Source organism: Triturus cristatus, chromosome 3_2, assembly GCF_964204655.1.
Source record: "Triturus cristatus chromosome 3_2, aTriCri1.1, whole genome shotgun sequence".
Taxonomy (NCBI): Eukaryota; Metazoa; Chordata; class Amphibia; order Caudata; family Salamandridae; genus Triturus; species Triturus cristatus.
The window spans coordinates 283,156,768-283,300,946 of record NC_140584.1 but is presented as its reverse complement, the minus strand read 5'-3'; the positions used below and the strand labels follow the sequence as shown (position 1 = coordinate 283,300,946).

At 44.0% G+C, this 144,179-nt stretch overlaps 1 protein-coding gene across 2 annotated transcripts; it reads right to left on the bottom strand.

Annotated features, from left to right (window-relative positions):
- Positions 1–42,041: 42,041 nt before the first annotated feature.
- LOC146857152 (uncharacterized) lies at positions 42,042–105,042 on the bottom strand. 2 transcript variants are annotated; one of them, XM_085647631.1, is made up of 5 exons: positions 104,591–105,042; positions 74,255–74,357; positions 61,454–61,635; positions 59,987–60,135; positions 42,042–44,377 (listed from the first exon to the last, which is right to left on the bottom strand). In XM_085647631.1, exons 2-5 carry the CDS (start codon positions 74,306–74,308, stop codon positions 42,300–42,302), a joined length of 2,463 nt encoding a protein of 820 aa, XP_085503757.1. In that variant the 5' UTR covers positions 74,309–74,357; positions 104,591–105,042; the 3' UTR covers positions 42,042–42,299. The 2 variants fall into 2 exon arrangements, with proteins under 2 accessions (XP_085503757.1, XP_085503758.1); XM_085647632.1 differs by lacking the exon at positions 74,255–74,357.
- Between the last annotated feature and the right edge of the window lie 39,137 nt (positions 105,043–144,179).

Genomic DNA, 144,179 nt, shown 5'->3' with positions numbered 1-144,179 from the left:
AATCAGAGGGAGGACCTTGGTTTCCATAGAGGAGCACCTGCACTCCAAACGCTGCAGAGCCAGAGTGCCATGAAACCTAAACAAAGGAGGGTGCACCCCTGCATTACCGCGGCTTTTGAAAGGCTAAAAGAAGCCTTCCTTACATGGTCACATATGACTCAGGAGGGTGAAGGTGTCCTTTCCTTGCCCAGACCAGTAGAATGTACCCCAGATCCAGAGCTTCTTAATATTCCTGACAATGGGACAGATGATGGAGGCCCACTTCCGACCGCAAACGTCCCAAGACTGATAGTCAGGGTCAGCTTGATCCAACCCATTCCAGTATTCTGGATCCGTAGGACATTTTGCATCTACGGTCTTCATCAGAAAGGCCCCCGACACACAAAGAGGTGCAGTACATGGCTGGAGAGCTACGATAAAGACGTTAGAACCCACATAAGAGTGGAGTATCCAAGGATTACTTTGAAGGCCAAGGTGGCAGCCATTCCAGAAATAGACAGAAGAGTGGCTACTTTCCTCAGCAAATTCATCAAGGACACAAAGAATGGAATAGACCGATCATGGCTTGCTGGTCAGTATAAACTGCTTGACATCACAGGGCCCCATACAAAGATTTTAGTCATGGCAGAAAAGGCCAGAGTGTCAGGATTTTTTATGTACCCCGATATCCGGTTTGGATGGGCCCAAGGCAACATTATATTCCCAGGCAACGGGAATGTGTGAATTCCACCACCAGCACCGATCCTCATTAATCAAAGTGGATCCAAAACTACACTTGACCTCTTTGGAGGTGGGGTCTCTTAGGGGATTGTTTCCTCGCGGAAAAGGGGAACTACGCCTTCATGTTTGCATCAATAGACAAGGCCCGGGTATCAATTAAGAAAATAATTGTGCAGCAGATTTTTGGAAGGGTCAGGAGAGGAAGAGGATACTCGTCCGGCTGTTTCCACAATCAAAGTCCTCTGCGTGGCCAGGGATACCGAACAGATCAAAGGCAGCGCTATAATAAATTTGGTGGCTTCTTTCCTTTTTTTTTTTTTTTTTTTTTGAAAAACCTTTATTGACATTTCAATCAATAACAAGTATGGGCCTACAACCCCTCGGGGCCGGCCGCTAAGCAGTCAGAGCAACAGAGATCAAATGTTAACACAGGCAGCACCTTGGGGAGCAGAATCATCATGCTGATATAGTCTGGCCAGTGAACAGCGCAGGTAGGACACCAGGATAAAAAAGGGTTTTCATTTTATAATGGAAAAAGACAGAAGGATCAGGTGCCGCACAATTTCCCAACAGCGATAAAAGGCAGGCAGAATAATAAACGTAAGCAATAAACAGCAATCTATTGGATCAATGGCGCAGACACAGGAAATTCAGGGCGGGGAAGAATATCATGCCCAGCTGCGCCTGCAGTCCCCTGCCCGAAAGCCCAGAGAACACCCCGGAAATTGTGGCACACATGAAAAGGCAACGATTCACAAAAAAGGAGGCGTACCACGCTGATCCCAGAAAAGAAAAAGCAAGAAGAATCAGAGAAGAAAAAGGAGGCCATGGAAAAAAGAGATTAAAGACTAAAGAATCCCCTCCCCCAACCCCCCACCCTGCACCTCTGCAGATGAGTACGGCCCCCCCCCCCAGCAGTGTGCCTGTCGCCCTGGAACCAGACCCGAAATATAGAAGAAACAGGGAAAAGGAGTAAGAAAAGAACCCCACCAGACGGGGGGTAGAGAGAGTATTAATAAACTGGAGGAGGGCCTTCAAAACATGCCCCCGGCTTCTCCCTCCCGCACATTATGCTTCCCCCAAAGCAAACAGTACGCAACACAAAATCGACCATGTCAAAGAAAGTGAGGAAATATGAATTTTGTGATCAGTTATGTCCCCTATCGTAGACCCCAACGGCTCCATGTACATGCTATACGTACATGTATGTTCCCTCCTGCTCCAGTTTTGAAGACGCAAATATATGTGCGTCCACCGTCAACATGTCCTCTTTCAGATCCGCCATGAATGGGTCAGATATTCCTTTCCTAAGTATGAAAGGCCACCGACTTTATGTGGTTCACTTTCCACATTTCTACAGATTCAGGCGAGTAGGCCCGAATTCTGTCATCAAGCCTTTTCTGCCTTTTGCCTCTGAAAGCTCCAGTCTGAGCTTGCATCTGTGACCATGAACTTTGTCTCACTCCCTGCGCGGCTAACGGTGCCTGATCCAGCCCGTCGCCTGCCAAAAACTGTATTTCACCTTCAAGATTATCTTCTCCGCCCCTCATCCGATGCATTCCTGTCTAGTAGTTTAGGTAAACATTCCTCCAGCTACTGTGCAAAGGGGCCAGGCCTCGCTGTCCTCATGCAAGTAATTCATAGCCCTGTTACCATGGAATATTCGTACCCCCTCGCATCTAGTGTAGACACTTTGACGCTTGTACACGCACTAGTCAGTATAGTCAGTATAGAATAAGATTCTATCCTAAGAGACCTCTCTTTTTGGATAACACAGTTCTTTAAACATAGGATATTAGATATGATTTGGGATTAGGTTGACATAACCCCAGACTTTTGTCTCCACATGTAGAGCTAAATGTCAAGTCCCTTTCTCCCTCTAGTTGCACGTCAATCACACGTCATGCGGCTGCGCACGCATCTCTGCCAAATATTTCTGCTGACATTGCAGGATTCTCTTATGGATCCTCCCACGTATGACATCATGTATGATGACGTTGTCTAGTTACGCCTATTCTAGTTACGCATGCATAGTTTATTTTTCTTATCAGTTGATACGCCTACTGCATTTGTTTCATTGTAATGTATTTTCTATAAAACTGCTTACCTGTCAATAATATATGTTCCTTCCTTCCTGAACTTTCGTGGTGATGGAATAGAAGGCCCACAATTCGAATTGTGTTCCTTTGTATAGGAATAAAGCCTTTTTAAACCTCTAATACCACGGATTCTGCCTCTCATTTTACTGAGTTATTTTTAAAAGACTTTACCGCATAAAAAATAGTACCGGTAACAAAATATTTACCACATAAATTGGCGCCCGAACAGGGACACTTTCTCATCTCACGCGCCGGCGGTGCGTTGCAGGCCCGGTCTCCTGCCACAGCTGAACGGACAAAAACGCGTACCCGCAGGATTTCCTGTATCTCCCTCCGGCCAAGCGGGGATGACTGAGGCTGCGATCAACACCCAGACGAGGCGGTGAGAAGTGCGAAGTATCCCGACCAGAGCCTAGCTGAGAGAGCAAGATCCGAGGTATACAGAGACCCGCCAGGTTCCGAAGTTCCGAGTCCAGTCCGGTCCAGTCCAGTTTCAGTTCCGTTCCGAGGCCTTCCGTTCCGAGCTACCCGGTGAGTACCATTACCGGGGGGGCATTTAACGTGCACATAGTCTGTGCCGGTCAAGACGGGTTTGGGTACACAAATCCGGTCTGCACTGTTTTAGCAGTGTATCTGTACTGTTTAGCAGTATATATAGTATGTTGAGCATATAAATAAATATAAATAAGTATTATCTAGTGTCAGTATAATGTCAGTAACTAGTTTTCTATTAGTTATCATTGTTCGTAAAACTGTTAAGTGTTAAATGTTTTAAATACGTTCTATATACTGTGGTATGAATGACTGTTCATTATTGTGTTTTTGTAAAGTGTGTTCTAGTAATAAGGTCTAAAAATGCCGCTCTTTTCAAAACTAAGACAGATCAAAACTAGAAAAGGTGTACTCGAAGAAGCCGTTCCCATCCCACCTAGGGACACTCCAGGGTACTTTATGTATCATAAGCATGGCCTAGATGCCGTATTATTTCTTGATTTATGGGTGGACTACACCAAAGAATTACCAGAGAGTCAGAGATGGCCCGCAGCGGGGACCTGGGATGCAGATTGCATCATGAGAGTAGAAGAAGAATTATGGAAAAAGAAAACCAGACAGTCGCAGAAAGATGCCATTGAATTATGGCGTAAAGAATCATATAGACGCACGGAAAAAGCACTCAGACAGGAAGAGAAAGGTAGGGAGAATTCGAATAAAACCCGAGAAAATCTATTACTTGAGGAAGGTACCCGAGTAAAATCAGAACAAGTAGACAGACAAAGAAACGCTCTTATGAATGGTATGTATCCACTTCTGGCCGAAGGGTTACCTAAGGCTACTCCGGAAATACCAAAAGACTTGCCACCCCCATTGTTTCCGATAAAAGCACACCCCAAGGGGCATCCCAGAACTGCAGAAGATGTTTTCCTTTCCCGCTATTTAGATGACGCGGCTCCCGAGTATGCAAATACCGCACGACATAGACCGCTTGCCGATGATGTGCATCGCCAAGATTCTCCGTCTGTACCTCCACAACAACCAGCTCTGGCACACATTCCGACAAGCACATCTGTTTCTACAGCTTTTCCCGCAACGACGGTTGCTGTCTCACCTTCAACAAATCCTTTCATGTCCAGCACCCCAGACGGTGCTATAGGAGGTACGACAGACATTTTTTCTACGCCACCCAGAGGAGATAAATTTTCCCTTAGAGAATTAGCACACCAACGTACGCCCAAACTAGCAACCCCCGACATGCTCAAGGAACTTCTAGTAGATTGTAGATATGATCCTGTGCCCGGTAAACGGGACGAAATGCTGCTGTCGTCATTACGTATTCGACGAGCTGCAATATATTTAACAAAGCTACTAGGAATGGCTACACATTTAGAAAATATATATCACTTTGTCCAGTCAGGACGAAGTCCTGAAAGTATTAGCAGAGCCATGGAGTACCAGAAAGCGGAGGTACAGGGACAACTGTTACGTTTCCTCATAAACTGTGTAATCAGAAATCAAGACCGGCCTGGGGTAATTACGGAAGAAATGCAAAAACTTGTCACTTGGGGTAAGAATATATCAGAAGGGAGACATGATAAACTGTTATGTATAGTAGCTATGTACCGAAAGATCCGCAAAGAAGTAGAAAGAATACACGAAGAAAGATTAGAGGTAGACCCCACTGACCTAAACAGAGAGGAGGAGGAGCAAGAATCAGACCAAGTAGATACAATAGCTTATGTAGGTAGAGGAAGATCCCATAATAATACCAGAGGTTTTAACGACCCAATACGTCCAATACGTCCAGAATGTAATAGACATCTTCCAAACACTATGCTAAATACAAAATCCCCTGAACATTTATTTCAAGCCGCTGATAAATTACTCCGAGATCGAAGGGGATACCACGTGCTTGATTCCATGGACGAACAAGAATTAGCCAGGTCAGCAGTACAATGGGCTGACAGTCCCGGCGAATACAATGATGATGTACTTGCACACACGTTTCTGAATCTAGACCCATATGAACAGCGTTTAGCTAGTATATACATGATTCAACACCTCCTTATATTATATAAAAACCAACACTCCGATCCAGGACCCTTACCTGACATATTGACAGAACTGCTCACGAATATATGGAGAGGGTCAGGTACTGATTTGATTAAGGAAATTCTAGAATCTCGAAATCAATATTTAAATTTCGTATGCCCAGAACACGTTCCAGTTCCCATCATGGGGAGAAAAATGTATCACATAGATAGACAGAATCCGTTACGCGAAGTACACCCAATTAGAGGTGCCGGTGATAATTTTACACGCGTGTTTGTGTACACGCCTATAACTAAACTAGAATTATTAGAAATGAAGAAAGTAGTACCCAGCCATGACAAGGATCCAGCAGGTTTCCACCGTGAGATAAAAGACATGTTACTCATGGGAGAGTATACCTACCCCGATATTATGAAAATATTAAAAGTCCTATTACCCGCCGGTGTTTATGAGAAACTCAAAGAAAAGGAATGGGAGGTGGGAGACCAAAAGATAGATTGGACAGCATTAGAAAACGAAGAAAAGGCCCGAGCTGCAGGAGCAGGGCTTGGGGATAAGACTACAGCATTAGCAGGATTACTAATACAGGTACTGCCACGTTTATTAACTACGAAAAAGGAAGACTGGGGTGCAATCTCAGCCTGTAAACAAAAACCAGATGAAGACACTAGTGATTTCTATTCCAGATTTGAAAAATGTTTTAGTATAAATAGTGGTATAAAAGCCAGTAGTGAGTCATATCCACATCTGTTTGTGACAAAATTAGTTGAAAATTCTCTGCTACAAGTCAAGAATAGAGTATTGAAATTCGAAAGTACCTGGCAAGGTAATACCCCATCACAGATGCTGCAGATGTTACAATATCACCACAATAGAATTAGAGAAGAACAAGAACACGAACAAAGACGTATGAAAGATACAAAAATGAAAATGCTTGTTGCACAGTCGGTTCCAGCCGATAGTCATCAAAAGGGTGATTCCGCAGGTCCTGCGAAAGGGACATGCAACTATTGTAAACAACCAGGTCATTATATACACGATTGTCCAGTCCTGAAACATAATATTGCCACAGGTAGAACGCATGAGAGACCACGTCCACCTAGACAGGATCAGAATCAACAGCAACTGCCTCAGCAGGCACAACCTAGGTTAGCTCCGCAACAATTAGCTCCGCAACAGGCAGCTCCACAACAGATCGTAGCACCACCACAAGCGCAGCCTGTCGCTGCAACTCAAGCAACAACACAACAAATGTATCAGTATGCACAAACAGATTATCCCGATTATCAACGATACTCATGAGATAGCCTAGAGAGGGAAGTTGGCTTACCCCTTATAGAGGTTCCTGTAGACCAAGAGGGACCTTATGTACATAGTGAACTATTAGGGGAAGACAGAAAGTTTTTACTTGATACAGGGGCAAGCAGAACAACTATAAGACGCAGTGAAGTTCCAGGGGCACCCCTCTCAGGCTCACAAAATATTTCCCTTGGATTTTCAGGAAAACCTATAATTAATGACGTAACACAACCTCTTCCACTTACAGTCGGTCCATTAACACGTACTACAGATTTATTGCTTACTAAATCATGTCCAGAAAACTTGTTAGGCATAAAAACATTGAAAGCTCTAGGAGCCATAATATGTTGCTCTCCGGAAGGAGTACGACTATTTTTACGTGACTTTAAAGGTCACTACGTATCCAGAGACATGGATCACCGACTGCAGAATTTACCTACACATTTATGGGCACAAGGCCCCACTGATGTTGGTTGCATGAACATTACACCATATCGAGTTACACTGAAATCAGGAGTGGTACTACCACGAATGCGACAATACAAGTTACCACCAGATGCTGTAGTGGCTTTACTGCAAATCATTGACGAGCTTATTGCCCAAGGAGTGGTTGTCGAAACTGACTCCAATGTATGTAATTCCCCGATAATTCCGATTCTTAAAAGAACGGATCCAAAAGCACCACCAGTATATCGATTGGTTATTGATCTGCGCGAATTAAATAAATGCATTGTACCACAATACCCTGTGGTCCCAGATATCTCCTCATTACTCACAGCTATTGACTCAGAAGCAACGTTTTTCACTGTAATTGATCTCAAGAATGCTTTCTTTAGTGTCCCAATTGATCCAGAAAGTCAATACTTATTCGGTTTTAGTTTAAATGGACGAAGTTTTAAATTCACACGCGCACCTCAAGGATTTACAGAAAGCCCCAGCATCTATAGCCAAGCACTGAAACGAGAACTTGACAGTATCCACATGCCAGTTAACACTGCCTTGCTTCAATATGTCGATGATCTGCTGATCACCGCCCGAAGCGAACGTGAATGTGAAACAGCGTCACTGACGGTTTTGAAATTTCTGGCTGACAAGGGGCACAAGGTGTCCCCTTCCAAGCTGCAATTCTGTGTCCAGCGAGTTGTTTATCTTGGGCACTCGCTGTCCAAGGAGGGAAGGCAGCTTACACCCGATCGCATCCAGTTAATTGCTAACATGCCACCACCCAAGACACAAAAGGAGGTGCGGGCTTTTATAGGCCTCACTTCATACTGTAGGCAGTGGATCCCTCAATATGCATTCCTAGCAAAACCACTCATCCAGTTGACAACACAGGAGGCAGCCACATCGACTGTCCTCCCTTGGACTCCAGAACATACACATGCCTTTGAAAGCTTAAAGAAAGCTTTATGTCAAGCACCTGTCCTAGCAACACCATGTTACAGTAAACAGTTTACACTCTTTGTTACAGAACGCGAAGGTACTGCTTTGTCAGTACTCACTCAGGAACAAGCAGGATCACACAAACCATGTGCTTATTTCTCTAGTACATTAGATCCAGTAGCGCAGGCACTTCCAGCGTGCCTAAAATCAGTGGCAGCAACAGCTTTAGCAATCCGACAAAGCGATGCCATAGTGTTAGGACATCAATTGACAGTACAAGTACCACATGCAGTAGAGGTTCTCTTGAACCGCACACAAACACAACACTTGACTATAGCAAGACTCACCGGTTACGAATTAACATTGTTTCAGCCACACATAGAAATCAGACGTTGTAATACGTTAAATCCTGCCACACTGTTACCAGTAGGCGGAACAGATCCATTGGCACATGATTGTGTCGAAGTCATTACTATCACGACGAAACCCAGACAAGACTTGACAGACATCCCTTTGACAGATCCAGACTTGACATTATATGTAGATGGGTCATGTATGAGAACAAGTACAGGAGAGTTAGTGGCCGCTTACGCAGTCACAACAGACACTGAAGTCATTGAAACAAATTGTATTAACACTTTGTCAGCTCAAGCAGCAGAGCTCACCGCTCTGACACAAGCCTGTATTCAAGCCACAAATAAAAAAGTCAACATATACACAGATTCACGTTATGCATTCGGAGTCGTCCATGACTTCGGCGTACTGTGGCGAGAGAGAGGTTATTTAACTTCTCACGGTGCCCACATCCAACACGGACCCCTCATTCAAGCCCTATTAGACGCGATTCATCTACCTACTGCAATATCGATTATGAAATGCAAAGCCCACACAAAGGTTACCGATATCATTTCTCAGGGTAATGACCTAGCTGACAGAACAGCTAAACAGACTGCTCAGAATCAGACTCACACAACTGACATGACAAAGACAATAGTCCTGACACCAACACATTGCATGACAGTTAAGGATCCCGCCCTTGATGTAATTGACATACAGACACATGCTACACCAGAAGAAATAAAGAAATGGACTGAATTAGGAGGGATCCAAACAGATCAAGGATGGATGACGAAGGAAAAATCTATATGGTTTCTTCCCGACTCAATGGTCCAAGTCATCATTAACACTATACATAGTCCAGCGCACCTAGGAGAAAAAGCTATGCTAGACAGCATTCAACACATTTGGTTCAACAAACATTTACGAGCCGCAGCTAAACAAAAAGTTCGTACCTGTATGATATGTTGTCAGTTTAATCCAGGTAAAAGCATCCCCGTAGAACAGGGTGGATTTCAAACTCCCGATCATGCTTTTGAAGTCCTCCAGATGGATTATATCCAGATGGAACGATGTCGAGGATTCAAATATGTTCTCGTAGTTGTCTGTGCTCTTTCCCGTTGGACAGAAGCATACCCGGTTTCAGATTACACTGCCCCGACTACTGCCAAACAGTTAGTTCGAGAATTCTTCCCACGGTACGGTTTACCACGTGTTGTCTACTCAGATAACGGCCAGCCGTTCTCATCCGAACTAATGAAACACGTTTCCCTTCTATTAGGATACCAATGGAGATTTCACTGTGTCCGACATCCCGAGGCAGCAGGTCTCGTGGAACGTCATAATCAAACTCTGAAAATCAGATTGTCCAAAATATGTAGAGAGAAAGGTGTCGACTGGATAGTAGCTTTACCAGTTGCGCTCTTTTACATGAGAATGGTAGCACATTCTCGAACAGGGCTATCCCCGTATGAGGTGATCTTCGGTAGACCACCAAATATGTGGGGGACGCCTATACCTCGTAAAATAACTGACGTTGACTGTAATATGCTGACAGATTACCTGGCTTCCTTGATGTCTGCACTACAATCTTGTCGTTCACAGGTATCCGCAGCTTTTCCCGACAATACTGAGGTGAAACCCCATGACGTGGTTCCTGGGGATCTGGTTTTAGTCAGGAATTTTGACCGGAAGACCCAACTGGATCCTAGGTGGAAGTCACCGAAGTTAGTTTTACTCACCACAAGGACAGCCGTGAAAATCGAAGGAAGAAAAGGGTGGTTGCACTCGAGTCATATCAAGAAATTTTATGGACTACCATCCAATGTAGAGACTAAACCCTGTATTCCCTCACAGACAGACTCAAAGCTCCCCTTTGTTGAGCAATCGAACTCAGAACTATATAAACTAAAATTGAGGTCCAGTAAGTCAGACAATTTGATTGTTTAAGTCCTCTCCAAGGTGAATCGGTTGAATTTGTCTCTGACATGTATCCTCTGGACCGGAATAGAGAAAGAAATAATCAAATGCTGCTCAAGAAGCATGCGTATTGTAAATCATTTCGTAGTCATTGTACAGTAACATTATTAATTTTGTTTTTTATAAGTCTTTTGATCATCATTGTCAGCATCCTATTGCATATGTATTACCCTATTCCAAAGCATGCTTATAATATAACTGCCGAACATTCTTTTAGTGAATTACCTCCACATGAATTGTCTTATAGATTTGCGCTGCGCAACAACACTTTCATTAGTATGCTACATCATTCCCATCAAACCAGCAATGCCACAAATTGTTGGATATGTGGCCGACTCCCTCCCTATCAGAACTATAAGGGAGTTTTGCCCCTCTTTCCCTATCCGTTCACACACAATGGCTCCTGTGGAGCATGGTTTAGTTTGATTAATTCCCTAGATTCGAATTCCGCAGTTTATCAAGACAACTGGGTATGGGGAAACCTGAACTTAGTTTTGCTTAAAGTCTGCTACCCTAACAAGGAGGGACTTCCCAAAAGAACAGGAACTGATCTAGAAAATGAAGTATATGGATTAGGTAATTTTACACTTAACCTCATGATCCTGAACGTTGAATCTGAAGCTACACCAATCTTGCCCGCCATGTCCGTATTCCCAGTAAAAGGGGAACTATGTATAAGAAAGAATGGCTCCATACACATGGGCCATAGTAAATGCACCACTGTAATAAAATTCAGTGATCAAGGCAAGTCTACATTTAAAGCTTCTCGTCATTCCTACTTCATATGTGGCCAGACTGCATATATACGCCTACCTTTAGATTGGGATGGTACCTGTTACATAGCATTCCTTCTACCACCTGTTTTCCTAGCTCCTCCTGATTATCATAGAAATACTCATTTAGTACACAATAGACAGCAGAGAGATCTCCCAATTGTCGATTACACTGAAACAGCATGGGAAAAATACACAGATTTCAATAAAGGTTTCTTTCCCTATATAGGTACAGTCACTAATAGCAAACTGATACGTAGATTAACCAGAACCCTTGAAGCAGTAGTGAACGAAACTATTTCCGCCTTAGGCAATTTAACAGAAGAGCAGTCTGCTATGCGGATTGTTGTGCTTCAAAATCGTCTTGTCCTTGACGTCATCCTAGCTGATAGGGGCGGAGCTTGTAGGGTCATCGGATCAAGTTGTTGCATTTTCATACCAGAAAATTCGCCGTCAGTATATAAAGCCATAACCCGCCTTCATAAGATTGTAAGCCAGATACACCAGAGTCCAGGCACCTGGACTTGGTCCGGTTGGTTCTGGGGCGTATTGTCAGCCTGGGGATGGAGAATGCTCTCCTTCCTAGGTATTGGCTTTCTCATACTATTCAGTTGCTGCTTATGTCTACAATGTGGGCCAGCGATTTGTGGTCTGTGTGCCACCTCGTGTATCCCACATCCAAGTTTTCGTTCGAGATCCCGGAAGAAGAAAGAAGAACAAATGATGCTATATGAACAGATCGATGGATTGATGAAGATCGATATCTCCTAAGGGTCCGAAGGGGACAAGGAGGGAATGAGGAAATATGAATTTTGTGATCAGTTATGTCCCCTATCGTAGACCCCAACGGCTCCATGTACATGCTATACGTACATGTATGTTCCCTCCTGCTCCAGTTTTGAAGACGCAAATATATGTGCGTCCACCGTCAACATGTCCTCTTTCAGATCCGCCATGAATGGGTCAGATATTCCTTTCCTAAGTATGAAAGGCCACCGACTTTATGTGGTTCACTTTCCACATTTCTACAGATTCAGGCGAGTAGGCCCGAATTCTGTCATCAAGCCTTTTCTGCCTTTTGCCTCTGAAAGCTCCAGTCTGAGCTTGCATCTGTGACCATGAACTTTGTCTCACTCCCTGCGCGGCTAACGGTGCCTGATCCAGCCCGTCGCCTGCCAAAAACTGTATTTCACCTTCAAGATTATCTTCTCCGCCCCTCATCCGATGCATTCCTGTCTAGTAGTTTAGGTAAACATTCCTCCAGCTACTGTGCAAAGGGGCCAGGCCTCGCTGTCCTCATGCAAGTAATTCATAGCCCTGTTACCATGGAATATTCCTACCCCCTCGCATCTAGTGTAGACACTTTGACGCTTGTACACGCACTAGTCAGTATAGTCAGTATAGAATAAGATTCTATCCTAAGAGACCTCTCTTTTTGGATAACACAGTTCTTTAAACATAGGATATTAGATATGATTTGGGATTAGGTTGACATAACCCCAGACTTTTGTCTCCACATGTAGAGCTAAATGTCAAGTCCCTTTCTCCCTCTAGTTGCACGTCAATCACACGTCATGCGGCTGCGCACGCATCTCTGCCAAATATTTCTGCTGACATTGCAGGATTCTCTTATGGATCCACCCACGTATGACATCATGTATGATGACGTTGTCTAGTTACGCCTATTCTAGTTACGCATGCATAGTTTATTTTTCTTATCAGTTGATATGCCTACTGCATTTGTTTCATTGTAATGTATTTTCTATAAAACTGCTTACCTGTCAATAATATATGTTCCTTCCTTCCTGAACTTTCGTGGTGATGGAATAGAAGGCCCACAATTCGAATTGTGTTCCTTTGTATAGGAATAAAGCCTTTTTAAACCTCTAATACCACGGATTCTGCCTCTCATTTTACTGAGTTATTTTTAATAGACTTTACCGCATAAAAAATAGTACCGGTAACGAAATATTTACCACAAAAGATGGGGGGCATTTTGCACCTACTATACCGACAGTTATACCATGAGAGCACGCAACCCCGAGCCCTGCCCGCCTATTAGCCGACCACCCCTGAAAGATCATTCTTAACCTTGGCCACTCTTGGCAAATCTGCCCATGCATACCCCTCGACCCGACGCCATGTCCAATGCTACACGGTAAAGGAGCGTCCAAAAACGACCAGGAAGCGACGCACCCCGGTGGGGTGGAAGTTTCTGAGTACCAACCCAGTCAGCATTATGGAGGAACGTCTTTCCCAGTGCTGCCCCAGGATCTGCACTGCACACAAGGTCCAAGAAGGCGGAATCAGCCAGAGGAGACAACCGTTGCTTGAGTTTTCCCCGGGTCGCCGGAGGCCGCGCACCGGACAAGGCCACCCCCCCCCACTCAGGTCCAATACCTCCGGGACAGCTCAGACCCACAGCCAGCCGATCAGACGATAGTAGACTGTCCGGAGGTTCCAGCTGGTCACTAGTCACAGGGGTGGCCACGACATTGTCGTCCTGAGTGCAGTGCAGGAAGTCCCTGTGTATCTGAGGATAGGCAGGCCGCAACTGTCCCAACGCTGATGCCACACCATCAAGCCTACTCCCCAATACCCAAACGCCATGGAGCAAGGTGGAATGGAGGGCACTGAGAGCCTCGAGAAGGTCACAGTACCCCAGCACAGCTCTCGGCGATCGCTCCGCTTCGCTCCCCAGAGTCGCACACTCCCGATCCTGCTGTGACCTGGTGGACAGGATGGTAGACTTCATCGTGACAAGATGGCCGCCGGGTAGGTCCAACCCGTATTGGGACCGGGACACAGGGGCAAGCGCATCAAGGTCCATGTCGCTGGCAAACAGGGTTCCGGAGGCAGACAAAAATGTATCCGTTATGTAGTCACAGGCAACAGTCGTCCCCACCGCGGACCAGCGCCCGCGAAAGTCCGGGAGCAGCCCGCAGAAATCAGGGCGAGTTACGGGCGGCGTTCGGGCAGCTCACCGTCGAAGGCAGAGGCAATCACCGGAGAGTCGTGGAACTGCCACCCCGGGCATGCACTTGTTCCGCTCCGCTTAGTGGTAGGAAGCGACCACGGCGAAATGTAGGCCGATAGTCGCACCGATCCGGCAGTCCGACTCCACTCATTCACCAAAGGCCGCTGTTGTTAAACTGCCACCCGGCCAAGGTGTCCACTCGAGGTCCCGGCTCCAGGGCCGCACAGGCCGCAAATTGCAAATACCCGTTTCTCCGGCGGTACAGCCGCCAGAAACTTCGGAGTCACTCGATCGGTTGCCGCTCTCATTCACAAACACGGGCGCATAGCGCAGGCTGAGGATCTAATGCAGGATATCCGTGCGGGATACGGAGGTTCACGGAGCCGGGAGTCTACGCTGCCGTCCCGGTCGCCATCTTGGCTCCTCCGCTTCTTTCCTTCTTGAGGGTTCAAATAGAGGCTGAAGTTCTAGAGGCATATTCAGAGGCTCCAGTAACAACTCCTTAGGAGGTTTCTCTGGTAAGTCTAACGGCCCATACTCTAGCACAGGTTTGGGGGAAGAGTAACAGAATTCTTCCATAAGTGCAAGAGGATATCTATCAATGCCTGGAACCTCTAAACGGTCAGGGGTTTTGAGATCGAATTCTACAAATCGGCCAAGCAATGGCAGAAACTGAGGTCAATCACTTTTCCGGCCAGCGATACAGTTTTTATAGATCAGGAGAAAAGTGCACTGCTCTCAAAATGAGACAATTGCCTCACACAATCGTATCCAAGGGAATTTCTAAGCAATATCTTCTTGGTACAGAAACAAAAGAAAAAGGCCATTGCTCGGTAATAAACCTCCAGGAGTTCAGTGAGTGGGTAGTCTACTGGCACTTTAAGATGGAGAGGATCCATATTCTCAGAGATGTTTTCAGGCTCCAGGACTGGAGGACGAGGCTGGATCTCAAGGACTCCCATCTGACAATCCTGATTTTTCCCCACCACTGCAGGTTTCTCCTGCCTGAAGACTACACAATTATTAATTTACAGCTCTACCATTCAGTCTGTTGTCAGCATCCTGGTGCTACAGTAAGTTGCTACGTCCAGAAGTGGAATTCCTCAGAGCAAGGAGAGTGTGTCTCATATTATCCTCTCCCTATCACTGAACCCTAAAAACCCTCAACACCCCTACTCTCCAGCCATCCCTGAACTCTAAATCCCCTTTCTAAGCATTAACTCCACCTATTCCGGACACCTAAATTCCAAACAGCCTTCAAAATTACACGTCCCTCAATCCAAAAACCCCTCAGTAGTCCTGAACACCACCCAAATTTAATGTAATTTGGATTTTTCCTTAAAATTATCTTTCCTTAAATTAGATTTTCCATGATTTGGTTTCCTCAAATGTGGGCTTTCCGTTTTGGCTTTTCCATTTATTCACATACACCAGGCAGAAGTTGTTACCAGAAGTCTTCCAAGTCCTAATTGAAATGATGGGGCCTATGTAACACAGACCTATTTGCAACGAGACTGGATCACCAACTTCCACAGTATTTCAATTGGAGACCAGAGGCGGCAGAGACAGATGTCTTCTTTCAAGATTAGGGATCGGACATCAACTATGCATTCCCCTATTCGGGATGATAACAAGGGTGGCAGCCATACATGAGGAGACAAAGGGCAAAGCTAGTTCTCATCACCCCGATCTGGATATCGCAAGTGTGGTTTCCGGAACTCATGGAACTTTCCTAGGACTTACAGATCTTCCTCCCCGCCTTCGAAATATTCTCACAGATTGACAAGGACATCATCATCACCTCATGCAAGAGGGCTCATCGAGACTCATGGGATGCGGGATTACCGGCAATGATGGGCAATATCAGACCTTTCTGGGAGGCTCACTCTCTCATTAAAGGAGTATGGTCAGATAGCACATTTAAATGATACAGATCGGCCTGCTCAAGATGGTCCTCTTGGTGTGTAGAAGGGAGGATCAATCCAAATTTGTCCATGTTTTAAAATTTATATCAGCAATTGCTTCAGGAGGAAGTATAGTAAATTCTCTCAGATTGGCTATATCAGTCTGTCATTTTCTGGTGGATGTTGTACCTGTGTGGGAGCATCCTCTTGCATCCAAACTTTAGCAGGGAGTTAGACTCAACTCCACTGATACCAAAGTATTCCAGGATGTCAATAGAGTCTTAAATGTGTTCCTTTCCTGGCAATAAAACCAGTTCTTTTCAAGCAAGGAGCTATCAAGTATATTGTCCATACGCCTATGCTTGGTGTTATAAAAAAGGCCTCGGACATCAGAGTACTGGACCTAAAAGATAGGATGTTTACTCCTCATGGAGTCACCTTTTCTATTTCCAGGTTGGTTCCTATCCTGAGTTCTGTGTCTCCAAACTATGTGTAGCCCAATTTCTTAAAGATTATGAGAACGCGACTAGTAAGTTTAGACCAGGAGGCGTCTCCCAACTCCTAACTGCCCTGAAGACAATTTGTTCTGCTGTCTCCTCCCCTAGCATCGAAAGGGCGCAGGAAAAGATGTATCCATTTTTGGGGCTCACTCAGTCAAACACATCTAGATGATATTATGAAAGCAGCAGACTGGTCCTCCGGCTCAACTTCTATACACTTTTACTTAAAATCAGTGGAAAAAATTATCAAGATTGTAAAAATGGTGAGTAAGCTTTTAAGTAGCATAATCTGAGCTTCTGGTCCTGACAGAGAAAAAAAAATGTCATAGCTATTGTCAAGTAAAGTTTCAATTCTATTAAGGACATGGAGGCGAGGCTTATTCCAACCTGTGTTGTCAACAGTCTGAATGGACACTGCAATTACCCACGTTGGTATTTATAGGGAGTATCTACTTTGAAATTAAAGAAAAAATGTAATGATGTGTTTCTTGATTCTTCAATAAAGTTATATTTACTGAAATGCGAATTATTGTGACCTGTAGCAAAATACTTTTATAGCCCAGGCTGTCAGATTATCTTGGGCCCGATTCACAGAATTAACTTAAGACTACATCCTAAATTTACTACTTTGTGGTATTCACAGAATGCACTTACTACTTTTGGTATTCACAGAATGCACTTACTACTTATGGTATTCACAGAATGGATTTACGACTACTAACTTTACGTCCGCACTCGGGCCGGAAATTCCGGCCCGGAGGCGGAGCTTCTGGCCCGGAGGCGGAGCTTCCGGGCCAGAGGTGGAGATTTCGGCCATGGCTAAATCTCCGCCACGGGGCGGAATCCCCACCTCTGGCCCGAGTGCGGACGTAAAGTTAGTAGTCGTAAATCCATTCTGTGAATACCATAAGTAGTAAGTGCATTCTGTGAATACCAAAAGTAGTAAGTGCATTCTGTGAATACCACAAAGTAGTAAGTTTAGGATTTAGTCTTAAGTTAATTCTGTGAATCGGGCACCTTGTGTTTAGCTCTCTTAGGAACAGAAAATAAACAGGGATAGCGGTTGAATTCAGGAATACCAAGTGTAATCATACAACGAATGAGGAGGAAATTTGATTACTGCGTGATGTTATGACCTTGCAATAAGGTGACTGGACATCGTGTAGTACTTCATTTTTCCCAAAGGTTCTTGGAATAAGTAATGTGTAAAGGGTATTACTGTGAAGCTGCTACTGGAATAAAGTAGAACCAGAAATTCGTAATCATCACCTCGGAGTCAAAAATGCATAATCAAGTTGAAACTGTCAAAAACAATAGCTCTTCATTAATACTAAAGTCTTTACTATTAGGGTGAATGTCTTAAGAAAATGAAGTGAGCTGTGAGTTGAGCTTGCATCACAGAATGGATCCAGTATAAAAACGTGTGCACGTTTGCAACATTTAAGAAGGTGAGGCTACTTATAATACTCACCGATTGCATGCAGACGCATAAAAGCAATATTGATAATGATTTGCCTTCAAAAATAAAAACACACGCAGAAAAAACATTCAGCTCAAAATTAAAACTTTTGCTAAAATACTGTACAACCTTAGATATTGGCATGCATCAACCGTGTTTGATGCATGCATATATTTAAAAAAAGATTAATAATGGAGAAGAGTATAAAATCATTTTGGGTAACATGAAAATAAAGTAGAGGCCAGTTCTTGAAGAAAGTCACTGAAGGGCATCTGTGGATATTTGACTCTCCACTGATGATTTACAAAATTATGGAATTCTCAACAGTTTACAAAAGTTGGCCTGGAAACCATACTTAACAATTTCTGTGAGTTCCATTTTTACCGGAGCAAATATACACTTGTATATTTACACAAGCAAAAAGCTGCCAAGCGATTTCAAATTCACTTTCCTTTCACAACTTTTTCCCACTCTGGAAAAAGTTTTACTCCTACCCATGTCAGGAAAATATTTTCAACCATATCCAGTGTGGGAGCAGATTGGGGAGGAGTTTATGAATACTCTTATGCATGTACATTTGTGGGTGTGCACAGACTCCCAGGGCATTCCAACCCTGGAACTACTCCGTCCTCTCTACTTGCACCCCCTGTATGTTAATGTACGGAAAGGTGGCATAATCACAGCTATTTTTCCAAACTAATCAAGGAGGTGGAACATTTTACCAAAGAGCTGTTCAGAGCGGTAACTAGTTTATCTACCTTACCAGGTAAAACCGCGAATAATCACTCTCAGGACTTTTGTAACTCACTAGCCCGACATTTTCAAAGTAAAGTGGAACAAATCTATACCACCTTTGACAATGGGACAAAGTCTGAGATTCGAGACCTAGCGATCACGCCACCTCCTAATGCTCCAACCTTCAAAGAATTTAGAGCTGTAACGGTGGATGAGGTCACCACCTATATTATTCAGGCTAACTATGGCTCTTCCTATGATCCTCTCTCCCCTATGATTTTTAAACAAATTCCTGAGATTCTCGGCCCTAGCCTAAATTCAATCTTTAACTCTATGTTTGAACAGGGTGCTTTTCCCTCTATATGGAAGAGGGCTTCGATTCTGCCGCTTTTAAAACAAAAAAATCAAATCTTGATGAAACTGACACTAATAATTACAGGCCCATCTCACGTCTTCCACTTCCAGCCAAATTGGTGGAGAAAGTTATGAATAATCAACTTATACAATATCTACAGGAACATAACTTCCTGGATGAATCCCAATTTGGTTTGGGGCAGAGCACAGCACCAAGACCACTTTGATAAAAGCCGCTGACGAACTCAGAGCGGTCTTGGATGCAGGTGGAGCTGCGGCTCTTATCCTGCTCGACCTGTCGGCAGCGTTCGACACGGTCGACCATAAACTATTACTTACTCGTCTAACTGTGCCGGGCATTGCGGACAACGCTTTAGCTTTGATCTCTTCTTTCTTATCTGATAGGATACAATCAGTGGCATGTGGTAATTATGAGTCCCCGTCTTTCATTCTCCCCCATGTGGGGTCCCTATGGGCTCCTCAATGAGCCCTACACTCTTCAATGTAAATGTATCTGAACTGGCTGCATTAATCAGATCCTTTGGGATAGCGCTAACATCCTACGTGGACGACACGCAAATCATCCTGTCTATCTGCAGAGGCGTCAACTAACCAGTAAATAGATTTAGAGATTGCATGTTGGCAGTCAATGCATGGATGAGCTCGCACTGCCTCAAGCTTAGTTCAGGAAATACAGAGGTGATTCTGTTTGGGAATTTTCCCCTAACTGGTCACAGATCTGGTGGCCGGATGAATTGAGAGCAGCACCCATCCCGGTCACCAAAGCAAACAATTTAGGAGTGCTTATAGACCAGAGACTAAATTTTGCAGCAGGTCAAGGCAGTATCATCAGCTAGTTTCTTTATACTCAAAAGGATCAAGAAAATTCTACCTCTAAACCAAATAGACAGCAGAAAAACAGTGATTACCGCTCTAGTAGTGGCTAAATTGGACTTCTGCAATGGGCTAGATCTCAGAATGCCCGTGAAGCAGACTCATAGATTGCAGATGATCCAGAATGCAGCGGCTAGGATTCTGCTGGGGATCCCTAAATTTCAATCAATAGGTAAGCACCTTAGGAGACTGCATTGGCTTCCAGTCAAGGGTCGCATCAAGTTTAAGGAATTATGTGTCGCATATAAGGCACTTCACGACACCGCTCCCCAGTTTTTGAGGCAGTCATTAAACTGGTACTCCCCTAACAGATGTCTTAGGTCTGAAGGGGCAAAAGTGATGCTCTCTCAGAGATTCTGTAAGGCTAATAGGGGGGTAGAAGCTTTACTGTGGGAACCATGAAGCTTTGGAACGCCCTCCCCTTTTCCATCAGAAATCTTCCATCTCGAACACCCTTACGCAAAAGCCCTAAAGACATGGCTATTTAATGAATAGTTCACCTGCCTGCTTCTGGACTGTTAGCGCCAAGACACCGTTTGGTATTTGTGCGCTGTATGAATCTTTATAACATAACAGCTGCATTAGATTACAAACCCCGATAATAAGTGTTCTGGCAAAATTAGAGATGTTATTATATAATGAGAATGCTGCCATATTTGTCACCTCGCTGCATTGCATTAAAAAGGGACAAGGAGATGTTTTTAAAGGATCAGTAGATTTCTGAAGCAACTCATCTTTGGACAAGACAATACATTTTTATAAATGTCTGTACTACTGAGTGATAAAGTGGGGATTCGAAGCCAAGTTACCTAGTGCCATGCTAAAATGTACCCACTGGACCACATCTAGCTCTGTTGCTTGCCCACCCCTTTGACTTGCCTACCTTGTTGGGTGCCTGGTCAAGGTTATTTTTATAACACTCACTACCTGTATCGAGCCCGTTTCTCAGCTCTTCAAATATTTTCATACAATGGGAAAAAGACATGAGAAGTTTGCGAGGCCTTTTAATTGGGTCCAGTAGAGTAGGTGCTTACTGGGCAGTGTCTGTGCTAGAGACCAATAATTACCATTGGAGTTTCAGGGCTTAAGACCATTTCATTTGGATTACTGGATTGATCTCTTTCCTAAAACTATCTCTCAAATGAAAACACACTCCAAATGATGGTAAGGGGACTGTAACTCAAAAAACATTGAGATTAGTAATCAAACTTGATAAGCTCAAAATCTGGCTAAGTCATATCTTTTAAGATGGCTTAATATAGATGCGTGGGATATAGAATATAACCCCCAAAACACTACAATACACTCAGCCACCAAACTCTGCAAAGTGTCACATGAAGTGATCATGGAAAGGTGGCTACCTTATTAGGAAACCCCTGCTCAGTCTTTATCTGGTGTACGACTGGACTTGAATTATCATAGACCAGCAGCCCTCGTCTCCCCCTTGCATAAAACGGACATGCGCACAACATAACAAAATGGATTACTGCCCTCTTCATGCCTATTCATCACAATTGCCACAACAGATACGTTTGTCAGTGTTCATTCAATTTTACATAAACACACTGTAGCATTCACTCACACAAATGTTTGACCTACTTCTATGGACTTTTGAGTACTCCATTAACCCAAACCTACCAAGCAGCTCCACTTCCCTCACACACAGACATGCACTAAATCTCCTACACCTCTCCGCTATACTCAGTCTACCCACTCAAACTTTTATACACCATTTCAAACGTACCTATCCTATCAACAGCTATGAAACCTTGACTATGTACACCTACTCACAACTACATTCTGATCTACAAACCCATTCCCACTTACTTTATGCATGTATGGACAAATTACTGAAACATCTGCTGCTGGTGAGATTTTACTATCTCTTGCTAAGGCCATGTTGGTCCTTGTATCTCGCAGCCTGCAATAAACCCTCTCAAAGTTACCACTGGTCCACGTGTCCTCATACCAGATGAGTTCCCAACAGCTACAAATTGTGTATTTTACAATCAAATGTGCTGTACATAAAACACTATATTAAGGTGGTTTGGTAGAATTACAGAAAGAATCTGCCGTATGTAAAAGCTGGAATAAAGTATTGAGCGATTACATTTGCATAGCACATATTTTTGACCAGTTTGTACAGCATACTCTGGTTGACAACTGACTATATTGGAGCAGAGGATATTCCACCTTCTGAGTGGAATGCAAAGACTTCATCTTTTTCTGAAGGCTTAAGGGTTTCTCACTTTCCACAGGGTTGTACCCGAGAAAAAAACTGCTCGCCTGCAACTGGAAAGGAAAATGCTACTTACCCAGAATGCATCTGTTCTTGGCATGTAGAGCTGTAGGTTCACATGCTTACATGCTTTGCATAGCCTTCCATCTAGTGTTGGGTCCGGATGTTTGCACTTTGTTTTTGTTTGAAGAAGTATTTTCCAGTTGCGAGGTAGGTGACTCTCATCGGTGATAGTGCGCATGGGCATCGACTCCATTGTTAGATTGTTTTCCCGCAGAGGGTGATAATGGAGTTAGTGAGAGTAGTAGAAAGAGATGTCCATGTATATATGTATCCAAGTAAGATGTCACTGCAACAGGTATAGGTACCCGGGGAGTTGAGTAGGCGCATGTGAATCTACAGCTCTATATGCCAAGAACAGATGCATACTGGGTAAGTAGCATTTTCCGTTTGAGGCATGCGAGCTGTGGATCACATACTTTGCATAGACTATACAGTAGTTATCTCCCAAAGCGGTGGCAAACCTGTAGCTGTTGCAGTGGTCTGAAATAGTGTACGTAAAACTGCTTGGCCCAAACTTGTTGTCTTGCCAACACATCTACACAATAGTGTTTTTGTGAATGTGTGAGGCGTAGACCATGTTGTAGTTTTGCATATGCCATCTATGGGTATATTTCTAAGAATAACATAGAAGCCCCTAGTTAGCGTGTGGAGTGCGCTCTAGGGGGAATTGTCAATGTTAGTTTTGCTTTTGCATAGCATGTTGGAATACACTTGACTATCCACCGTACAATACCTGATTTTGATATGGGATTGCCTTTATGTGGTGGAGCAAAAGCCACAAATAGTTGTTTTGTCTTACGGAAAGGCTTTGTCCTTTCTATGTAGTAAAGTAATGCTCTTTTTACATCTAAGGTGTGTAGAGCACGTTCTGCCACAGAATCTGGTTGAAGTAAGAACACAGGCAACTCCACAGATTGGTTGATATGAAAGGCAGAAAGGACTTTAGGTAGGAATTTTGGGTTGGTCTGAAGAATCACTTTGTTTTGGTGTACTTGTAAAAATGGTTCTTCTATAGTTAGTGCCTGAAGCTCACCCACTTTCCTCAGTGATGTGATAGCTATGAGGAAAGCTACCTTTCAAGTGAGAAATTTCAGTTCACATCTGTGCAATGGCTCAAAAGGTGGACCTCATGGTGAGGACAATGTTGAGATTCCAGTGTAATATGGCTCCATATTACACAGGATGGTCTTTTAACCTGTTCTGTGCCCATGACGAGCTAGACTCGTCAAGGAGCACAGTTGCGATGTGCCCATGACGAGTCCAGCTCGTCATGACACCCACCCACGGGGGAAGCGCTGGTGCTCCCCCCGTGAGTGATCGATCCTTTTTTTTTTTACTGGGAAGGCAGGGGAAGACCTTCCCCTGCCTCCCCCCGCCCCCCACGTCATCAATGAAGTCAGCGCGCGAGCCGCGCTGATGTCATTGGAGGTTTCCCCTTTGTTCTCCGTCGCGCAGGAAGCCATTTGCTTCCTGCGCAATGGAGAAGAAAGGTGAGTTTTGAGGCTGGTAAGGGGGGATTTCCTTTTCTTTTTTGTGCTGGCAGCTGTCCCCCCCTCTTCCTATTATCCTCTTTCGGTCTTTTTTTTTTTTTTATATTTTTATAAATTTTTTCCTCCATCCAGTATAATAAGCTGACAACATGTCGGACAATGACCTCTTGCAAGAGACTCAATCCTCCCAGGATACATCAGGAGAAATCAAACTTCAACATTTCCGCCCTAACACCCCCACCCCACTCCCTCTCTACCCCCACCCCCTCCCGGTCAGTGTGCCCGCATTAATCCTTCCCCTACTGGGGCGTATAATGCCCCGTGGGCCTGGAAAACCACAACTCAGAACAATGGTATGGGCTCTGTCCACGTTCACAAGAGACAAGAGGCTCTACCCTGCCACCCGCATGCTCTCCAGGGTCCCATCCCGACCCCTCTCAGTATATTTGGCGGCAGCTGCCTCCTCGTTGGGAGTGCTCAAGTGACCCCATCCTGGTCAGCCTCCCCAGCTGCCCCGGGGGTCCCCGCCTCGGTCCCCGCAAACCTCTTTCGGTCTTGCTCCTCATTCACTGAAAACCGTAACTTGATACGGTTAGCAATCGATTTCATTTAGTTGCTTCCCTGTGAAATGGATCAACCATAACTTGATACGGTTAGCAATCGATTTCATTTAGTTGCTTCCCTGTGAAATGGATCCAAAAAAGAAAAACACTTGCGGGAAATGCCCTTTTTCTGACATTTTTCTATTCCAAAGTGCAGCGGGATGGAGAGAAATCGAAGGTTTTAAATATGAAAAATAAATACATATCTAAATAAAGCAAGAAAGAGGGGTTTCAAAGTGGCCAGATTGGTTTTATTTACATCCAAATACATCAGCCTCACTTACAGAATTTGCCAGTGAAGCGCTACTTTCGTGTTCTCGTCTTTCTTTGAACAGCATTGTTGTTCCCAGGTGGGAAAGTGTACCATTCCTGGAGGTACTGCAATACCTGGTTGATGGGTGGATTGGAAAACACAATGTGTACCATGGCTCTGTGTTTATGGATGTGGTCTTTTTATACCATACTGCTTACGTTTTGTAAGGATATAAGCAATGGACATTGAAACGGTTCCCTTCAGGGCCCTCTAGTCATGTCCATAACTTTTCAGGTAAAACCACTCGCTGATTTCTGAATAGTGAGTGAGAGATCGTTAAGGTAACCATGTTGTTTCTGCTTACATTTCACATGCTTTGCATTCCCTATGAGGGGTTGCTTTTATTTTATTTTTAGGCAGCATATTACTCTTATCAAGTGCATAATTTGAATTGAGCAACATCCAAGTGTTTATAGCGGGCACAATTAGGTTATAGCTGAAGGCAGTGCGAGTTTCTCTCAGTTGGCAAGTATGGTGTACAGTGGGGGAGAGGATGTGGCACTATGGCCAGAGCGGTCGAATTTGGAACTGGGGAACCGTGTTCAGCCTTCATGACCAGTCCACCAGACCACTGTACTGAGGGAGCACATTCCCATGCTAGACCTTAGAAAGCCCCACTAGACCTTAGAAGGCTTGATGTCTTAGCACAAGCAGGTGTACCCTAGTGGTGTCAATTGTGGGTTAACCTTGAAGGCCTGTCCACCACAATCCATACTGAAGTTCATCTCCAGTCTTGCGGGCAGGCCTACGAAGCAACACACCCTAGAGCAACAGTGATCCAGTCGCTGTGACTGTCACTGAGGTCACATGAACCTTGAGCAGGTTAGGGCGATGCGAACGGTGTGACCTCACTGGGTACCTATTTCGGGTGGGTGCGTAGTCTTTGCAAGTATATTATGGTTTGAAAAAAACTTGCTGCCTCCTTCCTGGCCTCCAGCAATTTTCAGAAACAATAAAAATGTCATGATAACTTTGGTGATTAATGTTCTTCCTAGAGAGATATGGAGTTTTGTCTAGTGGAAGGGTTGACTCCTGGAAAGGTAGCACAGAGGGTTAATGTGCATGCTGCAAAGAACATGTACCATGCAGATCACAAAGTGCACTGCTTTAATGGGGGGATCATGATGAATGGTCATTTAATGTCAGCTGCAGATGATGGATCCCTGAACAGTGTCATGTATGTGCATGTTTGCATTGTGCAGAGGGAATTACCAGGTAATTATTCACGCAGCTCTCTGATGGATGTTACATGCGGTTTTTCTGAGTCCTCAGATAGATCATGCAGTCTGTGTGTTCTTTTTTGTACTGCCAGTCACCGGTGTATTCAACTGTGTAGCCTTGGACCGTGTCATGTATGTGCATGTAACTTGCATGATCGAGGTAACTATATTAGCGGCGATACTAAGTGTCTCTCGGACCTCTTTCAAGTGGTCGCCGTCCTTTTTCCCCAGCAACCCCCCTCCCCAGGGGCGGCAATCTGAGAGATAGCCCCGGGCGCCACAAGCTCTAGCTACGCCTCTGCCCCCGATGTCTCTTTTATGCATTCCTGCTGCACGATCGTTAGATCGTGCAGCAGGAATGGCCACTAGCGCCAGGGTTTTTTTTTCGGTTTTTAGGTTTGGGGTTGTTTGTGGGAGCGGCCCCTTAGGCAAGGGTTGCTCCCCTTATGGCCACATTATTTTTAAAATATTTTGAAGGGCAAACAAAATCAAAGAGGTAGCAGACGATACGTTACAAGAGGAAAAAGTGATGTGTGCATGTTACAAAAGAGTACAAAATACAAGTAGATGTAAAATACTGCAATAAATGGCAGACACTCAGAAAACAAGAGCAAACGTTACGTTACATGAGGCAATGGTGGTAATTGTGCATGTATCAAAAGCAAACAACATACAAGAGGTAGCAAACAATACGTTACAAAAGGAAAAGTGACATGTGTGCTAGTTACAAAAGAGTATAAAGTACAAGTAGAGGTATAACAGTTCAATAAATGGCAGACACTCAAAACACAGGAACACACTGGGAAGGCACTTCTATAGGCATGGAGAACAGAATTTCCTATAATGTAAAAACTTCCTTCAGATAATAGAGAGGGCGTGATTTAAGTTTGGAAGTGTCTTTGCAGGAGGAGAACTTTGAGGTCAGTTTTGAAGGACTGGGAAGAGGGGGTGGTCCGGAGCTGAGGCTGAGTTCCAGATTCTCGCCGCGTTGCCTGTAAAGGATTGGGCCATCGATCTTTCCTTCTTGAAAGTGGGAGGTTCAAGCAATAAATTTTGCGCAGTACGTGATGGTCTAGAGCATTATATGCATATGTGACCTTAATGTTTTTTTCTCCTTTTTATTCTAGTCTAAAGCTTTTGATTCCTGTTTCCGGTTTCGACAGTGGTTGTTCTGCAGTTTTGTGTAGTTGCATTTTCTTGGTAAGAAATGTGGGTTTTTTTTGTATTTACTCCAAATGAGTAATATTGTAATGTTTGAATGAATTTTTTTGTAAGTGATGTCATAATGGCAGCATATTTAGTTAGTGGTTTGAGCATGAAATTCTTTGCGATGTATTTTGCATAGTCTTATGTGTAATTTATTTTCTCTTTCTTTTTCAGTGGGATATTGTTGAACCATACTGTGTCTGTGCAGAGTAGGTGGTGGGGAGAAGTTTAGCTGCCTCTGGCAACTGAGTGGTATTGTTTTGGAGTATATATGTGTTTTTGATAAAGGTGCTTTTTGTTTATTACTTATTTTACAAAGTGTTTGTTGTTGCTGACTTGTTTGACAAGTTACCTTTATTAATAAGCATTATGGCTAGCCGTAGAATGACTGCTCAACAGGTGGTTGGTATGCTTCTTGAATCTTCCTCTGAGCATGATTATGAGACTGACAGTGCGTCTGAGGGAGAGGAGGGAGGGGAAGATTCTGGCAGTGAGTTCTCTGTACATGGAATCATCGGATGATGAAGGTACTCTCAGTGCAGATGAAGGTACTCTTGGTGTGGATGAAGCAACTCTCAGTGCGGATGAAGTGCCTGTCTTTGAGGAGGAAACTGCTGTGCCGATGGTGCATGAGGCATCTGGATTGCAGTCGGAGGCTGCTAGGCTTCCTACTGGAAGTGCTGGACTTTGGGTTGATCCAAACATGGTGCAGCTGGTGTTGCCTGCCTAAAATTGAGGTTTGCAGGGGATTCTGGGTAAGGAAACGTTGGGGGATCCACGCAAGCCATACCTCCCTGGAAGCCCCCGGGTGTCTAGTTTTCAGAAATGTATGGGTTTGGTAGGTTTCCCTAGATGGCCGCCGAGCACCGGGCCAAAAACCCAAGAGACCCCCCTTGCAAAACCAGGTGGTTTTGAGATAGGCAATTGTGATGTTGCCTCACTACGTTTTGGGCCCTTGCCTGTCGCGGGTACTTGGGCCTCCCACACAAGAGAGGCACCATTTTTACCGGGAGACCCGGGTGAACGCTGGGTGGTGGGAAATTTGAGTGAGCCCGGTGATGCCACAACTTTTCCACACAAAAATGTGTGAAAAATTTGATTTTTTCAGCTAAAATTGAGGTTTGCAGGGGATTCTGGGTAAGGAAACGTTGGGGGATCCACACAAGCCATACCTCCCTGGAAGCCCCTGGGTGTCTAGTTTTCAGAAATGTATAGGTTTGCTAGGTTTCCCAAGGTGCCCGCAGAGCTAGGGTTAAAAAACTAGAGCTAGGCACTTTGCCGGAAAAGGGTCATTTTTCACTGCGAAATTGAGGTGTGACCACGTTGCGTTTTGCGCCATCTCCTGTCGCGGGCACTAGGCCGACCCACACAAGTGAGGTACCGTTTTTCTTGTAAGACTTTGGGGAACGCGGGGTGGGTGGAAATTTGTGGATCCACGCAGATTCCGGAACTTTCCACCACAGAAATGTGGGAAAAATGTGTTTTTTTGGACAATATTTTAGGTTTGCAAGGGATTCTGGGTAACGGACCCTGGTGGGAGGCAGTCAAGTCACCCCATCCTGGATTCCCCAGGGTGTCTAGTTTTAAAAAATGTATAGGTTTGCTAGGTTTCCCAAGGTGCCCGCAGAGCTAGGGTTCAAAAACTACAGCTAGACATTTTGCCAAAAAAGGGTCATTTTTCACTGCGAAATTGAGGTGTGACCACGTTGCGTTTTGTGCTGTTTCCTGTCGCGGGCACTAGGCTGACCCACACAAGTGAAGTACCGTTTTTCTCGTAAGACTTTGGGTAACGCGGGGTGGGTCGAAATTTGTGGATCCACGCAGATTCCGGAACTTTCCACCACAGAAATGTGGGGAAAATATGTTTTTTTTGACATTTTTTAGGTTTGCAAGGGATTCTGGGTAACAGACCCTGGTGGGAGGCAGTCAAGTCACCCCATACTAGATTCCCCTGGGTGTCTAGTTTTCAAAAATGTATAGGTTTGCAATATTTCACTAGGTGCCGGCAGAGCTAGTGTTCAAAAACTACAGCTAGACACTTCGCAAAAAAAGGGTACATTTTCATTGTGAAAATGTGGTGTGTTCACGTTGGGTTTTGAGCCATTTCCTGTCGTGGGCACTATGCCTACCCACACAAGTGAGGTACCATTTTTAATCGGGAGACTTAGGGTAATTCAGATTTGTAAAGGAACTGTTATTACCTATTGACTTTCGATGCATTTCTGCCTTCCAAATGAAAGATATTGTGTAAAAAAGAAGTCATTCTAAAAAATGACTGATAATTCTCATGCTAGTATGAGTATTCCCAATTTCGGAAATGTGCAAATATCTACTGTTTCTAAACTCTATATTTTGTTCCCATTTCAGAAATACATAGGTGTCTTTCATACCGATCTTTCAATGTACACATTTTTACAGAATAATTACTATATACCTGGTACATAATAAAAAACCATTGCAAGTTGCTGCTCAGTTTTTGGCTCTGGGTTCGTCGGGTTCTTGGTGAACCTAAAAGTCCTATCTATCCCCACAACCAGTAATGTCCAGCGGATGTAACGGTATATTGCTTTCAAAGAGCTGTCATAATTAGAAGAAGTTACAGGTGAAATCGTTGACACAAAAGGCTGTTTTTTTCAACTAATTTTCAATTTATCCTATATTTAACTGTTAGTTTCTATAAAGAAACCTTGATGGATCTACACAAATGACCCCTTGCTGAATTCAGAATTCTTGTCTACTTCTCTAAAATGTATAGCTTTCCAGGATCCAGGATTGCTTTTGTACCCATTTCTACCATTAACTGGAAGGAGGTCGAAACCACAAAAAATAGCAAAAATAGGCTATGTCCCAGAAAAATGCCAAAACTGTGTAAAAAATGTTGGGTTTCTGACAAAAGTCTGGTATCCCCTAAAAGCTGGGAAAATGGTGATTTCAACCCCACAAACCCTTGTTTGATAACATTTGCAGGAAAAAACCCAGATGCTTTCATTTGCAGCCCGTTTTTCCCATTTTTCCGAAAAAACCCAAAAGTTTTCTGTATTTTGGCTCATTTCTGTGACCCCTCCAGGAGAATCCACAAACCCTGAGTACCTTTAGAATCCCCATGATGTTGGAAGAAAAGGACGCAAATTTGGCGTGGATACGTTATGTGGTCAAAAAGTTACAGGGGCCTCATCGCGCACTACTCCAAATAGCCAAAAAAAGGCTTTGCACAGGAGGGGGAAAAGGCCTGGCAGCGAAGGGGTTAATAACCTGGGAAATGTGTAACCATCTCTCGGAACAGCAAGTGTCCAGATTTAAATATATGCAAATACAAAGTTGGTTTCAAGTTCCAGGCACAGTGATAGGAAGATCAAACGAACTGGAGGACAGACTTTTTGACGAGGCTGTACCTAAAAAGGAGCTAGCAATAATATATTGGCTGATGGTGGAATTGGAAGATGGGGCTTTTACACTGCCAACGGAATTGTGGGGAAGATGCTTGCCGGAGTCTTCGCTGGAAAATAAATGGCAAGTATCAATGTCTAGGTTGTTTAAAATAGTAAAACCAGCACACCTACGAAGAAATCAACTTTTCTCCATCCACAGAGCCTACTGGACGCCTCAGAGGCTGTCAAAGTTTGGGAGCAGAGTAGACGTGGCACGCCCTAAGTGCGGCAGTCCAAAAGAGGATGATGTACATAGGTTTGTGGAATGTCCAGAGATTCAGTCATTCTGGAATGAAGTGAGTAGGGTTTTGTCTATTGTGCTGGATATGGACATTAAGGTAAGCGTCTTGTTGGTTATTTTTGGATGTGTAGATTCCCCCGTAAGAATAACAGATAATAAAGCAAGGTTGCTTTTTTAATTCTATTCTGCTGGCATGCAGAGAAATATGCAAACAGTGGATAGCTGCATCTCCCCCAGGTTCTATGATTGCCTGACTTCTATTAAATATGTTGCCAGTCTGGATATGAAGAGCTTTAAAAAGCATGATTTCTGTTCTCCCTTAACGGAGTGGTGTGAACAATAAATGAACAACGAAGTCCAATGATGATGCCTTCTCTGCCTCGTCTGGCTATCTGGTCTCCTTTTTGCTTCCCATGCTCTGCTTCGGCTCATGAGGGATAGCAGGGAAGTGATAGCGAGGGAGCATAGGATGGAAGACGGTGCTTCAAATAAACGAGGGCGGAAAAGGCTGAAGCCGGTGTCTCCCGTTCTTATGTCTATTTCCCTGCTTCCAGCACAAAAGGGCATGATACTCCATTCACAGGTGCAAATGGAATGGTGTTTTTAGAGGCAAATGAGGATTATATAATTTTAAAAAGAAAAAAAAATGTTGCGATTCCACACTGGAGCAAGTGGAAGTCTTGGAGGAATGACTTAAGTCCCTACATAAATGCTTTAATGACAGGAACTATGAAGAGAGACAGATGTTGTCTATTCTGGAGGTATGCAGCTATTGCCACAAGATGTAAGCGTATGGCTGTGTACACTAAATCTGAACGCTGCAGATGTAATAAATAGCATATTATGTTTTGAACTGAAGCATCAAGCGGGTTGTTCTGATTGATATTACAGTATTTGACAAACCGCTTCCACTTTGCTGCATAGCAAGCTTTTGTGGTAGGACGTCTAGCCTCTTTGATGATGTTCATGCGGTCTGGTGGGAGATTGAGGTAGCCAAGCTCTAAGACTTCAGGAGCCAGATCGCAAGGTTGAGAGGACTAGGATCTGGATGTCGCGTCTCTCCATGGCTCTACGTGAGGAGATTGGGTGTAATATGTAGTTTTTGGTGATGAACTACTGAGAGCTCCAACAGGGATGTGAACCAGGGTTGACGAGCCCATGTTGGAGCAAATAGGATTAGTGTCAGGTACGCCTGTCTGAGTGTCCGAACCACTAATGGAATGAGTGGGAGAGGTGGAAAAGCGGAGGTAAATATCCCTGACCAATTGATCCATAATGGATTGCCTCTGGACAATTGGTGTGTATACCTGGATGCGAAACTTGAGCATTTTGCATTTAGGTTTGTGGCGAACAGATCTATGTCTGGAAAGCCCCACATCTGAAATGGGAGAACTTGAGGGTGGAGTTCCTATTCGTGGATCTGTTGTCTTTGACGACTGAGCAGATCTGCAATCTGATTGTTTACTCCTGGAAGGTGTTCTGCGAGGAGATTCATTTTGTGTCGTATGGCCCATCTCCAGATGGTTTGTGCTAGTTGTGACAGCTGGAGAGAGTGTCCCCCCTGTTTTTGTATACAGTACATTGCTGTCATGTTGCCTGTATGGATCAGGACAGCTTTGCCTACTAGATGAACTTGAAATGCTTTGATCGCTAGAAAAATCGCTAGCAGCTCTAGATGATTTATGTGAAGCTGCTTTTGCTGCAGGCTCCACATGCCCCGAATTGTATGCGTGTGGAGATGAGCTCCCCAACCAGTGAGCGATGCGTCTGCTGTTAGCACTATCTGTGGAACCGGGTCGATGAAGAGCCGCCCTTTTGAAAGGTTTTGTGGATTCCACCACTGCAGAGAGTGATGGGTTCGACCAGCCACCAACACTAGATCTGATAACAGACCCTGAGCCTGGTTCCACTGACGTGCTAAGTACTCTTGAAGGGGATGCATTTGAAGTCTTTGGTAAGGGACTATTAGAATGCAAGATGCCATCATCCCCAGTAACTGCATGAACACTCAAGCTGGCAATGAGTGTTGAGGTTGGAACTGGCAGAGTAGAGTCTGCATGTTGTGGATTCTGGCCGGATTGGGGTAGGCCAAATTCTTTTGTGAATCTATTGTGGCTCCCAGATACGCCTGTGCGTTGGATGGTTGGAGATGGGACTTGGACAGATTTACTTTGAATCCAAGATCGTGCAGCAACTGCACTGTTTTGCGAGTGTGATGTAAACAGCTTTCTTGCAAGCTGGCTTTTATGAGCCAGTCGACCAAGTATGGGAAGACGTGAATGTGTTGCCTTCGTAGATGAGCTGCGACTACTGCTAGGCATTTGGTGAAAACCCTGGGTGCGGTGGTTACTCCGAATGGGAGCATCCTGAACTGATAATGCTGGCCTGCTACTACGCACCTGAGGTATATGTGGTGAGCAGGGTGTATTGGGATATGGAAATAGGCGTCTCTTAAGTCCAGAGTGGCCAGAAAGTCTCCTGTTGAAGGAGCGGGAGCACTTGCTGGAGTGTGACCATGTGAAAATGGTCCGACTGAATGTATAGATTTAGGTCTCTGAGGTCTAGTATAGGCCTGAGAGAGCGGTCGTGCTTGGATATTAAGTAGTACAGGGAGTATACACCGGTCCCATGATATTTTAATGGGACTGGTTCTATAGCTCCTTTGTCTAACAGAGAGAGAACTTCTTGCTTTAGAAGGGTAAGATGTTCTTGTGACATTGCATGTGATCGTGGAAGAATGTTTGGGAGACTGATAAATTCCAGGCAGTAACCATATTGGATAATTTGTAGAACCCATTTGTCTGAGGTGATAGTGTTCCAAACAGGGAGAACATCCCCCGACAGTAGTGGAATGATTGGGGGGTAGTGGAAGGAAGTCACTGCTTGTTATTTGCGGGGGAAGTGCGTATGGAGTTGCCTCTGCCCTTACCATTGTTTCCTCTAAAACCTTCTCTAAAATAGCCTCTTGGTGATGGCGATTGGTTGTTGCCCTTGTAAGAGGAGGAGGAATTGTCTGTGGAAATATTCTTGGCGCCACCCCTGTAGAAGGAGAGGCGACAGGAACCTCTATTTGTAAGCAACTGCGAGGCCCCGATGGACTTTGCGACCTCAGTATCTTTTTTCATTTTTTCCAGTGAGGTGTCATCTGCTGGACCACAGAGAAGTTGTTTGTCAAATGGTTGGTTGAGTAGAGAAGCTTGCACCTCAGGTTTGAAACCTGAAATCCTCAACCAACCATGCTTGCGTAGCAGTACGCTGGTGTTTACTGTGCGCGCTGCTGTATCTGTTGCGTCTAGGGCGCACCTGATGGAGGTATTGGTGATTAGTTTGCCTTCCTGAATAAGATCATTAGCCTTAGATTTATGTTAATCAGGCAGAAATTGCATGAGCTTTTCTAACTCATCATAATGAGCCCTATCATATCTGGCTAGCAGAGCCTGAGCATTAGCAATGCGCCAATGATTAACCCCTTGTGACGCTACCCTTTTGCCAGAGGCATCAATTAATTTCGACTCCTTATCAGGAGGAGGGGCCTCACCTGTGGTCTGTGAGTTAGCTCTCTTGCGAGCATTGGAAACCACAAGACAGTCTAAGGGCAGCTGACCTCTGATGTAGGCAGGGTCAGTAGGTGCAGGTTTATATTTTTTCTCAACCCTAGGCATGATGATTCTTGCCCTAACAGGATCTTTAAAAACCTCATCTGCGTGTTTAAGCATCCCCTTAAGCATTGGCATTGTATGATTAGTTCTTTGAGAGGAACTTAGGGTCTCAAATAAGAAATCCTCCTCTAAAGCCTCCTTATGTAGTTCCACACCATGGTAATGAGCAGCCCTGTTAAGTAGCTCAATGTATCCTATATTGTCGTTGGGTGGTGAGGGTTTGGACGGATATGTCAGGGTCATTATCCGTGTTTGGGTCAGTGTCAAATTCCTCCCATGGGTCAGTATCCTGTGGCTTATCCTGATCCCCATCCGTATGCCCTTCATCCTGTGGTTCAGGTGATAGTGGTGGTGGTGAATTTGTGCATGTGATGAGTAAGTTGGGATTAGTGGGCGAAGGAGGTGGAATATAAGGTGGTGAAGGGTTAGTACCCACATTTTTCCTCTCCAAAGGAATGTGGTACTCCTCTTGTTGACCCATCTTCCTTTTTTCAGGTAATTTGGCTTGGATAAGTCCAGTTTCTGGGTTTATAACCAGCTCTTTCTGTTTGGGGTCCAAAGGTGGAACGTCGGACCAAGGCTCCTCTGGTGGAGTCTTTTTGGGACGCGCCGAATGAGCTGAGTGGTGTATGACTTTGTGATTCCACTTACCCGCCGTGAGGGGAACGGCTTTCCTCGTGGGGGAATCTTGCTCCCTGCATCCTTCTCCATTGCCGTGAGGGGAACGGCTGTTCAGAACTTCATCTCCCAGCACCTCCTGACACCGGCGCAGCGCTTGACGTCATCTCAGCGCGCCGGTGTCTCACAAAAGCCGCCGGGAGCTTCCGCAGCGCGGGACGCGCGCGGGCAGCGCCCGGGCGAAGCCCGGGCCAAGGGCGGGCCCGTCCTTGCCCGTCAGTGGCCGTTAGTGGCTGGGCTGGGCCTACCCTCTTGGTGTTCAGGAAGAGATCGTGCTAGGGACCTATTGTAGCACTTAGTACTTGTTTGTGGGTTTTTTTGGTGGACTGTTTGTTGTGTAGTTAACTCCTAATATGAGTAGAAGGAAGGCTGAGGGAAGGATGGCGGGCCCACTTGATGATTATCTCACAAGGGTTGAACTAGAAATAACTGATAAAATCCTAGCTGTGGAACGTAGGCTGTCATTGGATCCCTCTACAGCTTTGCCTTGCACTTTCCCTACAGCTGTTAATGACCCCTTATTGGAAACACGTCCGGACTCTTGTACATTGGGGGGTCTAGCAAACGTGTCCTCATGTTTTGGTCACATTGATACACCTCTCCCCTCTAGCCCACCATCTACCCCAGTAATGGTAACTACTCGTGCGAATTTTAGAGCAGCAGGTCCTAAAGTCAGAGAACCTCCATGTAAAAAGAGGAAAAGCAGGGTTCAAAATAAACCCCCCATCCCTCGAGTTGCCACAGGTCCCTTGGACGGGCAGCCCCCAACTCCAATCATCGCCCCATCATGCATAAATAATACGCAATGTTTAGGCCAACAGAGTCTTGATAGCTTAAGCTCCATATTGAGGGACCAACTAGCGATACTCATACAACCTGTTTTGGCTAAACTCGATACTGTGGTAACTAGACTTAATCACATCGAAGTTAATCTAATGAAACTTCAGACTCTAGCTGTAATAACACCAGCACAGAATAATGAGGAAGAGGTTAGCAGTACCAGTGCAAGGTCTACCATTGGTCAAAACACTTCAGGAACCCACACTAGTAACCCCCTGGTCTTATTAGCACCTAGGGCTCCATCTACTAGACCCCCGTCCGCCCATAATGTAGCAAGAAGTTCGCTGATCGATCCCCAGCCTATGGATGAATTGATAAGCCCTGTGTCACTTAACTCAGTGGCATCGGCAGATTCAAGGAGCCTTCACCTCCCCCCAGAAGCCACTCCCTATACTATCATTCTAGCTAATGTTCCCCAACTGGCGGTGGGGTCTAGTGAGCATTGGTCTAACCTAAAAAACAAAGCTTTGTATTTCCTAGGCAGAAAGTTTGGGGCGACTCAACCATTATTTGATGAAATTAAAATGGTTAGGCGGGTGTCCTGGGTTGGCCATGACCAAAAGGCCCTGAGAGGTGATTGTGTCGTATTAAGCTTTAGGTCCCCCCTATTGGTAGAACGTATCTTGGAGCAGGCAATACACCATGCTTCCTCCCAAGATGAGATTCTGATTCTGCCCCTAGGTTATTTTTACAGGCCTGTAAGGGCAATGACCCTTATGCTGCAACGAGCCCCCCATTGTGTCCCACAACCTGGCCCCCAACAAATTAGGTTAAAAAATCGTTTTGCTGCTCTTTCCACCCTGGAGGATAACGATTGACAGGGGGATAGCCCTGTGATGGCATGGCCTGTTTTAAAAGGGAGCTCATTGTGTGCCTGTCGGGAGCCACCTGCTCCCTTGCAACCCCTGGCACAAGCTATCGAACCTGTTCCATCTGTTACCCCTGTACTTACGAGCTTACTTCCCGTTTGTTCCATTACTGACCCCTCTATGGAGACACAGTTAACGAACCCACCAAATCTGAGTAACAGCCTATCATTCTCCTCCTGGAACATAGCCGGTCTCCACCCTAAACTGGCCTCTCCTGATTGGGTGGCGTTTGTAGATCAGGTTGATATTTGGCGTTTCCAGGAAACATGGGCAGTGGATCAGATTTATCGTGTAGGGTATGTTAATTATTTTAAACCAGCTGTTAGGGGTATTAGAGGTAGACCGGTGGGTGGTCTGTCAATCTGGGTACGTCAATGCGAGGGTATTGAAGTTAGGGAAGTCCCAACGGACAGCCCCGACATATTGGCCATACAGGTCTCCTCTCCTAAGGGCCTTAATATTCATATATTTAACACCTATCTTAGGGGAGTTCCCGGTGGTAAATGTCCCCCCTCTGCTTTTGTATTGGACCTATTACTTCGTAACACACCTAGAGCTGGTCACAGGGTGGTGGCAGGTGACTTCATCACTTGTTTCGAACCTTTGGGGTCTGACGATGGGTATCTCTCCGAAGCTGAGGACTCTGTGTGGGGTATTCCCCAATTAGAACTAAACCCTATTAGCAAATGGACACAAGTAGCACTATTTCTGAAGGGGCTTTGTTTGGAAATGGGGTTGCGGGCTGTTAATGGAAGAACAACCTCGGATAGGGGAGGAAAGTCAACCTTTGATAATGGCAGAAGTAAGAGCAGAATTGACTACATTCTGGTTAATTGTGAGCTGTGGGTAGATGTCATTGACATGGTGGTGAAGGATAGGTTAGAGAGTGATCATAACCCCCTGATGCTGACCCTAACCGATAGTAGTTTTTCAGGATGTAGTAATGATGATGTATGCTCTCTGCAGGTGCAAGCTACCCTGTCAAATGACATGAGAAGGGTCCGTTGGCCTAAGATTGCCCCTGATCCCTCTGCTCGGGCTGCTATTAGGGAATTGGTTAATGTTGCTATGTTTAAGCTGTCCTGCTATGACGCCAAGGAAGAGATCATTAATCTCATTCCGGACATTCACAGTGAACTATTTACAGCCCTTAAAAAATGTTTCATCAAAAGTGTCCCAGCTACTGTTAAACCCACTCGTCAGAGGGAAAATTCGTGGTTTGATGTAGGTTGTAGAGAGTCACGTAAAGCATTAATCCTAGCAATTAAGTCAAGGGACCCGATAAAGATCAGGAGCTGTAGAGCTGCATATAAATCTGCTCAAAGGTCAGCAAAGTTAAACTGGGACGAATCTCACTGGCGCGAGCTATATGAGGCTTGTGAGGGCAGAAATATGTGCCATTTTTGGCATCTCTTAAAATGGGGTAGGAAGCCGCAGGCTATGATTCCGGCTAATCTTGTTGCACCTGCTCAGTGGGTTAGTTATTTCGAAAATCAATTTAAGTCCACCGAAAACACCCTAAATGCCCCGCTGCTACATAATGATGCAGGAGTTTTAGAGTTCACCTGTAGTGAGGTGATGTTAATTTTGAAATCTCTCCCGAACGGCAATGCCCTAGGCCCTGACTGTATCCCTGCTGATTTATTCAAACAGGATCAGGATCTTTGGGTACCTTACTTAATAACCTTAGCTAATGCCCTGGCTAGTGGAGCGCCGGTTCCGGACTCTTGGTTTGGGGCAGAGATTTTGCCAATCTATAAGAAGGGCGATCGCTCTGCCCCAACCAACTATCGCCCGATCAGCCTCATAGATGCGGCCCAAAAAATCACCGCACGTTTGCTGTTGGGCCGCATCACTAGTTGGATTTCCGATAATGACATCTTGATGCCTTTTCAGGCATGTTTCCGGACACATGTCGGAACCATAGATCAAGCCTTTAGGTTTACACTACTATACTGGAAGGAAGTCTACCTAGGGGGGGGCATGCTCTTTGCAGCATTTGTGGACCTCAGGTCTGCATTTGATATGGTGCCAAGACCTAAACTGTGGGAGGTCCTCCGGGAGATGGGTATGCCGGCCGAGTTTTTGAGGCTCTTAGTTAAACTGCACGCTCACACATATGCCCAGGTTAGATGGGGTAAACCAGGGGAAGTAACTGCGATATTGGAAGTGTCCAAAGGGGTCAGACAAGGGTGCGTTCTGGCCCCTACATTGTTTTCCCTGTTTATTAATGGTGTAACTAGTTATTTTTCTAACTTTCCGACTGATGCACCCTTGTTGGCAGGAATGAAAGTCCCCTTGCTCATGTTCGCGGATGATACGCTCCTTATTTCCAAAACCCGACAGGGGCTCCAACTGGCTCTATCTAGGTTTGAGCTATTTTGCCGCGAACATGAGCTCGGGGTCAATGTGGGGAAGACTAAATTCATGGTCCTCCGTGGCCCCCGCCCCGTAAAAGCCAGGGTAGATATGGGTGGTGTCAGGCTGGAACAGACTCCCACATTCACATATTTGGGGGTGACTTTTAGTGACAACCTAAGTTGGAGGCCTCAAACAGAATTGCTTAGTCTTAAGCACTCACAATTAGGTGGTGCACTACTAAAGGAACACAGGCAATCCTGTACAAAACCTATAGCACCATTGATGCAAATCTACGGGTCTAAAATCCTTCCTGCAGTTATGTATGGTGCCTAGTTATGGGGGTTCAGTAATCTGGACTCCTTGAGGGTGGCCCAGAATAACTTTGAGGTCATTAACAGGGCTACCCCTTTCTACTCCACGCATCCCCCTGCTATTCGATCTGGGTTGCCAACCTATTGAGGATATGGTCCGGTATAGGCCTCTGGCGTTTTGGCGACGCCTATGGACTACCCCAGAGCTATCCCTTTATGCTAAGGCGCTGTGCGAGGTAAAGGACATGGGGGGCTCTCATAGAATTAGTTGGCTGTCAGAAATCAAACTTATTCTGACAGGAATGGGCATGGGTGATTTGTGGTCTAACCCTGCGTCGGCAGTCTTTCCCCCCAAAAAAATCTTTAAGGAAGCCTATTGGCAATGGTCTTTACATAATCGCCATGCTCTTCTGATCGGTAGCTCTTTGACCACAACTTATTTGTCAATTAAGGATCAACCCTCTCTCGAAGCATACTGGGATGTAATAACCAAAAAGCAGGATCGGAAACTATATCACCAATTTAGAATTGGGACCCTACCACTATGTTCCTTTACCTCAAGTTGGTCCCCAAATGGCAGTGATAAATGCCCAACCTGTAAAAATTTGGTTGAAACAGTTGATCATTTTTTATTTGTTTGTCCAGTATACCTTCAACCTAGAAGAGTTTGGTTGCCTCCTGTGTGTCGTGAATTGGGTGTCAGATCAGCCCAGACCGCTAGAAGGATTTTAAAGACAGATACATCTTCTCTTGTGGTTATTGGCTTAGCCAAATACATTAGCTGGGCATGGCTCTTACGGAATAGATGAAATTTCCCCACTGGTTTCATATATTGCAGCTTAGTATTACCCTTATTATCGCGGAGTATGTTATAATTAACCTCAAGTCGATGTAAATTGAATTGTTTAATACTTTTTTATTATTGTTTTTTAACTTGTTATTTATTCAATGTTTTTTTTATATATAATGTTAATAATCTTACTCCAATTTTAATTGTCTTGATGAATTATTAATATGTCTTTTAAGATGAAATATTCGAAATAAAGACTATTTTGACTTGACTTGAGTCTTTTTGGTGTCGAAAGTTTCGGCTCCGATCCCTTCGTCTCCGAAGATTTACTCTTTGATAAAGGTGGGATGTAGACCACGACATGCTTTGATTTGAATGCAGAGGATTTCGATTCGGCGCCGGCATGTGGCCGACTCGATCCCGAGCCGGAAATTGTGTTTCGTGCCGGGGCAGGGTGATCAAAACTTTCTTGGAGCTGACCTTGGCCCGCAGGCAGAGGAAGGACCAGAGCCTTTTTGGTCTTGTGTTGTTGGGGCAAGGGGGCTTCTGTACTCGCGGTACGCTGACCCAGTGTAACTTGCTCCTCTTCTCCCATGTCAGAGTCGGCCTCGAACACAGAGACGTGTTCAGCTTCCTCGACTCCTTGAGCTTGTTGTTCTTCTTGATCAGAATCTTCAGCGAAGATGTCCGGTAAAGAGCCGCCTTGATGCTGCATCTCGTGACGTCGAGCCTGACAGTCACTAAGCGTCTTCTTCGATCGAACCGATCGGCATGCAACGCAGTCTCTCGTCGTGTTCCGGGGATTGACAGAGGTTGCACACCTCATGCAGGTCGGTGCGCGGACACTTGGCATGGCACCAGGGACAGAGTTTGAATGGAGTCTGGTCCATCGACTGCTAGCAAGCACGATGCGGGTAGCCCAAACAGCCCTACACGAGTTTTCCGATTGAAGGTTTTGAGTCGAAACGATACACGGAGAATGGGAAACGCAATCGAGAAACAATATCGTTGAGGGTAGTGGATTGCGCGTTGAAGGGAACCCAGGAAACGGTGCCGAACCGGAGCGCCGCAATTCACATCCGAACCCGATGGTGGAAAAAAAACAACAACAATCGAATCAATGCCGAAAGGAGGATTCACCTACCTTGTGACTAGAAAAGACTTCTTCTTTGGAGAAGCACAAAGTGCAAACATCCAGACCCAACACTAGATGGCAGGCTATGCAAAGCATGTGATCTACAGCTCACATGCCTCAAACACACATTTTGGAGAAGTTTAGAAATTTCCCCACAACAGACCATAAGATCTTGGGTTTTAGTACATTGCTATGAAGTATCGTGTTCAGTAAAAAAGGACATTTCAAACATATATTTTTCACAAAACTCAGATAGAAGCCCCTTATTTCAGAAATCACTTTGTTATGGTGTTTATATATCCATGAAGTGTAAATATTTTATTTAAAGTATATTATAATCTAAGATGTTGTTAGATGGTGACATTTGGGTGTCATTTAACAACCTACAGAACCAGAATAGGAATCAGCAATGATAAATGTTAGAAATAAATATGACGCTTAATAAAAAATATATTAACTCTATTGTGTCTCCCTGCTCCTCACATCGTAATCTACATTATTCTGGATGCTATAGTGTAACAACTGTGCAACTTCAAGCAGCTTTAGATGTTTTCCTTCCAGTTTCATATAAGTCATTGAGGACAAGTTCCCCAAGTTCAAAGAAAGTGAAAACACAATGCAAACCTACAAAAAGTCTGATAGATACCTATGTTTTGTTTATTAACGTCTTTTCTATTTTGTAATCAGCTATGCATGTGACAGTTGATGTTAGGCTCAAATCTAATGTCTGGCTCAGGATTTTTTAAAGAAGTGAGTTAGAGGCGGATCAGGTATTTCTGTAAGGAGTTAATACGGCTGATCATGTCTCTACAACCAAATGTGCATCAAAAGCAAACAAACATCTGATGAATTATCGCTTGACTCCCCAAAAATTTCAATATGCTTACTGATAGTTTAAATTATGAAAGTTTCACTCCCTTGCTCCTCTTTGAAGTATTGGATTTCAGACAAACTTCTGTCTTGGTTCTGGCTTGACTCTGCCGCAGAATGCGCTAGTCTCTTACCTCCCTGTGTGATGCTGTATCGCAAAGGCTCACTACGTGGCCTATTTGTTTGGAATATCAGCATAGACAATGAGGTCCTATCATCCCACGAAACTGGATGGGACTTAGTTTTACTGTTCATTACACTTGAGAACACACGTTCCTCATCGGAATTGCTGTGTGGTAAAGTAAAGAGAAGTCTTGCAATTTTAGAAAGTAGAAAAAACTTGCTCCTTTGTGTGCTTCGAAAGATGAAATCCCGCTCAAGATGAAACCAGATAACATCTATTCTATACGAAGCAACCTCCCCACTAGCGCAGTTCACTTGAATGGCAGCATCTTCCCAGGTTTTTGGAGGAACATCTGCAAATTCAATAACTTTGTAAGTGACAAACTCTTGTTCAAGGCAGGCCAGATCTTTTTTTGTAAATTTTAGATAGGCGTTAAAGCGCTCCACCATAAAGAGCACACTTTCAAAACCATATTTATGTTTTTCAAAAAAGTTGAAGACTTTAGCATGTTTGAGCACCTCATCATGAACTGGGAGCACTTCCAATGCACACTTCACTGCTGCCTGGTGAAAAGATCGAACAGCTTCAAAGAAATTAGATTGTGTTTGTGGCTCAATAATCCCCATTTCAAGCATGTTCTTCAGTTTTCCACGTACACCGATTCCTACATAGAGACTCGAATCAGGGATCTGACAGTCACAGGAGCTCAGATCTGGAAGGCTGGCTTCTGGGTTTTTCATGAACGATTGAACAACCTGACCCACAAAAGCTCTACTTAATAGCAAAGCCAGAAGATCTACAATGGCGTCATACAACAGATGAATGACCGGGTCTTCTCTCTGCAGCAAGAGATTGAAATTCACAAATGCTGGTAATGACGACTGAAGGAACAGGCAATAGATCTCAGTCATAGGGTTTTTAAAGCAGTGAAACAGCCTCTGCATTCTGCTCTCACAAGCTCCAGCAATATCCGGTGATGACAAAAAGTAAGAACGAAGAGAGTCAAAGTGAAGAACAAGTTGATCCAAACAGGTAAGCATTCCAAGCCAATGGACAGAAATTTCCTTCAGCACCTGACAGTAATCGGAGTCCACAAACTTACAAAACAGATCACACAAGTTTGTCATTTTCGATGCATGCTCAAACCAGCAGTATAAATCAACAAGTAGATCTTCTGCATCAAAATCTTTTAGTAAGCTACAGAAAGCAGATGAGGCTTGCAAGGCACAGTTGTCTGCCACTTGACATGGGCATGCCATGAAATATATGTTTGCATTATAATTGTGTGCCATAGTTTTTATAGCGCTTAGGTTCCCCATATTAACCGAGGTGTTATCAAGCCCAAACCCGACACAATTTTCCAAAGGAATGGAATGTTTATACACAGCATTGCAAACCGCAGCAAATACACCTTCAGTGGTGTCAAACTTCCTTATGCAGATGTCCAGAAATTTGCAGCATATTCTGCCCTGCCTAGAGTCAAAAATTCGTACTGTCAATGGACATGCTTTTTGTTCAGGGTCTTGATAACTGCTACCATCAATACAAAGGCTGAACAGAGATGTCCTCATGTCATCGGTTAAATTAGATAACAATTCTGGTACAATTGCTTCGTTCAATATGCTGGCTATTCGTGCTTGATCACAAGCGAAGGACTGAGCAAACTTTGAGTCAGGAAAACTTTGCCATATGAGACGGACCAAGTGATCAGCTGCAGCAAAAGGGATTCTGTGCTCAGCAAAAAACTTAGTGAAATTCCATTCAGCTTGTCTCACAATCCACTCTTCCGTTGACTCTTGCTCTGCTAAAGCCCCTGCAATTGCCTTGTTTCTTAACTTCTTTTCTTCCAAAGCTCTGTGTGCTTTACCTGAAACATGGCGTTTCACGTCATATATGCCTTGATGAGAGCAGGATACATTCTTTTCACAAATCAAACAACGGAAGAAGCTGGAATCATTCTTGATAGGAACAATGATCCCTGGAAGATAAGAGGGATTTTCTAAATTCAACTTTCAACTTTATTTGGTTCCTATGAACCATAAAAGTGCACAGTGCAAAGACATTATAAATAAAAACATAATAAATATTAGTCACAACTCATAGCAGTATAAATATATACAACAATTGCAATCATAATACATCGTTTGTTAAAATGCTACCACAATACAGAGACAAAAATGAAAGGAACAAAAACCTCAAGAAGTCTTTAGAAATGGGCTCATTAAGGGTTCGCTATATCAGCCAGATTTTCTATATTATTTTCTTAGTATGGGCAGCTCAAGGATACTCACTTAGATAAAATAATAGTGCACTACATTGGTTGAAAGAGTCCAATTTAAAAACAATAAAACCTAGATAGGTGTCATTGTACTACTGCAAATTTCTGAGGCCTTGATATTCAGGACAAAGAAATAGAACTTGCTTTACTGTTTCACTTGCTGAACGGCAACAGGCACACTGGTGGGAAGAGGGCTTCAAATCAGTATCCCATCTGGTTGTAAAAGAATGGAGGGGTAGAAACCCGTACTTGAACTGCAAATAAAGTTTCCTTGCATCTATCGGCTCAATATCATCCAGAAATCACTCCAGCCCACAACTATCCTTTCATTGGAGGGTAGTTCAGAGTTAAAAGGTTCTACTTGTGACTTAGAATGCAAATAATTTAGCTTATATTGCCAATAGGCATTCCTAATTTTGGCCTTTGATGTTTAGCTGCACTCCGCGGGAGCATCCCAAAGTTGCCCAAGCCTAATGTTCGTGAATGTAACCCCGATATAATTAAACCATGGGATTTCTTTTGCACCCGTACTACATAAAATCTCTTGCAGCCCTGTCTGATATGAAGTAAGCTCCAGGGTGGACCAGAGCCTTTTCCAATATAACTGGGGCTTTAAGCCAACCACATCAATCAGTTTTTTCTTCTCCTTGATCTAGCCTTAAAGGAAGCAACTGGGGAGTAATAGGAAGCCCAGTCAGCTCTTACAAAAACGTTTTTCAACAAGCCCAAGTAAAGACACATCCCTGTGCCCCCAAAGCTCTGCCGAGCCAAGTGCTTGATGATTAAAAACCTCTGGTGCTGGGGAAATGGGGCGAATGGGGGAGCTCGTTTGCAGCTTTATGATACCCCTCCATAGTTTGCTCAAGCCTTAGCCTGTTTCTAGTTAAATGCAGGTCTCGGTTAAAGTGCTCCTTTTGGATTATTCCCAACTACCCGAACGTGCAAACACTCTCCAAATGGGAACCTTGGAGGACAGGGTTAGGCCATGTAGTGCTACAGGGATTGAGCACCATAAATTTAGTTTGAGATGTTTATGTCTAGGCCTTTCTTGGTAGAGAAAAAGTTGAATCTATCCAGGATCCTCTGCATGCTCATGGGGGACTTTGAGATGAGCAACCTATCAGCTGCAAACATCAGGGCTGGTGTCCTGATGTTTGCAAGTGACGGGGTGTCCAAACAGCCCACAAAAATTGCTAAGTCAATTACATAAAGAACCTCCCTTTGGACAGGGAAAGGTTCAGTCAATTTTCCCATCGGACCACATCTCACTTGGGCAAAGTTGATACATATTCAAAAGATATTGCGGCACCCCCATTTTCTAAATTTGTTTATTTATTTATATGTGGCAAGCTGTAAGCAAAGTGGCAGTAGATTTTAATAATTATGGGATTGTTATTTCAGGTCCCTACTTTCAGAAGCAAATATATGAGAGCACTTGGTAACACTGGAAAAGTGCTGACCATACTAATAGGACTGGCTTATAACAAAGTGTCACTGATTAGTATACGCACCCAATAAGCCATCATGCACGGCCACTCATCTATGCACCATCCATTCATCCACTGATTATCTTGTGCATTAAACCACATACACAACCTTAATGAAACAGGCACACAAACTGAACAAGCATATGGAAGATTAAAGCAAGGATGAAATTGAAAGAAAAAAACAAGCTCCTGCCAAAACTTGGTGGGTACATATTTACAATGCAAAAATACATTAAATGCAAAAACCATAATACACTATGCACAATGCTGTTCCAAGATGTTCGCTCAGTAAACATCTCACTGGCCAGCCATTCTCTAATGCTAAAAACATGTAGTGTATCGACTGTTGCACTGATCTAAGGTAGCCATCTTGCAACGATAAATCAATGGTACATTATAGACAATTTATATTTTACAAGTAGGGCTCCTAGTTTGGTGGTATTTGTTTCTATTTTACACTTCACCATTTGTATATATCTATATTTTTTTCTTATTTTATCTGCATTTATCCATATTTATTGATTAGTGTAAAAAATAAAGCTGCAATGGGAATATTTCTACATTTAATCAACAAATGTTTACTCATGATTGAATGTCCAATCAGTTTTAGCAATTTACAGCACAATTCAGTCATCTGAAATCATTTTCATTGTAGAACAGCTTAAACCGCTTTCCTGCAGCAGTTATTTAAGCTTCATTAGGAACTTTTTTCTATTTGTTTACTCAATGTAGTCTGCAGAGCTACTGACCTAGTACACTTGACTGAAAGTAGTGGGATCGCCCAAATGGAAAACAATTTTCTGTATTTTTCCATATTTAAATATACATACAGACAGGAAAGCGAATTGTTTTCTCTCTGTATTGATCTGTAAAACTCAATAAAAACTGGGAGCTTTAATTATAGGCAAAAGCTGTTTGGACCTGATGAAAAGATGTGAGCAAATGGAGATTTATTTTCTGGAGTTGATAGTGGGAAAGAGTATGATTTTAAGAGGACGGTCACCAACACAGGGGAGCAGGGCTGGCTGTGGTCATGCAACAAGAGAACGAAAATAGGGTAATAAGGTAATGTTAAATGACTATTACATAGAGGGAAACGTGGTCAGTGCCATCTCACTGACACTGTATGATCATCTGACATTTCCTTTCTATTTCTTCTCCCTATACAATTTAGTGGTACCGTTTAGATTGTGCTGTAGGAAGACAGGGATCAGTCCTGACTAATACCCCTGACCTGGACAAAGCTCAACTGAGTGCAGAAACATTTCTATTCACTGAGGGTTTGCTTAGCACAGACCTGCTAACATCATTATTTTTAATCATGTAAAAAGAGGCCTAAAATACAAGGATTTGTCTACCAACGTCCTCCTATACATTTGTTATTTCTCGTCTCTTTCTGAAAAGAACTCATTATGTATGGGTACTCTTGGATGACACAAAACAGATATGACCACTACTAATCCAAGTGACATCACTGGGTCTTCACCCCGCTAAGAGTTCCCTAGGGAGATTGATACATACCTAAATCATTGGTAATAGTGAGGAGGTACCCGATGATGAAGCATGCCATTGGAAGTGGACCAGAGTAACCCTCCAACTGTATCTTGGGTGGTAGAAAAGAGAAACTCTTTATCTCATCTCATAATAAAACTCAGTTTTTCCACATCTTTTCCCTGGGCACCCCGATACCTTTGTTCATACAACATGCATCTTGAAAGTACGGATTATGTTGTTTCCATTAAGGTCCTCTCTTTTACCACTTCTTGTAGGTGTCAGTATAGGTATGACCAGTCTAAGATGTTTGCACAGTTTCGAAACAGTGGCCACATAGAACAAAGCACATGCGGACTAAATGAGCAAAAAGTGAATGGCCTGTTAGGACTGTCTATAGAAGCTGTAGGATGCATTTAAAAGGAAAAGGCCGAAGGCAAGAAGTTAAGGGTATTTTTGATGAGTATGTCCCTGCATGGTATACAGGCAGGTACCGCTGTCCTGAGTGCCTGACTGCCTGTAACGGCCATCAGACTTGATTTTTGGATCTGTTGTCTCAATAATGTAGTAGGCGCACAAAGGCCTACTTCTGTCTCTAACATGAGTAGGTCCTTGAGGGACGCACCAAGCATGTCCTCAGTGACTGACAGTGGACTACTGTCCTTGTCGCAGGTTTAATACATAGGGCGCTGGTGGCAGTGTACCATGTTTTGAGAATCCATAGTGTGAGCAGACCTTTTTATCTGTGCTACCCGAGTACGCCAGTTCTTAGTGCTAACATCTAGAGTATGTGTTATGAGAGTTGAAGTGTTTAGCCTGCGTGGTACATACATGGTGAGTGAGAGAGACACAGTAATGGGGCATGTAGGATCCATTTTGGATATCCCTTGCATGGCCATTGCACAAGATAGAATTGAGGGTTGTTTTCCCGGACAGAGTGAGTGTACTGCTCTCACACTTTCCTGAAGGTAGACAGAGGAGACCTAGACACTGAGAGTACGAGGAGTGGAGGTAAGGCTCCTTTATATACTTAATGGAGTCTTTTCCTGTACCATAATCAACTGATTAGTCTTCCTGGACACTACTGTATAGTGGCTGGTAGGGGTGAGGCGCGAGTCTGCAGACTCTGCTGTGCAAGCTGAGGAAACGTTTAAATGCCCTTTTGTTTCCCCCCACCCCTGATTACTCCTTACGTTTGGCTGATGACAGCCACGTGCAGAAACCTCACATTACTTTGTGCATTGGTTGTGGTTAATCTAAGTTGGAGACTACCTTGCTGTAAGAAGATTCACTCTACACAAAGGCTCTGTCTGGAAAACAGCATGGAAAGGACACTTTGAAGGAGAGCCAACTTAAATAAGGTTTACAATATCAGACACTGGCTCCTGCTCTCCGGTCTGGTTTTGTTGTGTATGGCCAAAACTACCCCCATTGCGATTAGCATGTGCATAGCCACAACTGCCAAACGTGGTGACTCGCATGCCAGAACAAAACGGCCTGTATGTGGCTGCGATTGCTGGCGAGATTAGCCCATGTGAGGGCTGCAACAACCCGTTCTAGGTATGGGGGGGCTACGCTAATCTAAATCAGCTTAGTATTAGATTTAAACTGTTTGACCTGGTTGCTTGGCAAAACCCCTATGCCTACGAATACAAAATCAATTTAAAGAGGATGGGGTAAGCAGTAGGTAATTTTTAGTGCACTATCAATGAAGTGAAATTCTTATATTTAATGTAACTGTTAAAGTAATAATCTACATTACAATCGTAGTAGTTTATTTGAATGGGAAACAAAAATCAAAGATGCCTGTATTTTTTTCAAGGCTGTGTTATATTAAAAACATAACAAAAAGTAGATGTATGTTCACATTCGACATGCAGAAACACTGGCAAATAAATAATTATGAGTGAAGCAAAATAAAAATGACCAAACAAATTATAGTACATTCATTATTTGTACAATCTTTCAGTGCTCTACACACCGCAAACTGTGCTAACAAGCGCTTAGTGCAAAAACGTGGGTTCAGGGGGGGCAATAAAGGCATTATTTCTCGAACTGTCCCAGTGGTCGTGTCCGGTTCAAGGTAAGAATATGCCATTGCTAGTTAAGCATAGCCGATATAGAGCTTCCTTGTGGTGGAGGCCTGTGAATTTATGGAAGTATATTAATCTTGGACCATAAATCTATGCAGCAGCTGGTAAGTGGTGCATCATTATGTCCATATTAAGGGAGGGGCCAGATTGGTACCTAGTAGTTCCTGGGGGCAAGCTTTGGTCAAGTTTCAAACTAATGCATTTCTCACGAAAGTGAAATACAAGTGCAAATGAGGTATGGCTACAGGCCTGTAAGTCACAGAAACATATAAATAAGGTGTATGAAGTCTATATGAGTCGAGTGAAAGAGGCAATGCCATAGTCTGCATGAATACCTTACCCCAGTAAAATTCAATTGTAGTCCAAATCAATTTGACGAGAAGGGGACAGGAGGTCTTGGGGTAGTTTACGTCAAGAAATGGTATAATAAGTACCGTGTATCGCTTTGCCAAGAATGGACCTCTGTGGTGGTTGGGGTCAAGTGATGGTTAACGTAGTAGAGGTTAAACACCAAGGTAAAGTACCATAATGGCAAGAGATAAGACCAAGATTGTAGTAATAGGTCGCAATATGGACTTATCTTCAGTCTGTGGAAAGAGAAATAAAGTTGCTGTGCTCCAAAGACCATGCCGTCTTTTATATTAACTAGTCTCAAGGGAACAGAGAAGCTGACAGCACTGTGTCTGTCTCGCCCACCGGAGTGCGATTAGTAGGAGTGATGTCCCAGCATGTCGGGCTTGTTCATTACTGTTGGGATCAGTAGAAATTGGTAAAAAGGCATTGACAAATCTCCCTGACCAGTCTATCAACAGGGCATTCCCTCGGAATGGTGGTGTGGGAACCTGGACAAGAAGCCTTGGCAATTTGCGGTTTCTGGACTTGCAAACAGACCTACGCGCGGTGTTCCCCAGTTTCTGAATATGCTGTCCAGTACTTCCTGCTTTATCCCCATTCATGAGAGGTGTTTTCTTGCCTACTTAATCTGTCTGCCTCTGTGTTCTGCTTCCTGGGTAGTTGTGTCGTTACTAGGGTCGTGTTCTGTTATAATGGCCATCTTCATATCTTCTGTGCTAAATTCAACACTGGAAACAACTTTGTTTCTCGCTGCTTGTTGAGATAGAACATCATTGTTGTGTTGTCTGTTTGCATAAGCACCGTCTGTCCCCTTACATGTGCCTGGAACGCTTTCAGCATTAGGAAGACAGTCTTTTAGTGCAGGCAGTTTATGTGCTTCACGGTGTTTGTAAGGCTCCAGAAACCTATGACCTTTAAATTGCCCATTTGTGATCCCTAGCCCTGGTGGGATGCGTCTCCTTGTGGGATGCATCTATCGGTATGGTCACCATTTGAGCTGGATGTTTGAAAGGTCTTCCTACCCTCACATTTGTCAGGTTCCACCATTCTATTTACTTCTGAAACTTTGCTGTGATGACTACTAAATCCTCCCAGCTCTCAGTGGTTTGTGACCATCCTATGAAGACATTCCTGTACGGGATGCATGTGCAGTCTTGCATGTAGTATAAGGGGAATGCATCATCCCATCAATTTCATGACAGTCCTTACTGCCCTTTCTGGTAGAGTTTGCTCTGCTATTGCCTTCACACTGCTGTAGACTGGTAATGCCCGTGCTTTTCTGGAGTCCAGTGTTGCCCTCAGGAACACCTTCACCTGCTCTGGGAGTGGTGATGATTTGTTTTGTCATTTATGGTGAGCCCGAGGGATTGTAGTGTGTTGATGACTGTTTAACTGTCTCAGTGGCATTTCTGTTTCGAGTTAGCCTTTACCAGCCAATTGTCTAGGTAGGGGTAGACATGCATACCCTGTCTTCTTAGGTATGCTGCCGCCACCAGGCATTTCATGAACATACTTGGTGCGGATTTCATGTCAAACGGCATAAACATGTCTTTCACAGGGAAGCTTTCTTCGAAACTGCCGTAGATGAGGCACTCCAGCAAATAAAGGACAACGATACAGCCAAGACAATGGGGGTTTAGCAAATCAGAGTATCATCTTGGAGAGGGGGTACCTATCACAGAGAAGACCTACAGGCGGGGACAGGTTCTCACCAGCCCCATAGCAACAACAGCAGCAGCAATGCATTGGCCAACAAGCTGCACTCCAGCCTGCTAAACAGCAGTGGCAACACCTGATGAGGACTCAGACCCTCAACCTTTTCTTTCTTTTCTCTGCAATTCTTCAAGATTCTTCGGAGCGCCTCCAGTGTGTCTCCAGACCCAATGGTGGAAAAAAGAATTTAACATGGCGATCACACACAGGAACTTCCAGGGCACAGTCTGGTGCCACACAGGGGCTGGAGTTACCACCTTAAAAGATTAGACTTATGGCCTCTGACATACCTTCTTCTATTGAACCTATAGCCTTTATCACAGGTTTGTCACCATCACCAACTCACGTCTCCTGTAGTCCGCCTAAACTTTCTCACAAGGCAACTACTGGTATACTATAAAATGATCCATTTTTTTCTGTTTAACTTTTAATGTATTGTTATTATTGTTATATTTGCAGGACACATTACATTTGAGCACGATTGCGACTGAATTAAATTTGAGTCTTAGCTTTGTACAACTAATACAATTATAGCAGTGGACATTTCGATCATGGTCATCTTGTACAGATTCCATGTATTAACAGTTGGCGTATCAACATATACAGGTTTAATCTATAAACAGTGTGGTTAAATCTTAACGCATAACATATAACATTTTACCCTACACCCTGGAGCATTTACAGTAGATCCCTGCGTCGCTACATGCAGCACATCCACGTCCTTCCAGTCGCACCGCATCAGCCCGTCTATCCATGTCGGCTATGTGTAATGTGTACCCATTTTCCCTCATCTTCCAATGATCAACATTCACAGTTCAGTTGATGCAACATGGTACTTGGGAGCTGAAAATACATACGGATAGTGAGCAGGAAGGCATTAGGACGGGAAGAAAAGGAGTACGACGCGCCATGAGAGGTAGGGGGAGTGGATGCGGTATGTTGAGAGGTGAGAGATGGGAGTGGAAGGGGGGAGGAGTTCGAGAGAAATAGTGTTTCTGCCATTGACTTGTGTAGGCTATCTTAGCAGAGAGCTGTGTGCCTCCTCCCCAGCCGTGTATTGTTTGTTATCTACTCTTGCCTATTCATTGTCATCCACAGGTTCGTCTATCTGTGCCTCCGATTGGTCACGCCAAGCTGTGCGGAAGTCTGACAATATGGTGTCCCACGAAGCCGCAAATGGCTATTTTTGCAAACCGTGGCATCTTCCCGGCGCAGCGCAACACTTTCCGCCTGCGCCCAGCAAAGCAGGGATTGGTACCAAGCTGTTGCTACTGGAGGGGTAGGAGACTTGCAACGGTGTGTAAGCCGAAGCTTGGCGACTATGAGGGCCAAATCTATGAATTTAGAAGTCACTTTATTTCCTTTGGACCTTGGATATAGTCCCAAAATACACACTTCCCACGTCCAGTCCAAAGTACATTCCGTGCACTGTGTTAAACAACTGGTGACTGCACCCCTAAATGCTTGAATAGCAGTGCATGACCACAGCATGTGTAATAGATCTGCGCCAGTCTCATTGCATCTCGCGCACCCAGCATCTGTGCGATCAAAATAGCGATTCATACGTTCCGGCGTCAGATAGGCTCTGTGGATGAAGTAATATTGCATGAGCCGAAATCTGGCATTACGTGGGATGCGCGTAGGGCTCTCGAGTATATTTTCCCATTGCCGATCTGTAACGGCCACCGTAAGTCCGCGTCCCAGTGGGCTCGGAGGGGAAGTAGTTGCGGTTCTGTGTGTACTCTGAGAGATACCGTGAACCACTTGGTTAAATGGCGGCCCGAAACCAGCTCATGTAGGTATTGTATGGTTAGGTGGGTGGTATGTATAGGTGGGTGGTACGTTCCTGTGCCATATCACCCCACAGTGCGCCAAGTGCATTTATCACTGCGGCATGCAATAAAACCTGACCCCGCGGTAGGTCTGTGAACGGGACGAGTTGGCCATCATTGTACAGATAGTCTTAATACCGGCCTCTTCCCAATGCACCAGCTCTGCGCCCGTTATGGCCTTATGCCTCCTGTGTGTACCCAATATAGGCAGTGATGGTGCATATAGCACTACATGACGCGTAATGCGAAGGCTTCGTCGAGAGCACTGGTACGCCACCCGGACAAGCAACTGTGTAGGCATACTACCCGTCCAACCCGGGTGGAACAGCGTTACGATTTGGAAATGAGTGAGCCCGGGCGTCTGTGCTGCTGTGTCTTCAAGTTGGCAAGCACTGAGTCAGCGTGCCACCCACTGAAGTTGCGCAGCTAGATAATAGTGATCCTTATGGGTAGAGAGAGACCGCCCTGGGTGGTCAGTGTGTACATTTTAGCTAGTGAAACTCTGCTTCGCGAACCATGCCATATGATTTGCCACATCTCGGATTTGAAATTATTTTTAAAAGGCGGCTAAAGATGTAATGGTAAGTTTGTAAAATGATAAAAGGAGGCGTAGTAGGACCACCATTTTTACCAGCGCAATCCTGCCCATAACCGCTAACGGCAAAGTGGTCCAGAAGGACATCTGTGCCCTCACCGCTGTGGCGGCCTGAACCAGGTTGCCCTCAAGCAGGTCCTGTGAGTCCCTGTATATAAGAATCCCTAGATATTAGAACACTTCGGTCTGCCAGTGTACAGCTCTACCACGAACGACTAATTGGGGGTCAGGAGTAGATTCTATAAATGGATATAGGCATGACTTTTCCCAATTTACCTTCAGTCCAGACACCGAGGTGAACTCGAGCAATGTGATCTCAATTGCCCCACATCTCTGAGATATATCCACAGGTCGTCCGCGCATGCCGTCTCCCAGCGGGATTTCCCAGTCACCTTGCGTGTTACGAAGCACCTCAGTCAGCTGCTCAATGGCAAGCACGAATAACAGTTGGGAGAGTGGGCAGCCCTGTCTCGTGACGAGTTCTATGGGAACCCGCTCCGATATATATGGACCTGTCTTGACCCTGGCTGTGGGCCGTGTGTAGAGTAGTTTAACGAGGTCCAGAAATACCTTCCCCTATCCATATCTGTGCAGCGCAGCAAATAGGAACTCCCACTCTAGGGTGTCGAATGCCTTCTCCAGGTCTAGCAAGAGGCCTACAGCATGCGCCCAGCTATCCCCGGAATAGCGTGCCACACGGAAGAAGCGTCACAGATTTAATGATGTACTGCGTGCTGGGACGAAACCATTTTGGTCCGTATGCACCAGTTGAGGCACCAACGGCGCTAATCCGTTCGCTAGTATTTTAGCTAGCACCTTATAGTCGGTGTTAAGTAACGCCAGCGGGAGGTATACTCCTATTAGTTCCAGATTCCTGTGGGGTTTGGGCAAGAACACCAGCAGGAACTCACAAAGCGTTTCCGGGAACATGCCCACTTCTTGAGCATTTTGATACACTGCGAGAAGCCGCGGCGCCAGAGTCTGTTGATAGACCTTATAGTATTCGGCCGGGTAGCTGTCCGGGCAAGGCGCTTTACCTGTAGCTAACAGTGTGAGCGGCTCGCTTAGTTCGCTTCTTTGCCCTGCTGTGACCTGGCGCAACAGCAAGGGAGCAAGGAAGGTTATGATGTCCGTTAGTGTTGCACGGCTTAATGATTGGTACACTCTGGTGTAATGTGCGATGAATTCACCGTGAATTCCATGCTGTGTAGTGAGCATTGCTCCCGCCGCTGAGGGCAGCACAGGTGCCTGTGCGCTCTCCAGCCGGATCATGCCCGCCAGTAATCTGCCCGCTCTATCTGCCGCCGCGTGTGTGCGTGCAGCATGCGACTCCTAATTCAAGCAACGCAGTCGCTCTGTCACCTCAGTGTGCTTTGCATGCTGCTCGACAATGCCCTGCTGTACATCATTACCCTGCGCTAGTTCATCATCAAGTCGGGTCAAGGTGTCCTCAATGCGCTTCACTTCCTCATCTAGCTGTTTCCTGATGCTCCAGCTCAACCGCATACAACACCCTCTGACCACTGCCTTGCCTGCATCCCACAGAGTACCTGTCTCTGCAACTGACCCTGCATTATGCTCAAAGTATGCTTCTATCGCTGCGTTTACTGCTTCTCTAAACGGTGGGTCCTCCAGGGTCATAGGTTGAAGTCTCCACAGACGAGTAGCGGGTCCTCCATCCTCACTTCACAGTGTCATCACATGCGGGCTGTGGTCAGATTTTGTCTTGCCAAGGTAGTACGCAGTGAGCCACTTTGTTAATAGTGACGCTCTTGCAACAAAACGATCAATACGTACATGAAGCCTGTGCAGATGCGAGTAATGTGAATACCTTCGTGCCTGTGGGTGAAGAGCCCTCCATACATCCGATAGACCCCACCTATGCAGCCACTCCTTTAAATTCCTAGCTTTGACTGTTGCTGCGGTCTCCGCCAGGAATGACCTGTCTAGTGTTATGTCCAAGACCGAATTAAAGTCACCTCCCAGCAGACAGAGGATGTAGCACCAATGTGAGAGTAGGTCTGTCAGCATCTGCAAAAAAGCCCCTTGTTCTGAGTTCAGAGCGTAAATGGATCCCAACACTATGTGTACCTCATTTAGGCAGCCAATTGTGAGCACGTACCTAACATATGGATCTATATCAGTCTCTTCTGACACAAATTGGGTACCTGGCCTTATCCATATCAGGGCTCCGCTAGCACAGGCAGAGTAGCCAGTATCTAATATTTGACCTCTCCACCTCTGTTGTAACCTACACATTTCTGGCTGTGAGTTTCTTGTAGGAGTGCCACGTGGGCGGCATGCCACTTAAGGTACGAAACGCTCCATATCTGCGGGCTGTTGTGTGGAACCCCCTAACATTCCATGTAATTACGTTTGTGGAAGGCATAGGGCGTGTTGAGAAAGTGATGGTATTCGTGGGCTGGTGGCGGTGCTAAGAGTGCAGCAACGACATATGTAACCTTTAGCAAGCATAAGATGTAGCTGCAATGTCCATACATGTAGTAATTTGGTAGCTCGAACAGGGAACGTGGAGGGAACCCCTATATAAGTCACTCCGCTGTCGCTGCACACCAAGGGCATAGTCTGGTAAGAAGACCTGCGAATTGCTCACTTAAATCGCTTCCATTTTCCTGGCCTCCCGGAGCACTGCGTCTCTGTCCTTCAAGTTTATGAGGTGAATCAGGAAAGGTCTCGGTTCAGCACCCGGCAGCGGCCGGCACAACGGCACCCTAGGTGCCCTCTACACCATGAAGAAAGGAAAGCGCACATCTTCAGGCATCAATGATTTCAGCCAGGCTTCAGTGTATGCCCCTGCATCTCTGGCAAACCCACCGCGCACACATTGTTTCACCGTGAACGGCCCTCCGCGTCATCCATTCTGCACTCCAGGGAGTGAAATCTAGCCGTGAGGGCACGTACTTCCGCGGACACCTCCGCGGCCACTGGGGCGACCTCCCTCATCTCCTTCTCCAGCTCATGAACCCTCCCAGTCAGATTTCTGTGGTCAACATGTGTGAGAGTTTGTGTTAATGCTTCACTGATCTGCGTCACTGCTTGAAGCACAGAGTCTATCTTTGATTCCAGACTGGTGGCTCTGCTGGCGCCCGGAATTTTGGATTTTTGGTCTGACTGAGCTGGGCCCAGCTCGTGGGCGCAGTCCCCGTTCCAGTGCGCTGTCCATTTTACTGAGATTCTAAAGTCTCTTGCGCGGGGAATGGGATAGTTACTTATGCCCCTCTCACCTGGCCGCACTTCGAAAGGATTTCACCTGCATGTCTTGAAGGGCAAACGCGCAACACGCACTACCCTACTTGTTCATGCGTCTGATCCAGCCTCGTCCGCAGGCCAGGTCTCTGCGTTTACTCCGCCAGGCCAGGATGAGAGGGCTGCTTGTAACCCCTGTATTTCGCCCCAGAGCGCGGTCACGTGCTCTGTATTGCACTGTGCTTTCATCAGTTCTGAGGACAAATCAGAGCTGCACGGGAGGGCCCAACTCCTGGGCCATGCGTTGTCCAGCTCATTGGTGGTGTATGACCACACTCCTGGCTCGAATGCAGTCACTGGGACAGTATACGCTCCTGTTGCATATTCCTACGGAGGCCCACCCGTCATACTCACACTGCGCATTTCTTCCTATAATGGCATTTGTCTCACAGCCGCAGGGCACAGCACTACATCGGCCTGTAGGTAGGCCTCAGAGATTCTCACTGCCACATTTTGCACTCTCCCAGTGCCCAGATTATATGGGGGGGCTTCATGTGGGGGCTTCAATATATCTTTGCAGACATTTTACTTTTAACCAGCACATACCTTCCTGCCCAAGGTGCTCACCCACGTGCAGCGCGCAGGATAGTCTGGGCCCTCGATGCCGATGGAGGCCTTGCTCGCTCCCCTCAGTTCCGCTACGCCTCCATGACGAAAAGAGTATAGGCCCCAGCAATACCCTCCTCCACAGTAACAGCAGGTACCAGCAACGCGCCTCGCGGCGGAAACCGCACCAGGCAGCAAACGATTAATAACCGGCGCGGCTCTTTACGCTGCCACAGCACCTGACCAGCAGCAGACGAGGGCCGCTCCACACACCTCTCCATTCGCTGCTTCGGCCAGCCACAGGCCGCTGTGCACTACTCCACTGCTCGCAGCCTCTTCCTGACAGTTGCAGACTGCTACCTGTATTCGAGGGTTATCGCTAGGAAGCGGGGTGTCACCCGATCATCCGCGCCTCCTGGGGACCCTTTGCTCTACTTCAGGGCCTTGCGGCCGCTCTCAGCCAGGCTTACCGTAATTTGCTCCCGCAGCGCTTTGTGCCGACCTTCGCTTCTCACCCCGGATCTGAGGATCTCCTCACATGCCAATATGTTGCCGCGACTCTGCCACCCGCAGACCGGCTGGATCACGGATGGCGATCCACCGCCCTCAGTTGTCGTACAGCTCACGGGCCAATGGCGCTGTGTCTGTGTAGGCGGCCACTCCGCGGGGAATATGGCACTCAGAGTTCCCAAACTTGCTGCGTATGCCTACGTCTGCACTCCCGCTCCAGTGGGCTGCCGCAGTCGACTCGGTGGCGGTGCCACAAGCAGGATAATTGCTGGATCTGCAGATCGTGGGACGGAGCCTCGTTAGAGTACGTCCGCCATCTTGGCCAGCTAGCCACGCCCCACACTATAAAAACATCCATATAAAGTTAGCTGGCAAAACAATATACATCACTTCCTAAAATGGTGGAACAAAGATTTTCAAAGTATAAATGTCGTACACTTTAGTATTTGTCCAGAAACATCAAAACCCTTGCCCACTATGGTAATCTGTGAGATTCCCTGGAACAAAATACCTCTTTGTGAACTTTAACACACATAGTGTAATGACAATTCACTCTTAAAGGCCAGCTGGCTTTACAGGAGTTTTTCACAATAAATAAGTCAAGTCCACTGCCTTTGTCATAAATTCCCATAAACAAACAGACCAGGCTTATAGCCTTGATCAATGGCTTTTTCATCATAACCAATGTAGTTGTGCTGTTTTTACAGTTCCAAAAATCCTTGATCCTTAAATTGTGGAAATTTGATGGGTGGGAGATCTAGATTTCTGAAATTCTGTGTGTGGGGGTGGGAAGGTTGGATAGTTTGAGTAGGTCAGAGAAATAAATCACTTCTGGAACACACATGTTGGGTGTCCTTTCTAGCTTCAAAAACAATACACAAACTATTCTAAAACTGTACAGCAAGAATTCCCAAAGTGTAATTCTGCTACCCTTTGGGTTTGTCACTGAACACAACTAAAACCAAACCCCTTCCCTACCATGATCATTTATGAGATTTCATGTAAAAATAAATAAATAACTGTCTACAATATCTAACACATTTATAGGCCTATTAGCTTTAACACATGCTTTTCACAATAAATACGTCTGTCCTACTGCATTTGCAAAATATTTTTATAATGAACAGGTCAGGCACGTAGCCTTGACTATTGACTTGTAACCATAACAATCTTGGCCCAGCTATGTTGAGCATATGCTTTCCCACAAGGCAAAAAGTGCAATACAACCACTTTTTTCAGCAGAAGCAAACAACCTCTGATAGATCAAAATCTGTACTCAAATTAATCAGGTCTGACACTCTTAGAAGTGCTTCTTGAAGCTCTTTTTCTGTTGATCACATAAATAATCCCTTTAAAGATGGACAACCACAATTTATTGTTTTACCAGAAAGCAAAGCATTGCTCATTGAATCAAGAGTTACCTTTAAATGGACCAGTTTTGATCCATGCCATGTCAAATTTAGTCTTGTAATATCTTGCTCCACATTTTTTGGGAAGAGAAGGCAACTGTCTCTTCTGTGATGTACTCTCCACGGAACTACAATTGCTTTCATCTGTATCCGAAATTACCCTAGCAAAAGAAAGTGCAAGAGTTGATTGCAGTTAGTGTGTTTGATACTGAAACTTTCAACTACTAAAACCTTGAGAAGGTGCATATCTTACTGTTTCGGAACAGCTTGACGAGGTATTGATATAACCTTTCCTCTCAGAAAATAACATGCTAGGTTTTGAGAATATCGCGCTATGATTTATTTGTCCAGTACTGACTCCAAAAAGGCCATTTATGTGGGATTTTTAAGGTCGAGTAAGTTGAAAAGCACCTTGGAAAGTGTGCTCCCCCACTACAACATGATGAAACAAGTCTTCAAATCTTCAAATACAAAGCTGGGTATGCAGGAACCCTAGAAGTGCTTTCACAGAGGGGTCAGATGCAACCCACCACTTGAGCGGTGTACAGGAATTTTACTCTCTATAATCAGACGAATATGCCCACTAGAAGAATGCAGGCAGTATAAGATCCATAGCAGGCTGGCCAAGTTTCCACCCTAGATGACTTGATGATATATCCTAATCAGAAGCTTCAGGAGTAATGCACTACAAAAAGGTGCTTTAGTAATTTTGTTGCCCAATCTTTCATTTCTGAATTTTGAGCTACAACGAAAACATGGATACGGCTTCCATTTTGTACCTGTACATCAATATTCACATAGTAAAGAAAATTCGCTTTTGACTTATCGAAAAATTATTATACTCCCAAATCCAAAAGTAACAAATATCTGGGTCAATATTTCAATCAAGACTAAAACAGCTTGGCACTCAAGGTCTTACAAATACTGGCAAAATCTATGGAATCACTGCATGTCATACAGCAAAGTACTCCAACAGGTAGCTTTCAATGTTGCAAACAAAAAAGCATAGCCAAGTGAGCGATCCTATCTACTGAGGATGAAAGGAGTCAAGCAGTTGGACAACAGAAAAATTGGTACCTTACAGGAAAATCAAAACCAAAATATCGCCTATCATGAGCATTGTGTCACAAATATGGTTTACAAAAATATCATCTGATGGAGTTGATAGTAAAAAATCCACACATAATTGGATACCATTATTGTCAATGATATTAAAGACATATTTGTGCCAGACAATATTTTTGCTAATGATTTTCTGGCATACAATCCAGAAAATCATGCACATCACAGTAAGTAGGAATATAACATTCCGATACTCAAAGGAACATTTAATATATATTGTTTCCAATATTTAATATTGTTTTCACACAAGATAGCAAACCAATCAATACACATAACACCTTATATTAGCATCAACATGCAAGTAAATTTAAATAAAGCCGGATCATCATAGTCCCAGACACATATCCGATAACTCACCGCGTACAATTGGTGGATCCTCGTGGGTATTGGTGCAGATTTTGATGAGACGGCGATTCTTCCTTTATAGTTAAATAATTTTCAGTTCTCTGTGAACGCTGTTGCTCTTCTTCATCCTCCTGCTTAGTTTCCCACACTTGACAGTCACTTTCGGTACTGGGCTCCATTCTCAGCAGCTCCATCTGCAATCATGACAACACCAAAAAATGTATTGCAGTCACATTCCTTATACTGCATAGTCCGTTGTTCGGCACCTATCTTGTGGAGTTCCTTGTCTGAATATATGTGAGTCCGAAAGTAGGATGGGATACATAGACGTAACGGATGATATGAGATGCCAATTAACATGCTGTATATGCAGCAGGGTGATTACTTCGGCCAATGAGAATGCTTGCTTTAATTACTGCTGTCTGCATTCTAGTTTCCGTGGCAGGGGCACGAATAAGACAGACAGCATGCAAGTTTCCAATGGAGTCGTTTAGTGATCTTGATTAATTACAGTTGCCAAAACTGTTACTGATTACTGTAAGACAAAATCAGTAAGTAAGACATCGGCATACAATACTAATAAATAGTACAATGGGGTATTTTATTGTATAATTTCTCACTTCACCCTTTTCACTCATTGCTCCACTCTTTGCACTTTATGCTGTATATACACTGTCACGATTTCACCTTCTTCAAATATTATTGGATTCATAAAAGGACTGAAATTAAAAGAATTACAATTTCCCAAACACTGCATGGGCTAGTTTATCTTGTCAAACATGCCGTTCCTACTGATTAGTGGCAACGATATGACACAGGGGAGTATTTAAGTTTTGGATTCAAATAATTTAAGGTGGCTCCATGTCATCCATTGATCAACCGCCTGGAAGAAACTTAAGAGTTGGAAGTATCCAATGCCCTTGGAGTTTTTCAATTTAAGAAGTATCAGCCTGTCATCTGCATATTTATAGCAAGTGAACTGTAAATTATTCATCATTCCCAGAAATAATTTCATGTAGCACTTGAAAAGCACTTTGAGATGATATAGCCTTGAGGGACTTTGGCTTTGATTCTATAGGGTTTGAATGACAAAGGAGGAATATGGATGACATTTTCTCTGTTTGTGTTCTAATTGACAGTGGTACCCACTATACCGGCTTTGCAGAGTCTTTGTATTAGTGTGTCATGATTGACTGTGTCGAAGGCAGTGGAAAGGTCCACGAGAAGAAGGGCAGCAGCCCCATTATATCTACTGTGCTCCTACAGTTCATCCTGTATGATGATTTGGGCAGATTCAGTGCCTATTCCTGGACGGAATCCTGTTTGGAAATTAGCAAGTATCTTAAATTAACTATACCCTCTCGGCAAAGCTTGCTCCTACTATAAATTTGCAGAGGGATGGTCTGTTTGCTATAGGTCTGTAGTTGTTGGGATCTTGGGGGTCCATGTTGGTTTTCTTTAATAACCGGTATGACTTAAAAAAACAAAAAAAATGCAAGCCTTCTGGAAAAACTCAGTGTTCTGACTGGGGTGGTAACTCAACTGCTTAAAACACATGTTTTTGAAGATTTATGTTCAAAGGGTCAACAGTGTCTGTGTTGGCATATTTTGTCTAGAAGTTTGTTTGCTTTGAATCAGGTGTGTTGAAGCTTAGAAATTTGTGACTTCATCTTTTTTTAATCTGCATTCATTAAAGGGGTTTGTTTTCTATTGTCATGATTAGATGTGTTACATGGAGCCACCTAAAGAGTTTTTGCGTTTAGTTTACTGTGTCCAGATCCGTGTTGGCAGTAACTGGGCTTCTAGGTATTCACAATTCAGTGTGTTCCAAGGTCGATATGCTGTAGCAGGTAAGGGTAGTTTAACTGGGGTGAGTTGTGCTGTATTGTGCTGGATGGCCACCAGGTAGTGGTATGACCACATAACTGGAGTAACCTTTTGGAACGTAAAGAGGTCTGGGTTGGCGAAAATGACACCTAAGATGCGTCCTGCAATGTGTGTGGGTTTTTGGATGAGCTGATGTTGGCTGAGAGCGTCTAGGCCAGTGAGGAAAATTCTGAAGTGGGGCGTATTAGGTTTCTCGAACCATATGTTCGGGTCACCAAAGATGCATAGGTTTTGAATACAGAGAAAGAAGGTTTGAAACTATGTCTAGAAAGAAAATGTACCATACAGATGTGTTGTTGTATGTACTGTTACATAAATGCCAATAAAAAGGTTTTTAAAAAACAAATAGAAAGAAAATGTACCATTGCTATGTGGTGGGCTGTATTAAAGAGACAGTTACAGGAGAAGGTTGCGGTAGAGTTACTTCTGACAAGGAGGGCCTCACAGTATTGTAAGAAAAAAATCTTAGCCAGAGTGAAATTTTTTGTTTCCTAAAATAGGATAGCTATTCTGCCTCCTCTTTTGCCTATGTGATTTTGTTAAAGCAGACCCTGTGGCAAATATAGTAGGAAGAGGCTCATCTTGTGTACCCTGTGACAGATGCAACAGGAAGGGGTGTTACACTGTGAAATGTCTGACAAATACAATGGGAACAGATTTTACATTCTGAACTCTCTGGCAAATGCAGAAGAAGTGGTTTTACATTGTGAACTCTGACAAATGCAAAAAGAAGGGGCTTTACATAGTGAATGAACTCTGTGACAAGCCCTATAGAAGGGGAACTTACATTATTTAACACTAACATACTTTCTTACATAGATGGTTGTTTGGGGAAGGGGGTATGGCTAGAGAGGTCTGGTTTTCATTGTGTAAATGTGTAATTGTATGGCCAATAATTAGTTGTATGTAATCTAAAGTGCCTTTCATTTTTTTATAAAATAAACAAATTGGCCATGCGTTGATTTATTAAGTATTATTCTGTGCTTTGTGTAGTTCGGAGTTTCTACCCACAAAACCTACCAGAGTGAACCCTGGGCCGTCCTCACTACCCTGAAAGTCAACATTTATATAGGTATACTATGTGCTCAGTTTGGTTCTGACTGTAAGGCATTAACAGAAACTTCAGTTCCAATAAAGTGCACATTCATGTAGCTGATGAAATGTTATAAGATGAAAAAGCAGTGGTTATTCAATAAGTTCCAGTAACTAAGGGCAAAACTAATTTTAGAAATCAGGAGGTTCTTTAAAATGATATATGTGTAAAGATGCTTCCAATAGGGACCAAATAAAATATGAGAAAATGTTTTCTGACCTAATATTGACTACATGAACATTGTAAAACTTTAAATAATTTTCGACATGCATTATATCCGGATCCAACACAAGCCAGTATGTCATATTTAAGGCATAGGATATTAATAATCGTAGCAAAAATGGTATGGTTACACCTAAAAATGTAAAAGAACATTGCTACATGACATTGGATTTTAATGTTATGGAGTTTGTAGCATAGGTCATTTTGTTGTACACTGATGCAAGTCAATAAGAGATGAAAATAGCCAAGAATTTGCCAGCAGCTCTTTCATTAATTGTAAAAGTCTGCATGCAGCTTATATGCTGTTTACGTGTTACAGTATCTTTGTGGACTTCAGTATGTGGGTGGCATTGAACACCAATCAAGATATCAGCTCACTAACCACATTGGTATTATCAGGAGGTATGATGAACGATATGAGGTAGAAGCACACCTTTAGGAAAGATAATGTTAAACTCATTATTGAATTTGTGTAAATTTAAAAACAATTGTCTACTGCGCGGGGTGGCCAGAGGCCTGGTCCACGTGAAACGTGTGGAGCGGTCTGCGTGGCCCGTGCAGCTGGAGGCCCAGGCGGCACAGCTAGAGGGAGCCCAAGGTACCAACGACAGCGAGGCCTCCGCTCGGCAACTCAGGCTGCTCCGCGACGAGATTAGCCAGATCTCGATGGAGGCCGCTAAAATGCTTTGGCGCTCCTTGGTGGCGCGCGTCTATGGTTGGGGCGATAAAAATGGCAAACTGCTGCACAACTTAGTGTCCTATCCCAAGGCCGATCGTATTATTTCGGAGATCCGGGACGGGGATGGGGCCCATCATGTCACCGCCCATGCCATTGCCCAAACCTTCGCTGGATACCACGCGACCCTGTACGCGGCCCAGCCTCTTCAGACCTCTCTGGCGGACCTGCTGGCCAGGACCGACACACACCTGCCATGCCTATCCCAGACAGCCTCAGAGGCTCTTGACTTCCTCTTCACCCCGGAGAAGATACACAGGGCTATTTCGCTGTTGCGTTCCAGCAAGACGCCCGGGCCCGACGGCTAACCGCAAGAATATTATGCAACCTATCGCGACACACTGGTTCCCCATTTAGTGGCCCTCTTTAACCATGTGGTGGAGGTGGGATCTTTCCCGATGGAGGCGGATGCGGCCACTATTGTGGTCATCCCAAAGACACACCCACCCTCCCTTGACTGTGCGGCTTACCGCCCTATCTCCCTCATCAATACGGATGTTAAACTTTTCGCCACGGTATTGGCCCAACGGCTCCGTCCCCATCTGCACAACCTGGTGGACCCGGACCAGTGTGGTTTTATGCCTGCCCGGGGCACCCGACACTGTATGCGCCGCCTTCGCTTCGCCCTTGCGCACCGCCACCACCTCACCCCATATCTGGCGTTGCTTTTTCTAGATTTCAAAAAAGCATTTGATACGGTGGACTGGCGCTATCTAGAGGACGTGCTGGTGACGATGGATTTTAGCCCCTTGTTCCAGCGCAAGATACGAGTCCTCTACTCACATCCCCGAGCTCGGGTCCTCATAAATGGGGTGTTGTCTGAGGCGTTCCCCATCCGGAGGGGAACTCGTCAGGGCTGTCCGCTCTCGCCACTCCGATTTGCTCTGGCGATGGAGCCCCTTGCCTCCCTTATCCGTCAAGACTCCCTCATTCGAGGGTGGGCCTGGGATCCGAGCTGACCCGATAAGATAGCCCTGTACGCCGATGACATACTTCTGTTTTTGGCGGACCCGGAGACCTCGGGCCTGCGCTGCCTGGCTGCCCTTTCGACCTTTGAACGGGTCTCCGGCCTCAGGCTCAACGCAGCTAAGTCCACGCTGGTCCCCCTGCACCCCTCCCGGGCGTGCTTCGACTGGCAATCGGATATCCCCCTACGCAGGCAATCGTTCAAATATCTGGGTGTATGGATCTTCCCAGAGCTTGAGTGGGCCCTGAACATCACACCCCTTGTCGCCAGAGCCAAGGCGGATCTTAAGAAATGGCAATCCCTCCCTCTTAACCCTCTGGGCCGGAGTGCCCTCTTTAAAATGATGGTCCTCCCCAGTTTCCTATATATCCTCCAAAATACCACCACCCAACTCCCGGGTAGCTGGTTCCGGGAACTGGATAGTGCCTTCACTCGGTTTCTATGGGGAGGTGGGAGGCCGCGAATGACCCTAGCACATTGTCGTATTCCTTCCTACGATGGGGGTATGGGGATCACTAATCTCCACCTCTACTACCTAGCCACACGGCTAATTGTGGTCCACGACTGGTTCACGGGCGGCTGGTCCGACCCGGTCTATCGAGTGGAACTCCAGAGGATGGACTTTGCGCAGATTCTGGCATACCTCTACAGGAACCCAGTGCCACAGGATCTCCCCCCCGTCACTAGATCAGTGTTCATGGCCTGGCGCACAGCCCTGCGTTATGTGCGGTGGGACCGGAAGCTTACCAGGCGGACGAGCTTGTGGAGCGGGGCATGGTTGGAGGGGGGGGGGGGGGGGGGGGTTCATCTCTCCAGGGCTTCCACCGTTGGGATCTTGTAGGGATCTCGGTATTAGGCGACGTCTGGGTGGGGGACCACATCAGATCCTTTGCAGAATTACAAAAACGACATTCCCTCCTTCCCTCTCAATTCTACAAATATCTACAACTCAGGCATGCCCTCCATGCACACATTCCCTCTCCCACTACTTTTCCGGAATTTAGCCCCCTGGAGGCCCAGGTGTTGATGAGGAACCTTGGTAGAGGCGGGGTCTCGCGTATTTACCGTTCCCTGGTGAATAATGGTCCTGCGTCCCTCAACTGACTCCGGGCGCGATGGGAGGGATGGCTGGGTCCCCTGGAAGAGGCGGACTGGAGGGATGCTCTTATGGGCCCCAGGACCCGGACAACCTCCCCTAAACTGCGTCTTGTCCAGCTTTGTTATCTCCATGTGGCATACCTTACCCCTACACGCCTGTACAGCGCTCACCTGCGTTCTTCCCCGGCCTGTGCGCGTTGCAGCTATGCCCCAGCAGATTTTTATCACGTGGTCTGGCAGTGTCCCGTTCTGGAGCCGTTTTGGAGGGGGGTGGAAACTGAGCTTACGCGAGCCCTGGGTTGGGAGGTTCCCCATGAACCACTGCGCCTGCTCCTGGGGGTGTTTGATGGTCTTGATGGGTACCGAGCGGACAAGCGTCTCTTGGGCACGGCGGTAGCAGTGGCGAAGCGCGACATAGCAGCTCTATGGTCCCAGGCCAAGCCGCCTACTTTGAGGCAATGGCGGCATGGGGTGGACTGGTGTGGAGCCCAGGAGGATCCCCTCTTCGAGGCCCGGGGCTGTCCCGAACTCTTTGGCAGAATTTGGGGCAAGTGGTTCAACCTACTGCCCACTTTAGGGGGTCTGGGTTTGTCGGTGGACTACATCTTGGTAAACAAAGGTCTAACTTACTTGATCTGTGTTGGGGGAGTCTCTGTCAGCTCACTGTGATCGTACTTTATCCTGATGATGTGTTTGATTTGCTACCGATTTATTGTTGTGCTCAAAATGAAATAAAGTTAATTATCAAAAAAAAACACAAAAAAACAATTGTCAACAATAATATGGTGCACAATCTCACTGCCACATGAGCTCAACTAAGATGAAGGCTTGCATAATTTCCTCTGGAATAACTAAGGGCCTCACGTGGGCGTGGCGGTCTAGCCAGCCCATTAAGGCTTTGTCGGTTGGCCCGCCATTGCACTGCCGCAACCGCCGGGGAACCGCGTTCCCCGACAGTCCTGTGGTGGTCTGAGGGCCGCAATATGCTTGTGGTGCCCTGAGGCACCGCCAAGCATATTAAGACTTTCCTCACGCCAGGGATGTCATGGAGGTTCTTCCTCCATGTAACTGCTGGTGTTGAGGAAAGAAAGAAGGCCTGCCCCCCTGTAGTTCTGTACCCCCCATTTCTACACGTGGAAGAATGCACAAGATGGTTTATTCCTTCCCGTGCAGGAACGTGCTTTGGTGGTTCCATGGCGGTGCTGTTTAAGGCTCACCATGAGCCTTTAAAAAGCACCGCTATGGGACCGCCATGCTACCTGCCGGCCAAACCACATAACTACTTGTAATCTGACAGTTTGGACGGTCCTGGAGTGGGGCAGAGGAGTGCCTCCTGCTCCAGGACTGCCGAAACGTGTAATCAGGTCCTAAGTAGGCTACTTATAACGTGTACTATAGCCTGCATATATTTGTACATTATAATTAGGGCTCCCAGTTTTCCGTTTTTACTGATTTTTATAGATCAATGCAGACAGAAAACTATTTATTTTCCAGTCTGCATTTATTTTTAAATACAGAAAAATATGGAAAATAGGCCTTCTTTGGATAATTTTTTTCTACTGTCAGTCATGAGTGCCAGGTCAGTAGGTGTTGAGATCGAGAGGTATGGGAGATTAAAAAGGGCAATATATTTCCTAATTAAGATGAATGAAATGCAGAGTTACAGTTATATATTCTATTTTATTATGCCGTGTTTTCAGATAATGCTATTGCACTGTATACTGCTGAAACCTTTTGGATATTCAATGCAAACATACATTTATCGGTTAAATAAATGTGGAAAAATACCCACTGCAGCTTCATTTATACAGAAAACACAAACTAAAAATGAATAAATATGGGAAAAATGAGCGGAAATGTCAACAACAACAAAAAACATACCATAAAACAGGGAGCCCTAATTATAATTGTTTTTTTATTCATCAGTTAATCTGCAAATAGCCTGGTGAAGTGTTGCATACAATAGTAACTATTTTGGAATTGTTTTCGTCATGATCTGTGGCTCCCCTTGCAGCACTTGGCAAATGCACGAGTGTCACATTCCAAACTTGCTTGCGACAAGAGCATTAACAAGCATTGGCATAGCCAAAAGGTCTCGCTTTTGGGACTTTATAAGTATTTACTATGCAGCACAATATCCTTGGTGCAACAACATCAACTAATTGCATGGCTAAACACTTATAAGATCCCAAAGGCGAGACCTATTGGCTATGCCAATGCTTGCTTGCTTTGCTGCCAAGCCCTGAGACCAGAAGGCGCGCTCGGCTCTTGCAGAACAAGCAGCATGCTGTGCGCCTCAGAAAGCGTGAAACAGAGTATACATCTGAGAACAAGGCCCGCCAAACACTCTTGTGCAAACTGAAAAGCCAGTAAGTACTCCTGGGAGACGGGGGGACTGGTTAAACAGCATGAAAGCGTGCGCAGGGCCCGACGCCCGCTGTGTCACGCTGGGAGTTGTCCGCCCGGGGCTCGCTGCCCTGTACTGGCAGAGGGAGTATCTCTTACAGCAAGTGACTGAGCTAGTTACGCGCACACGCTCCCTGCTGTGACACATGACCTGCCACCGGGGCACGGACGAGGTCACAGACGGCCGACTTCAGGGCAATGACAAGACAGGTTTCTAGGCCAAGAAGAGGTGTATGCGGGTCAAGTGAGGTGTCAAGTGAACGTCAGCGGGAGAACATCCTAAACACTAGAGTAAGCTAAATACGAGGAATAAACCACATTTTATAAGCTTTGATGCTCAAATGTATAGCACTCACATCTGTATGCAAGGATGGCGATGCGAAGGAAGCAGCAGTTTAGGCTCCGTCTCCTTCGGTCCAGGGGTTCGCCACCGCTGTAAAGGCGCTGCCTAACATGAGATTCGTTCCCTCAATGTCACTGTGTGACAGGATGTTTCTCTCATGTGGGCTTTACTTCAAAGTAATATATGGGAAAGTATACATCCAGCACACATAAAACCCTTAACCATTCCCAGTGGAATGCAAATGTCATTATGGCACATTTAGGGGAGCTTTAGGGGAGGAGTCAAGAGCTTCGTATTGGGTCAATACGAGTTAATACTTTTTCTTGTACACCCGAAAGGACAAAACCAATTGCCTCTAAACACTTCAACATTTTGTGAGACGAATGATGACGGCATCGTGATGACGAATGGTAAATATAACAAGCAGGAAGTGGGATAAGGGAGGGGGTGGCAAATGGTGATCACTTTCGCGGCCGCTTTGATGTTCTCAGTGGCCGCGCGGCTCACTGAGAACATCAAAGCGGCCGCGAAAGTGATCAGACAGGCTGCCAAATGGTGCGCGCGCCCGGCGCACATGCACTGTATTTGGAGGCCTGAAAAGCACTAGTTTGCACTTCCAAATCCCCCATTTACTAAAGCTCTCGCCAGAACAGCGCTAAAGCGCTGGCTCAGGCGAGACCTAAAATGGAAACAAGGACTGAAGGAGATCACATGTCACTGATGCCTGGCAAAACGCTTTACATACCTAGAGGAAGCACTATGTGTCAGTTTCCGAATACAAACGACAATTCCCATGGTTTAATGGAAGGTTCACATTTTTACGAAATAGCAAACGATGGCATTGGGTAGTCTGTTCGAGTGCACAGATTGGTGACTTCATCTGAGGCAAAGAGGAGTTTACCTACCAAAGCAATGGGTTTGCATATGGTTTCAAGCCATGGCTTCTGAAGCCTCACAAAGGTGAGAGGCAAATACTGATGTTTGTCAGCATAAGGGGTATAGATTTTGTGTTCTCTAAAATCACTTCAAAATGCTTTTGCAACTGTTTTCACAAATGGTGATTTTGGAAAAGGGGGCACTTTAGGTTGGACAGTGGAATGGGAAGGCTTTCGCTTCCTCACTTTATTCCTGCTATCATTATGCCTTCTCCTGCCTTCCTTGTTACATGCAAACGTTTTGAATGTGCATTGGATGCATTGTATTTCTTTGTTCCAAATGGCCTACATCAAACTTTGTGTCAGCAATAAAGACTGTTCTTCTCTTTTTCAAAGTGATATTTTCAGTATTGTATTTTATTTATTTAAAGTTTTTATATTGCGCCTTGTCACCAGGCCAGTATTAAGGTGCTTCACAGAGAACAAACCGGTGTACATGAGTGAGTAACACAAGAAACGTGGAGGCGAGAGATGCTGGGCTGAGAGAGGATGGTGGGATCGAACAACATTAAACAACTGAGTAGAAGTCATGTACTCACTTCAGATATGACAGTAAGAGAACACTTGAGCACTGTATTGAAGGTGGTATATATGGGCCAAGAAATGTATTTAATCATTGCAGAGGTAATATTTCAAGAGTTAAGTCTTGCGGCCTTTCTTGAAAGATAGGATGTAGGGGCTTCGGCTTAGGTTAAGACATAGGGAGTTCCCTTCTTCTTGCTTTAAATAAATCAATAAATGATCTAAACAACCGATAAATAATTATAATTTGCACTTTCTAAAGTATCACATATACTCACATATGCCCTGCATGTGTCTTGTCAGAGCATCTAGAAAATAAGATGAATCAATATACTGTATGTGTCCTTCGAGGTAGCCTACAATGGCGAACATGACACTTGACTCAACCTACAGCTGCCCAGCCCCTCAATTATGAATGTCAACTTCTTTAGGATGTGATGCAACATTTGTTCCAGTTTACAATGTATCTTGATGCAAGATGTAAACATACTAGTAGATGATAGAGAAATCTATACTGAACATGCCATTGGTTATCTGCTACTTCATATATAGAAATGCAGATTTGTGACCTTTTCAATGTCCAGCGATTAACATATTCTAGCTATATAGTTTACACAGCGACCTGTAGGATTTTCAACACTTCTTGCATGGTAGGGGAGATAGAAGTGAGATTATTTGTTGAAGAGGCACATTTCTTAACCAGAAGCGTTGATCTTCAGTTTCCATTTCTCATCTGTTAGGAAGAGAAGATTGGTGTTGCTATTCTCTTTCCCAGGCATCAAGACTCGATTGTAGATTTTGAAAGATCCTTTTTCTCAAGTGAGAATTCTGTGACCGGATGTTCATGGTGGCTTTAACATATTCTACCAGCAGTGGATAAGTGCCTATGTTTACAGATCTTTGTCAGCATATAGACTCTTTCAAAAGGGGAGCCTGTAATCTGTGAAGATCTCAGTTTGGTAAGTAACCTTGAGCTAGACATATCCTTGCCGTCTCACTTTATTAAAGAATACTGTATTGCCAGTGGTTATGGACGGTCTCACGTCGCTAAATTTGACCTGAACACAGTTGGATAAAAGGAAAAACACTTTTCTTTCTATTCTCATGCTAAAAGTTCATATTCCTGGACTGGTGAGATTTTGGGCAGGGTGGAAAGTGGAAGCGTCTTTTTCAAATAACTTCCCTTTCTTAGATTAGATGAATTGGAATGTGTGTAAGACTTCTATGAGGAAGGCTCTTCTCTGTGGGTGCTGATTTCTGGAAGACAGCAGATGCAGTTTGGTTCAAACTCAAATTAAAAATACAAAATTTGAAGACTAAGCACAAAGCCATTGTTTCTAGGAAAATTCATATATTTAGGAGGCTACTAAACTCCATTTCTATTAATCAAACTGAATAGGTTTTCAAGTTAAAGGCAATAAGTAGTCAGGCGTACAATGGCTCGTTCATGTTTCTTGCCATGAACTGCGTCCTCAGGGCAGCAGTGGGTATGGCGGACACTAGAAAGTTACATTTACCATTCTAACTCCAGTCCTTTTGGGGAAAGAGCAACTGCCCCCCAGATATTCCAGGAGGTTAATTTACTATTCTAACTCAAGTCCTGGAATATTTTTGGGAAAGTTTTAAATTCCCCTAGTATTTTTTAGCAAGGGTTGAAAAGTAACAGTTTTTAATTGGAAAATGTGCTTACTTGAAGGTGCAGTTCAGGGCAAAAAAATCTAGGAATACCCTTCCAATGAAGCCTTTAGAAATTCTTAGCAGGAAGATAAATGGAAAAACTGTAAATATTAATTTAACATTGGTTTGTCAACAAAGTGCTATGAAGAATTGGTGAACAGGTAAAAGTTTGAGGACTATTATAAGAGAAATAGCAGCCGCGTTATAGACAACTGCACCTACTAGACAAGTCACAGTGACGTATTAAGATATTGCCCACCTCAAATGGCCAGCTACTATAGGACCATGGAATAAAGAATATGGAACAGGGGTATGGGAGGCAATATGCTATGACGTGTAACATAGAGTATATACAACAATGATAGAATAAAGAGAGTCCACGTCGTTGCTTGTATTTTCTAGATTTGTGCTTTATTCATGACGATGGTGAGGTTGAGTACAGCCAACGCATTTCGCCCAAGCATGGGCTTCTTCAGGGCAGAATAAGTGTCAGTTAGAACGTCTGTGATGACAGACAGTAGGTCCGATCTGTACTGTCGCGTAGATAATGCGAAATAGGAAAACCTCTCATGAAGTAGTCTTAAATATATCCAGACTGTCAGAAATCAACAAGGGGTGAATCGCCTCCTGTGGATGGGTCCTTAATCAAGGAATAAGTGTGCTTGAGATCAAGAGTAGTAGTCTGTGTACGGAAAGCCTCAGCGCCGGTGTCTCCAAAGTTCGCGATCGATGTGTTTGAGGACTATTTAAAAGAAACTCACCAGGTTTGTGAGAGACACGTTAAATCTTGAAGCACTTGGAGACAACTGGGAAGCATGTTCGCCAGAGCAACCATTCCCATAACCTACAGGCAGAGCCTGATGCAAGATGGGATTACATTTTTTTCAATACTATTACTCTCTAATCACATTATAATAAATCACATACATTCTTTTGTGAGGAGGCTGTAAGCCCAAGCGTTGTTTTTTGTGAACCTCGCATCTCATTCTCAGATCCGGTAGTGCTTGCATTTCTCTTCCCACCATTGCCCCTGAAAGTGAACAAAATGGACTAGCATCAGTTAGTTTGTTTGGAGACTAGTCGGATTACCAAAGTTAGCTAGCTCTTTTAGGAGGTAGGACAGTTAGGGCTTCTTTTCATATAAATAGATCAATGTTCATCTTCATACACAAAAGGTCATGCATGCTAATCTTCACATGTATGCCCCAGTCTGAAAAGTTCTGTCTAAGTTTACTCGTTAGTGGTTCCTTTACTAATGTGAATAAGAGGGAGGAAAGGGAAGAATCTGGGATGGAACTTTTCTTAGCACCCAGCTCTCTGATAAGTCCCATCCTGAACCGTTTTCGTAGGTGAAATGTAGAGGAGCTCAATCCATCCAATACAGTTTGGGCCAAAATTCATGTACTATAATAATGCTATTCTATATTCCCAGCTGATGGTGTTGAATTCGTTTTTCATGTCAAGTGCAGCTTCTACAGGTTTACATTAGGTGATATAATCACCTCCGGAATGTAAGATGTTGCTCTTTCTTGATGTTGGTGCACCAAACTTCTGATTAGCCTCTTGAGTCGGTTCATAAGTGCTTTACTGAGTATTGTTCATCATGGATAGGGGTATAGAACAGATTAACACGTCCGCTGCTCAAATTAATTTCATATTTCCCTATACTAATTCACCACTAATTCTTTTTGGGTTCCAGAGTAGATTGCTACCCGCCGAAAAGCGCTTTAGGGGGTAGCAAGTGCTATGTAAATGCAACCCCTTCCCTCTTTTATCCCTCCACTATCCATTCAATCCAAATAACAGACTACATGTCCACGGCTCAAATTAATTTCATATTTCCCTTTATTAATTCACCACTCATCCTTTTTGGGTTCCGGAATAGCCTGCTACTCGTCGAAAAATCGCTTTGACGCCTCATCAGGGGTAGTAAGCGCTATATAAACGCAATTACAATACACTGCAGCCTGGACTTGATTCCTGTTCCTGCGGACACCTTACAGATGGTTTACTTTTCCTTGAAGCATGCATGGGAGCATGGCCTATTAAGTCAGAGAAGTATTTGAAGCATATTTTGTCATATTTAGGAAACAAAAGTATTAAAGCTGAACTCTCTTGGAGCAGTAGAGAACTATATGGTTCGTTGAACATTACTGGATCTTAGACCTGAAGCAACAGCAGGGATTTTACATGTTATATTAAGACTTTTGAATATTCAAGCTGTACATAAAGTACTTATAATGATGGTGATGTTTTGTAAAGAATTGACTGGTATTCAATGTGGGTTATGTAGTACTGATTAATGCTCATTGCATTTCAGTTAGTCAAAGACTATCTCACTATAGAGATAGTGAATTTATGTTGAAAGTGGTATAACGTCCATCAAAAATACAATACTATTTATGTTCCAGTGTTAAGGAGCTACCAGGACCTGCTTCAATACAGAGGGTTTGAAAACAAGATATATTCTCAATATATTAGTTCTAAAGAAAATGATAGTTAATGTGCTGTATTGGTTAGGTGCTAAATGTTTGTTTTGCCTTTAGATATCCACTGCAACCCCCAGACACTAATTGACCAGGAGAGTAGCAGATCAACTTGATAATATTCACATTCTGTTTTCTCCCTTATCCCATTTCCCATTTCTGTGTCGAAGGTTGGCCTACATATCGCAAATATGTGATTCACTGAGGAAGAGGAGAAATGCAAAACCCTACATCGCTCCTGTTGGATCCCGACTCCAAGGTTAATGCTTGATCACAGTTTCACGGAATAGAGCCAATGATGTTTGGGATAAACTTTATGTATTGAACTTCGTCAGCTCAAGGTGAATGAATCTATTGTGAGATAAATATTTAAATTAGTTGTAACCTTCATGAGCTTAATTTATCCTTATCCTTAATTTATTATCAGCATTTTTACCATCACAACAAAGAGATCTATACTGTTGTTTGTAATAATAAGCAATTATTTGGCCGAATCGCTCCCTCATGCAGGGCTCCCTATTTGTGTTAAGTTGAGTAGCCTGAATAATGTGGTCATGTAACTTTGGGAAAGTTTATAGATGGAAGTGAAACGTTGGGTGGGGTGCAGCCATCCTCCACCACATTTGAATTTTTGCACTTCCACTTTCATTTGAAGTGATAAAGAAATATAATAGGCATCCTTCTTTGCTTGACAAATGAAAGACCATCATCACACCAAAATGCAAAGTTTTTATCAGAAGTGGCTGCCAACGGTAATGAGCACGTTTTGCAGGCCAACAAACGAGGGACCAGGAAATTAAATGAGGACTACAGAGAAGGAATTCAGTTTTGTCTGCATTTAATTTTAGCCAGTTGTTGTGCATTTAAAAGGCCAAAGATTAAAACAAAATGTGTGGAGTCTAGCTAAGGCTATAGATGAAGGAGATGATAATTTGAGTATCATCGGTGCACTGCCCAAACAATTTATTTAATGTAACAGATGCCATGTTAGGTTGGGTAGTTAAGGTCTGCTGCACGTAGACTCTCTCAAGATACAGCAGCAAGAATGAATCTCTGTCATATGAAGGAATATGGGGTGAGAGGATGTAGTGGGTTGTTGGATAGTAGTACTGGATGTACCAACAATCTATATAACAATTAGTTCATTAGTAAGCGCAGAGAGAGCTATAATACATAGAAGAGGCATATTAAGATAGTAAATTAACAATACGAGATGGTGTCGTTAGGACAAAAATGGTTTGAAATCCTTTCTGTACCCTAATAACAGAGGAATGTTGTAACAGAGTAATGTGATGTGGGAGAGGTATGGTGCAGCGGCCAGAGCTGCTGACTCCAGAGCGTGGGATCACGGTTCGATCTCAGGTGCCCCCGGCAGCTCAGATCAGCATCATGCGCCTCTGGGCAATAGCTCATTTAATCTCCCAGACGGTCCCCAGTGCCTTGAAAATTTAACAGTTTTTAAGTCACAGTTAGGTTCATCTGTAACTTGAGTTAAGTGCAAGTCTTGAGGTTATCTTCTCATATATATTGTAAGATTCAGGAACTCTATCTAGACTTGCATATCGTGGATGTTAATTTAAAGTTAAAGGGCTCTTATCCATTAGTTTAGCATAGATCTGTAGCAGAGTTCTGTTGCCTTGCCAAATCAAAATAATGCCATCTATGTACCTGTACCTCAAAGCCACACATAGATTATAGTCCGGACAACAACCACCCATGAGCCTGTGGCCTGTTACATGAAAAGATGTGCATATGGTGGTGCAGATTTCGCTCCCATTATAGCCTTGTTTGGTATGTAGATGTCTTTGGTTGAAAGAGAAGATGTTAGTTAGTAGGCAAAATTCCAACATCTCTAGAATCATCAAGTTGGTCTCTCGATAGTGTGATTTTTTATTGCCTCAGTTCCATCTCCATCTTTGTGTGGCTGACAGAAGTGTAAAGAATCAATGGTAGCAAGCGTGTTATCTCTCTGTCACTGTAGGTCTTGCAGTTTAAGTAGAAAGTCCTTGGTGACACAGATGTAGCTTGGAAATTCCTTAATTAATTTTTGGAAAAGAGTTTATATTTTTCAAAACTAGAGCATATACAGGTTATTAGACTTCCTGTGTATGTTTAGCTACTTTTGTATAGTTTAGGGCCCATTCACTGACTAAGTGCGTAAGTATTGTTTTCTTCTTGCATGAGAAGTACTTCCAAGTTTGGGATCAGCTCCTGTGTGTTTTGGATGGGCCCAAGGTACTTTGTTTTGTACCTGGGCTTATTGTTCAGCTGTCTTTGTGCTTCTTTCATGTAGTCATAATTTTAGGGAGGGTTACATTAACATTAATATCAGGTTCATTGATATTATGATTTAATTGGTGCTTAGGGAACACCTTTTATTCAGTCCTTGATGTGTTCATCTAAAGATACTGTCTTTGATTTTTATACTCGGCATGGCTGTCCTCCAATTCCTTAAGTGCTGATTTGCACAACAGTTCCATGGTGTTGCACAGTGGAGGATACAAGTGAATACTGATTTGGGTTTGATGTTGCTCTACATGGGATACAAAATGTCAACCTGAGTTCCTGGGCAATTTCTTCTATATTAACTGTAATTTGTTCAACCTCTGAAAGATTTGTAAGAATGTTCATGTCCACCAAGTACCTGGAAGTAACAGGGGTGAGCCCTATTGGTAAAATGTTAATTCTCTGCAGTGATTATAATCCATAGAGCTTATCAGAGTCTGAATCAGTTTAATGCAGGCCTGTCTGCCAAGTATAACACCTCTCAATAGACTAATACAAGCAGGACTGTTCCTCCCAAAATTACTTTAATCACATATTCTTTTCATGTGTTGTAGCTCTCTGCCAGACCAGTAAGTGTCTTTCTGCAGATGAGAAGTTTGTTCAGCTGCCCTTTAAGACTCTCTGCTCATGTATTCCTTTTAAGTTTGGCTATACACAGCTTCAGCATGTGATGCCAAAAAAGGGGTTATTGGGAGAGGGAGGGGGAGTTTCAGTATTGACTTGATAGTTACATATCAACGGGGGCTCTGCAATTAAATACAGAGTTTCCTTGACACCCCTGGTGCTCCCAGTGATGTTGGAATGCATCCACAGTAGCAATCACATCTACAACAGGAGGGAGTAGACAACAGCTGCCAGTGCAACAGTGACAATAGCAGCTATTATCTGCCATATCTGTAGTAGGGTCACAGCTGCTTCTGTGACAGGGAAAATGCGGTAAAACCAGTGCCAGTACAAAAGGGACAACAGCAGTAACAACAGTTGTAATGGAAGAAGAGACCAAATGAGTGCCCAAAAATGGCAACATTATTGACAAGGCCTAAAAAGGCCCAACCCGATCTGGGGATTACTTATAGCCCCCCATCCCCCTTCTGGAGGGGGCCTCGCCCTGGCCGTTCAGCATGGATTGTTTGCAAATATTCCCCCTCACCGTTTATGTGCTTATTTCTGTTGTCCAAAACACTTCAATGTGCTTGTCTCACATTTTCAGCCTCCAAAACATTTAAATACTTAGGAAATAAAAAATAAAGGACATATTAAACACCATTTAAATAAAGTCAACATTTCTTTGTTCACACAAACAACTTAAGTGAAATATTAATGGTTCGATAGAATATTAGGAGATTGCGTGTCTTAAAAAAGGTGCTTGGAACACACAATAGTGAGAACTGTGATTTTCTGGGGGGTGCCAGAAATTCAATGTTTACTTGCATAGACACGGTGAATATTGAGGGGTCCGCATTAGAGCTGACCTCAGGAAAATGGATTCTAGGGTGAAGGAAGTGGAGGAGGTCACGCCTGGACTAGGTAAAGACACTGCCCTGCTTAAGACGCAGGGGAGCCAACCGCAGGAATGACAGATCAAATTGGAGGCGCTACTTGATGATTACGAAGGGAGGGCCCGAAGAAACAACATACGAATCCTGGGAGTCCCAGAGCGAGTGGAGGGTCCTGCAGCCGATCCGTTTGTCAAAAACCGGATTCTAAAGCAATTGCAACCCACGCGACTCTCAAACTATATTTCCATTGAGCGCGCGCATCGAGTCCCCAGGGGAAGGCCCAAACCAGGAGCTCCCCCGAGGCCGATTATAGCGCGAGTCTTCAATTTCTGAGAACGGGACATCATACTCCAGACGTCATGCTCCAACCCGCCGCTTACACTGGATGACAGTGTGATCTGCTTTTTGCTGGACTTTACCACAAAGGTTCAAGCTCAACGTCGCAGCTTCATGGCGGTCAAATGAGCACTGAGAGAGAAAGAGATAAAATATGCTATGTTCTTCCCAGCAAAACTCCGTATTGAATCAGAGGGCAAGGCCTGGTTCTTCTCTTCCCCTGAAGACGCGTAATACTGGCTGGAGGGATGGACCCGGGTAGAGAAGCCACAAAAGGACCGCGGCGGAGGGCCTCGCTCTTCCAGGCTGGACAGCAGCGCCGTGCAGCGAGGGGACCTAGTTCGAAAAGAAACAGACCTGACAACGAGTGACTAAACAAACAGCATCTGTGGGGCTGGAATGGGCATAGGTGCCATAAACTGGGTCTACCAGGCCAGGTACCGGGTCCGCTTGAACGTACTGGGCCATCTCCCCTGGACTACAACAAATGATTAATCCTTCGCCACAAAAGTAAGGTTTTTTGGGACATTCCTAATCAGCAGCTTTGGTATTGCAGCTGGCGATGGGGCCGGAGACATCTCCCGTTATTTATTGTAATATGATCCCACCCCCATATGTAGCAGGAGGGTATGGCTGCAACCAAGCTCCTCTTTAATAAAGGGTAGGGCTACAGGCACTCTGCTTTGTTGGAGAGTTGGTAGTTTGAATTCCACTGGCAGGGGGGCAGGGAGGGGGGGGGAAGTTGGGGTGAGGGGGGGAAGAGTTTCTATGTTTCACGTTTGGTTTTTAATCACAAAGCACCAACAGACAGGTCCAATTACCTCTGCTTTAATTGCAATGCACGGTATGCGTTCATGTGGTTCTTTTGCCATAGTGTACTTGATTGATATTGTGTATCTTTCCACCTGGCAGTGGTGGTGTCGGCAGAGACGGTCGCCCCTCCTACTGTGCTCACAGGACCTCACATTTTCCTTATGCAGGGCTTATGGTTGGGACTAAGGTAGAAACGTCACTGTCTATTCTAACGTGGAACGTGAACGGGTTGGGGTACAAAATAAAACAGGGTTGTTTTGCAATGTCTAGAGAGACAGGCCCCAGATTTGATGTTACTGCAAGAAACACACTTAGTGGGTGAGTGTAAGGCCCTCACACAGTGGGGATACAAGCTGTTGATTCATGCGGGGTTCACCTCGGGGGAAGAGGTACTGGTATTCTAGTCCGGAAGAACATTGCACTTATTCTCACCCGCACATGGGCGGATCCACAGGAGAGGTTTGCAGATCTAGAAGCCAGGTGGGAGGGAAACCGCTTAATATAGTCTCGGTGTATCTTCCCCCAGCATTGGGCAGGGAGGCACTTGCTGACTTAGGGAAAGTTTTGATAGATCTCTCCATAGGCACACTTATACTGGGGGGAGACTTTAATATGACTATGGACGATCATAAGGACCGATATCCCCAGCGTCCCCTGGCACGGCCTAACACCCAAATGAAAGACTTTGCGGAGGCCATGGGCCTAGTAGAAATATGGTGCACCCTGCTCCCGGACTTGATTCACTACACCCACTTCTCCAACGCCCACAGGAGCATGTCCCGCATTGAGTATTTCCTCACCCATCTAGCAGATATCGGATATTTTAGACACCCATGTGGGCTGCCAAGGGGCATTTCGGACCACTCTCCAGTGTGGATTGAGCTTACTTATTACAAAACAAGACACTGAAACACGATTGTCCTTAATCCCTGGCAGCTTAAAATTCCAGACATCAAAGAGACCCTAACTACGCGGACAGACCTTTACTTTAAGGAGAATGTCGGGTCTGTCGATTTGGCACAGGTAATTTGGGATGCCTGTAAGGTGGTGCTTAAAGGGCAAGCCCTAGCGCTGAAAACGGGTTAGGTCAGGCAGCAAAACCAGCAGCTCTCTCAGCTGCAGAATGAACTCCAGCAATTAGAGGCACAAACCGCTTCCCTACCCAATGAGGATAAGGCGCATCAATTACTTGTTAAACAGCTAGAATACAAAGCCCTGGCGAGGGAAAAGACGGGTGCCCGATAACTCCAGTCGCAACATAAGGTGTATGAAGTGGGAGATAGAGCAGGGAAAATGTTGGCGTGGCTGGAGAAGGGGGAGCGATGGGTTCCCCAACTGACTCTTGGCGGGGCGGGGCGGGACAAGTCTTGGAACCGCAAGATATTGCAGAAGCATTCGCAGATCACTTGGAGAAGGTTTATACAACCTCAACTCGGTATACAGCCGAGGACTCCCGGCAACTACTGGGTTACTTGCGGTTACCCACCCTATCGGAGGTAGATCGGGACTTCATGGACGAAGATCTGACTGATGACGAAATTTGCAAGGCCATATATAGTATCCACTCAGGGAAGGCAATGGGGCCTAACGGGGTCCCTATAGAATTTCAAAAGTCCGTGGCCCAACGGGTCGCGCCCCACCTGAAAAACATGTACAACGAGAACCTTCAGAAAGGGATTCTGCCTGAGGACCAGCGTCTAGCCTCTATTGTTGTCATTCGTAAACCGGGAAAGCCCGCTGATGGGTGCGGATCCTATCGACCAATTTCGTTAATCAATGTTGAGGCAAAAGTACTGGCAAAACTCCTGGCTTCTCGCCTGGTGTCAATAGTCCCTTTGTTGGTCCATATGGACCAATCCGGTTATATGCTGGGGAGGAACACAGCTCTCAACATTCGCTGCGTTAACAACGTCTTAGGGAGCCAGACCTTTATTGAGGAAGATGCAGTGATACTCTCTTTGGATGCCTCCATGGGGTTCGACTCTATAAAATGGCTCTATATTATTATTTTTTTAAATATTTTTATTAACATTTTGAATTTCAACAATATCTGCAATACCATACGATTTCATCATTACATACATCACATCTTCCAATTTCAGCCATTTCTCGAACATCAAGGACCTATTCGCAAATATGTCCGAAAATTTCGCAACCATCTCTTTGGGCTCTATATTTTTGACGTGCTGAAGCGCCTGGGGTTTGTCCAGAGATTTCTGGGGTGGTCAAACTTCTCTATACGGACCTAAAAGGCCAGAAGAAAGTCAATCACACGTCTAGGGTGTTCCTATTGGGTAGAGGTAGCAGGCAAGGCTGCCCCCTGTCCCTCCCGATCTTCTCCTTGGTTCTTGAGCCGCTGGCAGCCTGGGTGAGAGGAGACGTCTCAATTAGAGGGCTGAAATGGGCAGAGGGACACGAAGATAGAATTTCATTGTATGCGGGTGACATCCTGGTCTATCTCACGTCCCCATATACCTCAATACATGCACTGTTGGAACATTTTTATCAACTTTGGCAAATATTAAGGATATGCCATTAATTGGACCAAATTGGTGCTCTTTGTTCTTCGGGGCTCTGTCCCCTGGCTCCCTCGGGGATGTGAGATTGAAATAGCTCAATAAGGATTCCAATACTTAGGGGTTTATATTACACCGGACCCCCAACTCTTCTATGATAAGAATCTGGCAGTCCCCCTAGAAACATTACGTAGTGATGTCAAATACTGGAGATCTTTGCCGCTCTCTCTGATGGGCAGAGCTGCTCGGTTTAAAATGCTGGCTCTCCTGCGATTCCTCTATATTCTTCAAAATTGCCCCTACAAAGTCCCTGACTCATATTTCAAAAGTATTGAGGGTGAGGTTCGATTGCTGTTATGGGAAGGGGGAGCGCCTCGTACAGCACTCCACAAATTGACCAAAGGGTAGTACGATGGACGTATTGCTCTCCCGGACGTCAGACTGTATTATTGGGCCTCGAAGCTAGTGGCCATAAACCATTGGCTGGATAGATATCAAATGGGAAAAGGAAGGGTGTCTAGGAGCTCTATATACCAAGGTCCGTAGAGGAAGATACATGGGCCCTGCCCTAAAGACAGTCGCCATCTAGCATCAGGCAAATAAACACCTAGGTTGGACCGGAGTGTTGACCAAGGCCACGCCCTTATGGTCTACTCAGGAACTCGGCATCCTGTGTTTTCAACCGGGCTTTGATAAATGGGACACAATTGGTATATCTACCATTGGCCATCTAGTGAAGAAGGGCAAAATCATCACATTTAATGAACTACAACAGCAATATAAATTGGCCCGAGGGGAATTATTCCGCTACCTACAAATTCGCCATGCACTCATGACACCACTTCCGGACCTAAACACCTTAATGGAATCGTCCCCCCTGGAGGACCGGTTGCTCTCTGACCCCATGCCAAACAAAGATGTATCACTAACATATCGAAAACTTTGTAACAATCTACCGGATCCCTTTCAGGCTTTGCGGGACAGGTGGCAGGGAGACGCAGGCCAACTTGAAGATGAAGACTGGCAGACAGCACTGATGTCACAAAGGGAAGCAGCTATCGCTCTCCGGTTTCGCTTGATCCAACTAAAAGTCCTTCATAGAACATACCTCACGGGAGGGATCCTAGTAAAAATGGGAACCAGACAGAATGCTCTCTGTCTACGTGGCTGTCATCAGGAGGCAACCTTTTTTCACACTATATGGGATTGTCCCCTCCTGCGTCACATATGGGAAGGGGCAACAATACAATTGCAAGACGCCACAGGGAAACAAATTGCACTCACACCATCACTGGGGCTTCTAAATATCTGGGATGCTACTGACCTCACAGAAATAGAACAGCAATTAGCCACGCTAGGATACACACTGGTCAAAAGAGCGATTGCAATGAAGTGGAGGGCAGCGGAGCGACCGTCAATCGGGCAATGGGCAGCGGAAATGGACAAATGTATGGTTGCCGAAAAAGACGTGTATAAATCTAGAGGGTGCCCTAAAAAGTGGGATAAAAAGTGGGGAGGGTGGAACACACACAGAGGCGGTTTATGTGTATCCCCAGGGGTCGAAATGGACATGTCATGGGGTACTAATCAGATATTCGGATTGTTAAACCAACTGACTGCATAATGTTTTTATTTTGAAACCATGGTATTATGCTAAGTATGACACTTGTGCAGACGAATGCTTTGTGATGTTTGAAATAAATAAAAAAATTATATAAAAAAAGAAATTCATTGTTTACATTTGCAGAATCGTCTTGTGTCTGGAGTTGGACTTGGCCCTCTCTGAAGTGCCATCCCCAAACTTTTTGACTTCAACCTCCCATTTTCTGAACTCGTTTTTGTTGGCTTTTAGTACTCTGCACACTTTACCACTGCTGCCCGTGCTAAAGTGATTGCGCTCGGTCCATTAAACATGGTGGAATTGGCTCCCCCCCCCCCACCAATTGGAATCTGTAATTTACTTTTAGGTCCCTAGTAAAGTAACTGATAACTTTCCATTGGGAGCAAGCAGGAATGCAGAGTTGGGTGCCTAAAGAATTGTTGTTTAAAACCCTCATTAATAGTAAAGTCATATTTTAAGTCGCAATTCTGAAAATAGAACTTTTTTGGAAGTTTAAAAACTTGCACTGAATCAAGACTGTAATTATTCATCTTGTGTTTTTTTTTACACTTCATAATATTTGTATACATTTCATAGACACCTAAATATTATTCAGACCAAATTTCTGTGCAGAGCACATTATTTACGGTCCTTTGGCAGTAAACAAGTAGTTTACAAAAAATAAAATCACATTGAACCCAAATTTACAAAAAATATGTCAGACTTGAACAAGGCTTCGCATATTTCTGAATGTAGCTTGAACTAATCAAATGATTTCTATGGTGTTGAGGTTTCTATTATTAGTCTTATTCTAAACTCTTTTTCAAATTCTCGTGTAGGGGTTATTAAACGCACTCTGTTAAAGTTGGCTACAAATGTCTCTTTCAGGATTGCCTGAAGGACGTTTTTGCCAATAGCAGAAATAACTGACAAATATTGGTCGTTGGCACGTTTCTGCTAAAGAACTCACTATTACGGTCAATAATTGGAACCACAGGGAGACAAAAGTAAAAAGTCTGTATAATTCACAAGACCATACACTACAGCCCGACCACAAAATCCTAGAAATACAAATGGTTACCCAAAAGTAACTTCATTCATTATCTTACAGAAACAACCACTTCGGGTCCTGATGAGAACCCAAAACAAATGAGAGGTTCGAAACACGTTGACAACCAATACTGGGGAGTTGTTTTAGCTACTGCTAAAACTGGATGTAGGCAATCCTGAAAGAGACATTGGTAGCCTACTCTAACAGAGTGCTTATGATAACTCCTATAGGAGACTTTGAAAAAAGAGGTTCAGAAGATTCTTGTAAGGAAAGATGAAGAGGTACCGTCTAGAGGTACGCCTGCACATTTTAGGACAGTTGCATACTTGTTCTTGGCTTCGCCAATGGAGTAGATCGCAAGAAAGAAGGTGCATTGAGTTTTCCGAGGTACGGGACATTAATACCAGAATTCCTTTCTAATTATCAAGAAAGTTGTATGCGATGAAGCCTCCACCTCGATCCACTCAATATGAAGCTCTGAGTGTATGGAAAAAGGCTGCAAGAGAGAAGGAGAGGGAAAAATACCAGAGAAGGACAAAGGCAGGAGGTGCAGAATTATGCGGATGCTCGATGGGATGAAGAGCAGCATAGGTGGAGAAAGACTATCATAGAGGGAACAAGACTATATCCACCTATTACTACGGAAGCTAAGAAAGGAAGTGAGAATGATCACCAAAATAAAGATCGGGATGAGAAGGATACAAATTATGGGAATGAGATTCTAAACCAGATGCTGGCTTCAAGACCTTCGCCATTTACAACTCTTACTTATCACAGAGAATCAAGTTCTGGTACGAGTGACAAAGTGGCAAATGCTCCTGTAGATCCAGATTTAGCACGGATTGCAAGATCCGTACAGATACTTCAAATTATCCCACTAGTTGTGGCTCAACCACAGGTTGTAGTTCCAACTGTGACTAATGAGTCTGGACTGCATACCGCAGCCCAAGTGACACCTGCAAATACCCAGTCATTACAAATCCTCCTCCAAATGTGGATTTAAGGCCAGATGTTCATCAAGCCGCTGGAGGTATACCTACCACCGGGTTTGTTTCAACTTGATACAATTCTCAGATTGTTGTGCGGAGACCCCCACAGACAGTACAAGCACTAATAGATGAACGAGCATTAGTCTTCACAGCCCCTATTACTTCTAGTGACATAAATGCTACTGAAGGGGGTTATATGCCAGCTTGGTTAGAAGAAGCAGCAGCAATTAGTAGGCATAAAGCACAGAGGTACAGAAGAGGCCAGACACAGAGAGGGAATAGCCTTTAAATGTTACTCAATTGAAGGTGGAATTAGAAGAAATAATAAGGGGATGCTTAGAATTTGAACATATCAAGCAATACCAAAGAAAGTAATTAATTTATCTGTGTAAGGAGATCGCAAGAAGAGCTGCTTTAGTGCATAACAAATTGACAAAATTGGCTCAGGAATACGAGATTGATCTTGCTAAAAAGGACCATCTGCAGAGAAGCTTTAGGGTCCAATTGGATAATCCAGCATTAGAGAACATGAGAGTTTCAGGAATCCGTTTACACATTATGGAATTAGTCAAATGCATTTGTAAATGGAGGGAGACTGAGAAACTAGAAATTAAGTGGGCAAAGACGCATTAAAAGAAAAAGAGAAGCAGCTATAGCAGAGAAGAACATGAGGGAAGCAAAGGAGAAACAATAGCATCCACACTCATAAATAGGAAGAGGAATGTATGTACATGTTCCTTGGAGTAGAGGCGATTTGGGTGCATTTCCCGAAATTGAGAGACAAACTGGTGCAATGGTATGCACAAGTTCATAAAGAATTCAAAGGTTTTGACAGATTTTAATAAGTTTTAGACAATGTTGTACCTGCTGATTTATGGGCTGAATGTAAGACTGCCGTAATATGGCCGAAAGAGAAACCTGTGAAGGAGACTAGGACAAATGCACCATCTCCTATAGGTAGAGGTGTTCTATAGGTACAGGTTCTGGAGCAGATGTTGCGGCTATGAAAAAGACTACTACCTGTCACATCTGTCATAAAACTAGACACTGGAAAATAGAATGTAGATATAATCTTAATACTGGTGGAAATGTACCGATGCCAAAAGGAATGCAAATGCGTCAACACAGCAGATGCAAATGCCTGTGCAAGGTCAGGTCCCAAAGATGCCCGCACCACTGGTCCAAACGAACTCCCAAAATATGGGAAACTCTTGGTTAGATATAAATCAAATGGCAAAAATAAATATACAACCTCTTTCCAAAAGTCCATGCCACAATTTCAAAATTTGAACCCAAATGTTTTACAGCAGTATCCCCTTTTCAAAATTGAAGGCCAGGTCCTGATAATTCGCGATGAACGTGCCTGAGAGGGGAGGAAGATTGTCTACTTGGCACAGTTTTAGAGATAGACCAGAGTGGTCCACATGTGGATGCTGAAGTTTATGGCCAGCCTGTATCATTTTTTAAGTGCTACAGGCACTACCAGATCCACAGTTAGAACACTGGCAGTTCTAGACCAACCTCTCTTGGGGAAAACTATCCAAGATGTAGAAGTTACAAATAAACAGTTCATGAATCCAGTTTCAGAAAAGGTCCCAGTAAAAATAGGTTCATTTGAAGAAAAACACCAGTTTGTGGTCTGTAATTCTAGCCCGGCAAATTTACTAAGGAGAGATTTGCTGTGCAAGTTAAATTGCACCATTTACTGCACACCGAATGAGGATGTAGATTTTAAAATGAAGACAGCAAAATGAGACAGAAGTGTTCCCTTTGCTTACGACTGAAGAATTAACTGAGGATTTAAAAGAAACAGCAAATATCGAAGTTTGGGATCTCGCAGGGAAGGATGTCGGACATATAAAGGGTGTAGAAACAGTCCATATTTTCGTAAAAGGAAATACAAACCCTCCCTTGCTGTAAAGGTGGATTTGTAATTAATAGCTTAGGAATACCATTTCTAGAAAGTGGGTATCCCTCTGCTCTAAACTCTTTGTGTACCTTTTAGTTTGACTCATGTTCACACTGGAGGCGCACAACTGTGCATTCCACGGGAGACCGCAATAAACTAGGGGCTCAAGGGAAACTGCAGACCTCGGACTCTATGGGGCCATCCCGGGACCAATACGGGGGATGGAATTGGAACCTGCATTCCAAAGGAGCAGGGTCCTGGCCCCACTAAAGATAGAGATCAAACCTCCCAGGGTTGGTTGGCAGGCAGGACAGAATTTAGAGGGGGCCAGTGCATTCTCCAAGTGGCCTTTTGAACTAACCACTACATCAAAGGCATTTCTTAATAGAAGGATCAGGACCTTGGCAGTAGCAACGTGGTACACTACTGGGCCAGAAAGAAGCTCTGTTGGAGTAATGACTGCCACCCAGGATGGATTGCCACTCAGCTGGGATTACCTGTTTCTAGGACCGCTGTCCTGCTCTGCTGAGCTGCCCTGCTTCCGGCTGACCTCTGCACAACCAAAAGATGTCTCCAGAGTGACTTCGAGGACTTCCCCTGTTCATCACCTGCTTCTGGTGATAGCAAAGACCTTATAAACGGCTTAGTTGCAGCCCCCCACCACACCGTTCTACTCCAACAGCATTCTGCCTTGTGAGAACATGCTGGGTGAGCGAGCTCTGCTAAACAGTGAGCATGGGGAGTTATTCTCTGGGGCCTCTGCACACTGGTCAATGCCCCATTATCGGCAACTGTGACTAAATTGCCCAGCCCTAAGCACCGAGGGCATTCCTGGCCGCGGCCGTCCTGTTTCAATACCGCACCTTCGAAGTCCCCTTCAGCGCAGCCCCCCTCGTGGAGCAAGTTGGGGACGCCTTCACTGCCGCAGCTCCAAAGCCCCCTTCAGCAATGGCGACCTCGGCGGACTTATCTCTACCTTCTTGGTCCAGTCCGAGAGGTTGGGGACCTACACTACCAGGGAACAGCACCGACAGTGCTCAGCTAGCCCTGCGACCCCAGAGCCGTCTTATTGCCCTCACCACTAAAAAGGTATTGCAAACATTCCCCGCCTTGGCGCTTCCCTGTATCTGCGACCCAAAGTGGTCCTAGGGATTACGTTGTGCCACGACTGTGCTCAAGGTGTGTGTGACCCAAGCGGTCTTAAAGATTTTGCTGAGGCCCGCGTAGCTGAAGTGTTATCTGGCATTACTTCGATTCAAACTGGACCAGGGCAGTCCCGATATTGTTCTTCTGGGCTCCTCGGAGTCAAGGACACATACTCTCCATAAAACTCAAGAAGAACTACCGTAAAGGCTCTAAAATGAGCCCAGTTGATTCATTTAAAAGCACTGCTTGATTTTCTTATTGCACATGAAAGTAATACCTCTTGAAGTACTGATTGGATTTTCATCATTTTGGTTGTATTGATTTGATATAAAAATGACCTATTTTGCCAACATTGTGTGGAGTCTTCTTGTAGCGTGTCAATGATTTACTGTGTGGGTGTTGCACAAATACTTTACACATTACCTCTTAAGTTAAGCCTGACTGCTATGTGCCAAGCTACCAGAGAGAGATTAATTTAGGGTGTGTATCTGACTTACCCTGACTAGAGTGGGGGGTTCAGCCTGGGCCTGGTGCATACCTTAGCCAACCAGAAACCCCATTTCTAACACACCGACACACATAGGGAGATCAGGTAGTCCCTTCAAAAGAATGCAGATGGACTTTATTGAAATGCCGGTTTACAATGGGCTGAGATACGTCCTGGTCGTGGTGTGCATTTTCTCGTGATGAGTGGAAGCCTACCCAACCCGAGAAATGATGCCTCACTGTACCAAAACTGGTATTGCGCGAGTTGATATCCAGGAATGGAATGCTAATGAGGTTCTGAAAGTTATATGCACAGCATCACAGACAGAGCAAAGATTACACTGCAGTTATAGACTTGAGGCTTCTGGAATAGTGGAACAGGTAAACGGGATGATCAAGTCTCAACTGGCCAAAGTTTGTGCTTAAACTTCTCTGAAATGACCAGATACACTACCCTTGGTGTTAATGAACATTCAAAGTTCTCCAGAAAGGAAGACCGGTTTTTCACCGCGAGAAATTCTCATGGGTAGGGCCATTAGATTACCTGCTGTTCCCACAAACGCTCTCTTGAATATCACTGATGATATTATTTGGATTGCTGCAAAGGATTGGCTGATGTGGCCCGTTCTATTTCTCCTCAGGTTTTGGCGGCAACACAAGATCCACACCAAAATAGGTGCCACGACCTCAGTCCTGGTGATTGGGTCGTGATCAAGAAGCACGTTCGGAAGACTTGTCTAGAGCCTAGAAGGAAAGGCCCATTCCAGGTCATTTTGACACCAAATACGGTTGTTAAGTGTGCTGGAATTCCAAACTAGATTCATGCCTCGCACACCAAGAAAGTGAGAAATCCAGAGGAAGCAATATTTGTCTATGACCCTGAACAAAGAATATTGGGGACTGCACCACCCGTGAGACCACCCAGACCAGCAGAACTGTTGCCTGTACAACAGCAAGAGGGGTAAAGATCAACAAGCTGAAATAGAGAAATTCAAGTGCCTGCAGTTACACAGAGTAGAATTGAAGTCTCTAAAGAAAAGAAGCAGAGATTAATCCTCATAATGTGTCTCTGAATTTGTGCCAGCACAAACACAAGATTCAGGTGAAGGAACATGTGCTGGAGCAGGTGAGTAAAATCGACAAGCAGAATGGCAACAAGGCTATAAAAACAAACCTGAGAAGAAGCACATCAATAGCTTGAATACCCAAATCTATACTTGATGAAACAGAGTCCAGTGATGAAAGTGGTATAGAACCAAATCAACAAACTCTGAGAAGATCCAAAAAGGCGAGGGTGCCCGGGCACGGATACTCAGTTAATCTACGTAAACACAGCGTTGAATGGCACTTTGGAAGACTTGTGCAAAGTGAATCTGGAACTGCTACAACCCTCTTGAGAGCAATCTGAAAACTTGAGGGAAAAAGATTTGAAAGAACAAAAAGAAGAAACGCCAAAAGAATTAATTGATAAAACAAATGGCGCTATCAGACCTTTGTTTTTTTATACTTATTTTACAGAAGATCAATATAGGCCCGAGTGAGCAGTAAAAGAATATTTATTTTATTTATTTGAATTTGAAGGTTTTATATAGCGCGAACAAGACCCTTACGGGTATCAGAGCGCTTTACAAGGGGAGATATTTGAAAGAAACAACGTAGATATGTACTATACAGAACAACAGTCGTATTACGAGTTATATACATAGTTCAAGTGAATTTGGACATGAGAAGAGATTTCACTTCTTTTTTTAAAGATGCAGTAGATGGATTCAGTCTGGCTACTGGTGGCAGTGCATTCCAAATCCTGGGAGTGATCCCCGAGAATGCCAGGTTGTATGTTTTCTTCCTGGCAAATTGTTGTGGTTTCAGTAGAAGGTTACTGGAGCTCCTGGAGGATCTGTTACCACAGGAAAGTACCAGTTTCTGGGCCAGGTAGCTCAGAGTGTTGTGAGGAATGGCCTGGTGAGTCAAGCATGCTATGTTTAGTTGAATTCTGGCTTCAAAAGGTAGCCAGTTGAGAGCTCTAAGGTCAGGAAAGATGTGACAGTTTCTTTTAGAGCCTGTGATGAGTCTGGCTGCTGCGTGTATTGATGCTCTTAGAGGAGCTGTCATCGATCTGGGAAGACCGCAGAGAGAGAGACACTTCCATATTCCACTCTTGGGATTACAAGTGCTTGTACTGCCAGTTTGAAGTCATTTGTGGGAAGGAAGGGTTTTAATTTTCTCAAGGTGTTCATCTGAAAGTGTTCTCCTTTTGTTGCGGCGCTAATATGTTTCTGCATGTTTAGATTACGGTCAAGCGTGATTTCGCAGAGCCGACAATAAGAGGGTTACTCCCAGTAATTTCGCAGAGCCGACAATAAGAGGTTGGCAGTTGAGTGCTGTTAGATGTTTCAGCCATTCTTGAATGATGGTAGATTGGTTGGGAGGTGCGATTAGGAGGAATTCAGTTTTGAGGGCGTTTAGTTTCAGATCATTTTCGGCCAGCCAAGTTTGAGATTTTTGTAGTGTTAAGTTCAGAGATTTGATGTCCTCTAGAGAATGGATCTTTAAATATAATTGAGTATCATCTGCGTACATGTGATACTGGACGTTTGAAGAGCTGAGAATTTCAGTGAGAGGCTCCATGAGTAGGTTGAAAAGTGTAGGGGAAAGGGATGATCTCTGAGGGACTCCTTAAGTGACTGTGAAGACATGCAAACAGTTAAAGGTATGCTTCATTTACATTTATGAGGAAATGTGCTTTTGTGAAAACTTAAGATACGAGAAATTTTTTTTTTTTGGTTTCTTTTAACAATGAAATATGTAGAATGCTTTTAAGGTTATATTTCTATATACCGAATAAAGCTTGATTGAAATTGAAATTGACTGGGAGGGGCTTGGACAAGGATTGATTAGCCTTGAACATTGTGATCTATTTTGAAGGAAAGAGGTGAACCAGTTGAGAACTGATCCAGATAATCCCATTCTGTGTTTCAGGAGATCTAGCAAGTTGTCGTGTTTGACGGTGTCAAAGGCCGAAGATAAGTCGAGTAGGATTAGCAAACAGGCTTCATTTCGGTCCAGGATTTTTAGTGCGTCATCTGCTATATGGGTCATGGCTGATTCAGCACTGTGTCCTGCACGGAAGCCGGATTGGTATTGGTTGAGCAGATTGAAATGGTTTATGTGATTGCTAAGTTGTATGTGAACACATTTTCCAAGAGTTGGGCCAGAGTTGAGATGTTGGATATTGGGCTGTAATTATTTAAGTCAGAGAGGTCCACCGTTGGTTTCTTTGGCATGGGAGCTACCTGCCCAGATTTAAGGATTTCTGGGATGATTCCTTGAAGTAGAGAGGTATCTATCATCTTGGTCCACAATGGAAGTAACATCGGTATGAAGTCTTTTAAGTAATTTGCGGTAAGAGGGTCTGTGAAGTGATTAGAGGGGTTCAAAGCCATGAGCGCCTTTAATATGGTATCTTCACTGTACGTATTGAAGGAGGACCAAGAGGCTTTATTTTTCAGGTCATACTTTGGTGAGCAAACGATTGGGGTTCCTGGAGGGGGAGATGAAGTGTCCATGCGAGTGTCAGTAAGAGTTATTAAGTCGTTAAGTAGGTCAAACTTTGTTTTCTGTCTTCATAGTGGAGGAGGCAAATTCTTCGCAGTTGGGTAGTGTGCCCGGATTGGCTGGCGGGAGGAGGGAGGGTGCGGTAAACCTATAGATTGTATTTTGATTTGTTCAAATAGTTTTTTGGGTCGGTTCTTAGCTTGGTCTAATTGCATACTAAAAAAGTCTGCTTTTGATCGTCTGATCTTTCTATAGTAGGTGTTTCTCGTGGTTCTTAGGAGCTTAAGACGGTCGGGAGATGGTGCTGATCTCCATCGGTGTTCAATTAACCTTAGAGATCTTCTGTCCTCATTGAGTCTATCAACATGACATGGTTTTGAGTGTTTTGTGGCTACTCTCTTCAATTGTAGGGGAGCGGCTTTGTCTAATATCACGGTCATGGAATGAAAGTAGTGGTTGGTCAAATCTTGAATATCGGCCTTCAGGGGGAAACAGGATGTTGGCACTAGAGATTGTGATTAAGTCGGTACCGGCAATAAGGATAACATTTTAAAAACATGGAGTAGGATTAAGAATTGTCCAATTAGTAACTGAACTTGTGAAGATTAACATTGTCATAAGTAACCGGAGGGGAAAAAAGGACTGCTGAATTCAAGAAGCGCTGGAACTGACTCATGGAGAAATGTGTTGTATTAGAAATAAGTGTAAATATATCATGTGTTCAATTTTCGTAATACCAGTAATGAAGATTTCTATAGTACTAATAGGATTTAACTTGGCACCAGCCAGAACCCACAGCAAAGAATTCTACTAAACCACATACAAACCTTGGCGAAGAAGATCAATTTAAATATTATTTTGTGAGCTATAAGAAAGATTTTTCTACTGTTTTCTCTAGGTTAGTACAAGAATACCGTAATGCCACGGACACAAAGGACTGTTATGTCTGCGCATACTTAAAGTTTGTTTCAGAAGAAGTAACATACTACCATGTGCCTTATCCTACGTAATTTAATGCAGCATCTTACTTTCATTAGTTTATAGATGAGGACACTTAGAATATTTCTATTCTAACCATGATCTAATACTTTCCAGGTTTCCATTGGCAGAAAACATGAGTTTACATCCGAAAGCAAAATGAATGGATACTTCATGGTATTATTTCTTTCCACACATACCTATAGTGTTAAAGCTTGTAAGAATATTCTAGCTTGCCATTCTGTTCAAAGACTGCCTCAACTGCCTCCACATCACAGTAGCTCAACTGGGAGAGCACGAACTACTGCCATTCCAAGTGTCTAAAGGAAACCACATTATACTTGGTGGGGCTGTGATTTACAACTCCCCTGGATACCAGTCAGAATTCAGCGCTAAACTGCTTACACAGTTATTTCCCGCTTGCCTAAAATACAAAAATGTTGTGGTTATTGGGGACTTCAATGTTCACTTTGAAAAATCTAACAATACGGTGGTAACCCATCTAGAGAACGACATGCAGATCCTTCAACTAACACAATGGATCAAGCGGCCCACACATATCACAGGGCATACATTGGACTTATTGTTCTCCAACATAGACTCCACCACAGTCAAGGAGATCAAACCTGTCACATGGACCGATCACTCACTAATTACCTTCTCACTCTCCCAACCCGCGATACCAGCGAAAGCTCTCAAACTTACGCACGGGACTTACAGAGCCTGGAAATTAGTCACCCCTGACTCATTTCAACACCACTTTGCCCCTAATGATCTAGAGGTTCTGGGAACCCTACCCACCAATAGGGGTGCAGTGAACCTTGAAATAGAGATTACCAATACACTGGACCAATGCGCACCAAAACTTAAACCTAAATCTACAAAAAGAACTGTATCCGAAAAGTGGTACACAGCAGAACTTAAGGCACTGAAAAAAAAGTGCAAAATAATGGAACACAACTGGAGACTGTCCAGATTGGACCCTGATCAGTCAGCATACAAAACAGAACTCAGGAGCTATAATTATGCAATTAAGAAGGCCAAAATGACATATTTTGCACAACGAATAAAAGAGAACAGCAACTCGGTAAAAGAGCTATACAAAATAGTACGAGAATTATGCAAACCAACCTGTATGTCCCAAACTCTGCATCCTTCAGCAGAATGCTGTGGAACGATCAGTGAATTCTTTACAGATAAAATATGCACAATTTACTCGTCATTTAGCATCAATACTCCAGTAGATCCCATCAACTGGGAAAACATGGACCCTCATCCCGATGCCCCCGTACATCTAGGTAGTTTTGGCGCCTACACAGAAGAGGAGGTCACCAAGGCAATGGGGGAAGCTAAATCGGGATCCCCTCTCGATCCCTGCCTACATTTCATTTTTGCACAGATCATACCCACCCTGAGCCCATACGTCATGCGGCTATTCAACCAATCTCTGGAGACAGCAGTTTTCCCAGAGATCTGGAAACAGTCCATAGTGACTCACTTGCTGAAGAAGGCGGGCTCAGATATAAATAACCCAGCTAATTACCGGCCAATTTTCCAACTCCCCTATCTCTCCAAAGTATTGGAGAAGTTGGTCAATAGACAACTGTCTAACTATCTAGAGTCCAACAAATTACTGGACCCCTCTCAAATGGGCTTCAGGGCCACCAACAGTACAGAGGCAACTCTCCTGGCCGTCCTAGATAATGTAAGATCATTGCTGGACCAGGGAAAGAAGTAGCCTTGATCCTGCTAGACCTGTCGGCCGCGTTCGACACGGTCTCCCACCAGCTTCTACTGGAAAATCTGCACGAAAAAGGGATAAATGTAAAAAGCCCTTCAATGACTCAGTTCATTTTTGAACAACAGAACACAAACCATGCAAATGGGTGCTTTCTCCTCAAGTCCAAAAAATCTCAGTAGTGGTGTCCCGCAGGGAGCATCCCTGAGCCCTATTCTATTTAATGTCTATATATCATACTTGGCAAAATTGCCACGAAATGGGGCTTTGGTATTTGTTCCTATGCGGATGACACGCAACTGACAATAGCAATCGGAGACAGGCACGAGGACACCAGGGCTAAACTCAACAACTGCCTCACTGAAATGGCAACCTGGATGTCGGAACACTGCTTAAAGCTCAACGCTGAGCCAAACATGTCTGGGAAGCATCATGGTGGCCCCACTCGTTGGGAGATGCCCCAGCACCCAAGCAGTGTGCAAAAAATGTGGGTGTCATCATTGATAACACCCTATCTATGCAGGACCATGTAAGGACCCTGTGTGGAAGAAGCTTCGCTACATTGAAGCTTTTAAAAAGGCTCTTCCCCTGGATCCCAATGGAAAGCAGGAGAACAGTCACACAGGCCCTACTTGTCAGTAGGCAGGATTATGGAAATGCACTTTTCGTTGGCATGCCAGACTACCTTTTCAAACGTCTGCAAGTGATACAAAATGCAGCAGCCAAACTGGTGTGCAATAAGGGCAGATATAGCTCAGCAACTGATTGCCTGAGGCAACTTCACTGGCTGCCCATGCATCAAAGAGCAAGATTTAAGCTTTTAGGACATGCTCACAGGGCACTCCATCATACTGGCCCTAGGATTCTTCAGAACAGAATCAAATTCTACACCCCTCCAGGTGCCTAAGGTCACGCCTTCAGGTGCTAGCGGAGACTAAAAGGATCAGAAAGAGTTGGGCAGGTGGACGCACCTTCTCGTACCTCGCACCTCTGCACAAGCTTCCACTGGAACTACGGTTGATCGAGGATTACACGGCTTTCAGGAAGAATCTTAAAACCCACTTGTTCCCAAAGGACTGATGTCACTGACCCCAACAGCCCTAGGCCTAAATACCACCCTCCCGCTACATTAGCGCTGGGATATCCCTATGGGATGAATGTTTCGATTTACAAGTAAATAAATAAATTAATAAACATGCTTATTGCAACCAATGGAGAAGATATATACATAATTGCCTTAGAAGAAAAGTATACTAACATAACACGAACTAGCAATGAAGATAGTGATGTATTAGAAAATGTTTGAAGAAAGAAGAGAATGAATTTAGAAAGAAAATGGGTTACTAAAAATTAAGATTAGAATGCCACCACAAAGGAAATATTTTCATTAACAGAAGATGGGCACCCAAAGGAAACAAACATGTAGAAATCAGTAGTTGTGAACAATTTTGAGTTGACGGGAGGAAGTTGGCAAATTTTGCAAGAAGAGGAGAATGCTATTCCTGGAGTTGACTATAACTGTGGACTAAATTCTTATTTCTTGTTGCCAACTGATTGGAAAGGTATTTGTTATTTAGGCATACCAATGCCTAAGATGTATAATTTGCAAGGCTTAGATGCATTAAAAATGACACCATCACATAGACAGAAACAAAATGTTGAAACAGGAACAGGCTTAGTAGGAGACATATTTGGAGCAATCATTCCACCTGTAGGGATTATTTTAACTGACGAAAAGATCAGAAAGTTGGCTACTGTTGGTCAGATAGCAACGGGCACACCTGGAGCTTTGCTTATAATTAACACTTAGTTGATTGCTATATGGTACTTCAAGACCGACTTGCACTAGACATTTTACTCGCCGAGAAAGGGGGGGGAGGGGAGTCTGCAAATGCTTAAATTAACTCACTGCTGTTCATACATACCTGAAGGAAATGTAAGGCTATGCAAAGAACATTTCAGGTTTAGTACCCGATTTACATGAATTGGAAACACCAAGTGTTTTTTTTAAAATTTGGGAAAGTAGTTTACACAATTGGGAATTCATTTCAACTGCAACAAAGGGTATTTTGAAAGCTATTCTAAAGCCAATATTATAAGGCTTTATCTAATATTTCTTGGTTTTGTTTGTGAGCTGTAGATGTATTTTACACAAAGACAGGAAAAGATGCTTAAAAAGTTATATGAAACGGATTTAGGTTTGAGGGGAATAATGAATGATGATTACGTGAAGTCACTGAAATTTAGAGGTAAGAAAAGGAATAGACAAGACTCAACGGATGAAGAATACGCACTCTGAAACGAACTCATATAGGAAATGAATTTGCGTGATGGCTAAGATAACCATCAGATGGGGGATTGATAGAGTAGAAGAATTTACCTTAAATACATGCCATATTTTACACTAGACATTAATACAAAAATGCTTAATAGAATAAAATGTAGGAAAATGTGTCTTTTCTTAAAAGTACAAAGTTAATGTGTAGCATGATTTTTGCAGTAAGCGCTCATTCCTATTGTAATTACACTACTAGGGAGACTAGGCATCTTCCATTATCTACCTTTCAGTCAATTTTCTTCTTTAATAAATAAATGCTTTTAGAAAATGCTGAGCTATGAAATATGATTTGATAAAGGATTCATACTTGACTTGTTTAAATGTGTCATCTCTGTAGATGTACTGACTTTAAAAATGTATTTCTTCTTTTACTAAGCTATATGTTCTCATTTCATTTATTTAGTTTTCTAGCCTTCCACATATTCACAATGCTGAATATTGAATAGTGTATTAAAACAATAATGCTTCGGGAGGAGCCAAGATGGCCGACGGGACGGACGCTTGAGCTCCCGGCTCCGTGGACCGTCTGGCTTCCTTTGATAATCCTGATCGATTCTCCTGACCTGCGCCGCTCTACCGCCGCGGATTACCGGCACTGAAGTGACCGGCGTTCTCCTGACACCTTTGTCGGCGGGTTTGGTAGCAGACTCGGTGTTTGCTTCGACCTCCGGCGCTCCCCCTGGTCCCTGCGTGGATGGCCGCCGCTGGACGCCGAGGGATGTGGACGGGGTGCTGAGCTGGATCACTGCGGGTGGTCGCGGGGGTGACAACGCTGGCTGTGCAACGGGAGTCGGACCCTTACGTCCGGGTCGGACTCCCCCCCGCGCTGGCAGTGGTGTGGACGACGTTGGAGCCCCCTAATACTAGCTCTCCTCAGCCACCCTGAAGGAAAGCGAGCGGACTCCATTTTGAAGTGTCTTCCTGCGGCGAACGGCCGGTCCTCACGGCAACCGTGGGGCGCTCTCGCCCTGTGCAGTTCCCGAGTGGAGCACGAAGTTTTTCCGGTGTCTACATCCTCGGATCTCCTGCAGTGGAGATGACGATGGCGCCTGTTCTTCTTGCTGAGACGCTGGCTGACCCTGGACTCGCAGGGTCTGCGCGTCCATGTGCCCCGGAGCTGATTGCCGCATCGGAGGAGCAGCGGGATAGGGCGGATCGATGCTTGGTACTGAGAGACCCGACCTGTGGGGATGTACTGGCCGCCCTCGTGGCGTTAAAAGTGGCAATGCAGAGTACTTGCTGGGCGCTGACCCGGAGAATCGATGAGGCACTGTTCGCAACGGGACGTCCCCGGCTGGAGGATCCCCCGCCGCCCATGTTTTCTCCTGGAGGTGAAACAATGTTGCAGAGCGGAGGGGCGGTGGCGTGGAGTCCTCCTGGCTACAATGTAACGCATCAACCCATCGACACGGATACAGTTGCAGGGACACCCTCCATTTTGAACGCTGTGACTCTGCCTACGAACTACCTGTTGAGACCTAGCCTTTCACCTCCCTTGCCAGATGTTACCCTGAAGGCACCTATCGCTGGAGCTTCTGTGGCATGTTACTGCTGCGTTTGGGACCCTGCGGTACGATACGGCTTTATGGTCCCCTTTCCTCGAGAGCGGCCATCTTGTCTCTTTGTCCTGGCTGAAGGTGACTCGCAGCAATGGACGGGCCTGAACCACATCTGCCGGTCCGGACAGGAATGATGGCAGGCTCGTTGTCGCTTTGGTTGGATCGGCGGACGGAGACCTGGACTGATACACGCTTTGCTATATTGGCTGAGTAGTTTTTAATGACCTGTTTTTTGCTACATGTCGCTGTGATTTCCCCCCCTGTTTTCTTCTTCTGCCGGGGGGCAGACTTGTGAAGTACTGAAGTGCTGGGGGGTATTGCTTCGGGACCACCGGGTTTACGTGGGTCTTTTGATACTGTGCTGTACATGGCGCAGGAGGTACGGGCGGCGCGGGAGTCCGGGAGTTCGGCAGTGGGGTGGGCTCCTCCCCGCTTTTCCTTTTCCTGGGAGTAATAGGGTAGTGCACTCTTCTTTTTCTATGGTTCTTTTTCCTTTCTTCTTTTCTTAATTCTACATTTCGGGTTCCTATGGGGCGACAGACACGTAGCTAGGGGGGGGGTAGGCCATAGCCTCGGCATGCGTGTAGGGTGGGGGGTCTTCTTCGGCACCTTTTTTTTTTATTTCTATGGGCCTTTTTTTCCTTTTTCCGTCCTTTTCTCACGTCTTTTTCTAGGGTCAGTGGGGGGGACTGCTGTTAGGAGGGTAGCGGCTGGGAGGCACACCTCGCTGCGTTATTATATCCTGGTATTATAGTTTCGTGCCGCCATTTTAGATGTGTTCACTGTTAGTTGACTCTCCTGATGGCTGTTACCCATTTATCATATGATCGTCTGTTCTGTACACTGATCCGTTCTAGTTTCTGTATCTCCTTACAAAAAAAAAAAAAAATTTTAAAATTAACCTTGCTGTCTCCTGCCACTCGGTGCACGTGGATTTATTGTAACATAGGTCGTATGCTTCTATGTGCTGCCGTGCCACCGAGTGGACATATACTTTGCTATCAAGCTTCAGAAGTGTCGAGGCCGGCCGGATGGTTGTAGGCCCGTATTTGTCTTCTACACAGTGCTAAATAAAGGTTTTTAAAAAAAAAAAAAAAAAAAAAAAAAAACAATAATGCTTACATGAAGACATGGGCCTCATGACTTAATATCGTAGGTTACAACTAGAATGTTTCTGACTTTAGAATAGTTCACTGTTATGCAGCTGAATACTGAATAGCTGATAGTTTAGACTGTAGGGTTCTCGTGGGAACTCAGAGTAAAGCTAACACACATGAATGTTTAGCAACTAAGTTGACACTTGTAGATAGCACCTTGCTGACTTTGTTTGTTCACCGTGGAAATGAAGGAAGAAGTCAGACCATCGGATGATCTTTTCTCATTGGCTTAAGATGACCTAAGCCAAGTATCGATTGTTAGATATGATTTGTGTTTTATAATATACGTGTTCCTAGTTTGAATAAAGAAAGTCCAGTCTAGGCAATACCTCTATGACCATCCCTTTCTCCCTTAGTACTTCTCACCCTGTTTGCTGTGAGCTACTCATGACGGTGATCTCTGCCGCCTACTACTTTGTCGGTGTCTATTTTCTTTAACGGTTATGGCTAGTGCTGTAACTATTTTCTTAGCTTAACTTTGAATAGTTGCTACTGCAACTGTTTGCTGATGCTGATTTGAAAGAAGAGACTCGGATGAGTTTCTGGACCTACTCTTCATGAGGAGTTCGGCTTCAATCTGATTCTATTTGAATGCTCCTTTAAATCTTGCTCTTTTCCAAAATGACTCTTTATGGGTTCTGGTAGGTTAGACTCTGCTTAAAGTAGAATAGGGATTCATTTTCTTTATGGGACATGTTGCAATTTACTTGATTGATTACAACTATGACCTTTCTTGATATTTCTGTAAACAGATCTGATTTACTAATCTGAATATAAAGACAATACAAATACTAAACCCTTATAGATAAATAAAGGTTTTCGAACTGATCCAAAACTCTCAATAGACTGAACTAAATGGCTAATTTGATTATGTCTATTGAGATGTTTTTTTTTTAATAAATGCTCCATTCTAAAACAGTGGCAAAGATCTATTTCAGAGAAGAAGATTTCGGTGTGGAGTTGGCGAGCTCTATTGTAAGTTACGGTTTGAACAGATAGTAAAGAAAAATGTTTCTGTGCTAGCACCTAAGTTAAGGATGACTGATTTGTATCAAGCTACCAGAGGGTTGAGTACAGGTTAATTTGGGGTTTACTTGTGTTTTTCCCAGGAACAGACTGTGATTGCTACTTGAGTAGGGTTTCACCTTCTCCCTAACCAGTAACCTAATTTTCTCTATCAGATACTATTACACTACTAACTCCTACACTTCATGTTCTGGTTTTAGCATTGCTGCATTCCTAATCAGTGAAAAGCAAAACTCATAGCTAGCAACACAGTGCAAGAAATAAATGGCTGGAAAAACACACACAAACAACTTCAGGCACCCAAGGGAAAAAGGACAACTAGCATGGAGATTAAGCACTGCATGGCTTTTCACGTGTAACTGCTTGTGATATAGTATGGAACTATGGAACAGGATGCTTGGAAATTTCAAACATTGGCACCTAGCAAAAAATGACTTTCATATTTAAAGTGTGACAGCTATATAAGAAGCTTGGCCAGCACCAGTCCATCAACAGCTATGTAAGCTTGTTAGCAGCTCTGGATATTTGTATCAACTTATGTCAGTATCAGTACATTAGTGGCGGCCACACCTGTATGTCCACCAATCTGTGAGAGTATGGGGTCTGTCAGCAATTGTCTGTCTTTGTGTCAGTCTAGTGGAAGCTATGGGTATCAAAAGCAATCCATTCCTGACACAGAATTATTTCCGTCAGCAGCAGCAGTTGTCAATACCTAGTCTATCACAAGAAGACAATGTCTGCCAATCAGCAGAAGTCGATAGGTCTCTCCCCGCTGAAGTATTTGCCAGTGCCAGTTTGTCAGCGGTATATGCCAGTCAGTTGGCAGAAAGGTGCAGAAATATCAAGTCTCTCAACAGATGTGCATCCCAGTCAGTCAGGAACAATCTGTATAAGAATCCGTCAGCAGCAGTCTGTGTGAGTATCAGCATGTCATCCACGGTCTCTCTGTCGGCAGCAATCTATTGTGGCTAGCAACAGCATGTCCTAGTCTTCTTACCAGTCTGCCAACTCCAGTCAGTAACAGGACGAGTATGCCAGCACCAGTCTCTGCCTGTCTCTCAAAAGCAGTTTGCGATGGCTGTTATGGGTAGTCCGCCAGCAGCAGTCAGGTCCTGTCAGCAGCATATTCCTTCTTCATAGCAGCAACACGAGTTTTTCCACAGTGGGTGTATGGTTGTTAACAGTTGTCTGTCTGTATCAGGCTGGAAGCCGCAGGATACACTTACATTTCAAGGTTGCCTGCTCACTGCAGCATTCGCTCAACAGTAGTCTATGCCTTTCATCAGCAGCTGCTTGAGTAGGTCTGTCAACAGGAGTCTATGCCTATTTGGCATAAGCAACATGTGACTGAGTTTCAACACCAGACTATGCTTGCGGATAAGTAATATTCGGTCATTCTGTCACAAGTCGTCTGCGCATCCCTGCAAGCATCCTCTGTTAGATCTTATGTACGTCATTCTATGCAAGGACCACGGTGCCCGGACGACTTTAAAGCCATCACAAAGTAGTTGGGCTGCACAACAGTAGATCCGTGCCTTCTGTTTCTTGAAGTATTTAAAGAAAACTCAAAGAAATGCTATAAAAAATATAAGTACGGCACTTCTTGTATAGATAGTCATGCAAAAAAAGGCCTTCCTAAAAGCCAATAAAGAGATGTGCGATAGAGTACTGCTTACCTGGCGTGACACAATGTTCAAGCATGGCCAAAGCCTTTATTCCTTCAAAAGAGAACCATTATTCCGATATCGCTACTCTATTATTATTATTACAAAAGGAGAAAGCAGGAGATACTCACAGACCAGAATAGGCGGTGGATGGTAGCGCAGCCGAGACACTGCAGTCAACAGAAACAGCAGGGTGCAGCGCCCCGGGTAGTTAAAGCCCCCCAGGGCAGCACTCCTTTGTTGAGAGACACTAAGTGTAGCCCACTACTTCTCCTGTGTTCAGAGCTCTCGGTGCAGTCCCGTCACCTGCGCAGACCCTCAGTGCAATGCCCCCTTTAAAGAGAATGTCCTCCCTCTGTTTATAGAACCTCAGTTCGCGGCTTGCGTTGCAAGTTCCTCAGGGTAGCGATGCCCACCCCGGGTGGGCACGGGCCAGCCATACAGCACTCCGCACCGCTGTGACACCGACAGCTCTTACGCCTGCTAGACCGGCTGAAATATAACCCTGTCAGTTTGACGGAGGCCGCCGCACGTCTTTCACGAGTACGCGCACAGACAGCAAACAGGAAATGCTCCCGCCTACCGGAAGCGTCACCCTCACGCTTAATCAGTGAGAGAAGAAGAGCTCCACCCCCTCGGCGAACGGAAGGGCTCAGTCAATAAACGAGAAGGACCAGCAGTCCCACTTACGTCCGTAATTTTCCTAACTCCCCTCCCGTGGTCAATTTTAAGCTGGTTCCGTCATTCCCTTTCTTTGTCTTTTCCTTTGCACATCTCTGTATCCCTCTTTTTCCAGCCCAGTTCGTTTAAGTTATTCATGCTCATAGCCCAAACGCGACATAAGGGCATTCAAGCTCTTTAGATGCGCATCAGATTACGTTACACCATGACCCATTCCTTCGTTTCTCTGCTCGTCACATCTCCCCCAGGGCCCCGCTTGATAGAGCCACTTGTACCTTTCTTCCACTCATTTGTCTCTCGCTGCCTCTCTCCTCTTCCTCACTGGCATGGGTACCTCCCATCCCCTCTGCTCTTCTTCGGGACTCTTAACTTCTGCTTAAACTATACACCTAACAATATGATTGAAAGAAATTGTTTAGTTTCCTCGCAAATTTCCATATAGACATTTGGCTTAGTACAGACACTACTACGCGCAGTGGAATTGTTCAAAGCAGTTTGGTGAAAGAAATGTGTGCTGTGAGTTGTGCTTGTGAATAGAAACGAGCCCCAGATACCCGAATCCACCTTAACTGTTAAGCTTCCTTCCCCACTGTCTCCGCTACACTTTGAGATAATTATTATACATCCTATAACTGGCCACTTTGATGAGATGCCTGTTGATTGTTGTAAGAAGATGGACGGTCATATATAAAATAGTATTGATACCTTTGTACAGTGCTTTAAATGGGCCGGTATGGAGTACCGGCACTTTTTTATTTTGAGAGAGAGTACCGGCACTTTTCAAGACCGGCGTAATACTTTTAATTGGAGCGTACCCGCACTTCGCAGAAACCAGCAGGTATTCGGCTACAGAGTACCCACACTTCTATTTTTCCAGTTCAAGCACTGCCCTTGTAGTGTTCTATGATATCACTGTGTGGCATCACAACTTCCTAGTAACTATTACTATGGTTACGGCTGCTGTGTGTCCTTGAGTGTGTGTTCTAGCTCTTAGAGAAGACAGTTACAGATAAGACATCCTGATGAGAAGATGTACCTGCTTGCTCTGCAATAAATATACTTCAATCTACTAAATATGACTGGAGCATCTTTACAATTTGGTGACTTTGGAAGGGATATGAATTTATGAAGAACCTACACGTCTACATTTTCACTCCAGAGGATTTTTTTAGACTATAGAGCAGTTCTTGAGCAAGCAGGGGAAGAAACTGCTCAAGAAATTTGACAAACAGATACTTTAAGGCGAATTACAATTAGAATTTTTTTGGGGGGAAGTAACTGCGGAAAGGTTCGTTGGAAACATTTCCCGTATACTGCCTTTGAACTTATGTCAGCAAACACTGGAAAAATTGAATGCTGACCTGCAAATTACGAAATTCAAAGGAGAAAAGGGAAGGAAACTGCGTTTTTCTTGGATATTAGTAATTTTTTTTGTGGTCTTCGAATTGGCTGTTGTTGCCTACCGTTGCAGCTGTTCCTTTCGACCGCATCATTCGAGTGGTGGCAATGTTCTCCCTCCATTGAGCCCTTGGATCCAATGGTGGCGTTCCAAGAAGGGAGACACGAGTGTTGGAGCCGGCGTTCTCCCTCCCTTGAGTCCTTGGATTCAGTGGTGGCGTTCCAGGAGGAGAGACGCGAGTGTCGGAGCCATTCCAGACGACGTCAGCCTCCTCTCTGCAACTAGCAACGACGTCAGCTTGCTCTCTACAATCAAGACGCACATAGAAGATACGTAGATTCCTATTGGCTCTCTATCAAATGTGTACACGTCATCATCTGAGATCAAGCATATGTCATCACGTGGGGTCACGCAACGTGACCTTTGCGTGACGCCATTTTGTTTTTTTCTTTATTCAAGTTGCCTAGCAACACCGAGCAAGAGACACGCTTCTCTACATTTTCAATAAAAATCGGAACATGCTTATGTGGAAACAATCAGTTTAACGGTAATCTGTAGCAGCTTGAAACGATGCAGCAACTATAAACGAACATCTTCCTTTTATAGTGGTAACTGAGAGGTTATTTCTCAAAATAAATTAACTCTACGTTGATATGCACACCAGTTATAATTGTGCATACATTAACTTGTTTTAACTAATCTTACATTCAATTATTGTTGTTATATACAGTCTTGAATTGTAATGCCTTATCGACTTTTGATGCCTTGAATATATGTTTACAATTCATTAAGCTTTATTACAACATTTTACAGTGTAGTTATACAATAGTGATTCATACAGTGAAATAACATTATATTTAGTATTGCATTTAAATCATATTTAGGAATGGCTACTCAGGGTTATGGTTTAGTCTCTCCTGTTCCATTTCTTGTTCGTCCTGGTGAACCTTGATTGAAATGGTTAGACTGGAAAGAATACATCCTCAATTATTTATCCGCTCTAGAAGAGGAGAATGAGGATGAATTTTCTGCATCTAGGAAAAAGAAAATGTTATTGCTTAGTTTAGGACCTGAAGGTTCTAGAATTCATTATCAGATGGAAAGGAAAGCAAGATCTGGGGGTAATGTATTTTTGGAAGCTTTAGAAGATCTTGATACAAATTACCAACCTACTGTTTGTGTAGGAATCAACAGGTACAATTTTTTTCAAAGGAAACAGCATAAATCAGAATCTGTTGAAGATTATGTGTCTTCTTTGAAGAAGCTATCTATTAATTGTGAATTTGGCAATTTGCATGATAGCTTCATCAGAGATCAATTAGTTATGCATTCCAATAACGCAGCCATCCAAGAAAAACTTTGGGTTTGTGGAGACGCACCGTTGAATGAAATTATTGCCATAGTCAAGAAAGGTGAAATGTCAAAAAGGTGTGCACAAGTTGCACTTAAAAGCAATGAAGAGAGTAAAGTTGTTAGTAAAGTTACTAGTAACATAAATGAAAACAAAAAATTGACAAACGGAATTACAAAGAAGTTAATAAGAAAAGTACTACCTTTAAAAGAAATTACCAAGATGATAAACAACTTACATGTTACAGATGTGGGTACAAAGGACATAATGCAAATGAAAAATGATGTCCTGCCTTGAAATCCAGATGTGGTTATTGTGGTATTATGGGTCATTTTCCAAAAGCCTGTAGAAGAAGAATTAAGAAAGGTAACAAAAAAGTAGTGGGATGTATAGATGACAAAGTTGAAGAACAGGTAGAGAATGGAAACTCATCTAGTGATGACAGCGTATTATGCATATATGACATGAATGATGATGGAAACATTGTATCAAATGTCAGTGACTCAAACATAGGTGGAGTTGATTTACAAATTGTAGCTGACTCAGGCTCACCTTACACTATTATACACGTAGTGTATGGGAAAGCAAATTTGCAAAGGTTCTTGAGTTACAATTAAAACCTTCTGACATACAACCAGTAACCTTCACTGGTGAAAAGATACCTAGGGTAGGTTATGTAGAGCTTGAATTCAAATTCAAAGACAGAAATGCTATGGGTAAATTATATGTTGCAGAAAAAGGACCATCTGTTTTAGGATGGATTGAGCAAGGAGAACTTGGAAACATCCTTAATCCTAAAATGAGTGACCAAGTTATGCTTTTAAATGAAACAGATGACAATCTTGTTAAGGATATTGTAAAACAGTTTCCCAGTGTCTTTTCTGGCAATGTGGGAAAATTGAGTGGATTTGCACATAAAATTGTACTTAAGGACAATGCTGTACCAGTTTGCCATAAAGCCAGAAACATACCTATCAGCACAAGAGAAGGAGTCATGGTTGAATTAGACAATTTTGAAAAAAAGGGGATAATAGAGCCTGTTGAGAGTGCAGAATGGCTCACTCCGTTGTTCGTAGCGTGCAAACCTGATGGCCCGTTGCGCTTATGCATAGACTTGAAAGATTTACACAAGAACATCGTTGTTGATAAATTTCCCTTACCTAGAATTGAGGAATTATTAGACAAAACCAAAGGGATTAAATGGTTTTCGACAATAGACCTGACATCTACATACCATCAAATTCAGTTAAACGACAGCAGCAGAAGCTTAACAGCTTTCATAACTCCTTTTGGATGTAATAGTTTTGTACATATGCCCTTCGGCTTAGCTTCTGCAGCTGCCGTGTTTCAAAGATTAATGCACAAATTGTTTACAGGATTAAAAGGTATAACGTACTTCCAAGATGACATACTCATTATGGGTCGCGATGAGCATGATGAAAGATTAAAGAATGTTCTTCGCATTTTATCGGAAAAACAGCCAAACTGAAAAAATGTAAATTCAGGATGAAATCTGTAACGTACCTTGGACACGAAGTAAGTGGGGAAGGTATTTCTCCAAAAAAGAAGCTGATTGAAGCCATTAAAAATGCACATGTACCTAAGTCAAAAGACGAGACAAGGTCATTTTTTGGAAGGGCTGAATTCTACTCTAAATTTGTATGGAATTTTGCCAAAAAGACTTACAACTTAAGACAATTACTTAAATTAAAACAAGAGTTTACATGGAACAAAGAACTTGAAGAAGATTTCATGAAAATACAAAATGATCTTATCTCAGCTTTTCCTCTCCAAGCCTTTGACAACCTTGCACAAATTATTATCACCACAGATGCGAGTAGAAAAGGTTTAGGAGCAGTTTTATCCCAAATTGACGACAGTGGGGAAGAAGTAACTATAGCCTTTGCTTCTCGATCATTATCTCCAACAGAGGAAAGATATTCTGTTATAGAAAAGGAAATGTTAGCTACAGTATGGTCGAGAGAAAAATTTAGCCAGTTTGTGTGGGGCACTAAATTCATCCTACGTACAGATCATAAACCACAGCTTAAGGTTTTAACATGTGATGGTGTATTAAAAGCCACCCCAAGAATAGCCAAAATGAATTTAAAACTCTTGGGTTTTACGTATGATGTCAAATATCTTCCTGGAAAGAGGAATCAAGTAGCAGACTACTTAAGTAGATCTCCCTTACCATATGAACCTTTTGAGGAAAATGATTGGGAAGATTTTAATGTGGCAGTAGTATATGAGACTACAAATGCTATCTCCAAAGAGGAATGGAACAGTGAATATGCACATGATGGAAGTCTAAATAAAGCAGCAAACTTCATTACTCATGGTTGGCCTATAAAAAATGAAAGCCAAGGAGAATTGAGAGCTATGTGGGAAATACAAAATTAACTATCTATTGACGACACTGTTTTTTTCTGCAGAGGAGAAAGAATTGTGGTTCCCACAATATTACGATCCAAAATTCTGGAATGAAATCACAAAGGTCATCTGGGCATCAGCAAACTAAAGACCAGAGTAAAAATGTTATATAGGTGGCCAGGCATGGACAGAGACATAGAGAAGTTTGTTGAACAATGCGCCATATGCCAATATTCGGATAAAACTCAACGGGTACTCAGACTCACTCTTGGTAAAAGACATCTTCCTGATCGGCCTTGGGAAAATCTTAGCATTGATTGGCTAGGTCCAATTGATGATGATGAAGGTAATCACAAACATGTTTCGGTAGATGATGATGTATTTGCCGCCAATTGGAGGGAGTCATAATTTACAACCTGAGTAAAATGAATAGTCATTAGGCGGGTCGTTTCTCGCCCCTTTCAAATTGTTGAGTCTAGTACCTAGACTCAATTGAAAAATGTTGATAATATTGTACAGAACAGCATTGGTACTTGTGAATTGTGAATATACCCATTGTGTTAAATCTGACAGTCACACTTATATGCCTGAGCTTTTCAAAGTCTAAATTGACCGTTAGTCTGTTTTTTTGTTCCCACTGTAATGTCTGGTATTTATACAAAATAAATATTTATGAATTTTCCATCGGACAACATATATAGGTTTTAGTGTATCCCTCCTTGCATTCGGGCGTTTATATGGTTTGCATAAGGGGCCCTTGTTCATTTATAAATACACGTACCACTGGTCCCTTTATATCCATGGGTTTCCCTTGTTTTACATAGGCGTATGAGAATGAACAGCCATGCATAAAGGGTAATAATACTTTTGGAGTGTTTTATGTTATCTCTGCCTCCCTACATTTCATGTGGTCTGTAATGTTTATTTCTTCTTCAGGCGAGAGTGGAATAATCTTTCTTCCCATACGTAACCCTTGCAGGTCACGTCCCATGTATTTGCAGCCAATTGGAGAGAGTCATCATTTGCGACCTGCCTAATGAATATTCATTAAGCGGGTCTCTTCTCGCCCCTTACAAATTGTTATTTTACAAACTGACCTACTAGTACATAGGTCGGTTTTAAAATAAGATCTGGTAGCAAAAAGTCAGTACAGAACTTGTGGCCACAGTTTTGGTATATATGGCCCACAGTTTCCTATATTGCATTCTGTCTGTGAAATGACTTTTGATGCCAAGTGCCCCTACAAAGAAGGACATCTGCCTTTTGATTAGTTTTGTTGCTATCTGTCACTCCATAAGCGTAGCCGCATTCATGTGATGTTTGGTCTCCGCCTTTCCTGGGGCACCTTGGTGCCTTATTCTCTAGGGACCGTTTAGGGGCAAGGACGGTGCACCATGTAACACAATTCAAGAAGATTCCAATCTTGCGAAAATAAATCCTTTATTCTTTTTCAATCTTTAAAACAAGGCACAGCCAACGCGTTTCGTTCCAAAGGAACTTCGTCAGGGCTTTTTGCACAATCTTTATATAGGAAAGGCTGTCAATCTGTTTTCTTCTAAATTCCTAGTAATCCAAATGTCATAACAAATCAATCTCAAAGCGTAACGGGCATGAATAATCCCCAGGGTAGCTCGACCAAACAGTCCCACCCGTCTACAAGTCTACTTTGAATTCGCGTTGGCTGTGCCTTGTTTTAAAGATTGAAAAAGAATAAAGGATTTATTTTCGCAAGATTGGAAGCTTCTTGAATTGTGTTACATGGTGCACCGTCCTTGCCCCTAAACGGTTTGATATCTGTTTCTACAGGGGAGCATAGGTGTGGTTTGCTCCGGACGTGTTGTGCACTAACCAAGGACTCACAAACTGACTTTGTAACTGAGGTGCCTATCCATGGTCAACCACACTGTTCTTTTCTAATTATTCTCTAGGGACGCTTGCTTGTAGCTTTTTACCATTTACTACAATTTTATAGGCCAATTGTGCCAGTGGTGGGAGCATGGGTACCTTGTCGAACCGGTCCAACACTTGAAACCTGCTCTCTCATGTTTCAATACTATGGACACCATGTTTCTCAGATACCTCCCCCACAAGCTGATTTTCTCCAAACATATCTCATGTTGTCCGATGCTTAAGTGGGTCCTGAGCACTATGCGTTTTGAGGCACTCCTGGCTGTGATAATCAATGCAAAGACAACAGTTGATGGACAGAATGCAGAACAATGTCATGCATTCACCCCAGTACAGAGATCTGGGCCTAAATCCATCGTTTTTTTGCTCACCATGCCATTCTATTCAATGCAGCTCACACTCAGCCACATCATCTTGGCAGTCAGGAAGCCACAGAATTTTAGGGAAAATGCAGGTGTCCAGTGAATCCACTCACCCTTGGAGTTCAGAGCAGGTTGATCTTTTCTGTGAACCCCTGCTTGCCAGTCTCTGAGCTGCTGCTTGACCCCAACAATGAAATGAGGCTCCAAGTATAACACCTTGCTAGAGCATACACAAAATAGCCGTCATGCGGCCTGTAAGCTTCATCCCAAATACTAGTTGCATCTCAATGGAGGGTGCGGTAGTTTAAAGGTAGCAGGTGCAAGGTGCGCCCTGCCCACCCTAATCTTCAGGTTGTCCCAGATCGAGAACACTGGGTATTTGGCATCTCTAGTATTCTGGAACCATATGTGATTTTTTTTAAAACAAGCTATATTAGGTTTGACATACAATTCCAGTTGACATCAATATATCTTGTTGGAACCATATGTGATGGTCCAACAATAGACATCTTCATCCAGGAAATATGAATCAATGTTTTCCTAACAGACCCCTGGAGATCTGCTCATAACTTCTAAAGTCTTCTGGACTAAGGTGCTTTTTATCTTTGTTATAATTTACGCAATATATATTTGTTCAAACATACTGCAACAATAATGCAGATAAGAACAATACAAACATAACATTGCACATAAAAAAGGGGGATGGCAGACTGGGATAAAGGTATATCCAATCGGTCATCAGTGTAGGGTTACAAAATAGCATCCCACATTTCCTGAAATATATCTGTACTGTAACTACATTTATCGTACAAAACGTTTTCTTTGTAAGCCATGGACCAGGGATTTTGGAACCATAAAGGGCTTCTATTTTTCTGCTTTGATTTTCAGTTTCTCAAAGTCTTGATTTTAGCCACTATTAAGGCTCTTAAAATTCATACATTTCATAATTTAAGAGAGTACTTTTCTCATTGGTAACTAAATGAATAGAATGGCTCTCTTCCTTGGTTTCAAGTCAATTATCAATACCATACTAAGCCTTTTACAAACCTCTTCTCAAAACTAGGCAACCAGAGATCATATAACAACTGTAATAAATTGTATTCTTGTTTCTCACATTTCCAATAATCGTTTACTATTGACTGTCATTTGAACATCTTTTGGGGGCATCAATACATGCTCAATACAATCTACTACAATACAAGTCTATAATGAGCCTCGATTTCTTATATCTTGACCGGGGTGATTCTGATACAGTTAAACCCTTTTTCAACATTACAATGAACATTGCTGTAAGTATCTTAAGCTCTATACAATATACTATCTTCTTTTTACATTAGGAGCAGTTATTGTAAGGGAGGATTCACCTTCATTAGGGCGCCTGTTGGGCTCATAGATGTAGAAAAACATTTTATTAGCTGTTTCTACATATCTAACTCTAAAGGACAAATATTGTAATCGGGTCTGATACCCTCAAACAGACTCTTTTTAACCATATTTCCATGTTGTTTCTTTTTTTTTTAAGGAGAATTCTAGATTTGAACCAGCTTTTCCACAAATGTTTTACAATGTATTTTATAGTTTCCAAACGATTAAACCATAATACTGAGTGAAGTATCTGGTTACAATATAAAAATAATCAAATTGACCATCTGTAATAATTAGATTAAAACACCCATAATTTCAAACACACATTACTGGTTTCAGTATTACACACCTAGAAAATATAGTCTTAGATCCCACATCATAAACAAAATAACTAAAGGTAACAGTAGCATTTTATATTGTATGTAATGAAAGAAAATAAAGAGAAATAAGAAAGGCGAGGGTGTCAAATACTAGTGCGGTTTCTAATAATAATTCGAAATATTGTTATTTTTATTCATTTTATAAACATTGACAAACATCAAGTCAGCAATGACAGCTACCCCACTAGAGATTTACCAGTACAAATCAACAAGCAGGTGACAACCCCCACGTGCCTGACCAGTCATCAGCAGCACAATGTCACATCAAGTGCAGACTCCTAACCCGCTTAGAGTAAGTTCAGGCATATGAGGACCAAAGAGGGACACTTCACTCCAAGACATCACCAGAGGCAGGTCACGTTCCTTTTCTAATGATGTATCCACCATCACACACCAATACTGTATGTCCTCAAAAGCCCCATCATCAGTACCTACAATTGTAAGCCACATTTCTTCACCCAACAGCCTCGTATAGCATCCCTATACCAAATCTCTCTTGAGGGACCCCCAGGCTAGGTCTAATGGATAATTATTCTACGCTTTGCTAACAGCAATACCAGTGACGCAAACAAATAGCAGATTTTTCTTCTTTTAAATGTAATGGTTATAAGCCCAGGATAGAGTTCCTCAGGCAACAACCAACTTTCTGAGATGGTACTGCAGTCAGCAATTTCCATTAGTTAACAGCCAGACATTATCATAACGCTAAGAAACTCAGCTGCAGGCTGTTCATATTTAGAACATTACCCCCTCTGCATTGGGTGAATTTTACTAAGGATACAGGGGGTTAGGTAGGCATGACTGAGAATCTTAAACTGTACCAATCCGAACTTGACATTACTAGACACCTTTTTGGGGTACTTCAGTACCCTGTCTCACTTGGAATCTGTAAATAAGTCATCAATTTCTGGCTCCCACTTAGCTTGTATAGTCAAGGGAGGATATGTCCTATCTTGCACCATCGCCTTATAAATCAAGGATAAACATCTGCCCTCTTGTAATCATGCCATGGAATTCCGTGTTGTGTGAGAGTTTGGAGGTCATCCCGGAAACCTGTCCAACACATACGCACTGCTGCAGCCACTTTTAAGTTCAAAATTGGCCCAGTCCAATCTTTATATTTTAGTCTGGCTTCCTCGAGTGTTCTGAACATTAACCCCTCGTGCAGATCCCCCATCTCCTGACAGCACCGCCCCAGCCAACCCATCCTCTGGGCTACCACTAAAAGATTCTGGAAATCCAGAGAGGTCTAGATCTCCTTGTCAGACATGAAATTAGTGCCTCCCAACACATAACTACAGAAACGGTCCTAAATCTGAGACATCAGTGCCAAAAGATATGGTAGCATCCGGGACTCCCCCTGTAAAGTCGACTGTGCCATGCCCAACTCCCCGAGGGCTAGCAGCCCGCAAGAAGCACCTTTTCCCTATTAGGGGCATCTAACTGCCACAGCAGAAGGTGCTGCAGCTGTGAGGCCATAGAGTAATATTCAAAGTCCATGAGTGACAGCCAACCCTCCTCAATTGTAAATTCAAGTTTTCTCTGTTTTATCCAGGGATGTGCGTCATCACAAAGCAATAAAGTAAGCATATTGTCGATCCGAGTCTTGAAGATTTATACATTAAACATTGAAAAAAACCTAAATCCTTGAAACTTTGGCAGAAATATATATATATTACCTGATACACTCCGACCACATTTTGCTTTCTTGTTATGCCTTGTATTTCTCCAATGCTGCAGTGTCTCTTTTTCCGATAGCACCTCCCCTTCTTATTTTTTTCATCCTACATTGTTGCCCTTAAGGATCTCTCATGCTGGGCGTTACGTATGTTGTTCACAAATATCTAATTGTAACCTTTCGGTAGGTTTAATTTTCTTTTTATTTCACCATGTTTATTTACTAATATTGTGCTCATAAAGAGAGTACGGTATTTTACCTGAAGTACACCATGCATTTAGTAAACTCCGCAGTAAATTTATGTAGTATATTTTCTCTTATGATGTGGGGTTTATAAGTCACGCTTACTATAATCATGGTTATGGCTTTTGACAAAGACGGCCTTGGTAGAAATGCGTCAAGCTAAATAAACTTTACACGGCTTGAACCTTCTGGAGTGTGAGATTCCTTTCCTGTGTGGATCGTTACAGGCAGGGGATTCCTTGTGTGTATACATATTTCTTTTTAAACCATTTTTCGCAAAAGCACAAAGAAAGGAGAACACATTCTCAGGGCTTGTTGCTACAAAAGTGCTTTATTGTGCACAGAACTTCATTACAATGCCCAATGCCTGCAGGAGACCGAAATGCGTTGGGCGTTGTAATGAAGTTCCATGCACAATAAAGCACTTTTGCAGCAACAAGCCCTGAGAGTGCGTTCTCCTTTCTTCGTGATTTTGCGAAAAAAAAGTAAAGATTTGCCGGCTTGACCCTGCCGGGAGATACACACCACCCAGAGGGTTCAAAATAGAGTGGCTATATATATATATATATATATTTTCAATGTTGCCGTTTTGAAATTGTTTAAAAAAACTACTGCTTCCAGTATATATATCAAGGCTCCTTTTCTCCATTCCAAAGAAAACAGCACTTGCGGGGGCAGTTGCAGTAATTATTTAATTACAAAGCAACAGACGCATTTCAGCTTGCGCCTTCGTCGATTTTGACCTTCACACTGGAAGCAGTAGTTTTTTAAAACAATTTCAAAACGGCAACAACATTTATTTATTTAAAAGTTCTTTTTATTGAGTTTTAGAAAATATATAAGTACAGAGAAACAGAGACGGAGCCATCTTATCGCTTCACACGGTTGTAAGACATGAAGACAATTCACCAAAACTAAGTTAAAAGCTTCTTTATTCTGATCATCCACTCTCCTAACTGACTCAATGCCAACATTCTAGTTTAAGCTCCAGCGGAACGTTCCATGAAGGGAAAAGAGGGAGGGGGAGGAAAGGAGAGGAAGAAACCAAGGAGAAGAAAGAGAGTGTACAGCCTATAACTGAGAAGATTACAACACATCTCCTTACATAGGGGAGAAAGAAATTTATGTTATGTTAACAAGTCTATCACCACTCCACGTCTGTCCATTTTCCAGGCGGACCACATTCCTGCTTGCCTTTGCCACTCGTTGGGGAAGTTGGTATTTACTCAGTCCCATTTGTACCTGGGTGGGTTTCCTTACCAGTACAGGAGTGTTAACCTTGAAATTGTGATCCTTAACCCCATGTTTCTGGTCATACCAACTCTTATATCTCGTTTGGTGTTGTTGGATTTCCATTTGACTCTTCCCTTGATCGGGCGAAACCCTCTTACCTCCCTCCAACCACTGGGGATTCATCTTAGTGTTGTGTTCCCTCCCTCTTAGGGCCACAAAGGCAGAGTACCCTGTGACAGGATTAGGTGTAGTATGGTATTCCCAGATGCATTCTTTAAGTGAGTCTTCAATTTTGTGGCCATTAGTGATGGCCAGTTTGATGTGTTCTTTTACCATGCGATTTGCTCTCTCCACTAGTCCATTGGCTTTTGGACAATAGAGTGTAGTTTTCTCGTGTTTGATATTTAGCTCCTCTAGGAACTCTCTCATCTCCTCAGACGTGAACTGCACTCCATTATCCGTCTCTAAAATAGCTGGTATACCTTCGGTGAAAAATATGTTTTTTAAGGAAAGAGAGGTTGCTGGTCGTGGTGGAAGGTGTAAATTTGAAGTTGATCCAGTGGGAGGTGTAGTCTATGGGGACAAACATGAACTTCTTCTGGGGCCCCAAGACTTCCATGGGCCCAATTATATCAATGGCTAATTTAGTCCATGGCACCCCCGAAAGTTTGACTGGAGACAGAGGAACCTTATGTAGGGTTTTGCTTTTGTCACTTTTGGCACAGCTGGTGCATGCTTTAACCTTCAGCTCTGCCATTGAGTCCATCTTGGGAAACCAAAAGCAACTTCTAACCTTGTTCTTTGTGAGGCTCCTTCCTAAGTGCCCTTCATGGGCCAGATCAATTATTTTATTTCTGAGGTCTATTGGTGGAACGATTTTTCCATTGCGATATACTTTGTTCGCCATGAGAGTTAGTTCAAATCTTACTTCCCAAAAGTCTTTGATCGCTTCAGGGACCTCAGAGCGGTTCTCTGGCCAGCCACTGACAATTAACTCCTTAAGAATGTTCATGTCACTGTCTTTTCTCATGCTCTCTGCCCATTCTACCTTGGTAAGGGATGGAAGATGTACAGCTAAGATGGGGACATCTAATTAGTCTTCACTGGGACTGACATTGAGGAAAGACCTCGACAGGTAATCAGCCACCACATTCTCTGGACCAGGTAAGTATTCTACTCTGAAGCAATAGTTCTCCAATCCCAGGACCCATTTGGCTATGCGTGGAGAAATGTTTTGAATATTTTTGGATGAGAACATGAACGTCAAGGGCTTGTGGTCTGTGCGTATAGTGAATTTAATTCCCAATAAGAAAAATTTGAAATGATTCACGGCCCAGAAGCACGCGAAGGCCTCTCTCTCGATGACCGAGTAGTTGCGTTCCGAGGGACTAAGGGACCGGGAAGCAAAAGCTATGATAGTTTATTGTATGCGTCTGTGGTTAGCATAGTTTTCTTTTTGGGGTCAAAAGATCCTAAGGCTGGCGATTCAATGATTTCTTCCTTAACCGTGTCTACCATTTTGTTGTGTTTATCTTCCCAACGAATTGCTTTTTCTTTTTTTAGAAGTTCATGTAGGCAATCACACTTTTCAGAAAAGTTCTTTACAAACTTGGCCATGTACTCAACCAACCCTAAAAAGGACTTGAATTCCTCTTTGTTAGTGGGTATGGAGCATCCTTGACAGCTTGCATCAAACTGTACTTAGGTCTGAATCCATCTTGGGAAATAGTGTGCCCCAGGTAGTCTACTGAGCTTACTTTGATCTTACACTTTTAGCTAATTTCACTGTTAACCCTGCCTCTGTGAGTCTCTTGCACACTGAGTTAAGAATAGTATCATATTCTTCAGTGGATGACCCATACATAAGTACATCATCTTGGAAGCATAGGGTGTTTGTGATGCCACTGAGGATTTGTTGCATTATCTTTCGATAAATTGCCGCAACAGAGGCAAGACCGAACGGTATCCTGACAAACATGTAAGCTCCAAATAAAGAAGTAAATGCTGTCAACGGTCTAGACTCCGGGTGCAACTCCACCTAGTGGTAAGCCATCGATAGGTCGATGACCGAGAAGAACTTGGCCCTCCCCATTGTGCTCAACATCTCATTTATATTGGGAAGGGGAAACCTATCTACCCATATGTTTTCGTAGAGGCTGCGTAGGTCCACATAGAGCGGATACCTTGTCCATTAGCCTTAGACGCTATGACTAAAGGCGCCGACCACTCTGAAGAATCTATGGGTTGGATGACCCCCATCTTGTATAACGTATCTAATTCCTTCTTGAGGGGCTCTCTCATAAGGAGAGGGACTGGGCGGGTTCTGTGAACTACAGGTTTGGCTCCCTGTCTGACCTTAATCTTGTTTTGAAAGTCCCTCAACCTTCCTAACTTATCCACAAAAAGATCAGGAAAGGCATCACGTAGAGCACTGTTGCTGTTGGGAGTTTCCACCAGAATGACTTGGTCTTTGTTGTTAGGTTCAAGTATAATACCCAACTCTTTCTGGTGTTGCCAGCCAAGAAGATTGGCTCCACTCTCTACCACATACACCTTATCCACCGTAGATCTACCTTTGAAGCCTATGTGTGCCTTTATCATGCCTACAAGGGTAATGGGGCCTTTGGTGTACCCTTTGGGCGAAATATCTGGTTTGTTTAGCTCTAACTTTGTACCTCTCAGGGATTTCTCAAAGTGCTCAAGATTAAGTAGCGTGAATGGGGAGCAAGAGTTAGCATACATTTCTACTGTCTTATTGTCTATTTGAACTATGCATTTGGGATAGTTAGGTTTGGAGGACCCATCTTCGTTTGTTATCTGAAAAGTTTTTTTTGCACATTGATCATTTTCCACATTAACCATTTTTACTGTAGTATTTTCTCCATCTCTACAAACTCTGGCAAAATGTCCTCTTCTGTTACACCTCTTACATGTGACACCCCAAGCGGAACAAAAGGGACTGTTGGCTAACTGATTACTGCTGCCACACCTAAAACACTTAAGACCTTGCCCTTCTCCGGTAGATTTAGTGACAGAAGCATCTTTTGTTCCTTCTTTGGTTTTTACTTTGAGCACTTCCTTGTGCGAATCTTCTACTTGGACAGAAGCAACTACTTCTTCCGTAACTTTCATTTCTTTTATGCACTTAGCTGTATGTTCAATGGACTGCGCTAAAGTAATTGCCTCTCTCAGTGTGGAGTTTTTAGCAAGTCGTTTTTCCTGTACTCTGGTACTGTTCGTGCACCTGACTAGTTGATCCCTTATGAGGGAATCATTGAGTTCGCCGAACTCACATAACTGTGTGAGACCTGTCAAAGCCGCAATGTAGTTGTTGATAGACTCATTTTTTCCTTGCACTCTGCTACAGAACTTGTGGCGTTCAAGGACTACATTGAATTTGTTCCCAAAATGTGTCTCAAGTTTCATGAGAGTGATATCATATACATCTGAATCATCATAATCTTCCAAATCTGGTTCCGGCAGTGTTTCATACACTTTGCGACCATGGACTCCCAAGTTATGCAACAGGATGTGTTGTTTGCGCATTGCTGAAAATTCTCTCCCCCCCCATGGCAATTAGATATGATTCAAATAATTTGGTCCAATCCTAACAGTGAATTTCAGAATCTCCACTATTGTTTAAGAAGGATGGTGGTTGACTTATACCCGGGGTGCCCATGGTATAGGAGGGAGAGGAGAGGTAAGTAACAAAAGGCGTAAGCACATAGAAGTGGTTGGACCGGGAAGGGATACCAAGCAGTGTGGAAATGCAGATGAGTTGGTGTGTGTATCACTGTAGAAGGCTGACACCCAATAACAATGCAGAAAATGTGACGATGTGAGGTGAGTGTTTCACCGATGATAGAAAGAGATAAATACTAGGGAAATGTGCACAAATGAAGATGGTGTGTGTATCACCGCAGTTGGATGACACACAGAACTATACTGCAGAGGAATGTTTAAGGTGAGTGTGTCACCGATGACTGACGTCCCCAACCACAAAACCGGTAACTGTAGGATAGGTATACAGTAGATCAGGGTTAAAAACTCTTACTTGCCGGGTTGAGTGCCGCCGAGGATGCCGGTATTCAAAACAAACCTTCTCTCACATGGAGGGCGGCAGTAGAATCTGGGGAGAATGGTGCCGCTGTGAGGAGACAATGACAGGACAGGCTGAAGGGAAGCTGGAGCGCCGAAAACTAATTTCACACCGCTGGTACGCTGAAGAGAACAGCGTTGTCACAGAAACCGGCTCAAGAGAGGCTGGTGTGCCGAACCCTCAACCTCACAGGCGCTGGTGCGCTGACTGGATACCAAAGTGCCGCTTTGAGGAGACAAGGAGGTGTCGCTGGTACGTTGATGTGAAACAGCCTCGTCACAGGAACCGGCTCAAGGGAGGCTGGAGCGCCGAACCCTGAACCTCACAGGCGCTGGTATGCTAACTGGAAACCAAGCATCGCTTTGAGGAGACGAGGAGGCATTGTCACGGGAACACCAACACAGAAAGAAGAGCCGGTGGAAAGCTGGAGCAAATAACTGCACGAAAATTTGCACAAGAAAAGACTGGAGGCACTGCAGGCAATGGATAAAGGGTAGTGCTGCAGTTCGTGTTTCTCAATTTCCCCTTTCTACCACGAACAGAGTGATTTCTCAGTCACACACACACATCACACGCTGGTGGGGCCCATAACACCAACATTCATTCTAATCAATCTATCCGTATATTTTTATTCAGAAAAGGGGCTAAGACATTTGGGTTCCGAACTGCACTGCTTTCCTTGATGGGAACTCGCTAACATCACCTAACAGAATTCCTCTACTCCTCCTCCCATCAAGGAGAAACACAAACCTGATCGATGAATCATTTAGTTGGAATTAGCTTAATGACTCCTTAATTCTCTGAATCAATCAATAATACATTTCAATGAAAGAACAACGCAACACATGAATTCAATTAATCTTTCTTTATCTAAATCAAATGCAGGTTAGACCTAATTAGTAAATTTCATCTTTTGTCATATTTACCTATTCTGGCTATTTGTCGTTTTTCTAAGTCAGAATCTGGTCCTCAGTCAAATCGTCAAAGTTCTGTTCTATCATGCAGAGTCACCGTCCTCTCCGTCAGCATAACATCAGGATACTGGATATGATGAAGTGCGTTCAGAACGACCCTCTCTAGTCTACTATTATTTATACTAAAAATTTACATTCAAAGGTTACAATCTTCTTTTCCATAGCTTCTCATTGGTCAATCAAAGTACATCCTAATTCATCAGGAAACATTCGATGTCGTTCCCACAGGCTAAAAGTTCCAAAACGAACGTATGGGAACGTTGACAATTCATGGTTTAGGTCGCAACAATTTGTATTGAAGGGTTGGCTTTTCGCCTGGTGCAGCCTTGATGGGCACAGCGATGACAGTTCACCGGCAGGTCGCAGCTGCTGAGGTTTGCGCAGGCGCGTTTCTCCATTCCCTTCATTGCTTTTACTTCGTAAGGTCTGATTCAGTCGACGGCCATTTTATAGCAGGCCCATATGGTCAACTTAAGCAAAGAAACACAAAAACGTCATTAATACATTGAAATGGTTAAACAGTGTTATTTCCCTTGCTAATACCCATATGCGTGTGCATTTATCTAGCCATATGCCACGTCCAAAGCCATTATTACTTGTTTATTTAAGCGGAATTCACGATAACATAACATAAGCAACGTTTATCCTATTAATATGCATACAGACTTAGTTTACATATTATCTTTAGCCATGCAAAGCAATCCCACGTATATTCTCTTGGTTAATAAGGTTGATTAGTTTCTTAAACAACACTCTATTAATTATTATGATTAATCATTAGTCATTTTAATACAAACATATATAAATGGATTGGGTATATAAAAAGAAAACATTTTACCCGCTCCATCAATCCCCCCTTTGGTGATTTTATCACCAAAAACAAAACCCACAAAAATCAATTTATTTTTCCCTTTTATGGAAATTCGAAATGTTTTCTTGCTCAATTATAATTCCGTTTCTCCTTCATCTTCTCTTTTTGTTTTGTCATACATACTCTCCTTCCATTCTTCCAATTCTATCTCTTCAAAATCCCTTTCTTGTTTCTTTTCCTTCTTTTTGATAATTTCTCGTCTAATTATCTTTTTATTTCTTTTATGTCTGCAACACATACATCCTAATCTAAGTATTAATAATATGAAAATCACACACGTTAATGGAAATAATATTTTCCCTAATATAGTACTACCTAATTTACCTAAGAAAGTCTTAATAGCTGCCAGCTTATTACTAATTTTAGTCCAGATACTTTCAACCTCCAGTGGTACTATTTCATCATGCAGTTCAGTAATATTTTTAATATATACCTTTAGATCTTTGCTTTCATCAGGAATGTAAGTGCAACAATGTTGAACTTTTAGCATTCCACAGACTCCACCCTCTTTTGCCAATAAGATATCAAGGGCAAGTCGATTTTGCATAATCATAGCACGCATGGCAACCATTTCAGTGTTTACCAAAAGGAATCCTCCAGCGGTGCTTGTTGACAAGCGATCTACTATGGTTGACAATTTCCGAATATTATTTGCATTCAAAGATATTCCCACTGCTGGTATCAAGGCTCCAAAAATATCACCTTCAATTTCTAACCAAGTTTCTCTTCTACTACGCATTAATAGGTTATGTGGTCCACTATTTTCTACTCTATCCATGTGAAAGATTTTTGTAAAGACCAGGCCAACATAACATGTGCCATACCAATGGTCGGGCAACCTGTAATAAGCCTTGTTCCCACAAATATAGTACAATCCAGGGAAAACTGGATCTTCTCCGCCTCTAAATCCCCATCCGGATGCAATAAAATATGTATCATGACACTCACTTGTCCCTATATAATAATAATCATATTGGGATCTTTCCCTCAGAATACATAATTTGCCTTTCTGTGGTGAATCTATAGCTATTGTTGGTCTAGCTTCACCCTTTGTCTCCTTTTTCCCATCTATGTCCCAAACATTTTCCCCTACTTCATGTCCTTCTGCCTTTTTATGCATCTTCAATCTTCTTTCTTCGACCATATCTAGAAATGTTTTCTCTTCTGTCTTCAAACTGCAAGTTAAATTGTTTCTAAAAATATATTCTAAGGTTAGTTCTTTAGTCTCTATAAAAATCTCACCAAGTACATTAGCGGTTTTAGCTGGATTCAATTCATTATTCATGGGCAATTGTCCAAGAATGTTATCTATATTAGACAGATTATATTCTAATTTCCCTACTTGATAAAATATACTGGTTAAAACGCTACATGTTATTCCATAAGTTGCTGGGAGGTGATGATAAGTCACTCCCTCTGAAACAGAGGCAGGTAACTGCATACATACGTAGCAATCCCTTACGTCCATTGTTTTTACATATTCATACAATAATTTTGAAAATACATTGCTAGAAAAATCAGTTATAGACCTATCCTTGTGCATATGTTCAGTGCTTGTTTTAAATGGAACTACCTTTTGTGAATTCTTCACTACATTAGTCTTATTCTCAGTATGCCCTTCTAGTGTATCTAAAGTTACTTTGAAAGAGATCAAAAGAGCAAGTACGCTCCAAAGAAGCATTAATAATTCTGTACAACAACAACACATTTTACACCATCTTCTCATAAAGGTACATCTACTCTTGTTAAATCCAAATAGGACGAGCAGAGTGCGGCCAATCGGATTTTTGTTTATATTCAGGCTCCCTTTAGCCGGTGGGGCTGACGAGCCCATGGCTACGCACCTGCGCGCCTTGAGTGGTACTTTACCTGAGAATATTTTTTGGCAGCCTACGCAGCAACCCTACACACACACCTACTCCCTGCTGACGAGAGGCAACTACCTCGAAACACGTGTCCAGGGATGGCTAACGCGACACTCATTTTCATTTTAAACTTTTGGCATAGGCGTACCCGCCGACGCTACTTCATGGACCACAATGCTTTGGGGTAACACGCTGGTAGGAAGAGCAGAGTGCGGCCAATCGGATTTTTGTTTATATTCAGGCTCCCTTGAGCCGGTGGGGCTGACGAGCCCATGGCTACGCACCTGCGCGCCTTGAGTGGTACTTTACCTGAGAATATTTTTTGGCAGCCTACGCAGCAACCCTACACACACACCTACTCCCTGCTGACGAGAGGCAACTACCTCGAAACACGTGTCCAGGGATGGCTAACGCGACACTCATTTTCATTTTAAACTTTTGGCATAGGCGTACCCGCCGACGCTACATCATGGACCACAATGCTTTGGGGTAACACGCTGGTAGGACGAGCAGAGTGCGGCCAATCGGATTTTTGTTTATATTCAGGCTCCCTTGAGCCGGTGGGGCTGACGAGCCCATGGCTACGCACCTGCGCGCCTTGAGTGGTACTTTACCTGAGAATATTTTTTGGCAGCCTACGCAGCAACCCTACACACACACCTACTCCCTGCTGACGAGAGGCAACTACCTCGAAACACGTGTCCAGGGATGGCTAACGCGACACTCATTTTCATTTTAAACTTTTGGCATAGGCGTACCCGCCGACGCTACTTCATGGACCACAATGCTTTGGGGTAACACGCTGGTAGGACGAGCAGAGTGCGGCCAATCGGATTTTTGTTTATATTCAGGCTCCCTTGAGCCGGTGGGGCTGACGAGCCCATGGCTACGCACCTGCACGCCTTGAGTGGTACTTTACCTGAGAATATTTTTTGGCAGCCTACGCAGCAACCCTACACACACACAAACTCCCTGCTGACTAGAGGCAACTACCTCGAAACACGTGTCCAGGGATGGCTAACGCGACACTCATTTTCATTTTAAACTTTTGGCATAGGCGTACCCGCCGACGCTACTTCATGGACCACAATGCTTTGGGGTAACACGCTGGTAGGACGAGCAGAGTGCGGCCAAGCGGATTTTTTTTTTTTTTTTTTTACATCTACTCTTGTTATCATCTATGTTAGCCATCTTTTTAATTTGACCGTGTCTTTTGACTTAGCCTCTTCTACTCCACTCCTCGTACTTTCACCTGAAAGAGCTAGGCACTTATCAGGTTATCTTAGTCCTTCAATTTCTTATTCAATCCTTTATATTTCTACAAGGACCTTCTTGAAATCACTCAGTTTGGCATCTCATCGTTTTTCACTTCCTTCTCATCATCCACATACAGAATTTCCTGATCTTCCGCTTCTTCTCCGATATCGGATAGGATAACTCTCAGGATTTCCGCTGTTTCTTCTTCTTCCACCACTTTCAGTAAAGTCTCCTCTGGATTTCCTTGACTATCTACCTCTTCTCCTTGTTCAGGCAGTGCCACATACGTCCATTCAGGTGACTTATACTTCTGGTTTGGTTTTCTCGATCGTTTGTTTTCTTCAGACACTTCTGTTTCGCCCTCCTTTTCTTTGTGCTGACTTATTACTTTGTTCACTTGTTCAGCTTTTGAGGGTTTAACTCGCGTCAATCGGTATCTCAGTCTCTTTATTTTGTTTGGCCACAGGTCTCCTTTGGCATTTCTTCTTGGTCTACCTTCTTTACTGTTTCTTTCTTCGATCCAAGTTCTTTTCCTCCGAACCCGACCTTCTGGTTCACTGTCTTCACATTCTGTCTCATTTGGATTTTCTTTTCCACCAGCTACTTTCTCCACCTCTGGGGTTGACCCTACTTCTGTCCCTCCTCGGGTCTCCGACACGCAATCTTTCTGTTTGCTGTTTGTCCCTTTACCTAACTCAGTGTTGGATGTCCCTACACCTCCTCGGGGGTCTTCCGCAGAAATCTGTCCCTCTCTCTCTATTTCTGTTCCTTCTTCTCCTTCAAGAATTTTTTTCAGGTGGAACTTCTCCTACTCTTTCATCTGGTGTGAATGTTACTTCTGTCGAGACATTCTTTTCTTTTCTCTTCTTCTTTCTGTGCTCGCCACTGGCGTTTTGTTCGTCTCCAGAATCTGAACTATCTGAAATCTGCAATCTCTTCCTCAGGATTTCTTCTCTTGGAGTTGGAACTAGTCTTGGCTCCTTCTCCCCCCTTTCGGGATTTTCTTTTGTCTTTGAATTCTCATTATCTGAATCAGCACTTGATTCCGAATCATCAAAATATTATTTTCCAATGTTATCTGCAGGATTTGGAACTCTCAAAGTGTGACTTGCATGTATCCAATTTTTCAGTCCAGCACACTTCACAGCAGTTGTTGTGATCAGGATAACTTGCCTTGGCCTTCCCAACCTTGGAACCAAGCAATTCCTTCTTCTGTGGACTTTTATTCTCACCCAGTCACCTGGGCTCAGGTCATGAGCTGGTTTTCTCTCAAGGGTGGTGGCATCCGCTCCAACTTGGTGAAACACAGAATGGACTGCGTCAGCCAGACCTTTACAATAATCCAAAATCATGTCATCAGTTATTGTCATCAATTTGTTGACTGGAACAAATACGTGTCTCATGGCTCGTCCCATGATAATTTCGTGGGGACTCAAACCTGTAGTTCTGTCTGGAGTAGATCTGATTGTCATCAAGACTAGAGGCAAGACATCAGGCCATTTCATTCCTGTGGCTAAACACATTTTCCCTATTCTGTTTTTGATCGTACCATTCATTTGTTCAACCACACCAGAAGCCTCTGGTCGATAGGCACAATGTAGTTTTTGTTGTACACCCAATGCTTCACAAATCAATCCCATGATCTCATTGTAAAAGTGTCCTCCTCTGTCTGATTCAATGGTCACTGGGAACCCAAATCTTGGGATGAATCACCCTTAACAAGAGCTTAGCCACTGTGATTCCATCATTTCTTCTTGTTGGGTACGCCTCTACCCACCTGGAGAACAGACAAACTACCACCAGAACATACCTCAACTTGTTATAAGGGGGCATTTCAATGAAATCTATTTGCATTCTGGTGAAAGGTCCTCCCTCTCGGCCTATTGTGCCTAGGCTCACCACTGTTTTCCTTGCAGGATTGTACTGCTGACATATATGGCATCTTTGACAGAGACTCTCTGCTATCAACCTGAATTTTGCATTATACCAGGTCTGCTTAAAGGCCCTTATCATGGCATCTCTCCCTAGATGTCCTTGTCCATGATACATCCGTGCCATGGTTGACATCATGCTATCAGGCATTACTGGTCTTCCATCCCGATAGACCCACACATGATCTTTCTCCCTTGGTGCACAACCTGCTTTTACCCACTGTTTCATTTCTTCATCTCCTGCTTCATCCTGCAACTGCCTCACGTCTTCCCATGTTCCCACAACGTTAGTGAACATTAGGGAGCAAGAAAACATTTCCTTTTCCTTTGCCCTATTGATTGAATACTGGTTTCGGGCACAGTACTGAGCCATGTTATTAGCATATCGGTTCCCAGTAGTGATATAATCACTACCTTGACTATGAGCAGCACATTTTACAACTGACAGTTCTTTTGGCAACTGTATTGCTTCAAGCAATTTTCCCACCACTTCTGCATTCTTTATAGGAGTTCCACTTGAGGTCAGGAAACCTCTCTGCAGCCAAAGTTGGCCAAAATCGTGGACAACTCCAAAGCCATACTGGCTGTCAGTTATCACAGTCACTCTCACATTCTTCCCAATTTTGCATGCCCTTGTCAATGCCACTAGTTCTGCTACTTGAGCGGATTTAACTCCTTTCAAGTGTGATGCTTCTATGACTGCAGCAACTGTGCATATAACATAGGCTGCACTCAACAATCCTTCATCTGTTCTCAAACAAGATCCATCCGCAAACAACACATAATCACTTTCTGGCAATGGTAAATCTTTTATGTCTGGTCTGGGTTTCGTGCAAAAATCAAGCACATCCAAGCAATCATGATCAACATCATCTCTTACCTCCACTCTCTCTGCATCTGGCAATAGTGTAGCTGGATTCACATTCACACATCTTTCCAGACTCACATTGGTTGCACCTAGAATGACCTTCTCATACTTAGTCAGCCGACTATGTGACATGAACTGTGTTCGGCTCCTTGTTAAAAGGATCGCCACATTATGAGGTACAAACACTCTTACTAGATATCCCATCACAATTCCTTCACTCTGCTCTAGGCTTCGGCATGTAGCAGCTACTGCTTTCAGACATCCTGGCAAACCTACCGCCACTGGATCTAACATTGACAAAAAATATGCAACTGGTCTTCTCAATCTTCCATGTTTCTGTATTAACACTGAGAGTGCACATCCATTTCTCTCACTGCAGTACAATTCAAATTCTTTCTCATAGTCTGGCATTCCCAGAGCTGGGGCTTCACAAAGGCTGTCTTTTAATTGTCTGAATGGTGCCAATTCTTCTTTGTTCAATTCAAGAGGGTCTTTAACCTCACTTTTCGTCAATTTTACCAATGGTTTGGCAATCAGGGAAAAGTTACTTATCCACTGACGACAGTAGCCAACAATCCCTAGGAACATTCTCACTTCTCTTTGAGTCATTGGGGCTCTCATTCCTCTAATAATTCTGATTCTGTCTATGGTTACTTTTCACAGCCCTTTTTCAATGTTATGTCCTAAATATTGTACTTCTTTTTTACAGAATTGTAATTTTGTCGGAGATACTTTTAGTTCTCCATCTGCCAAATGATTCAGCAAAGCTATCGTGTCCGTTTCACAAGCTTCGCGTGTTTTTGATGCCACCAATAGGTCATCAATATACTGAACCAGAACTGAATTTTCGGGCATGGTTAGACTTTCCAGAGATTTCTTTAGCAATTGATTGAAAATTGAGGGGCTCTCTGTGTACCCCTGTGGGATTCGGCACCATGCCAAAATACGCTCTCCAAACCGAAATGCAAAGATCGGCTGGCTGTCATGATGCAACGGAATGGAAAAGAAAGCATGACACAAATCAATTACTGTGTACCATTCTGCATCATGGGGAATCTGATACAAAATCACTGATGGATTTGGAACAATGGGACAACATGACACAACGATCTTGTTAATCTTTCTCAAATCCTGCACAATCCTGAACTTCCCATTGGGCTTTTTCAGTCCCATTATATGTGAGTTACATGGACTGCTCATTATTTCCCTCAACACTCCTTGTTGAATCATTTTCTCAATTAAAGGTGTCACTCCTTCAATTATTTCAGGTGTCAGTCTATATTGTGGAATGTTTGGATAAATTACTCCTTCTTTTAGTGTAATTTTTACTGGATCTATATTTCTCATAAGGCCTACATCTTCTCCAGTAAAATCCCAGACTCCTGCTTTCACTGACTGCTTCAATTCTTTGGGTAATTCATCAGAGTTAAATACTGCATAAGTTCCTGTAATTCCATTTTCTTGATTAGCTATTGTCATTTTATACAGTACATCCTCATCTGGTGTCTCAAATGCTATTCCATCTGGAGTACAGAATATAGTGCAATTCATCTTGCACAGAAGATCCCTTCCTAACAAATTCACAGGACTGGTATCGCACACCACAAATCGGTGCATGTCTGTGAATTTCCCTATTTTAACTTTTACCGGTTCTGTAAGGTAGGTCCTAATCTGGGTGTTTGACACACCAACTACTTGGATTGTTTCATCCGAGAGAGGAAGATTCTTCACATCTGCTGACCTGACAGTAGATCGCGTAGCTCCAGTGTCTACTAGAAAAGTAATGTTTTCATCATTAACTTTCCCATCCACAAATGGTCCTGTCTGATCTATTTCTAGAGTTGCGCCAAGTACGCACTCTTCTTCCTCACTTCGGCACCGTCAATAATTCTCCTCTGACTAACTCTCGTCATTTCGCAGCCAATATTGTGAAACAGCGCTCGCGCATTGCGGTTTGTTTACCTGTTCTTCATTGTAGAATCCCACTTCTTTGCTATATTTCTGGGTATTTCTGCTTTGTGGTAATGGCGGTTTTGGCATCTGAATCTGTGGATTAACAGCCTTCTGCTGTTGCTGCGGTGGGCCACTCACCTGACACTGCACCTGTGGAGTCAATGATGGATTTTCATTATTAGTACTTGGTGGATATTTACACTCGGATTTCCAATGCCCTAACCTTCCGCAATTGTGGCATGGAAACTTCTTTTTAGCTTCTTCTATATTACCTTTTCCCTTTCCTGGGCCAAATCTCGGTTTGATTCCTGGGTTATTCGCTTGTTCGACTAGCGGAGCTTCCTGTCTTTCTGCGACTTTCACTTGAGCCCACATTGCCTTTTCTTTTAGTTTTCGCTGCTTTGCCTCAATCTCATCACTAAAGTATTTAGCATGTCTCAGGATTTCATCAATTTTCTTGCTTTGCCAATCAACAGTGTGCTGCTTAATCATTTCACCAATTTCGGGACGTAAACCATACACAAATCTGTATACAAAATGACTCAGATCCTTCTCTCCAAGATTCTCATCTCCACTAAACTGTTTGAAAGCTAGTATTAGCCTTTCATAGTAAGCATGAACTGATTCTTTCACTTCCTGATGCGTTCGATCTCTTTTAACCCAATCTGTTTCTTTGGGATGCACTTTGTTTTTCAAAAATACCATAACTTGTTCGTGTTTCTTCATTACCTCGAGGTCTGGTGCTCCTGTTTTGGGATCTCTCGGGTATTCTTTAGCTGGCCAATCTATGACTATTTTGCATTCCGCCCATAAGTCGGCTGGCACTATTATATCAAATAGGCTATTTAGCTCAATCCACAGTACCTTTGACAACTTAACAAATCTGTCTACCTGTCTGTACCACTCGACGGGCTTTTCTCGCAATCGAGGGAAGTCATTTGTAAATGACAAAATGTCCTGTCTTGTCCAAGGGACATGCACATATCCCCCTCCTGGAATCTCTCTCATAGGAAACTCTGTTTCTACCTTTTCCTTTTCTCTTACAGGAAATGCTGAGAAAGTTCTGTCTGAGGTATCATCCCGTTTTCTATACCACCTGCTTTTCCATTTGTCCACATCTCCCCATTTCCTTAACAATGTGATTATGTCCTTAATCTGCCCTATTCGTCCTGCAGTGTTCAGATTCTCAATATCCTTATCCGTGAAATCCAGCCGGTAAGTCTTCTGTAGAGCTTTTACCTTGTCCATGTCAATTCCCATTTCACTTGCTATTTCTTCTAGCCTGTCATGTAAATTCTTTGCTCTCCAAGTGACACTCTTACATAAGAACAACAGCTCCTCATCCTGGTAATTTTTCTGTGGGAATTGTCTCTACTATTAATTCTTCTAACACCATGCGTAATTTTGCCACATCAATGGTTTGGGATTCTTTCTCTTTACCTTGCAAACCCTTCAGCCATTCGCTCAATTCGTCTGTAGTTATACCTACTGATTTTTCTACATTCCCTGGTTCTGTCATTCTCTGTGGTTCTAATATCGGTCCCCCTACCATTCTGCTTCTTTCTACAGTATCAGGATTATAAAATGGGTTATTTGACACATGTAATTCCCCTTCACTCATGGTGTGTCTCCAAGGATTTTCACTTGCTTTCATTAGGGGTTGTTCCGCTTGTCTATTGCTCACGTACGGAACTGTTAGACCATGCTCACTTTCTTTCTTCTTCTCAAAAATGGTAATAACTGGACCAATGGTTACAGGGACTGTAACTGCTTCTAGATTTTTAGTCAATTCTCTTATTTTCTCTGTCAGTTCTAACGTGGTTTTTGCTAATTCCCTCGAATTTTCACTTTCAGTCTTATTTTCCATCTCTCTTTCCCTAAGAGAATTTCTTCTCTTTACCTCTGGAGTTGCAATTTCTTTTTTTTTTTTTTAACAACACTTTTTATTAATCAAGTAGGCAAGGGCTGCAGGCCCCTGACAAACCAGGGGAAACTGCCACATAGTAAATAGCAACAACACTTGACATTTTGTCGTATAGAGGAACAATGAAGAGCTATTCAAACGGCATTGATCAAGAAACCCCCCCCCCTTCCCAACGCCCAACCCCCTCCCCCCGACCGCACCACCGCCAGACACCACCAGAACCATCACCACACAGTTAGTAGCTACTATCTCTGATTCCTGTCTGTACGGAGGTGGGTTTTTGTAAAACATATCATCTAGGACATCATCCTCTGATTCATTTGCTCCATACCTTCTAGGTTCTACATTATGCCTTTTCTCTATACATTTCCTTCCTTCACTTTCCCCTGCAGTTCTTACGGGAAACAGTCCTTCAGTCATACTTGCGTCTCGCCACCTTCTCATTCGATCACAATGGGTTTCACGATCATTTGGCCGTCCGAACATATATCTATATCTACTGCCATTTCTCTGTTTTTCTCGCTCATGCATTTCGTCTTCCCACTCAGTCAAAGCCTCGAACTGCGTCGGTCTAGGCCGCGGATCTAAGCTCATCATTCTCTCCCGCAAATTTCTTAAAATTGCCAAATTAAATGAGCCATATTCTGGAAACGCTAAAACTCCGTCTTCCTTTGTATACTTTGCCGAATTGTCTAACCAAATGCAAGTATGGTATCCATATTTCGCAACCATGAAGGATGCGGGTGTTTTCGTCGGAAGTAACTGTCCTTCCCTAGTCACAATCTCTTTGTCTTTCACAAACCATCCTTTTATTTTACTAAACAAGGATTTTTTCTTTTTCTTGGGTGAATGATAATACATCTTCCTTTCTCTCGTGAACCCTTTAGTCTTTTCTTCAACTGTACAATCTTTAGTCCAATGGCAACGCGACTCTCCCTCACGCACCAATCCTGGCGCGTCTACATCACTGTCACAGTCTCAAATCCCTGCGCGACTCACACTAACGCACCAATCCTGGAGCGTCTACGTCACCCTGTACTTCTCCAATCCTAGCGCGGCTTTTCACTGACGTACCAATTCAGAGCGTTTTACACCTCTGACTAGCCGTCCAATCCCAGCGCGGTCTTCCTGACGTCAGCAGTCGCTGCAGCAGCTCCTGCTCCTGACTCCTGTCTCCAGTCTACCCCTCCTTTACAAAACTACTCGGTAGACTTTGTTTCAATTTTACAATACTGTTAGTTACAACATATAAACATCTCCATTGTCTGCCTCGCTAACCACAGAATAGCAATAGACCTTTCCCACGAGAATCCTGTTTTCCCAGAGAGCAGCGCTTACCTCTGCCCTACCACAGAATCGTTACTTCCGTTGATAAAGTAGCACATCCCTCTACTTCACCCTTCTACCAAGCATCAATTAACTATTTCTCCAGATTTAAGACACATAGTTGGAAACGCAATGCTCCTGAGAAATAAAACCAGAGTTTCACAATTAACCCGAATGCTATTTCATTCATGCACTTTCACACAAGAAAACGTAGTACATTCACACAGAATCCTGTCTTTTCCGAGAACAGCTAACAGTCTGTCCTACTACAGAATTATGACACACGTAAACAAAGCAGCGCTTACCTCTACTTTGTCCTTCTACCAAGCTCAGAGAACACCTGCTACCTTTTCAGTGATAAGCGTTATAGGTATGCCAATTGGTTTCCTGGTACTTAAAGACCAAAATATCACAGGTACCCTTCGCTATCATTCACACTTCTCTCACACAGAGAATATGACTAATGGTAACACACGGCAATGCTACCGAATCGAACCCAGACAATGCGCCGTGCAACTTCAGTTGTCACACGTTTTTCCCGTGTACCTACGGGCAACCACAATCCCGTCTTTCCCGAGAGCAGCGCTTAACTCTGCTCTGCTACAGAACTGTTACCAATTCCCGACTTCCTACATCCCAGAAGTCGTGCAGACAACATAAAACTCAATACAACTTCAACATATAGTGTTAGTACATTTATCAATACCAATCAATAATCGATAAGCTATATACATGCCAAAATCATTAAACCAAAACAATAAAAACCATCTCTAGCTACCAGAAATACTGCTGCAGTTCGTGTTCCTCAATTTCCCCTTTCTACCACGAACAGAGTGATTTCTCAGTCACACACACACATACACATCACACGCTGGTGGGGCCCATAACACCAACATTCATTCTAATCAATCTATCCGTATATTTTTATTCAGAAAAGGGGGTAAGACATTTGGGTTCCGAACTGCACTGCTTTCCTTGATGGGAACTCGCTAACATCACTTAACTCTACTCTACTCCTCTACTCCTCCTCCCATCAAGGAGAAACACAAACCTGATCGATGAATCATTTAGTTGGAATTAGCTTAATGACTCCTTAATTCTCTGAATCAATCAATAATACATTTCAATGAAAGAACAACGCAACACATGAATTCAATTAATCTTTCTTTATCTAAATCAAATGCAGGTTAGACCTAATTAGTAAATTTCATCTTTTGTCATATTTACCTATTCTGGCTATTTGTCGTTTTTCTAAGTCAGAATCTGGTCCTCAGTCATATCGTCAAAGTTCCGTTCTATCATGCAGAGTCACCGTCCTCTCCATCAGCATAACATCAGGATACTGGATATGATAAAGTGCGTTCAGAACGACCCTCTCTAGTCTACTATCATTTATACAAAAAATTTACATTCAAAGGTTACAATCTTCTTTTCCAGAGCTTCTCATTGGTCTATCAAAGTATATCCTAATTCATCAGGAAACATTCGATGTCGTTCCCACAGGCTAAAAGTTCCAAAACGAATGTATGGGAACGTTGACAATTCATGGTTTAGGTCGCAACAATTTGTATTGAAGGGTTGGCTTTTCGCCTGGTGCAGCCTTGATGGGCACAGCGATGACAGTTCACCGGCAGGTCACAGCTGCTGAGGTTTGCGCAGGCGCGTTTCTCCATTCCCTTCATTGCTTTTACTTCGTAAGGTCTGATTCAGTCGACGGCCATTTTATAGCAGGCCCATATGGTCAACTTAAGCAAAGAAACACAAAAACGTCATTAATACATTGAAATGGTTAAACAGTGTTATTTCCCTTGCTAATACCCATATGTGTGTGCATTTATCTAGCCATATGCCACGTCCAAAGCCATTATTACTTGTTTATTTAAGCGGAATTCACGATAACATAACATAAGCAACGTTTATCCTATTAATATGCATACAGACTTAGTTTACATATTATCTTTAGCCATGCAAAGCAATCCCACGTATATTCTCTCGGTTAATAAGGTTGATTAGTTTCTTAAACAACACTCTATTAATTATTATGATTAATCATTAGTCATTTTAATACAAACATATATAAATGGATTGGGTATATAAAAAGAAAACATTTTACCCACTCCATCAGTAGCACTCGCAAGGAAAACAGCTCAGCCTTGACACAGTCTGTGTGACCGGAGGCGCCACAGGCAAGGGGCTAAGGGCAGCACTCACAAGAAAATAGCCCAGCCTTTACACAGTCTATGTGGACCCATAGCTTCACGGGGACAAGGGTAGATGACGGAGCGGCAGGCTTGCTCAGCTGATAGGCACTGACTAAATGAATGAAGTCTGGAGTTCTTGGATGAGGGAACACCACAGGACAGCCAAGTTCAAAGGAGAGTAAAGCAGGACTCCAACTTCTGTACCATAATGGGTTTTGCCAATGCTTTAGCGAAGGAGAACCCAGGGAGAAGTCCGGTGTCAGAGCAACATTGAAAAGGAAAAGTCTCTTGAAGAATCTCGTTGGAGAGAGTACTGAAAGGGGAGATGACCAGCTGCCCCTTGCGCAGGATCGTCGCCAGTGTTGTAAGTAAGAAATGAAGAGAATTCAGCAAAGGTAAGTTGAAAGCTTCTTTATTCTGATCATCCACTCTCCTAACTGACTCAATGCCAACATTCTATTGTAATCTCTAGTGGAATGTTCCCTGAAGGTAAAAGAGGGAGGGGGAGGAAAGGAGAGAAAGAAACCAAGGAGAAGAAAGAGTGTACAGCCTATAACTGAGAAGATTACAACACACACCTTCTTTCTGGCATGCGTATCAAAGACAAAATAATCTCGGGAAGCAATGAGGCACAGATCGGGATGTTATGTGCATATAGAGTGTCCATCTCCGTCAATTGCTGTCTATATCTCAAAACGACATTCCTCCCGAGAAGTAAAACAGACTCCCAAACCTAAACCAAACAAACAGAATGGAGGAACGAGAGAAGGAAAGGACAGAAGGGATAGGGGTAATAGAGGGAAGGAAGGGAAAAAAAACACGTGTCCTAACAAGCATGTTGTTGTCCGGCTGTAACCAGAGTGCTGTATTAGCCATGGTCATGTCAGCCAGCCAGCGCGCAGCGTCTAGGTTACCGCCACCGCCCCATCTCCGCTATTCGGGGATAGGGATTCTAGGTAGCTAAGCAGAGGCGCCCAGATATCTTTGGGTTGGGACTGTGTAGGCATCAATTCCCAGTAATCAGACAGTTGATTGTGGCAGAATGCTGCATCTTTAAGCCACTCCTCTATCTTCGGACTGAGCCTGCAGCCCCAGCAAATAGCCCCCCGTCTTTTAGCTAAGAGCAACAACATGGCCACAAGCTTTCTGTGTACTGCAGCTACTCTGCGCACATACCGCAGGGCACTCCCAAGCCAAATGAATGAAGGAGGCCTCTGGGGCTCGGCAGTGCACACACCTCGCATCTTCACTCAGACCAGCTCTGTGTAGTCAGACAGGGGTTCTGTACAATCTATGAATAAATTTGAAGTGGATCAACCGCAGTCTATAATTAGGCGACATTTCCTTCAGCTGTGCGCAGCAGTAAGCCCACATGCCTTCCTCAAGCAGAACCCCCAGAACCTTCTCCCACTCTCGCCGCGCTTGGGGAATACATATCGGGGAGTCGCGCTGCATCCCCGCATAAAGCCGGGTTATGAGCTTTTGCGTCAAAGGGTTCTTCAGGAAATCCTCTAGCACCTGGAATGTTGGTGGTGCTACAGGAAATGACTCGTATAAGGCGCGTAGCGCTGCTCCTAATTGTTAATAAGTGAACCTGTCTAACATCCCTGTGTGCTCTTCGCCTAATGCATCGTCTATTGTAACAAACACCCCATTACGGAACCAAGTCTTTTTAAATTAGCACAAAGGTGGTATGCCTAGTTGCGAATGCACATCTCGGTATTATAAATGGCAAGTATTAACAAATCCAAAAATTATGGTATGGTGCTCTCCAGGCAAAAAAGCCTCTCTCCACACTGTCACACAGGTTGAATCTCCAAAAAACGTAAGGTCAAAAAGTGACGTAAATAGTATAAAAGTAAGTCCATTTCTTATTCTTTTAATTTTCTTTTCTTGATTTCAAGTGTCCACATACAAAAACACACTGGCAGCCGACATGTGTTTCATCCAGCAGGACTTTTTCAAGGCTAAGATCCAATAATATGTATGTCCGGAATCACCGTAGGACAGTGTACCGGACGTGTAGAAAATGTGCACGTAATCTGATCCTATAAAGAGAAGCCGATCCGTAAGGGCAAGTTTCGTCCTCTAGGTTCTCCCAGGTTAACCAACAGCAGCATACATATACAGTATAGAAGATTCTATGGGTCATGTCTAATATGCTCCGCCTCGGTTCTTATCGCTTCCGGAATATACGCTACCTAGCGTGTAGCGTCATCCGCATGTAATTCCAATCGCGTGGGACACCCTTGTTCTTATATAAGAGGTTGGCGCGCTCCTATATCTGTGTTAAATGAACCTTTTCTCATTTATCCAATCGATGCGTCAAGGCACAGGGCAGGGCGCCACATCAATATTTCATCTAGGTTACGGCTGAGCCAGGTCTCCAAGTACATTACCGGGCCATTTGCCCACTGAAGCGGGAATTCTGATTGAAATTGGTCAGTGGCCGCGGTAAGCGGAAACATAATAGACTCTCACCAGTTAATGGAGACTCCCGACACTGCCATACCGGACCACCTCCCTAATGAGAGGTTCCAAGGTTTCAGCTGGGTGTCGTCCATACAGCGTCATGTCGTCGGCATACATTGAGACCAGAATCATTCTAGGGGTGAAGTCCAATCCCCGTCTAGCATGATGCTGCTGGAGCCTAGCCGCGAGTGGCTCCGTCGCGACAGCGGACAGGAGGGGGGAAAGAGGTCATCCCTGACGCATGCCTCGGGCCACCGGAAGGGCGGGGGATACCTGGCCATTGACTCTCAGTCTCGCAGTTTGAGCCGAGTACAGTAGGACGATTTTTTGGAGGAATAGGGGACTGATGCCTATGCAGTAAAGAAGAGCAATAAAGGCCATTCTAGGGTATCAAAAACTTTGGTTGCATCTAAAAAAACAACCGCAGCGGGAAGGGAATCATCAACCTCCTGCATGGTCACGAAGAAAGTACGCAAATTGTGAGCTTCGCCCGGACACGAACCCGCACTGATCTGGCCGCAGCACCGCCGGCAGCAGAGGGAGAAGATGCCACGCCAGTAGCTTGGCCAGTATCTTATTATCCAGGTTTATCATTGAGAGCGGCCTATAGGAGTCACATAGCTGCGGATCGTTATCGGGTTTGAGAATGGTCACGATTTTTGCCTCCCAGAGAGAGGGTGGAAGCGTGCCGCTTTCCAGAGAGTCCTCATACATGTTGAGGAGATGAGGGACCAGAATCTGCGCATATTCTTTATAGAGAGAAGCAGCAAGCCTGTCCAGTCCCAGGGCCTTGTCCCCAGGCGTGGCCCAGATCACCGCAACTACCTCCTCTTCCTCGAAGGGCACATCGAGGTATTTCCGTTGTCCGTCACTCAGCCAGGCCAGCTCGATTGAGTCGAAGAGGGAAAGCGGATCTGGGTGCACTGCTGTCTGTTGCACCGAGTACAGGGAGGTGTAAAATTCGAGCATCTGTTTGCACCACTTCCTGTCCTGCGACTATCTCCCCATTGTCCCAACGTATTTCACCAATGTACTCACTAGCCCAGGGCTTCCTTAACAGACCCGCCAGCGTTTTCCCGGCGCGATCCCCCTCGCTATACTGTCTCGCTTGAGCCTCTTTGCTCAAGTAGTGTGTTACCCACTGTGCCGCCTCCTCAAATTCTGTGATCTTTCTTTCCATTAATGCTGCCCAGGGCCTCCGGGCTGTTGCTTTCAAAGTAATCCAGTTTGAGGTTACGGATTTCCCCCTCTAGGCACCTGAGATCTCCCCTAAGCGAGCGCAGTACCCCCGCCTGTTTGGCGATACATTTTCCCCGGATAACCGCCTTGAAGGCCTCCCACAGCACCAAGAGGGAATCAACAGTACCACTGTTTAACTCAAAGTATTCTATAATGTCAGTGCGGATCGATTCCCTGAATACCTGGTCACGAAGCGCCCTGGCAGGGAGTCTTCAACTAAAGGGCACATGCGTCACGCCTGGCAACGCAAATCGAAGTAACACGGGGCCATGGTCGGAGAGGGACCTGGCTAAATGGGCAACCGTAAGTACCCATGCATCCATGTCTCATGTCGTGAGCCAATAGTCTATACGGGACCAAGCAGGGCCCGCCATAAAGACACATGCCCTCGCGCTGTGTAGGATGCCGGTGTCTCCAGGCATCCACCAGTTTGTGGTCCTCCAAAATAGTGCGGAGCTGTTCCGCCGCCCTTGGATGAGGCTGGTGAGAATCCATGCCCGCATTCAGCACCACATTGAAATCCCGCCCCCCCCCCCACGGGACAGGCCCAGGCCCAAGTGATTCCGTCAGTCTCCAAACTTCGCTGAAGAATTGCGGATCGTCCACATTCGGCCCATAAACCGACACCAGCCTGACCGGCTGCTTCCTCAGGACCCCTGTAACAATCACGTACCTCCCCTGTGGATCATAGAGCGCAGCATGCGTTTTCCAAGGAAGGCCCTTTCTGAGAACTATAGCCGTGTCCCTAGCATAATTAGAGTAGCCTGCCACAAATATCTCTCCCATCCACCCAGACCTGAGTCGCATGCAGTTCTGGCTATTGAGGTGTAATTCCTGCCAAAAACATATGTCCGCCCCGTGACGCTTGAGATATGCAGCTACCAGTTTCACCTTCCGGCAATCATTCAAGCCTCACACATTCCATGTAACTGCCTTAATCACATCCAAGTCTGCGGTGGTCTCACTCATCCCTTGGAAACTTCAGTATCGCCCTGCGCCATACAACTACGCACCCATTGGACAGTGAGGTGGGGCCAAGGAGAGGAAAGGCAAGGGAGGGAAGGGGAAAGAACGAAAAGAATCAAACCACACGCCTAGTGTGCACCCCACCCAACAAACCCACCCACCTCCCACTACAGCCCCCAAACATGGCTGACAGTTAAGCCTGTTTAACAGAGGAGTCCTATAGCGGCCAACAGTAAGAACTTCCATGGGATTCATCCCTGCAGGAGGCACTAGGTGCTCGGAGATCCCCAGCGGCTGGGTGGCTGGACCGAGTGCAGTCAGAAGTGGGAAAGAAAATACCCCCCCCAATCCGAAGGCAGACCAGGTGGGCCCCCATCCCAAAGTCACAGTGCACACGGACATCTCGGCCCAAGCATGGAAATAGTTTTGCAGGATAAGTCCCATGCAACCAGGCGCGCCGCCGCCTTTATGCCCATTCCCTCGACTGTTCACTCGTGCCTGTCCGGGGGGTCCCCCTCTGTATGCCCTCCATGTGCTCCTACGGCTGGTGCAGGTTGTCTTAGGGAGCGAGGGAATTTGGTGGCCGCCTTAGGATCAGTGAAAAACACAGTCTTGCCCTGATGAAAGATGCGAAGTTTCACTGGATAGAGAAGCGAATACTTGATGTCTTGCTGCTGTAGTATCCGTTTCACGAGCACAAACTCCCTCCACGCGGCCTGCACAGTTAGGGTAAAATTGGGAAAGAAGGAGATTGTGTTGCCTTGGTACCTTGTGTCCAAAAGATCTCTGGCTTTACCTAGCACAGTGCCCCGGTCCCTATAATTCAGTAAGTGTGCTATTATCGGCCTTGCTGGAGCACCCGGTGGCGGCCTCGGCCCCAGAGACCTTTGTGCACGTTCCACTAAGCATACCTTGGAGAGGGAGTCCCCGAACATCGCCCTGAGCATTTCTTCAATGTAGTCCTCGACTCGTGTCATGGCCGTGGTCTCCGGGACTCCAGTGATGCGCTGATTGTTGTGGCGCGATCTCGCCTCAAGATCTTCGTTCTTGCTGCGGATCACCTTCAACACTTTCTCCATTTGGAGCAGCTTCTCATGGGTTGTGGTACCCTCGACTTCCAGCGCGGACGTACACTGCTCGACTTCTTTGAGATGCTCTTTCTGGTTTGAGACCTTGTCCCGGAGCCGGTCCAAGCGGTCAGACATGGAATCGATTTTGAGATCTATGGTTGAGAGTGACTGCTTCAGATCCAGAAACATTTCCCGTATGTTATTTTATTTATTTATTTATAAAGTTTTATATAGTGCGAACAAGATCCCGAAAGATATCAGAGCGCTTTACAGTAGTATGAAAGAGGACATGAATGAGGAATCAACGTCAATTGGGAAAAGGAAAATAATACAGTACACTGATGAATTCAAACAACAAAAGGAGGTAAAAATATGCAGTAAAGAGGAGCCATATCAAATGGAGGTAACCCTGGTGATAGCAACAAAGTCAACCAGTCAAGTGAACCTAGCCACTGAAGGTAGGAATTTGCTCATCAGAAATCTATTAGCTTCCATTTTGAACTCCGTAGTCGAGGAGAGTCTGCGTACTTCCGTGGGAGAAAGTTCCATATCTTTGGGGCAGCAACAGAGAAGGCTCGGTAACAAGTTCTCTTTTTGCTAAGGATGAGAGGTTTCAGGAGGTAAGTTGTGGCGCTTCTTGAAGCTCTCTCCCCACAGGATAGTTCAAGTTTTTGCGCCAAGTACCTGGGAGTCTTGAAGTGGACAGCTTTGTGCGCCAGAACTGCAATCTTTAGCTGAATTTGTGCTTCAAAGGGTAGCCAATTGAGAGATTTTAAGACTGGGGATATGTGCTTGTTTCGTTTGGAACCTGTCACCAGTCTAGCCGTGGTGTTCAGTGAGGCCCTTAGTAGAGTCAGGGCGTATTTGGGAAGGCCACAGAGGGTAGCACTGCCATAGTCTAGCCCCGGCAAGACAAGCGCTTGGACCACCTGCTTGAAATCACTTTGTGGAAGGAAAGGTTTGATATTTCTGAGAGTCCTCATCTGGTGGTTTGCTCCCTTACATATATTGCTGATATGAATATTCATATTCAGGTGCTTGTCCAAGGTAACTCCGAGAGATTTGGCTGAGTCTATGATGATCGGCGTGCAGTTGAAGGCAGTGAGGTGAGTCAGCCTGAGGTCTAGCTTGGGGAGGTGGTTCGGAAGGGAGATGAACAGGAACTCCGTTTTGGAGGAGATGGTTCTCAGTTAACCAATTTTGAGTAGACGTTAGGATAGTGTTGTGTGAGATGATGTTATCTGGGGATGAAATTTTCAAGTATAGTTGTGTGTCGTCAGTATACATGTGGAAGAGAATGTTCGTAAAGTTTAGTGAGTTAGCAAGAGGTTCCAGGAAGAGGTTGAATAGGATAGGAGAAAGGGCGGACCCTTGGAGGACCCCATGAGAACTGGAGAGGGCTGGGAGAGAGAGTGGTTTGCCATGACTCTTTGTGTTCTGTGATGAAGGAAGGATGAGAGCCATTGTAGCACCAGATCGGAGAAACCCATTCTGTTTTGGAGGATGGATAGGAGATTGACATGATTACCGTGTCGAAAGCTGAGGACAGGTCACGGAGGATAAGTAGACAGGATTCATTTTGGTCAAGCATTTTCAGAATGTGATCCATAACGTGCGAGAGGGCCAATTCGGTACTGTTCCCCTTCCGAAAACCAGATTGATGCTGGTCTAGAAGTTGATAGTTCTCTATGTGAGCACAGAGTTGGGATTGTACACATTTTTCTAGGAGTT

What these genes read in the sequence shown, in the direction of transcription:
- LOC146857152 (XM_085647631.1), bottom strand. Translation starts at nt 74,308, where the DNA reads ATGCGAGGTTCACAAAAAACAACGCTTGGGCTTACAGCCTCCTCACAA. An exon ending in CAGCCTCCTCACAAAAGAAT is followed by an intron (nt 61,636 to 74,254) that starts GTATGTGATTTA and finishes TCATGATTGCAG; the next exon opens with ATGGAGCTGCTGAGAATGGA. An exon ending in GGATCCACCAATTGTACGCG is followed by an intron (nt 60,136 to 61,453) that starts GTGAGTTATCGG and finishes TTCTTTTGCTAG; the next exon opens with GGTAATTTCGGATACAGATG.